We start from the raw sequence: 144179 nt of genomic DNA on the forward strand, positions 1-144179 counted from the left end.
TGGCAGGGGACAATCTCTTAAGAAAGACCACACAGGTAAGAGAGCCAGAATCTGATCTGCAGAAGGCAGTTACACCTAGAGCTTCTTCCATTTGGCTCCCGGGTCTAATGGCTGGTGATAGACATTGAAGTTTGCTTGATTCTAGTTCTATGCAGGTGTTCTTAACTAAGATAAGTGGGGCCAGGCATGCTAGCCTCGGTCCATCATCACGATCACTACTACTTCTACTCTTAATTCAATTTATTTGTTGCCTTCTTACATCCCCCCCCAAAAAAAATCCAAAATGTGAGATACATAGATATAAACAACAGTAAGTATAAAACACATGGGACGCGAGTGGCACTGTGGGTTAAACTACAGAGCCTAGGACTTGCCGATCAGAAGGTCAGCAGTTCGAATCCCCGCGACAGGGTGAGCTCCCGTTGCTCGGTCCCTGCTCCTGCCAACCTAGCAGTTCGAAAGCACATCAAAGTGCAAGTAGATAAATAGGTACCACTCTGGCGGGAAGGTAAACGGCGTTTCCGTGTGCTGCTCTGGTTCGCCAGAAGCGGCTTAGTCATGCTGGCCACATGATCCGGAAGCTGTATGCTGGCTCCCTCGGCCAATAAAGTGAGATGAACGCCGCAACCCCAGAGTTGTAATTCACATCAGTCATGGACTTGTGGTCATGATCTAATTGTTGGAATGCACTCATAGAGTCTTCATAGGATTATCCCCTAAGTGAAGGTTTTGAACAGCCTTGTTTGTTTGTTTGTTTGTTTTGTTTTGTTTTTATATAAATTTTTTATTGGTTTTACAAACTTTTTTGAAGACAAACAAACACTTAAAAAGACAAACATACATGTATAATATCATAACATATTTTCCTAAACCTCTTTTCTAGGACTTCCCCATACCCCCCCCTTTCTGCATCCCAATGTCCAAAATTTTTAGCAACTCCCAATTGTTACTTTCAATCTCTGTCATCCTAATCCTCTCTATGTTCTAATCTTATATCGCTGTATCCCTTTGTTTCTAGGAACCACAACACTTTAACATTCATTAAGTTTATGATAGTCCTTAAGATAGCTTTTAAATTTTCGCCATTCTTCTTCCACCGTCTCTTTGCGTTGGTCACGGATTCTGCCTGTCATCTCAGCCAATGTCATATAGTCCATCACTTTCATCTGCCATTCTTCCAGAGTGGGTAGATCTTGTGTCTTCCAATATGTTTGTTTGTTTGTTTTGTATTTTTTTATATTTATATTTATTTCTATTCCACCCCGGACCAGGACTCAAGGCAGCTTAGAGATAAAAATGCAAAAGCACAGACTGAAACACTTGTCAGAAGCGGGGGGGGGGGGGGGGGCTGAAAGTGGTTTATAAAAAAAGAATAAAGCTATGGAAAATTGTCGGTGGGAAACAGTTAAAAACAAGCCTTCCAAAATAATTGCAATCAACAATAAGCTAAAGAGCAGGTGAAAAAAAGTCAGCGTTTTCACGTATCTGGATCGGCTTGCCTAAACAAATTTTTTTTGTCAACAAGCAGGCGTTCCAAGTGTAAAAGATCCATTTCTTACAAGTATTATGTTGGCACTTGCCACAGTGCCAGTTTTGTAGATGGGAGCAGTCGAGTAGGCATGCAAAGAAGCAAGGCAATCTCACTGGTAAACCGGTTGTTTTGTTGTGCCGCTGCTGAAAAACCCAAGTAATTTTGGAAATCAGAATCATAACCCACTTCTTTCCCGCCAGGATATGCTCAAAGCCTTTGATAACCACAAGGCACTTGTGCTTTCTGCCAACCTGACCAGCAAGGACTTCAGGCAAGGAGACAGCGCTGGATCCAAAGAGCTCCAGAACAGGCTTCGGCAAGTCAATATGCGCTGGGAGGAGGCCATTCATTTGATGGGAGAGTGGAGGAAGAGTTTGCAGGAAGCCCTGGTGCGCTGCCAGGTCAGTGCAGCCCATTGCTTTCTTATTTATAAGAAGTGGATAGGGAGAAGGTTTTCTTCCATCTCTCAAAACACTGGAACTCAGGGATAACCAATGAAAACGAACATTAGAAGATTCTGGATGGGCAATGGAAGGTACTTCATCCATGGCTACTAATCCTGGTGTCCCTGTTCTGCTGCCACTGTTGTGAGGCTGTACATCTCTGAGTCCCAGTTTCTGGGAATCACAGGCAGGGAGGTTGGCGTCGCTCTCAGTTTCTGTTTGGTGGCTTCCTATAGGTATTTGCTTGGCCACTGTGAGAACAGGAATCTGGACTAGACGCTGGCCTGATCCAGCAGCCTTTTTTATAATAATAATATAATAATAATAATAATAATTTATTATTTTTACGCCGCCCTTCTGGCTGAGTTTCCCCAGCCACTCTGGGCGGCTCCCAATCAAGTATTAAAAACAATACAGCGTTAAATATTAAAAACTTCCCTAAACAGGGCTGCCTTCAGATGTCTTTTAAAAATAGGATAGGTACTTATTTCCTTCACATCTGAAGGGAGGACGTTCCACAGGGCGGGTGCCACTACCAAGAAGGCCCTCTGCCTGGTTCCCTGTAACTTGGCTTCTCGCAGTGAGGGAACCGCCAGAAGACCCTTGGCGCTGGATCTCAGTGTCCGGGCTGAACGATGGGGGTGGAGATGCTACTTCAGGTATACAGGATGTTTTTATGTTTTTAAGCCAACCTGGGCAGATTTAAGAAACTGCTTTAAAATGCCATTTGCAGAACACTCCGTAGTTGCACAGCATTCTTATGTAAGCGAAGCAAGATCTTCGAGTTTTGTGATTTTCCTTTCGGAACATAGCTGAAGGATGCAAGCCCACCTCCCTGCACTTCTGGCCTCCTTCGCCTGGAACAGATCGTGAAGCATTGTGGCTAATAGTCTAAATTGCAAACCAGGAAATATTCTTCTGCCATGAACAGGTTGCCTTAGCCAAGCCACGATCTGTCAACCTCAGCCCTCCACCTATGGTTAGTCAATATGGAACTGATAATACTTCCCTGCCTTTAAGTATTCACGAGAGACTGTATGCAGGGAACGCTGAGCATTCAAGAAAGCACAATATAAGTGCTACATATTATTACTACCTTTCAACCCAAGTTGGAAAGGCCCTGTATTATTTGGGTCCCTTCTGCATAGCCTGCTTATTGAACATTCAGCCTGATTTGTTTGTGCAAAGTTTCCAAAGAGGTAGACCTGGGCTGTGGAGCATTCAATCTGGTTTGACATGACGTTATCAAGCCATTCTTATCCTATTCTTTCCAGTGCATTTCCTTTCTTTATCGCAAAAGATTGCTGTTTCACAAGATCATCAAATCCTCTCAAAGTACGCAACCTGAGTTTGCTGGCATGCAGTCTGAAACCGGCCTTTGTCAGCAGACGTGATCCGACGAGGCTGCCTCTCCTAATAATGGATGTTTTTTCTCTGCAGGATTTCCATAAGCAAAACCATAACCTGCTGCTGTGGTTGGCTGTTGCAGAGGTTCGGAGGCATCAAGCACAGATCAAGGATCTGAATGCTGATCCTCACGCAGTTCAGGAGAGCCGAAGAGAATTAATGGTAGGTTTTAAAAAAACAAAAAACTTTTTGGTGCATCCATACAGAAATGATTGACCCACCAGTTGACTTGCTCCCATTAGGTACAATATTACTTCGCTTCACTTGGTTTGATGGTGGGATGCCAATTATCTGCTTTTCAGATCCTTCCTGTGCCCTATCTTGTCGTGGTTAGTGATAGTCGTTGTAGGAGTGGTATTTTGATTTATTACTCACCCTTCAACATGAGATTTCAGGGCAGGTTACAACAACTATTATTATTATTATTATTATTATTATTATTATTATTATTATTATTATTATTACATACACACCCCACCCATCTGGCTGGGTTTCCCCAGCCACTCTGGGTGTCTCCCAACTGAATTAAAAGCACAATAAAACATCAAACATTAAAAACTTCCCTAAACAGGGCTGCCTTCTGATGTCTTCTCAAAGTCAGATAGTTGTGTATTTCCTTGACATCTGGTGGGAGGGCGTTCCACAGGGTGGGTGCCACTACCGAGAAGGCCCTCTGCCTGGTTCCCTGTAACCTCACTTCTCGCAGGGAGGGAACTGCCAGAAGGACCTCGGAGCTGGACCTCATTGTCCAGGCTGAATGATGGGGGTGGAGACAGTACTAGAATCAATTTAAAATATGACAACAGGCAAGAAGAGAATAGGTTGGGTCCTAAAATAGCTGTCACTCTCATGTTTTCAGCATGCTAAGGAAACTGCGTAGTGAGGTTGTCAAATGCACATGTGTGGCGGGAACTCTGTGATTGATTCTATAACTTCTATAACTGTGTTTGATTCTACAACTTAAGGGCTGCCATAGAGAATGCCCTCTCCTGGGGCCCCAGTGATCAAACTTCTGAGAGTGTTGACCCTCCCTCAAGACCCTCTAGGGCAGCCTTTCTCAACCTGTGGGTCCCCAGATGTTGTTGGACTACAACTCCCATCATCCCTGAGCTCTGGCCTTGCTAGCTAGGGGTGGTGGGAGTTGTAGTCCAACAACATCTGGGGACCCACAGGTTGAGAAAGGCTGCTCTAGAGGGTCTTGAAGTAGGGAGGCAGACTTTTAAATATTTGGGGGCCTAAGTTGTTTTGGGGCTTTAGGCACTGATGTGAGCCCAGTGAATTGCGCCTGGAAACAAACTTACATATTAGCCGTTGCCCAACAATTCAGTAGCATGTGCTTCATATGCAGAAGCTCCCAGGTAAAGTTCCTGCCATCTCCATTTTGAAGGATCTCAGGGCCGACAGAGATTTTGGAGCTCTGCTGCCCAATCAGAGTAGGCAACACTGGGCTGGACAGATCACATGGTCAGATTGATTCTGTGTAGGGCAGAGTCATACATGCGTCAATATTTCCTTCCATTTCCCTGTCGAAGCAACTGGAGAAAGAGCTTCTGGAACGGCAGCCGCAAGTCAACACTCTGCAGGAGATTTCCACTCACTTGCTTGTCAAATCTGGTGGAGGAGATTATGTTGAAGCTCACGAGAAGGTCCACGTTATTGGGAAGAAACTGAAGCAGCTTCTGGAAAGAGTCTCAAGTGATTTAAAGGTCTCGCATGGAAAGCCGGTGAGGCTGGGATGCATGCGCTTGAATCCAGGGTGATGCAGTTCTGTATCTCCCAAGGGGGGTGCATAACTCCTGGGAGATAAAGCTTTCCTTACTCTGCAGAACGTAAAGTTATCTTCCGTTTTCTTCCTTCTAGGACACAAGTGCATTTCTGCAGGATGTGGACGAACTGGACTCGGAAGGCTGTCCTCAGCGACCAGAGAAACCTTGCACATATAAAAACAAGGCAAGCCGCTTGGCAATTCTTTTCCAAACCTCTGGTTTTTCTCCAGTTTGTTAGTACCTTCTCCTCGTCTTGTTTCCATCTGGAAATGCTTTATTGCAAGTTAACACGAACAGCTGACTCGCCCGGTTTGGTCAGGACAGTCCAGCAACTCAACTGTAATTCGTGGCCATGCTAAAGGATACATGGTTTCTGTTCAGTACCTTTCCCCAACCTGATTCCCTCCAGAACATCTTGGACTGCAGTTCCCCTCCTCCCTGACCATGCCTGCTGGGGGTGATGGGAGTTGTAGTCCAGTAGGTCAAGAGGACACTAGGTTGTGGAAGCCTGGTTTGAAATGCTTCTATAAGGCCAGGCTACAAGCTCTTCCCTTGTCCCATGCCTATACAGTCATAACTTGGAAGTCGAACGGAATCCATTCCGGAATTCCGTTCGACTTCCAAAACGTTCGGAAACCAAAGCGCGGCTTCCGATTGGCTGCAGAAAGCTCCTGTAGCCAATCGGAAGCTGCCGAAGCCCCATCGGATGTTCAGCTTCCAAAAATAGTTCACAAACCGGAACAGTCACTTCTGGGTTTGCATTGTTCAGGAGCCAAAACATTTGAGAACTAAGCTGTGCGAAAGCCAAGGTACGACTGTGCCTCAACCCATTCCAATGGAGATTCAGGCGTAGTTATGGGGCTGAATCCGCCCTCGTCACCCTGACTACTGGGGGGATGCAAAGGCGTATGACCCTGCAGTGCTGACTTGAAGGTTTTGATAGCATTGACCATGTGATCCTCCTGAACGGACTCTGCCAAATGAGCATTGGGGCACAGCTTTATGGTGGCTGCAGTCCTGTTTGGTTTTGTCCCCATCCTTCTCCAGACTGAGTTCTACAAGAGGGGCACTAACCCAAAGGAGGAGGAAGCTAACGGGCAGTGCCACCCCCTGGACTGGTTGTTAAGTAGACAGCTGGAGGGGGGATGTCTGAGAGAAGACTGCATTTAGTGGGGTGCTACCCCATTCATCCTAATGGAGCAGCGTCCACTCGTCAAACCCACGTTTCTTGTGATGTTCCCGCGGCACAGAAGCGTTTTGAGCTCTGTAACCATGTCACTTGGGATTTGCTTCTTTGCGCTTGCGTTTCTTGAGGAAAGTACGACTAAATAACACCGTAATATCTCCATTTTCAGCAGGCTGGTGGAAGGAACACCTTGGAGACTGAGAGCGGCGCTGATATTAGGTAGGATCTTTTGGAAAACGTTTTCTTTAATTTAAAAATGGAGGTTGCATTTTGACGGCAGTCGTAGGGCTGAGCTAGATGTGCTCATAATCACATGTTAATTAACACACACATTGTATATTATGTAAATAGCAGCCACAGGGAAATCTGAGCAGGATCAAGGCCATAGAAAGGAGGAAGGGGGAGTTTAGCGCTTTTTCCTCTTTGCCAGAGTCTGAGCAGAGACAAAAAAAAGGCTCCTCAAAGATGCTGTATGCATTGCATAGGGAGCCACTACCCGCAACTTTCCTGGAAATGCAAACACCTTTGAATGGGAGATTTTTGCCCACACTCTTTAAAAACAAAAACAGGTGCATTAATTGCATTCACACAACCAGCACTTGAATGTCCATAATTTGTACAATGCTAACTCAGAGGGACGAGGGTGGCACTGTGGGTTAAACCACAGAGCCTAGGACTTGCCAATCAGAAGCTCGGTGGTTCGAATCCCCGTGACGGGGTGAGCTCTCGTTGCTCGGTCCCTGCTCCTGCCAACCTAGCAGTTCGAAAGCACATCAAAGTGCAAGTAGATAAATAGGTACCACTCCGGCGGGAAGGTAAACTGCGTTTCTGTGCGCTGCTCTGGTTTGCCAGAAGCGGCTTAGTCCTGCTGGCCACATGACCCGGAAGCTGTACGCTGGCTCCCTCGGCCAATAAAGCGAGATGAGCGTCGCAACCCTAGAGTCGGCCACAACTGGACCTAATGGTCAGGGGTCCCTTTACCTTTACCTAACTCAGAGGTGGGCAAACATTTGGCTTGTGAGACCTGCTAAAACCCAGAGGTCTGCCAGATGCAGCGAAGTGCGCAACAGTGGCTGGGATTCAGCTGAGGCCCATCAGTGGAAACTCTGCACAATGACTTCCACTTGTGCAACAGATTCCCCCCTCCCCCCAAAAAGGCTTGTGGGGCGTCAGGAGAACCCCCAGAACGACACACGGAGAGAAAAGAACGTGGAATCATTCCATCTGCCAAGGTGAAATGCTTGCAATGGCGGAAGGATTGGAATAGCACAACATCAAATTCCTCCCAGTGTCTCCGGGTAGAAGGGCTCGGAAGGGAGGGTCAAGGTTTGTGGCCCTCAAATCTGCTCTGCAGAAAGCTGCTGCCATTCTGAGTAGAGAATATAGGGAAGCCTTTCAATGTGTTGTGTTTTTATATATGTTGGAAGCCGTCCAGAGTAGCTGCTGATCGTGACACCCTACAGTAGCGTTTCCCAAACTGGCTGTTGTTGGACTACAACTCCCATCATGCATAGCTAGCAGGACCAGTCTTCGTGGATGATGGGAGATGTAGTCCAAAAACAGCCGGAGACCCAAGTTTGGGAAACCCTAGGCTAGATGAAGTCTGACTCAGCGGAATGCAGCTTCATGTATAAATTCTCTTCCATATTTGCAGAGGGGATGACGAGGAGAGCACCAGCCCAGCTGCTCCCAAGACCCGTGGCTTCCTGTCCCGTGTACTGCGAATGGCGTTCCCTCTTCAGTTGCTCTTCCTTCTCCTCTTGCTTTTGGCTACCCTGCCCCCTTTCTCGGAGGAAGATTACAGCTGCGCACACCGCAACAACTTTGCCCGGTCTTTCCACCCCATGCTGCGATTTGTCAATGGCCCTCCTCCCTTTTGAAGCGTCCCAAGGGCTTTTTTGCACCTCAACCAAAATGAACCTCCTCAGCAGGCTCTTCTTCTCATGCTGCTATTGCCATTCTGAGGACTTCACACCCTGAATGCGTCAGATTTCACAACTGAAGAAGTAGATCCTCTAGCAATTTCAATATTTGGGATGGGTTGGAAAGCAGGGGGCGGGGGCAGAGACAGGTGTTAACCCGGTTTTGTACAGGAAAATACTTTTTTCTATATATTTTTGAACTGTAAGCAACATACTGTATACTTTTGCACAATGTGTGATCACTCAGCTGATGGCATCCATGCCAGAATGTCTTCTGAAGACGAATTTTCAAGATGATGTCATGTTTGCATTGAAATAATGTGTTTTTTAGCTAATGACGAATGCTGTAGAGAATAGTTTTAGTGTGACGGAGAGAACCCATTTTTCAGCTGGTTCTTTGCATGCAAAGAAATCTATTTCCATACTTCGATATTGTAGTGAAAAGAAAGGTTTGATTTTATATAAATATATATAAAATACTTGTTATACTTTAGTATTTTAGCAACCCTCTCTCTCCAGTTAACAAATACATATAGATACATAGACAGATTGATAGATACAGTGGTGCCTCGGTTTAAGAACAGTCTGGTTTAAGAACGATTTGGTTTACGAACTCTGCAAAACCGGAAATACAGTGGTGCCCCGCAAGACGAATGCCTCGCAAGACAGAAAACTCGCTAGACGAAAAAGTTTTCCGTTTTGGAGGTGCTTCGCTAGACGAATTTCCTATGGGCTTGCTTCGCAAGACAACAATGTCTTGCGAGTTCCTGCTGGGTTTTTTTTTCCTTTCCCCCCCTTTTTCTAAGCCGCTTATCAGCTGATCCGATCAGCAGATAAGCCGCTAAAAGCCGCTAATAGCGCTAAGCCGCTAATCCTTCAATGGGCTTGCTTCGCAAGACGAAAAAAACCGTTAGACGAAGAGAATCACAGAACGGATTCTTTTCGTCTTGCGAGGCACCACTGTAGTGTCTTGGTCTGAGAACTTTATCTCGGTCTAAGAATGGAATCCGAACAGTGGAAGGGCACCGGCGGCAGGAGACCTCATTAGGGAAAGCTCGCCTCGGTTTAAGAACGGGTTCGGTTTAAGAAGGGACTTCCGGAACGGATTAAGTTTGTAAACCGAGGTACCACTGTATATCAGTTTCCACGACAAAGATTTTAGTACAGTGGTACCTCGGATTCCGTTCTTAGACCAAGGTAAAGTTCGCAAACCGGGACACAACTTCCGGTTTTGCGGAGTTCGTAAACGATATCGTTCTTAAACAGGACTGTTCTTAAACCGAGGTACCACTGTATGTACTTAGAACTGCAGATTTGTCTCATGTCTTCTTTTGTACTTTTATTTTAAATAAAAAGAAATGAAAATGGTGCATGTAGGTGACTTATATTGTTCATAGTTTTATATTTAAAAAGTGCTGACCATAATTAGTGTTGATTATCTCACTTGTATATGAATCAATGGTGTAAACTTGCGGCTTTTTAATCAAAAGATGTTTATGTGTTAATCTTTTTTGAATAATTTACAGTAAGCCAAAAGAAAGATACGTGGATGTTTTTTAAAAAATTATTTTTAATAATCGAAGGGCACAATCAATCCCTATTCCTATGCAGCAAAATGCATGTGCAGAGACAACACCATAGGGCCACGCTGGTTGCCAGAACGTGCACACTGCATTGCAAAGCTGCTTCAGCTGGGAATTAAAATCACTTGAAGATGAAGCAAATTCCACACCGGTTTCTGCATAGGAGAGGGAGAACTAGAGAGGGAAAGGGGAACCAAGCATTGGCCATTAGGGCGAACCCTCTGTGTGTGTGCACAGCTTTAATGGTACATAAGCCATCGTCGATACATTGAGCCTCCATGTTCCAAGGCAGTATATCACTGGATAGCAGTTGCTGTGGTGGTGAGGAATGGACTGTTTCCTTCATGTTTCCTGGGGCCATTTGATTAAGCCGTTGCTTACAAACTGGTTGCTATGCCTGATGAATCCAGGACTCATCTTGTGCCCATGGGGCTCACGCCCTAACTTCACAAGATTTGTCACATTTAAGGTGAAGTTGGTAGTGAGAGATCGGAAACGGTTTTACCTGGATCCAAATTATATTTTCTGTGTATATTTCTTTTTTCCCAACCCCCTCATTAAAATTCTGCGGCTGTGTGCAGCAGTCTTGAGTTTGTTTGTCTTGACGTTTTATAAATCTAGTTTCCTGGAACACAGCTAGGATTGGGAGAGGGCGGGGCATGGTAGACAGCCGTCTGGTTCAAGGCAGGACCCAAGAGCCATTAGTCAGGACTGAGGAGCAAGGCAGGACGAAAGAATAGCCAAAGGCCACAGGGACACACTAGAAGCTCAACTGGAAAAGGCAGCCCATTGATGCTCCTTGCCTAAGATGATTCAATGGCCAGTCCACATGGGTGAAGATCGGGTAGTTCCTTGGGTAGCTGCCACCTGCAGTTCAGTGGTTCATTCACAAAAGATCAAACAGCGCCCACCAGAAAAGAGGAGTACCCTCAGAAGAATGGAAAGAGGTGAAGGAAAACACTCCTATCCATTAAGAATGAACTCACAGCTGTCCATGGAGGCGCAGGTTAATTCTGTGTCCAGGGCAGCGGTCTACCAGCTCCACCTGGTACGCAGGCTGAGACCCTACCTGTCCGTGGACTGTCTTGCCAGAGTGGTGCATGCGCTGGTTATCTCACCCTTGGACTACTGCAATGTGCTCTGCATGGGGCTACCTTTGAAGGTGACCTGAAAACTGCAGTTAGTCCAGAATGTTGTAGCTAGACTGGTGACTGGGAGCAGCCGCTGGAACCATATAACACCGGTCCTGAGAGATCTGCATTGGCTCCCAGTACGTTTCAGAGCACAATTCAAAGTGTTGGTGCCGACCTTTAAAGCTCTAAACGGCCTCGGCCCAGTATACCTGAAGGAGCGTCTCCAACCCCATCGTTCTGCCCGGACACTGAGGTCCCGCGCCAAGGGCCTTCTGGCAGTTCCCACATTTCAAGAAATGAGGTTACAGGGAACCAGACAGAGGGCCTTCTCAGTAGTGGTGCCTGCCCTGTGGAACGCCCTCCGATTAGATGTCAACGAAAAGACAGCTATCCTAGTTGCGTGGCTATTCCCTCCCCCCCCCCACAGGTGGAATAAATAAAGACAACGGACACAGAATTTTAGGTTGATGGGCGTAAATGGCCACAACTTTATTGATTACAGGTAAGAAGGGTATTGGCTTTAGGCATTGGCCCCTAACCGACTATCCGGTCTAACCGGGAAGGGTTAAACACCAGCAGGGGGAGCCACCCGAGATGCGTATCCCTAGGCGCTCCCCGAGGGGTTACCGCTCGGGGGCGCGCTTTAGGCCCTAGCCTTCGTAGGTTTCGGACGAGACGTCGCCCCTCGGAGTCCTTTAACGAACTACCCTTCAAGCATTGGGGGAGGTGATGGCGTTCCTCCCCCCCAACCTCATTTGCATGACAATACAATACCCCGGCCAATGCCTACCGCCAAAACCAGGGAGTTGTGACGATTTGCTACGAGGTAGGCGAAAAAACCAAGTGGCTCCGAAAACCAGCCAATTCGCCAAATGGAAAAACTCCTACTAGGCCCCTTGCGGCGACCAGCCGAAGCCCATAGCAAGGTCAGTGGCAAAACCTAGAGGGCGGGTGGGTGGGAAACCGCGTCAGCTGTTAGGGAGAAAAGGGGCGAGCCGAGGGCTGCCCTGACCTTAAGTGGCCTCTGGGAGGCCCGCCCCTGCCGCCAGCCGATTGGCTGGCGCTGCGGGGGATGCAAATTAAGGGAATTCCCTGTTCCCGCGAGGCTGGCACCAGCCTCGCGGGAGTGAGAGTGGGCGGGGTCGTGAGCCCGCAACCCCCCCTCCTCCTGAAGTTCGGAATGGGCATTGCGTGGCTATTCCCTCCCCCCCCCCCACAGGTGGAATAAATAAAGACAACGGACACAGAATTTTAGGTTAATGGGCGTAAATGGCCACAACTTTATTGATTACAGGTAAGAAGGGTATTGGCTTTAGGCATTGGCCCCTAACCGACTATCCGGTCTAACCGGGAAGGGTTAAACACCAGCAGGGGGAGCCACCCGAGATGCGTATCCCTAGGCGCTCCCCGAGGGGTTACCGCTCGGGGGCGCGCTTTAGGCCCTAGCCTCCGTAGGTTTCGGACGAGGCGTCGCCCCTCGGAGTCCTTTAACGAACTACCCTTCAAGCATTGGGGGAGGTGATGGCGTTCCTCCCCCCCAACCTCATTTGCATGACAATACAATACCCCGGCCAATGCCTACCGCCACCCGAGCCGTAAGCTGGCTCGCCGCCAATACCCTCAAGCCTGTAACCAATCCCTAATGCCTTGAAAAGTATCCGCCAACCAAATATCATTGCCAGCATCAGATAGACGTACGCCATCCCAGCGATAAAGCATTTCCTTGTCAATCCATATGCATGGGTGCTGGATGACCCGTCCGCCCAACGCGGCCACCCTACGTGCTACCGCGCGCTCCACAAGCCTCCTTGCCTTATTCACGGCCACGGGTTTCTCCGCGCCCCGCCAACATCGCCTTTCCAGCAAAGAAGACCAAATTATTGCAATGTTTCCATGAGATGCCCTCAACAATTCCAGGTCATTGATAATGTTCCACATCACGTTCACCCCTTTTCTATAAGGCAGATCGTTCTCGCCCAGCTGGATGACCAGGGCAGTGGGAGGGCCCTCAGCAGCGATTTTCCTGGATACAGCTGGGAAAAACTCTTCCCAACGCATACCCCTCCTAGTGATCCATGACACTTGTACCCCGCTGGGTAATTGTAGCTCAGTATCCCAGCCCCTATGTTCTGCGCGCCGTTTAGCCCAATATACGATGCTGTGGCCGATAACCCACAGTCGAACCACATCAGTACCTGAAATGAGAAATTGAAGAACCGGATCAGGAGGAATGTCGGGGGTGGGAAGAGTGAGGGGAATTTAGAAGGGCTTCCGGATATAACCCCGGTATGCGTTTGTCAGAGCTGCTTCAAGATCCTAGCTCACAGAGGATCACGCTAGCCAGCGGTCATTAAGTAAAAGTCTTTATTGAATTACAGTTTCCATTCTCACGCTGCTGTCTGCAACTCTACGTCTACTAGCTAGATCGGCGAGGCTCCGTCTGAGTCTCCGCCCCGTGCGCACCAACTTAATATCCTAGCCTTGCTCCACCTTTTCCTCCTGACTGTCCTCCTCTGGGTCCCTCTACCCCCCGGGGCTTCTTCCTTCCGGGATTCTTCTGACGCTGACCCGGACCCTTCTGCCTCCTTGCGCCGGGCTTTAGGACCTGGTTCCCTTTCGGGGCTGCTCACTGCGCCGCCTTCCTCTGCATTTGAACTTGGCGCGCGCGCCCAACCTTCCACTTTCCTCTTAACCGTTTCTTCGCTCCCCGATGGAGGTGTGGCCACTCCTGACTCCTGCCCTCCCTCCTGTGGTGAGCTGCCAGCGCTTCCCCCCTGGCTCCTTTCCTCTTCCCTGCTTCCTGGCGGTGACGCTGGTCCCGATTTCCAGCTGCTCCCCCCTGAGTCTCCTCTGGCTCTATCTTCCTGGGGTGCCTCTCTAGATTCCCCCCTTGCCCTGGCCACTGGTGCTCCTTTCTGTGAATCCTCTGATTCACTGGAAAGACTGGGAGATCTCGGGTCGTCGTCATCACTCATCCTTTCCTCTGTCTCCTCCCCTTCGCTCTCTGTTTCCTCCCTTGCCCGTGCCTCTGCACCTAAACCCCTGACATCCATCCCCCCCTCGAAGCCCCCCAGTCCCCCCTCCCCTCCTTCCGGTGCTGGAGCTGGGGGCTGCTGTTGCAAAGGGACGAACGTCGGATATCGGTCGCTTCCCGTGGCAGGCCTCCATCGGAACTCTTCCGGGTCTTCCTCCCTGCTCTCGTTGACGACAGTCACCTCCTCTTCCATCTCTGTGCCGCCGTGCTCGAAACCAGGGTCGTCCCCGAAAATGTCCATGTCCGTCTCTCCCGCACTTCCTCCAGGCGGCGTTGCTCGGCCGGAACAGTCCAGCCACTTCCTGCGGAACTGCTCCTCCGGCCTATCGTCCCACCAATACGAGGGTTCTGAGACAGATCCCGAGGGTGACCCCTCCGGGGAACGGACGTCTCGTGTCGGTTCCTCGTCCGAGTCGAACCCCCTGAACGTGCTGTCCGAAAGCGTGGGCGTGAAAAGCCAGTCGTCGAAAAAGTCCGCTGGCATAGGTCTATGTGGGAAGAGAGCATGAAACTCGTCTTTGAGCAGAGGTTCGTCTAAAGCGTAGCCCGGCACCCAGCTGTTCGCACTGGCCGGGGTGCCCTCCCTGGCGAGAAAGTATTCTACTCCCTCTTCCCCCCATCTGGAGTCCAAAATCTCCGTGACTTCGTTGATGCGCTCCTCCTGTGCCACTCCCGCGTGCCCCGTTCCTTCTCTGAGCGGACTCGGCGCCGTTCCGGGTTCCTGGAACCTGTGCGGTGCCTTGTAGGGAGTGAGCACCGATCTGTGGAACACCGGATGCATTCTGGAACCCTCCGGAAGCGCCAGCCTGAAAGCCACCGGGTTGACCTGCTCTTCGACTTGGTAGGGCCCCAGTTGTTTATGCCCTAGTTTCTTCTTGGCCAACGACCTGGCCGGCACTGCGTGGGCTGCTAACCAGACCCAGTCTCCCACGTGGAGTTCTTCGCCAACCCTTCTGTGTTTGTCCGCTTGTACCTTGTATGCGTGTTTAGCCAGCTCCAGGTGGCGCCGCAGCTGATCGTGGACTTCCTGCAGCTCCGACGCGAACGCATCTGCTGACTGCGGCTCCCCTTCTCCCCTGCATTCCAGTCCCGGGAAGGTTCTAGGGTGCCGCCCGTTGTTGGCGAAGAACGGCGTGACGCCCGTGGATACGTGCTTCGTGTTGTTGTAGGCAAACTCTGCAAGCGGCAGGTAATCCACCCACGTCGCAGGCTGTTGGTTTGCATAACATCTCAGGTACTGCTGCATGATGGCATTGGCTCGCTCCGCTTGCCCGTTGGTCTGCGGGTGTCTCGCCGACGCCAGATTGATCTTGACGTTTAGGAAGCCCATCAGCTTCTGCCAGAAGTTCGAGATGAACTGCCGCCCGCGGTCGGACAGAATAGACCGTGGCAGACCGTGAACCTTGAACACGTGGTCTATGAACAGTTTGGCGGTTTGCTCTGCCGTGGCCACCTTAGCACACGGAATGAAATGCGCCATCTTGGAGAACAGGTCCACCACCACCAACACTGCCGTCTTGCCCCTTGAGCTGGGCAGATCCGTGACAAAGTCCAGAGCCACCCTTTCCCAAGGTTCGACCGGAGTTTGCAGCGGCTCCAACAGACCAGCCGGCGGTTTGTGCACCGTCTTTGCCCTCTGGCAAGTGTCACACCTCGCCACGTAGTCTGCGACCTCCCCTCTCATTCCAGGCCACCAGAAATCCCTGGCTACTAATTCCACCGTCTTCTCCTTGCCAAAGTGCCCGGCCGTGGGTGCGTCGTGCAGCTGCTGTAGCACCTTGGCTCGAAGTTCGTCACCCGGCACGTAGATGGCCCCTTTACGGATGAGCAATCCATCTCGTAGCTGGAAACCGTCGGCCGCTGCCTTGCCCCCTCGCACCTCTGCCATCTTCGTTTGTGCGAAGGAGTCCCCCTGCAACGCTCGCCGCACCGCCTCTAGGTCCACGGTCGCCGCGGCGCACGCCCACACTGTCGGTGCAAAGATGTGCATGGCGGCCGCTGGTGTTGCGTCCTCCAGATACTGTGGCTTGCGGGAGAGAGCGTCTGCCATGATGTTGGTGTCCCCCGGGACATACTCTATTCGGAAGTCGAAGTCCGCAAAGAACTCAGCCCAACGTATCTGCCTCTGGTTCAGGAACTGTGCCGTGCGCCAGTGTTCCAGATTCTTGTGGTCCGTGCAAACCTGCACCGTGTGCTTGGCGCCGATCAGAAAGTGCCTCCACGCCTTGAACGCTGCATGAATGGCCAGCAACTCCCTGTCCCATATGGTGTAGTTCTGCTCGGACTTGCTGAGCTTCCTGGAGTAAACGCTCCCGGCCGCCACACGCCCTGCTGGTCCTTCTGCAGCAGGACCGCCCCCACTGCCCTGTCCGAAGCGTCTGTCTCCACCCTCATCGGCATGCTGGGGTTGACATGAAGCAGCTGCTCTTCCGACGCGAAGAGACGCTTGAGGGCCTGAAAGGACTGCTCCGCCTGCTCTGTCCAGATGAACTTCTTCTTCTTGGAGCTAAGGGTGTCAGTGATGGCCGCCGTCTGCATCGCGAAGCCCTTGATAAACTTGCGATAGAAGTTCGCAAAGCCGACAAACCGTTGGACCTCCTTCCGGTTGCGTGGGCTCTTCCAATCCAACACTGCTCGAACCTTGGCGCTGTCCATGGCGAGCCCCTTGTCAGACAGCTTGTAGCCCAGAAAATCCACCTCCGGCACGTCAAATTGGCACTTCTCCAGCTTGGCGTAGAGCCTGTGTTGCTTTAGCCTGCCCAGCACTTCCTTGACGTGCTTGTCATGTTCTTGCTGCGACTCCGAAAAGATCAGGATGTCATCCAAGAAACAGACGCACGTCTTGTAGAGAAGTCCCGCCAACACGTGATGCATAAATGCTTGAAAAACGTGAGCGCCATTTTGCAGTCCAAAAGGCATAACTCTGTATTCGTAGGTACCCAGTGGCGTGAACATGGCTGTCTTCCACTCATCACCCTCCCGCATGCGAATGAGGTTGTACGCCCCCCGCAGGTCCAACTTGGTGAACACCTTTCCCTTCCGTACCTTCGCCAGGAGGTCGTCGATGCGGGGCATGGGGAAGTCCGACGGCTTGGTCACACTGTTCAAAATCCTGTAATCCACTACGAGTCTTTTTTGGGGCGTGTCTCGCTTCTTAACAAAGAATACAGGACTGCCCCCCGCTGCCTTAGACTCTCGGATGAAACCGCGCTCCAAATTATGATCGATGAAGTCTTTGAGTTCCTGCAGTTCGTCCTCAGACATGGAATACAGCTTCCCTTTAGGCAGCGCCGCCCCCGGCAGCAGGTCAATTTTGCAGTCATATGGTCTGTGAGGGGGTAGCCTGTCCGCCTCCTTCTCGCAGAAAACTTCCAGAAATTCTGCGTACTTGTGGGGAATCGCTTGCAGCGTGCCTAGCAGCAGCTGTGACTCCTCTTCCTCTCCTTCCTGCCTGGGTACGATGCAGTGTTCAGCACAAAAGGAAGAGCCGAAAACCAGCTGCCTCTGGAACCAAGCCATCGTTGGGCTGTGCTTGTCCAGCCAACTCATGCCCAATACAATGGGCGTGTCAGACAGTTGAGTGACGTTGAAGCTGATGACTTCCCTGTGATTTCCAAGTCGCATCACCATTGGTGGCGTCTGCTTCACCACTTGCCCCCCTAGCAGCTCCCTGCCATCCACAGTGACAACCTGCAGGGGCAGTGTGGCCGGCAGCAACTGCACAGCGTGCCTGTCGACAAATTCCTGCCCTATAAAGTCCGCGTTGCTGCCGGAGTCGATGGTGATTGGCACGTCCATGGTGATTCCAGTGGGCAGCTGGAGAGATGCTGTGAGCCTCACTACTGGTTTGGGCGGGAGGGGGTTCACTGGCTGTAAAATCTCTGGGGACTGCGTCACTAACACGTCTGGCTGGGCCCCAGTGCCTCTTCCTCCAGCCAGACATCGTCGTTTCCCTGCTGTGGTCCTCCCTGCTGCGTTGCTGCAGTCACCATTGCTGAGGCTGCAGTAAGCTTGTGGGGCCTCTGGGGACACTCTTTCGCCATATGCCCTGGCTGCTCACAGACGTAACACTTCCTGGTCCCTCTAGGAGGCTTCGCCTTCACTGCTGCCGGTGCTAGGGCTCTGGTTGCTGACTGAGCCCTTGCACCTCCAACCTCCATAGGTTCGGCTCCTCCTCCTGGCGGAGGCGTGGATTGCGCCCGTGCTGCTTCTCTGGGAAAGAAGGAGGGGCCCCCGGCTGGTTCGCGCCCTCCACGTCCTTCGTCCTTGCCCCACGGACGTCCTTCCAGCCTCACCCCCACAGCCAGTGCCCTCTGAACGACCTCCTGGGTGGTTCGGGGTCTCTCCCCCCTCGCTATCTCATCTTTAATCGAGTTGTGCAGTCCCTCCCAAAAGAGGTCTCTTACAGGAGCCGAATCTCTGTCCCATTCCAGGGCGCTGACCAAGGCGAAAAAGCGGGCATGATACTGTCTGACGCTGGCCCTCCCTTGTCTCAGCCCATGCACCTCCTTCCGTGCAAGATCAATGTCAATACTTGATAAGAAACACCCATCCATCGCTTTAATAAAGGCATCCGCATTCTGGAGCGCCGGATCGTTATCTCTCCATAAATTGCGCAACCATGCTTTCGCCTCCCCATGCAGATGGGACATGATGAACCCCACTCTCTCCTGTTCATCTCTAAAGTCTTTATGCAACAGTTGCAGTGCGCACAGTACGTCGGCTCTAAAGTTGGGATACTGTTGCAGGTTCCCATCGAAGTGAGAGAGCAGTCCGCCTGTCCGTCTCGCCAACCCAATTCCCTCCTGCCGGGGTGTTTGCTTTGCCAGTACGTCTAACCTGACCTGGAGATCCCTGCAGGCGGCAGCTGCCTCGTCCTCTCTCTTCCTGGATGCGAGAACCTCGGCGTTCAGTTGTGCCACTGCTTTTCTGAGGTCCTCTATCTGCTGCTCAGCCGTCATGTCTCCTGCCGTTCGTGAGCTCGCTAGTGGGCGCCTGTTTCTCTCCCCTCCTCGAGGCTGCAGATGCCCACAATGTGGGAGACGGAGCCTACTGTCAGAGCTGCTTCAAGATCCTAGCTCACAGAGGATCACGCTAGCCAGCGGTCATTAAGTAAAAGTCTTTATTGAATTACAGTTTCCATTCTCACGCTGCTGTCTGCAACTCTACGTCTACTAGCTAGATCGGCGAGGCTCCGTCTGAGTCTCCGCCCCGTGCGCACCAACTTAATATCCTAGCCTTGCTCCACCTTTTCCTCCTGACTGTCCTCCTCTGGGTCCCTCTACCCCCCGGGGCTTCTTCCTTCCGGGATTCTTCTGACGCTGACCCGGACCCTTCTGCCTCCTTGCGCCGGGCTTTAGGACCTGGTTCTCTTTCGGGGCTGCTCACTGCGCCGCCTTCCTCTGCATTTGAACTTGGCGCGCGCGCCCAACCTTCCACTTTCCTCTTAACCGTTTCTTCGCTCCCCGATGGAGGTGTGGCCACTCCTGACTCCTGCCCTCCCTCCTGTGGTGAGCTGCCAGCGCTTCCCCCCTGGCTCCTTTCCTCTTCCCTGCTTCCTGGCGGTGACGCTGGTCCCGATTTCCAGCTGCTCCCCCCTGAGTCTCCTCTGGCTCTATCTTCCTGGGGTGCCTCTCTAGATTCCCCCCTTGCCCTGGCCACTGGTGCTCCTTTCTGTGAATCCTCTGATTCACTGGAAAGACTGGGAGATCTCGGGTCGTCGTCATCACTCATCCTTTCCTCTGTCTCCTCCCCTTCGCTCTCTGTTTCCTCCCTTGCCCATGCCTCTGCACCTAAACCCCTGACAGCGTTAGATTTCCAACGTCCCATGTCCATAATTCTTTCAGCCGGTAAACCCATATGGGCGGCGGTGGTCGCCGCCCCAATGCGAAAGGAGTGCGCAGCGTACTCCTCTTGGGGAAGCCCGATGGCGGCAATTGCTTTTCGCATGACCCTCGTGAACTGTTGTTTTGAGAGGGGGGAAGTTCTCCTCCTGAACTCCTCCTGAAGTTCGGAATGGGCATTTTAAAAGACATCTGAAGGCAGCCCTGTTTAGGGAAGTTATGAATATTTAATGCTGTATTGTTTTTAACACTTGATTGGGAGCCGTCCAGAGTGGCTGGGGAAACTCAGCCAGATGGGCGGGGTATAAATAAATTATTATTATTATTATTATCATTATTATTATTATTATTATTATTATTATTATTATTATTATTATTATGGATTATGGGAGTTTGACTGATGCACATAAATGCCGATCACCCATAGCTATAAGAAGAAAAGAAGCTCACCTGTGGACCATTGTCCTTGGCCAGAGCTAGGCTCTCTCCCATCTGGCTAAGAGCCAACTCAGCATCCCAGGACTAAGGTGTACAATTCTTTTGGTCCCGTTGGTTTCACTAGACGGACAGAACCTAGCAGTAGATCCATGTCAATTTCGGCTCATGTCACCAGCCGGAATCAGGAACAGGTCAGCAATAAAAAATATTGGTGTCAGTGAAGTTAATGCTTTCTTCAAAGAGATCAACCCTCCCCCCCAAGTTCTTCCCCAAAGGGGGGGTTCCTTACCTGGTGCCTCCCCTCCCCTACTCCTCTGTATCCAGCCATTCCATGACAGCTTATTAGTAGAAACAACTTGCTCATCCCCTTTTATATTTTCTGCCAACACAATCTCTGCTACAAACGTGAGTCAACAGTACCAGCTGCTGAGACTTAACAACATCAGGATAGCTAACAGTTCTTACAATTGTGGGTTTGCATGCAGAGGAGTGAAGCTATGTCTGTTGCGTGGCGAGTTCCCGCCCCCCACCAGGATAAATAAAGACACGAGACACCATAATTTAAGGTTAATTGGGCGAATTAGGCCACAACTTTATTGAATTCAGGAATGAGAGGCATTGGCTTAGGCATTGGTCCTAACGACTATCCGGCTCCAGCCCGTTTGCTGGAGACACGGGGAAGGGTTAACACTGATCGGGTGAGTCTCCCGCCGAGGCACGTCGACTAGGAGCTCCCCCGGGTCACCGCTCTGGGGCGTGCCTTTGGCCCACACCTCCATAGGCTTCGGACAGGGCCACGCCCCCCGGAGTCCTTTAATGGACCACCCTTCGCTCACTGGGGGGAGGTGATGGCGTTCCTCCCACACACACACACACATCCTCTTAACCCCTTCTTACCAATGCCTACAGCCAATGCCAAGAAGTTGTGACGAGTTGCTACGAGGTAGGCGAAAAACCAAAAGGCTAGAAATTGCCAATTTGGAAAAATTCCTACCATGCCCCTTGCGGCGACAGACAGAAGTCCATAGCAAAGTCAAAGACCTACCTAAAGCCCACTTAAAGGGAGGGAGGGTGGGAAAACGTGAGGGCTAGCCGGCAAAAAGAGGGCGAGCCCCCTCTGCGCCGGCCCTAAATAGGGCAGGCCACTCCCCCCCCCAGCCAGCTGATTGGCTGGCTGGGGGGGCAGGCCCGCCCGGGATTCCCCTGCTCTCACGGGGGCTGCGACCAGCCCCCGCTCACGTGGGGTGGGCGTGAAGCCCGCAACCCCACCTCCTGGGCAATCCGGAAGTGGCTTTGCTTTATAGAGGGTAAGAGGGCAGATCTCTTTGAATGTATGTTGTGGATGTGGCTTTGATGTGTCTGGTTCCTGGCTGTCAACACCCTTTTAGCTGCTCCACTTCAGAGATCCCTCACCAAGCACCCAGTGTCTCTTGATGCCAGGGATGAAATTGAGAGGCAAGATTTAAGCCACCGTTTGCATGCTATCCATCAGCTGCAGCCTACAATCGTAAAACTGAAAAACAACAACAACAACAACAACAATTTATTATTTATACCCTGCCCAACTGGCTGAGTTTCCCCAGTCACTTTGCTGCCACATACACCTGGACAACACCATTACTGGCCCCAACAACATCAAGCATACCATCTCAGGACCATTTAATTTCTCCTCTTCTAACATTGCGTATGCCATCAAATGCCAACAGTGCCCTTCAGTTCTCTATATTGGACAAACAGGCCAAACCCTACGCCAAAGGATAAATGGACATACATCTGATATCAGGAATCACAAGACAGAGAAACTAGTAGGAGAACACTTCAGTCTCCCAGGACATTCTGTACAAGATCTCAAAGTAGCTGTCTTATTACAAAAGAATTTCAGAAATAGACTGGAAACAGAAGTTGCTGAATTGCAACTTATTACTTAACGTAAAACCATGGAGAGACCTGGTCTGAATAGAGACATTGGATTCTTATCTCATTATACATGATAAAGCTATTTTTAGCCATCTCACCCCTTGCTTTTTCCTGTAAGACCAATTGCAGTCGTCAACAGGTTTACCACACCTATCAGCCAATCACGCATTCCCACCACCCTTCTGAGTAATACCCCTCCCCACCCTCCCACTATATATAAGGGTCTGGTGACTTCTGTTTCAGTGTATCTGAAGAAGTGTGCATGCACCTGAAAGCTCATACCAATAACAAACTTTGTTGGTCTCTAAGGTGCTACTGGAAGGATTTTTTTTATTTTGTTTCGACTATGGCAGACCAACACAGTTACCTACCTGTAACTAAAAACAAACTCTACATTAGTAGAAAGACCTCAGAATGGGTTAGAGTTCCCTTACCCAGCTTGGCTCCTGCTCACACCAAACTTTGAAAGGCACCAAAACACAATCCCAAGAACGCTTCGAGTTCAAAGGTGATAACAGCAAAGGTGCACATTCATAATTGTCTTGTGTTTTGCACAATACTGCAGGCAAGGAATGAAGTCAGTTTGTGTGGCAGGAGCTAGAGAATGCTCTAGCCTCAACAAACTCCCTTCTGTGGAAACAAGCACTGCTAATTTCAGAGGCACTTATTTCCAAATACTTGCACTTAGCAATTCAGGAAAACACTGCAGGCTCTCAGTAAAGATATACAGCCAAAGCAGTCACCATGAATGGAGGTGCTAAATTGCTTGTCATGAAAGGAACTCTCTGGGAGCTTCATCATCCTGGGCAGCTAAGCCAACAAAACAAGCAGGAGTTCCCTGTATGCCAGGGGTAGGCAACCTAAGGCCCGGGGGCCGGATGAGGCCCAATCGCCTTCTAAAGCCGGCCCTCAGAGGGTCCGGGAATCAGTGTGTTTTTACATGAGTAGAATGTGTCCTTTTATTTAAAATGCATCTCTGGGTTATTTGTGGGGCATAGGAATTCGTTCATCCCCCCCAAAAAAATATATATAGTCTGGCCCACCACATGGTGTGAGGGACAGTGGACCGGCCCACGGCTGAAAAAGGTTGCTGGCCCCTGTGTATGCAATAATCTCTGCTTCTCATTCCATTTTTTATGTACTGTGTTATAAAATGTTATGGTGCACCCACACAGCAGACACACACACACCACAAAAAAACCAATCCTTCAGAATTAAGGAAACATTCCCTGAGAAAGTTATACTTAACTGAATCCCAAATACCACCTTGGCTCTCCTAATGACTCAAAATATTTCCTCTGCGGAAGGAATATCTTAGAGAAACCTTTCTCTGTAATTCTTTCATTTACAAATCCTTCAATTCCTGTCTTAAGGGCAAATTTTGTATATGAATAGGGCATGTGTGTGACCTGGATTCAAGAATTAATAAATTCACAGACTCCAAGGAACTGGCCAGGTTCCTTCAGCAAGCATTATCTCAACAGACAGGAGACTCAAATGTCTGTTCTCTTTCTGTGACACATGTATGATGTTTTTGGGGTGGTCTCTGGCTAAGCCTAGGGGTTCATAAAGTTTTTTAAAGTTCCTGCCCATCTTTGTTCTGGGCCCCTTGCAAATGGGAGGACTCTGTTGCAACAGGAAAATAAAGATCTTCCTTGTTTTCCTTCTACTGGTTCCTGCCTTCAACCATTCTTCTCTGACTGATCATGGACTTAAGGGACTCAGAGTCCCTTGAGGAGTTGGGCTGCAAAAGTCAACCCCAAAATTTTCTGCAACAGCTGGTGTAAAGCTGTAGAGAAAAGAATATGCCCCACCAAATGGTGGAAGCAGAAAGTGCAGGGGGGAAAGTTGTTTGAACCCAGCATGTCACACACGTTTGTACGTTGGAAAGAGTTGCACTCCATCTTTTGTTGCAATTGTCTCCAAAGTTATGCATCCTTGTCACTCAGTGACAAGAAAGTCCAAGTTTGGCTGCCATGCACTGAGTTCCCTTTTGCAATGAATCCTAGTTGCTGCTTGTTTTCTCCTGCTCTGGAGGGCAGGACTCGAACCAATGGCTTCAAGTTGCAAGAAAGGAGATTCCGACTAACATTCGGAAAAACTTTCTGACAGTAAGAGCCATTCGTCAGTGGAACAGACTCCCATGAGAGGTTGTGGACTCTCCTTCCTTAGAGGTTTTCAAGCAGAGGTTGGATGGCCATCTGTTATGGATGCTTTAGCTGAGATTCCTGTATTGCAGGGGGTTGGACTAGAGGCTTTAGGTCCATAAATTACCATATAGCATATGTTCAACCCAAAAAACAGCAACAATTTGTTGTTGACAAAGGACAGCTGGACATATTAAGGGCCCCATTACCTTCAGTAGCTTAGGGCCTCATCAAACCTAAATCCGGCCCTGCAGCCAGGAGTCATATTTTGAAACTCAATCTGAAAAGGCCCATGAGTATGACTTTGCAAACAATGCCAATGCAGATTGATAAAAGGCTTTATCCAGAACCTGTTGAGTGCCCTCTGGATCCAGGAATTAGAAGGAACTCGGGGAGGAAGAACTTGGAACTCCCAGCTCAGTTTCTGGCAAAGGCTTTAATGCATAAGTCAGATTGGTACATAAGCAAGGTACAGCAGGTACAGCAGGTACACCGGAGGTATAAATACATAGCTAAGCGCAAGACACCCAACAAGCGATGTGCCCCCTGCACCTTGCTTTTGGGCAGAGCACACAGCGCAGCAAGCAGTCAGAGCCCCAGGACTCTGCAGAACTGGCACTCCTTTGAGTGGGCTGGGCTTGTGAGGTTCGCATTGGCATCTCTTGCGCCCTTGCAGATGGAGATGGGGGTCAGCGCCACCTCAGCATCCAATTAAGTCTCATTTGGTAGGTGAAGATACTGAGGTGGGGTGGCAGCTCCCCAGCAGGAGGTATCTGATGAGGAGTGCCCAGTGACAAGGGGCAGAACACCCCTCTATCTGCACTCCTTGGTCCACCCCCTCCTCTCTTCATTCCCCGGACTACTGGCCTCCTCCCCAGACTCAGACACTTCTCCGGTTCCTGGTTCCACCTCCCTCATCTACTAGGACACTCTCCAGAATTGCCCAGATCCATCACCTTGAGCTCCTCCTATTCTTCCTCTGGATTAGACCATCCCCTTCATGACACTAGGGAATCTGTGTCTTCACACACATCGAGAGTGAGCTTTCCAACTGCGTTTCCATCTCTTCTAACATTCTTGCCAGGCTTGTGTACAGGGTGGATCTAATTTAGATAATTTAAAACAACCACAACTAATTTAAATTAAGTAAATTTGCTTATGTTCTCTTGTTTTGCATAATTTGTTCAGGTTTTGCTCTATGTGAGCCTGGGCTACTCGGGGCATTGAAACATTCAGCTGCACCCTGGAGGCATTTCAAGAAAAACTTTACATCCCTAAAAACTAGAAACTTGGGGGGGGGGGTTAAAATGAAAGTTAAAATTCTGAGGAAGATGAATTCCATACTGTTTCCGTACCCCACCCCCCAGAGTCACCATTTATGCATAGCCCAGATAACAAGTAACCTGTCTTGTCCCCCCCCCAACTCTGTGCTTTACAAAGAGTCAGAAATCCCAATGGTAAGAGAGGGACAAAAATGCCTGGCAGCATCTCTGCATTTTTCCAGTGGATATTTATTCCTAGCTCTTGTTAAAATGTGATGCCTTTTGATATTTGATATTTGCATCCAAAGTCCATTTTAGCTCAGCAAACAGAATAAATCTCCAGCATTTCTTCACAGCATCGTGTCAAACTTTCATTGGGCTGGTTCACACACAGATTCGTCAGGGGGTGTTTGCAAAATCAGCTGGCCAGCTGTGTGTATGGAAGAGCCAATGGCCCTTTCATATACCCTCCCCATCTTCCCTTCAGACACAATCTCCTAAAACGAGTCAGTTCTAACAATTAGCCGTAATTCGTCATGTATACAGAGACATCAATTTATGTACATCATGCACATATGAAACAGGGCCATGCACCTGCAACATTGTCCAATTATGGAGAAAAGTCTCACAGTGCTTGTTTGCACAATGTTTATTTGGTGCCAATGGGCTGTGTTCCGGGCATCACACTGATGTAAAACGACCCCTGATTACAACTGACATAGAATAAACAAAGCAAAAGAGAAGAGGCAAAACAAGCAACAGTGAAATATAATCAACAAGGAGATGAAGGCACGGTGAAAGTGAAGGGTAAGTTGCAAAAGGCCTGGGAGACACGTGACGTTGAACATGTGGCTGTCGCTGTCTCTGGGATTGTGCCCATTCCACTGACTGCACAATTAGGTGCCATGTTGGTGGCACATCTCCTGCTGAGGCCCTACTGGGCTTGGTCAGGAGGCCGCATGCTGGCAACATGACACATAATCCGACAATGCTTCCACAGCAAACAGGCAGAAGCTACGAGCACTGGAATAGGAGCAAGCGCTGAGCAACCACAGTCCGAGATGCCATGTTAAAAAGTGCACAAGGTTAGGGTTTTCAGGTGAGATTTGAAGGGGGAGTGATAGGCAGAGGTGGGGAGACAGGTGAGCCAGGACAAAAAGTGTCACACTTGTGAAGGACTGAGCTGTTTCTATGTGCAGAGGGGTAGCCATGGGAGTCTTCGAGGGGCTGCAAGACTCTAACATTGTTTTTGTTACAACAGATTATTTTGGCATCAGCTTTTACAGACTACATTGCAAACTGTTTGTGTGCCAGAGGAGTGAAAGGTGCCTCCAGTTTTAATTCAGAAAAAAGGGGCATCACAAAGATCATAAGTTTGGGAGTTGCAGTCCAAAATAAGGCATGCCACTGGCTCAGGGCTGGGGGGGGCGTGTTCTGTGGCTCTGCAGATGTTTTTGGATGCCAACTCCCACCATCCGTGTCCATTGGAAATGCTGCCATCTGGGCAGTCACAAGTTTTCTGCCCTTGCTCTAGCTTTTGTGCCATAAATTGAGAGTGCATAAGTTGGCAGTTGAGATACAAATAATGGCTCAGCAGCCCATGGAGCAGGGAAGCACACTGCCAGATTGCTTTAACTGCATGGAAACTAATATAGTTTCAGGGCTTCTTATTCCCACAGGTCAAATTTGGGAGAGTGTGTGTGTGTGTGTCAGCCAGTGCTGGTCTAAAGAGGCAACTGTGGTTGTCACTGGATTCTCCTAGTACATGGGAGGGTGTCTAGGGGTAAGCTGCCTCCCACTGGACATTTCCCATGATAAGTATCAGGTAAGAATACTAGAAGCAGGTAAGAATCATAGAATTGTAGAGTTGGAAGGCCCCCTGAGGATTGTCTAGTCCAGGCATAGGCAAACTCAGCCCTCCGGATGTTTTGGGACTACAACTCCCATCATCCCTAGCTAACAGGACCAGTGGTTGGGGATGATGCGAACTGTAGTCTCAAAAACATCTGGAGGGCTGAGTTTGCCTAGACCAACTGCCTGCAATGCAGGAATATGCAGCTGTCCCATTTGGGGATCAAACCTGCAACCTTCGAATTATCAGCACTATGCTCTAACCAACTGAGCTATCCAAGAGTTTTCCCATGGCTTTCCAATGAAGCCTGAAGACAGACATGCTCCAGGCTCCCTTTTCTATCCAAGGTGCATTAGCTAACACACACAGGAAATGCTGGCACATTTGCATGGGGAGTAATCAGTCTTTCACATTAACTTGTGCATGTTCTCTTTTTGTGTGCAGAGATGCCTCCTCCACTGAAGTAACTGGGGAAGCTCTTGCTACTGGGAGAGCTGTTTGTGCATGTGCATTGGAATTCATGCACCGATATGGCACATAGCAGGTTCATTTGCTCCTGTTGGGACATACTCTAATTGGTCCACCGGAAGGTACCTTATTCTGTGCTCCCCCCCCCCCATAGGATGAATACATTTATGGACACCGAAACCTGTTTCCACAATTATAGCCACAATCATATTGGTCCTGTGTAGCTAAGCATGAAATAATTACTCACGAATTCTGACTATTCATAGCAATAATTCCTCCACACATGGCAATAAGTTGCACGAGTCTGCAGCAGGAAACGAGAAGGGCAAGCCTTGCACCCACTCAAGTGCTTCAGCACAGAAATCAAACACGGCAAATGCTTAGATAACAGTCAATACAAACTGGAGCTTTGTAATAATAAAAAATAAGCTTCTGGTCCACATTGTCAAAGTGGGTCAGGATACAAACTCTCCAAGTGCTTTCCTTTAAATAGGAGGACCTCCGTCTCCCACTACTGATCAAAGGCGCATTTGCGCAAAGGTAAACTTATCCATGTCTTTTGCAAGTTGGAACAGCACGTATTTCTTAAGGTGGATGGGATCTCTCCTGTATGCTGTAATGTACAGCGTATTTCATAGGCTACTTCGGTTAGAAGAGGCTGCTCCCATTATTTTGCAGTGGAACCCTAGGTCTGTGCATCATCCAACCTCCTTCTTTCTACAAAAAAAAATGTGCTCTGCCACCCAACTAGGATAACCATGAAGCTTAAGGCGCATATGGCACTTCAACAGTCTCCTCTAAAAGGCACTCCAGAAGTGCAGAGTTGATGATAAAGCTACATTCACCGGCAGATTCTTCCATTCCAACCCCACGAGGCTTTTCCAAGACATACTGCATCCAGAGTAAAAAAATTAGCGTACAATCCCATTAAAAAACTCCAGGCGAGAGAGAGATCAAAATTTGTGCCTTCTTTCTTTTAAAGCAAACACCCACATTTTGAATCTTGGGACTGTTTTCTTGGTGCTTCCCTGGGCTCCTGTTCCGGTACGAAATCACTGCTGAGGTCCATCTGCGCTCTTAGTTTGTTCCGATGGGGTGACCTGGATATTAGAGGCAGAGGTTTTCCCTTTGTTTCGGAGGGTGTGAGCGTTGAGCATCTCCAACAGTAGATCGTAGACGGGGACGACATTCTTGCATTTCATGCTGAGAAGGTGCTCCATCCCTTTGTTACTGTGAAGAAAGGAAAAAGGTCACAGCAAGGCACTGAGGTTTAAAATGCACTGTGGGGAGAGAGACTTTCTGCTGTCCGTCAGGCAACAGCTTTTCCCACCTGCCTTGCCCCACCCTCCAGAAGCCTTTCCCATACCATGACAGCAGAAGTACTGTATTTTTCGCCCTATAGGACACACCCGACCCTAGGATGCACCTTGTTTAGAGGGGGAGAACAAGAAAAAAAAAATCTCCCCCTCTCTGCTCAGTGCCCCTTCAGCGAAGCGGCAGGAGAAACGGAGCCCCTTCCATTTCTCCTCCCGCTTCACTGAAGGGGCGCTGCGCCGCCCTCCCTCTCCGCTGAAGCCAGGAGTCTTGCTCTCCCGGATTCAGCAAAAGGAACCCGAAGCCTTCGGAGCGCAGTGCGAGTTCCCGCTACGCTCCGGAGGCTTCAGGCGGCTATCCCTGAAGCCTGGAGAGCGAGAGGGGTCGGTGCGCACCGACCCCTCTCGCTCTCCAGGCTTCAGCAAAAGCAACGCAAAGCCTCCAGAGCGCGGAGGGAGCGCTCCCTCTGCGCTTCGGAGACTTCACGTTGCTATCGCTGAAGCCAAGGAGCCTGCATTCGCTCCATAGGACGCACACACATTTCCCCTTAATTTTTGGAGGGGGAAAAGTGTGTCCTATAGAGCGAAAAATACAGTAGCTGGGAAGAGGGAAGAGGTCAGGGATATTTTAAAAAATAATAATTTTATAGGTTGTGTGTCCTTGTTTCTCAGTTTGACCCTTTTACATGGTTTTGTATGTTTTGTGGCATTTTATGCATTGTGACTTGCCATTAATTTTTTGACTGGGAAGTCAAGGAGGAGGAGGTCACAGAGGCCATGGCAAAGTGGTCACAAGACTTTGGATATTCAATAACCATGCCACAGTGGGAAAATCTGTGGAAGAATAATTGGAAATTCACAAACTGTTATGTCGTAAGATAAAACTTCCTAAAAATGCAACACCAATGGTATCTAACACCTTGGAAACTGTCAAAGATGTACAAAAGTGTCCCAAGTAATTGCTGGAGGTGTGGAGATAAATCAGGCACTTTCTATCATATGTGGTGGCTATGCAAAAAAAATCCAGGCATTTTGGGAGAGTATCCACTTAGAAATACAAAAAACAATAAAGATTTCCTTTAAGAGGAAACCAGAAGCTTATCTCCTGGGGATCACAGATTTGGATATCCTGCAAAAAATGAAGATTATATTTTTATATGCCACAGTGACAGCAAGATGATTATGATGATGATGATGATTTATTTATTTATACCCTGCCCACCTGGCTGGGTTTTCCTAGCAACTCTGGGCAGCTTCCAAGAGTTCTTATCGCTACAAAGTGGAAGATTGATGAAATCCCCTCTGACCATGAATGGATCCAAAAGTTAACAAATTATGCGGAGTTAGATAGTTTATCAGAAAAAACAAAGAACAAACCAAAACAGGAATTCATCTCGAAATGGGAAGTATTCAAAGTTTACTTGAAAAACAATTACAGTAGTTTAAACTCTGTCACAGCATTTGAATAACTTTAGTGGTAGATTTAAGAAAGATATGAAACCTAGGATAAATCAATAACTAATTAGTTTAAGATAAAAATGTGCATTGGCAACAAATAATAGATAATTGAAACAAGGAATGGACAGGAGGTCGGGTCTATAGTCCAAGGACCGCTTTTTGCTTTATTGATTTGTAATTAATATTGTCTTTATCACTGTTTTGTTCGTATTTTTGTCTTGTTTTCTCCTTTTTTGGTGTATCAATAAAAAAAATACATGGTTTTGTATGTTTTGTGGCATTTTATGCATTGTGACTTGCCATTAATTTTTTATTGAGAAGAGAGGCACAAGCATTGTCAACCACTGGACATCCTCCTCTCCCCTGCTATGCATCTGATGCTCTAGTTCAGGGGTCAGGAAACGTACCGCGCCTCAGGCCGGTGTCTCCAGCGCCAATCATGCGGTGGGCAAGAGGGCAGGGGAGCGCGTGACGATACGCGTGTGCACACGCTATTTTCGGTGCACTTCCAGGTCGGAGGAGCACCGGAAATAGCTTGTGCGTATGTGCACGGGTCTCCTCCGACAAGGATGTGCACCAGAAATAATGCTTGCGCATGCGCACAAGCTATTTCCGGTGCTCCTCCGACCTGGAAGTGGGTAGCCGTGCAGCGCAGTGCTGCGCCAGTAAGAGTGGGCAGCGGCAGCGGGCGGCAGGGTCGCCACAGGCCGGATAAACGAGTCCCTCGGGCCTTATTCAGCCCGCGGACCTTAGTTTGGGGACCCCGCTCTAGTTAAGCTAACGGCTAATCCATCCCACTCAATGAATATTTCATTTCCTCCATGCCATGAAGTTGTCAACATGTGCAGAGGAAGGCGACCACAATGATCAAGGGTCTGGAAACCAAGCCTTATAAGGAACGGTTGAAGGAGCCAGTGGCGTAGCGTGGGGGGTGCAGGGGGGGTCGGCCGCACCGGGCGCAACATCTGGGGGGGCGCGCTCGCCGCCTCCGGAGTCGCCGAAGAGCATCGGGCGCAGGCTGTAGCAAATCCCCATGTCTCGCGGAACCAACGAGCTGGCAGCGGCTCTCAGCGCTGGCGGCGGTCCCCGCGCGTCAGGACCGCGGAGGGCGCGCCAGGCAGCCCCTCCTCACAGCCCCGCCGCCGCCGTTGCTGCAGCTGCTGGGCCATGTTGCATTTTCCTCGCCTCTCTGCCCTCCTCCTCCTCCGGGCAAGCGGCGTCGTTTGGGCGGCAGCGCCAGCGGCAACTCGCCTCAGATCACCTGACACGGAACCGCCGTCGCTGTGGCTACCTTACCGTAAATACCCCAGCCCAGGCAGCAGCAAGAAGAAGCTGGCAGCGGCGGCAGGTTAAGGGTTAGGGGGCGCTAATTACTTGCCTTGCCCCGGGTTAGGGGGCGCAAATTACTTGCCTTGCCCCGGGTGCTGACAACCCACGCTACGCCGCTGGAAGGAGCTGGGTATGTTTAGCCTGGAAAAGAGGAGGCTGAGAGGAGATACGCTAGCCATCTTCAGATATCTAAAGTGCTGTTGCATGGAGGGTGGAGCAAGTTTGTTTTCTCCTGCTCTGGACCCAAACCAATGGATTCAAATTACAAGAAAGGAGATTCCAAACTAAACAGCAGGAAAAACCTTATTGGGGTAAGAGCTGCTCAGCAGTGGAACTCTCCTTCACCGGAGGTTTCTAAGCAGAGGTTAGATGGCCATCCGTCATGGATGCTTTAGTTGAGATTCCTGCATTGGAGGGGGTTGGACTAGATGACCCTCGGGGTCCCTTCCATCTCAACAATTCTATGAACTGGGGGCAAGTAAGAGTTGTGTGCAAGGTTCTTGCCATTAAGCATTAGAGCCAGACAGCAGATATCTGCAGCAGACGTAATTCAGAATGAGGTAGTAAACTGGTCTGTACCACTTCAGGCGGAGATGTTTGTGTGTGACATTTCTAAATGCTTCTAAGCACCCTGGAGGCAGAACATTAGCACAGAATGAGAGTCCTGACCTAGACTTGCTCTCCCTGATGGAGTAATTTTCTACCTACAAGAATTATTTTCTCGTATCTTGCCTCCCCTCCCATTCACACACAGCTGAAGTGGTACAGTCTGTTCCATCTTCTCCGAACTTGGCTACCTCATTGGAGCTTGCAAATTTAGTCTCTGCCATGGCAAACCAGATGAGTACCTAAGTGCATTTTCACACAGGAGGCTTCAAAATTGCTTTTGAGCCTTTCTCAAGCTACATAGGGACACGGGTGGCGCTGTGGGTTAAACTACAGAGCCTAGGACTTGCTGATCAGAAGGTCGCAGTTCGAATCCCCGTGACAGGGTGAGCTCCCATTGCTCGGTCCCTGCTCCTGCCAACCGAGCAGTTCGAAAGCACGTCAAAGTGCAAGTAGATAAATAGGTACCACTCCAGCGGGAAGGTAAACGGCATTTCCGTGCGCTGCTCTGGTTTGCCAGAAGCGGCTTAGTCATGCTGGCCACATGACCCGGAAGCTGTACGCCAGCTCCCTCGGCCAATAAAGCGAGATGAGCACCGCAACCCCAGAGTCAGCCACCACTGGACCTAATGGTCAGGGGTCTCTTTACCTTACAAGCTACTTATGTTAGCCAAACAGGAAAGAAAGTAGAAGAGGAAACTTTGTGATGCCAATGAGCGCTCTGCTCCACAGTGGGTTGTTTGGGACTGTTTACATCCACAAGAAAAATGTGACTGGAGTAAGATCATGTGCCAATGTGGTGCCCTACAGGTGCTGTTAGGACTACAACTCCCATGATCCTTGACTGTTGGCCATGCTGGCTAGGGCTGATGGGAGCTGTAGTCCAACAACAGTTGGAAGATATCACAATGGCTGCCCAGCACAGGGCTGGGTAACCTGTGGCTCAACAAATGTTGCTGGACTCCAACTCCCATCATTCCTAGCCATTGTGCCCAATGGCCATCGATGATGAGAGTTGTAGTCTGACAACAACCAGGTGGCTACTGGTTCTCCATTCGTGCCACAGTATTTTTTCAATACTGCTATTCAGTCCATAGTTTAACATACTGTTTTGATTTGCATTCCTGCCGTCAATAATTGGGTTAATGGAAATGCACGCACACGCACACAAATAAGCCATAAACCAAGTTGCTCCATTCCTTATCTTCACTGCTGGAAAATCAGCAGCCCAGTATTCCTGAGGTCATTCCTACATACAACTAAAATAATTTGATTCAAATCATTTTAATGTGTCATTTTTAAAAAGTGGGAGAAAAGGAACGGATACGCTTTCCTGTGATGAGCGAACATTTTAACATAATTACTGAATGGACTTCTAACTCTATCAAAGAATAAATAATTGCAAGGGGTGGGCAGAGCAAAAAAAGAGAAAAGAATCCAGACTTCCGGGTCAGCGCCATCGGTGAATGGCAGAGTTCCTCTGACCGGAGGAACTAGCTCCGTTAAAACTGGGTCTTCCCACCGCGGCGAAGGCGGGGACCCGCTAGAAATCCCAGGCGGAGGAAGCCTGGGAATGTGGGGTTCGGGAGGGCACCAGGAGCGCCCCCCAACTTGCAGGGAATCCCATTTAGGGGCTCCGGAGCGAAGTGGGGTGAGAAGCGCAGTGCTGCGAACTGACTGCTATTTTCACGGAGTGAAGCCGCACAGCCATTGCCGGAGAGCGCTGACTTTTTCCTGTGGACAATTGGATTTAAAACAAGTACCCGTGAGTAGAAACGGAAAATTGGATCAAGAAATTTCTTAATTTGGTAATGAAGCGGGAAGGTTCAAAACAGGAAGTCTGCCTTCCGCTTTTTGTATATAGACTAAAGCAAAAATTTTGTAAGCTAAAGCCTGGAAAGCTGTCAAAAAAGTCTAAATTTCCTTCATTTAGAATTACTGAAACCCCCTTGGAAGCAGGAGAAAAGGGGGGGAACTTTGTTCTACCCTAGCAGGATAGGGAGTGAAGAAGGATAAGTTTCCACCGTCTCTAACCTGGGAACGGGGTGTCAGAGACAGAAATTGTTGGAGAGGTTCATTGACTGTCAATGGAATATTTTGACAGATAGCGAAAGAAGAGAAACAAGCTGATTTCAATGTTGCCTTTTGCATCTTAAAGAAACAAAATATCTGAAAAAACATCTGAAAAATGAAAGTAATTTTCCTTTGTTGGACTTGCCTAAAAGAAATGGATACAATTAGAAATTGCCTCCTCTAGAGGGAGCTTGTCAAATTGTTGCTGCAGTACATTTGAGGGCTCAACAGATGTGAGATTAAGACCGTGGGAACAGGCTTTTCTGACCTTGACTAAAGATGAGTTGGAAAGAAGAATGGGTGCTTGCCTTATGCAAGACAAGTGCCCTGCTGGAACAGATGCATGAGAAGATGGACTTGATGAATGAGAAAATGGATTTGACTGTTGCAGTTAATAACTGTGGGCAAATAGGGAATATTGACACAGAAATTATCCAGGCACCAACTCATGAATCTGTACTGACTGGGCAAGTGCAGAAGATAATGGAGGAGGATGTGGTTGCACCCCAAATAATACAAATGGAGAGTCCCGAGGCTCTATAGGAGTATGAGCCGTTGTCATTGAAGATTGAAGTTGGAGTGGGCCAGGGGGCGTCTGGAGTTGAGGAGGTTCCCAACGTTGGAGAGACCTTGGAATATGGGCGGGTTTGATGAAGGGAGATGGAGACAATTTTGGCTTGGAATCCCCCAGAGGCCTACCCCTCAATGAGAAAGGAAAGAAACTAAGAAAGAGACCAACAAAAGACAAGGGAAAGGGCAAGTATAAACAACAAGAAGAAGAATTGCAGAAGGGACATGGAAGAGACTTAAGGGCCTCGGACATAAGGCTTCCAGGTTGATGGACTAGATGGAATGGACAGTAAGGACTGACACGATCCAAGACCAGGAAGAAGGGACGTTGGATGAAGATTGGAAGAAAATCTATAAAGAAAATTTTCTATTTGGGGAATTGGCTAAAAATTAATGAATATTAGGGAAAATGTTGGAATGAAACTATGTGACTTTAGCAGAAATGATATCAGGAGTAATGTATATTTGATAACTAAGATTCAAGCTTTAAGGTGTTTTAGGGTAAGATAAGGTTAAATTAATTAAGGTAATGTGAATAATAGAATATGGGGAAAGATGGAAAGGATTGGTTGAGTTAATTATTAGATTAAATTAGGTTAGGATAAATTTTTTAACAAAAATTGAGAAAGATGGAAAGAATTTGCTGAAATAACTAATTAAACTAGAATACAAAAAGGGAGGTGTGAGGAAGTCAATGAAACAAGCAAATGGAAGTTTTAGATATGTAATCTGGGATTTGTGTTGTTTTCTTTTTTCTTTTTATCTTTTTGTTGTATTCTTGTATTGGTTTTTGTGTTTTTTCTTTTTCTTTTGTCTATTATAGTGTTGTTTTTTAATGTTTTTTTCTTCTTATAATTATGAAAACTACTAATAAATATTTTTTTTTAAAAAAAAGAGAGAAAAGAATCCATGGTAATCATGTATTCAGCCAAAACTCACCTACTCTTTTGCTGGGGAAAAATACAATCCAGCAACGTTAATGGAAACGCTTGTCCAATTTCTTTCTTCTTGAAAGAAAGGTGATGAAACGAACAGATATTTAGGGCCGGAATCCATTTAAAACAGAGACAGAAAGACATTTTGGGAGTGTGAAGAATGAATCGTGCATGCCTCACAATTGGGCAGAGGGTATGGACTGTGGTGGAACTGCGAGCCAATCAGCTTTGTTGCTGGGCTCCCAGGTGCTGAGGCTTCTGGGTTGGGTGGACCAGAGAGGAGACTGTGGAGGACTGGTGCACCCCAGGAGCATAAAAGGGGCTACATGCTTGATGCCTCCACCTCGGCCTTCGAGTGAGCTTCCCATCCACCCACTCTATAATGTTAACTATTGAAATTCTGGCATTTCTTTTCAGGTTACTTCATTCCTATTGTCACAACTTTCCTTCAGCAGAAGAGGCGTTGGGCTGGATCATTAGATGGGAGGGGCAGGGGCACCCTGCTCCAGTCCACAGGGGATCTCCCCTAAGGGATCTTGGAGGGCAGCTGATACCATGTCATCCAAACCTGGACAAACTTTGGTTAACCTTAAGTACAATCCATGGAAACGAGCCAGCTTCAACCCATGGTTTATGAAACTGCTTTGTTTCCCACTAACCATAGTTAAGATTAACCACAGTTTAGAATCTGGACAACATGCTAAATTGTGGTGAATCTAAAATGGAAACAGAAGCTTCAAATCTCCCAGTTGTAGCTGCAGCATGTGACTCTGGAGGGAAGCTAGGCTTGTTCATGTACACCAAACCAAGATTTAGCATTACACCATCCAAACACAAGGAAGGTGGGTGGCACTGTGGGTTAAACCACAAAGCCTAGAACTTGCTGGTGGTTCGATTCCCCGTGACGGGGTGAGCTCCCGTTGCTCGGTCCCTGCTCCTGCCAACCTAGCAGTTTGAAAGCACATCAAAGTGCAAGTAGATAAATTGGTACCACTTTGGTGGGAAGGTAAACGGCGTTTCCATGCGCTGCTCTGGTTCGCCAGAAGCGGCTTAGTCATGCTGGCCACATGACCCAGAAGCTGTACACCAGCTCTCTCAAGTCAATAAAGCGAGATGAGCACCGCAACCCCAGAGTCGGTCACGACTGGACCTAATGGTCAGGGGTCCCTTTACCTTTACCTTTACCATCCAAACACAGCCACTGTGATACTGCATGTACTTGCAAAATAACATACCAATTGAAATCCAGTATATCTTTCTGTTCAAGGCAGTGTACAAAGATCTTAATTTTTTTTAAAAAAGGATATTTGTATGAGAACAGCTAGATATTATTTTCCAGACGTGAGTGTTGAACAAAGTTAGTTGCTGACTCTGGGGATTGAAGACATGAGAGCAACTTAAACTTAGGCCTTGACTTCTCTAACCTAAAGTTCTGAATGCGTCAGACAGAGATAGCAGCTATCTCATCAGAGAAACCACAGAGGCTGTTGCCTTTTTGTGAGTCACAGAATTCCTTTGAAATGAAGACCCAGAACGCATTTATAACAGCACTGGAAATTTTCAGAATGAATGAAACTGGAAAAGAGGAGGCTGAGAGGAGATATGACAGCCATCTTCTAATATCCCCCTTGGAAGAGGGCGAAAGCTTGTTTTCTCCTGCTCTGGAGGGTAGGACTCAAACCGATGGCTCCAAGTTACAAGAAAGGAGATTCCGACTGAACATCAGGAAGAACTTTCTGACGGTAAGAGCTGTTTGACCATGGAAAGTTGTGGAATTTCCTTCCTTGGAGGTTTTTGATCAGAGGTTGGATGGCCATCTGTCATGAATGCTTTAGTGGAGATTCCTGTATTGCAGGGGGTTGGACTAGAATCAGTGTTCCCCAACCTTGGGCCTCCAGCTGTTTTTGGACTACAATTCCCATCATCCTTGACCACTGGTCTTGCTAGCGAGGGATGATGGGAGTTGTAGTCCAAAAACAGCTGGAGGCCCAAGGTTGGGGAACACTGGACTAGATGACCCTAAGGATCCCTTCCAAGGATCCCTCTACCACCCTATGATATAATTTTGTGAGCAATGCAGCTGCTGAATAGCCTTTTTTGCCTTGTGAAAAAAATATAACGTGTCTTAGTTCTGCAAGGAAAATCTAAAGAAGTTACCATTCTTATTGGATATGCCCCCAGGGAGGATCCAGTCTATACCCAGAACTCACCAAGCAGCAAAATTGTGCCTGGGCTTTATGGCTGCAGGCTATGGGTGGAAAATTAAGAACATCAGCAGAGCCCACAGGATCAGGCCAATGGCCCATCTAGGCTAGCATCCTGTTCCCACATAGGCCAACCAGATGCCTATGGGAAGCCTCCAAGCAGGACCTGATTGCAACTGAATGTGCATAGCTATCGTGGCTGAATGATGTCCCGTATACAGAATTTGTTGCACATAGAAAACCAGCTGCCAGGAAGAAGAGCCTTCGGCAAGCCTTTTCTCCAACATCATTTGGTTTGTGTGGAAAGGAGCATTTGAATATGCCATCTCCCAGCTGAAATGATGCAGTCTGGGGAAAGTCTGACCTTAGGGTGAGTTGTTTCTTTGGAACAAACCCAAGGCATAAATAGTATCATGAGACCATCCTCATGCAATGGCCCACGCAGCCTAAACCAGAACCATCATGGAATTGTAGAGTTGGAAGGGACCCTGAGGATCATCTAATCCAACCCCCACATTGCAGGAATATGCAGCTGCCCAATGCAGGGATCGAATCTGCAACCTTGGCGTTCTCAACAACATGCTCTAATCAACTGAATGTTATCCTGAACGGAGTATTTTAATAGCACTTGGGTTAACTGTTGAGGGTAAATCAAGTCTCCTGAATAGAGACTTGATCTGCTTAGTGGACTAAGCACGATGCCAGCGAAATCGTACCAACAGCCCTCCTGGATGAGAGCACAAGGCCACGTAGTCTTGCCTGATTAGTGAGTACCGTGAGACCAAGCAAGAGAACATTAGGAGAGCCCAGCAGGATAAGACAAAGGGGACCATCTCATTCAGCATTCTGTTCCCACAAGCAGCTAATCAGATGCCTCTGGGAAGCTAGCTAGCAAGCAGGACAACATGACAACAGCTCTCTCTTGTTGTGGCTCACCAGCAGCTGATATTCACAACAGCATAGTGCCTCTGAACCTGCAGATTACATATGGCCGTTGTGTCTAGTAGATACCGATAGCCTTATCGTCCATGGTTTACGATCAGAAGCCTTGGGAAAACACAAGTGCTCCATTGCAGTTCAGATTTGCTTCTCAGTTTAAACTACCCAACTGCCCACTGAGAACAAGGAGCCCTTTTGTAGACAAAACCATCAGCCAACTTCTTTCATTGAAGGGCACAGTTTTTGGAATCCCAATGCAAAGCAAGCTAAACTTAAGAAAGCATTAGCTCAAAATGCGGAACCACCATGTTTGTAACACTGGTCACAAAACACAAAGCAAACCACCAATTTGTATGTTCCAAAACAACACCCCGTGGTCTTGCACTACATCAGCAAGCCAATGTATGTTAGTTTCAGCCACAACAGATAGCGAGAACAATGTAGGTTTTAGGGGAAGCTGAAGTGTGGAAGAATGGAAGCAAGGCTGTTTGTGATGAACACGGTACGGGATGGAAATTGTTGCCTCCTCAAATACAGACTCTTGCTTATTTACAACGGCGATCTTTTCCCCCACCTAAATTCAGTTGTCAAAATGAAGAACGCTAACCAGGGCTGGATTCTTGTGGGAAAGGACAGTGAGCTCTCTTTAGTCTTGGTACTGAAAACAAATTCCTTGACTCAGAACGCACTCAGAGACACTTTGTTCTTGCATTCCAACTGTCTTTCCCCCTTGCTTCTAGTTAAGAGCTCTTGGGACTCTAATAAAAACCAGACTAGATCTGGCAGGCCTGAAATCTGGATAATGTGCTACACCAGCCTTTCTCAACCTTGAGTCCCCAGCTGTTGTTGAACAACAACTCCCATCCTCCCCTAGCTAGCAGTAAGAGTGGCCAGGGATGATGGGAGTTGTAGTCCAGCAAAAGCTGGAAACGCAACTGTCAGAGCTGCTTGAAGATCCTAGCTCACAGAGGATCACGCTAGCCAGCGATCATTAAGTAAAAGTCTTTATTGAATTGCAGTTTCCATTCTCACGCTGCTGCGCGCAACTCTACGTCTAGTAGCTAGATCGGCGAAGCTCCGTCTGAGTCTCCGCCCCTTGTGCACCAACTTAATATCCTAGCCCTGCTCCACCTTTTCCGCCTGACTGTCCTCCTCTGGGTCCCTCTACCCCCCGGGGTTTCTTCCTTCCTGGATTCTTCTGACGCTGACCCGGACCCTCCTGCCTCCTTGTGCCGGGCTATAGGACCTGGTTCCCTTTCCGGGCTGCTTACTGTGCCGCCTTCCTCTGCATTTGAACTTGGCGCGCGCGCCCAACCTTCCACTTTCCTCTTAACCGTTTCTTCGCTCCCCGATGGAGGTGTGGCCACTCCTGACTCATGCCCTCCCTCCTGTGGTGAGCTGCCAGCGCTTGCCCCCTGGCTCCCTTCTTCTTCCCTGCTCCCTGGCGGTGACGCTGGTCCCGATTTCCAACTGCTCTCCCCTGAGTCCCCTCTGGCTCTATCTTCCTGGGGTGCCCCCCTAGACTCCCCCCTTGCCCTGGCCACTGGTGCTCCTTTCTGTGAATCCTCTGATTCACTGGAAAGACTAGGAGATCTCGGGTCGTCGTCATCACTCATCTTTTCTTCTGCCTCCTCCCCTTCGCTCTCTGTTTCCTCCCTTGGCCTTGCCTCTGCTCCTAAATCCCTGACATCCATCCCCCCTCGAAGCCCCCCATTCCCCCCTCCCCTCCTTCCGGTGCTGGAGCTGGGTGCTGCTGTTGCAAAGGGACGAACGTCGGATATCGTTCGCTTCCCGTGGCGGGCCTCCATCTGAAGTCTCGCGGGTCTCCCTCCCTGCTCTCGTCGACGACGGTCACCTCCGCTTCCATCTCTGTGCCGCCGTGCTCGAAACCAGGGTCGTCCCCGAAAACGTCCATGTCCGTTTCTCCCTCACTTCCTCCTGGCGGCGTTGCTCGTCCTGGGCCTTCCAGCCACCTTCTGCGGAACTGCTCCTCTGGTCTATCGTCCCACCAATACGAGGGTTCTGATGCAGATCCCGAGGGTGACCCCTCCGGGGAACGGACGTCTTGTGTCGGGTCCTCTTCCGAGTCGAACCCCCGGAAAGTGCTGGCCGAAAGCGTGGGCGTGAAAAGCCAGTCGTCGAAAAAGTCTGCTGGCATAGGTCTATGTGGGAAGAGGGCATGAAACTCGTCTTTGAGTAGAGGTTCGTCCAAGGCGTAGCCCGGCACCCAGCTGTTCGCACTGGCCGGGGTGCCCTCCTTGGCGAGAAAGTATTCTACCCCCTCTTCCCCCCATCTGGAGTCCAAAATCTCCGTGACTTCGTTGATGCGCTCCTTCTGTGCCACTCCCGCGTGCCCTGTTCTGTCTCTGACCGGACTCGGCGCCGTTCCGGGTTCCTGGAACCTGTGCGGTGCCTTGTAGGGAGTGAGCACCGATCTGTGGAACACCGGATGCATTCTGGAACCCTCCGGAAGTGCCAGTCTGAAAGCTACCGGGTTGACCTGCTCTTCGACTTGGTAGGGCCCCAGTTGTTTATGCCCTAGTTTCTTCTTGGCCAACGACCTGGCCGGCACTGCGTGGGCTGCTAACCAGACCCAGTCTCCCACGTGGAGCTCTTCGCCAACCCTTCTGTGTCTGTCCGCTTGTACCTTGTATGCGTGTTTGGCCAGCTCCAGGTGGCGCCTCAGCTGATCGTGGACTTCCTGCAGCTCCGACGCGAATGCATCTGCCGTCTGCGGCTCCCCCTCCCCCATTCTTTCCAGTCCCGGGAAGGTTCTGGGGTGCCTCCCGTTGTTGGCGAAGAACGGCGTGACCCCCGTGGACACGTGCTTCGTGTTGTTGTAGGCGAACTCGGCAAGCGGCAGGTAATCCACCCACGTCGCAGGCTGTTGATTCGCATAGCATCTCAGGTACTGCTGCATGATGGCATTGACCCGCTCCGCTTGCCCGTTGGTCTGCGGGTGTCTCGCCGACGCCAGGTTGATCTTGACGTTCAGGAAGCCCATCAGCTTCTGCCAGAAATTCGAGATGAACTGCCGCCCGCGGTCGGACAGAATAGACCGTGGCAGACCGTGAACCTTGAACACGTGGTCTATGAACAGTTTGGCGGTTTGCTCCGCCGTGGCCACCTTAGCACACGGAATGAAATGGGCCATCTTGGAAAACAGGTCCACCACCACCAGCACTGCCGTCTTGCCCCTCGAGCTGGGCAGATCTGTGACAAAGTCCAGAGCCACCCTTTCCCAAGGTTCGACCGGAGTTTGCAGCGGTTCCAACAGTCCGGCCGGCGGTCTGTGCACTGGTTTGGCCCTCTGGCAGGTGTCACACCTCGCCACGTAGTCTGCGACCTCCCCTCTCATTCCAGGCCACCAGAAATCCCTGGCTACTAATTCCACCGTCTTCTCCTTGCCAAAGTGCCCGGCCGTGGGCGCGTCGTGCAGCTGCTGCAGCACCTTGGCGCGAAGGTCGTCTCCCGGCACGTAGATGGCCCCTTTACGGATGAGCAATCCATCTCGTAGCTGGAAACCGTCGGCCACAGCCTTGCCCCTTTGCACCTCTGCCATCTTTGCTTGCGCGAAGGAGTCATCCTGCAACGCTCGTCGCACCGCCTCCAGGTCCACGGTGGCCGCGGCGCACGCCCATACTGTTGGTGCGAAGATGTGCATGGCTGCCGCTGGCGTTGCGTCCTCCAGATACTGTGGCTTACGGGAGAGGGCGTCCGCCATGATGTTAGTGTCCCCCGGGACATACTCTATGCGGAAGTCGAAGTTCGCAAAAAACTCAGCCCAGCGTATCTGCCTCTGGTTTAGGAACTGTGCCGTGCGCCAGTGCTCCAGATTCTTGTGGTCCGTGCAAACCTGCACCGTGTGCTTGGCGCCGATCAGGAAGTGCCGCCACGCTTTGAACGCTGCATGAATGGCCAGCAACTCCCTGTCCCAGATGGTGTAGTTCTGCTCGGACTTGCTGAGCTTCCTGGAGTAAAACGCTCCCGGTCGCCACACCCCCTGCTGGTCCTTTTGCAGCAGGACCGCCCCCACGGCTCTGTCTGAGGCGTCTGTCTCCACCCTCATCGGCCTGCTGGGGTTGACGTGAAGCAGCTGCTCTTCCGACGCGAAGAGACGCTTGAGTGCCTGAAAGGACTGCTCCGCCTCCTCCGTCCAAACGAACTTCTTTTTCTTGGAGCTAAGCGTGTCTGTGATGGCCGCTGTCTGCATAGCGAAGCCCTTGATAAACTTGCGATAGAAGTTCGCAAAGCCGACAAACCTTTGGACCTCTTTCCGGTTGCGTGGGCTCTTCCAGTCCAATACCGCTCGAACCTTGGCGCTGTCCATGGCGAGCCCCTTGTCAGACAACTTGTAGCCCAGAAAATCCACCTCCGTCACGTCGAATTGGCACTTCTCCAGCTTGGCGTAGAGCCTATGTTGCTTTAGTCTGGTCAGCACTTCCTTGACGTGCCTGTCATGCTCCTGCTGCGATTCCGAAAAGATCAGGATGTCATCTAAGAAACAGACGCACGTCTTGTAGAGAAGTCCCGCCAACACGTGATGCATGAAAGCTTGAAAAACGTGGGAGCCATTTTGCAGTCCAAAAGGCATAACTCTGTATTCGTAGGTACCCAGTGGCGTGAACATGGCCGTCTTCCACTCATCCCCCTCCCGCATGCGAATGAGGTTGTACGCCCCTCGCAGGTCTAATTTGGTGAACACTTTTCCCTTCCGCACCTTCGCCAGGAGGTCGTCGATTCGGGGCATGGGGAAGTCCGACGGCTTGGTCACACTGTTTAAAATGCGATAGTCCATGACCAGTCTTTTTTGGGGCGTGTCTCGCTTTTTAACAAAGAATACAGGACTGCCCCCCGCTGCCTTGGACTCTCGGATGAAACCGCGCTCCAAATTATGATCGATGAACTCTTTGAGTTCCTGCAGCTCGTCCTCCGACATGGAATACAGTTTCCCTTTAGGCAGCGCCGCCCCCGGCAGCAGGTCAATTTTGCAGTCATATGGTCTGTGAGGGGGTAGCCTGTCCGCCTCCTTCTCGCAGAAAACTTCCAAAAATTCTGCGTACTTGTGGGGAATCGCTTGCAGCGTGCCTAGCAGCAGCTGTGACTCCTCTTCCTCTCCTTCCTGCCGGTGCACGATGCAGTGTTCAGCACAAAAGGAAGAGCCGAAGACCAGCTGCCTCTGGTACCAAGCCAGCGTTGGGCTGTGCTTGTCCAGCCAACTCATTCCCAATACAATGGGCGTATCCGATAGTTGAGTGACATTGAAGCTGATGATTTCTTTGTGATTCCCAAGTCGCATCGCCATTGGCGGCGTCTGCTTCACCACTTGCCCCCCTAGCAACTCCCTGCCATCCACCGTGACAACCTGCAGGGGCAGTGTGGCCGGCAGCAACTGTATAGCGTGCTTGTCGACAAAGTCCTGCCCTATAAAGTCCGCGTTGCTGCCCGAGTCCACTGTGATGGGCACGTCCATGGTGATTCCATTGGGCAGCTGGAGAGATGCGGTGAGCCTCACCACGGGTTTGGGCGGGAGGGGGTTCACGGGCTGTAAAATCTCTGGGGACTGCGGCACTAACACGTCTGGCTGGGCCCCAGGGCCTCTTCCTCCAGCCAGACTGCTTCGTTTCCCTGCTGTGTTCCTCCTTGCTGCGTTGCTGCAGTCACCATTGCCGAGGCTGCAGTGAGCTTGTGGAGCCTCTGGGGACACTCTTTCGCCATATGCCCTGGCTCCTCACAGACGTAACACTTCCTGTTCCCTCTAGGAGGCTTCGCTTTCACTGCTGCCGGTGCTAGGGCTCTGGTTGCTGACTGAGCCCTTGCACCTCCAACCTCCATAGGTTCGGCTCCTCCTCCTGGCGGAGGCGTGGATTGCGCCCGCGCTGCTTCTCTGGGAAGGAAGGAGGGGCCCCTGGCTGGTTCGCGCCCTCCACGCCCTTCGTCCCTGCTCCACGGGCGTTCTTCCAGCCTCACCCCCACTGCCAGTGCCCTCTGAACGACCTCCTGGGTGGTTCGGGGTCTCTCCCCCCTCGCGATCTCATCTTTAATCGAGCTGTGCAACCCCTCCCAAAAGAGGTCTCTTACAGGGGCCGAATCTCTGTCCCATTCCAGGGCACTGACCAAGGCGAAAAAGCGGGCATGGTACTGCCTGACGCTGGCCCTCCCTTGTCTTAGCCCATGCACCTCCTTCCGGGCAAGATCCACGTCAATGCTTGATAAAAAACACCCATCCATCGCTTTAATAAAGGCATCTGCATTCTGGAGCGCCGGATCCTTATCTCTCCATAAATTGCGTAGCCATGCTTTAGCATCCCCATGCAAATGAGACATGATGAATCCCACTCTCTCTTGCTCATCTCTAAAGTCTTTATGCAGCAGTTGCAGTGCGCACAGTACGTCTGCTCTAAAGTTGGGATACTGTTGCAGGTTCCCATCGAAGTGAGAGACCAGCCCGCCTGTGCGTCTCGCCAACCCAATTCCCTCCTGCCGGGGTGTCTGCTTTGTCAGCACATCTAACCTGACCTGGAGATCCCTGCAGGCGGCAGCGGCCTCCTCCTCTCTCTTCCTGGATGCGAGAGCCTCGGCATTCAGTTGTGCCACTGCTTTTCTGAGTTCCTCTATCTGCTGCTCCGCCGTCATGTCGTCTGCCGTTCGTGAGCTCGCTAGTGGGCACCTGCTTCTCTCCCCTCCTCGAGGTTGTAGATGCCCACAATTGAGTGAGACGGAGCTTACTGTCAGAGCTGCTTGAAGATCCTAGCTCACAGAGGATCACGCTAGCCAGCGATCATTAAGTAAAAGTCTTTATTGAATTGCAGTTTCCATTCTCACGCTGCTGCGCGCAACTCTACGTCTAGTAGCTAGATCGGCGAAGCTCCGTCTGAGTCTCCGCCCCTTGTGCACCAACTTAATATCCTAGCCCTGCTCCACCTTTTCCGCCTGACTGTCCTCCTCTGGGTCCCTCTACCCCCCGGGGTTTCTTCCTTCCTGGATTCTTCTGACGCTGACCCGGACCCTCCTGCCTCCTTGCGCCGGGCTTTAGGACCTGGTTCCCTTTCCGGGCTGCTTACTGCGCCGCCTTCCTCTGCATTTGAACTTGGCGCGCGCGCCCAACCTTCCACTTTCCTCTTAACCGTTTCTTCGCTCCCCGATGGAGGTGTGGCCACTCCTGACTCATGCCCTCCCTCCTGTGGTGAGCTGCCAGCGCTTGCCCCCTGGCTCCCTTCTTCTTCCCTGCTCCCTGGCGGTGACGCTGGTCCCGATTTCCAACTGCTCTCCCCTGAGTCCCCTCTGGCTCTATCTTCCTGGGGTGCCCCCCTAGACTCCCCCCTTGCCCTGGCCACTGGTGCTCCTTTCTGTGAATCCTCTGATTCACTGGAAAGACTAGGAGATCTCGGGTTGTCGTCATCACTCATCTTTTCTTCTGCCTCCTCCCCTTCGCTCTCTGTTTCCTCCCTTGGCCTTGCCTCTGCTCCTAAATCCCTGACAGCAACATTGAGAAAGATTGTGATACATGGACCAGAGGACTGATTCGGGATAAGCTAACATCCTGGAAGAATGGATGCCTTTTTCGGACTATTTAAATAAATATTATAGTATGGTGAACTTGCAAGCAGGATTTGGCTATGAGCAACAGAAGGAATTAGATTATTGTGGTTATGATTTGACAGATAGAAAATAGGGTGCAGCAGAAGGGGGAAAACTACAACTCCATGGGAAAAAGGGGTGAGGAGTCAACAAAAATAAGAGGAAAAGAGAAATGGACACCTAAAACTTGAGCAGGCCAGTCATCTGCCCTGCTGTTGCTTTTTGCCACAGATTTTTAAAAAATGGCTGACGGTCTCTAGGATGGAAATCTGGATCACCCCCTAGAATGGCCTTACCTTGCGTGCCGGACATGTGAGAGCAGCATCAGCAAGTTCGCCAAGCGTGTCGTCTGTTGAGCCAAAGGGACCCCGCTCTTTGAAATGACCCACACCAAGGCGTCCGTCACAGAGTTCAGCAGGTGACTCAGTTTCTTGTTGCTCTCGGACTCTCCTGCAGCTGAGGAGACTGTATACATATCTACGCAAGAAAGATGCCAAATGAGCAGAGTTTAAGGAATAAGAGCTGTACTGCGTTGGTGTGTGTGTGTGTGTGTGTGTGTGTGTGTGTGTGGCTCATCTACAGTAGCTCAGCCTGGGAAGCTTCCCAAAGTGTGCTTGAGTGCAACTGTGGCCACTTACTTCCAGTTCCCAGAAACTGGTATTCAGTAGCAACTGACTGTGGAGGTAGAACATAGTTACTTGAAACTTTGTAGAGACACACATCCACACGTGTTGAACATGTGGTATTCAGGAAGCTGCTCCATCCCAAATTGAACCATTGCTCCATCTCATTCAGTACTGGCAGCACAGACTGGCAGCAGCTCCCCAGGGTTGTTGGTGCATGTTTTACCTAGTCCCACCTGATAATGGCAAGGCTTGAACCTTCCGCATGCAATGCACTGAGCTGCAGCTATACTTCCCAAGGAAATAGGTTTAGGATCAGGCGACAACTTGGTTCCAATTCCATACAAAATGTGTGTGCCTGGAAATACTACATTTTCCATCACCTCTATATGGAAAAATTGAAGTCATCTCCATAAATTGGTTGACTCTAGAACATTTTCGCCACCGAGATTATGATTTAAGAAAGAAAATGGGGGTGACATATGTAATTAATTACATATAGGAACTGTCTTGTAACAGGTCAGTCTATTCACCCATCAAGCCCAGTAATGTCTACACTGATTGGCAGTGGCTGACAGGTGGAGGTCATTCCCAGACCCTGCTCCCTGCTCCTTTTAAGTCAGATGTAGAGATTAAGGGCTGGTATCCAACCTTAATTTCCCATCACCCTAGAACAGATTTAGGATGTATGCCTGGGTTAGGAGGCTGTACAAGCAAAAAACTTGTGCCAACCAACACCCTATTTGGATACTGCCTTAAATTTTGCAAATACGTATGCTTTTCCCATGCATACCGCAGGAGACAGGAGCAAGAACTCATCTCAGTATTACGCAGTGCTATTTTTCTGGGACGCGGGTGGCGCTGTGGGTTAAACCACAGAGCCTAGGACTTGCCAATCAGAAGGTTGGCAGTTCGAATCCCCATGATGGGGTGAGCGCCCGTTGCTTGGTCCCTGCTCCTGCCAACCTAGCAGTTTGAAAGCATGTCAAAGTGCAAGTAGATAAATAGGTACCGCTCCGACGGAAAGGTAAACGCTGCTCTGATTCGCCAGAAGCGGCTTAGTCATGACCTGGAAGCTGTACACCGGCTCCCTAGGCCAATAAAGTGAGATGAGCGCCACAACCCCAGAGTCGGTAATGACTGGACCTAATGGTCAGGAGTCCCTTTACCTTTATTTTTCTAGGAAAAGAGGTGCTAGAATTCCCTTGTTCTCTTATAATGGCAACGGTGCCCACCAGAGAGGTGCTGGAACTGAGTTCTGGTGCGTTCCAGCTGAAAAAAAGTTTCGGTATTACAGGAATGCCCTCCCTGCTGAAATACAAAAGGCCCCTGAGGTAATGGCACTCTGTCAGCTCTTGAAGAAACTATGGTTGATCTCTTGAGAGGGGTCTCTCAGTTATGTTGGCTGTATTGTTTTGCAGCATATTTTAATCACTGTTGTTTATTTCGGTGTTTCAGTGGGTGTGCTTTAATGAAGGAGGTTGGCATTTTGTAATTGGCTTTTATAGCTTCGAACAGCTTAGAAGCAGTATACAAATTAATAAAGGTAAAGCTAAAGGGACCCCTGACCATTAGGTCCAGTCGTGACCGACTCTGGGGTTGCGGTGCTCATCTCGCTTTACTGGCCAAGGGAGCCGGCGTATAGCTTCCAGGTCATGTGGCCAGCATGACTAAGCCGCTTCTGGCGAACCAGAGCAGCGCACAGAAACGCTGTTTACCTTCCCACCAGAGTGGTACCTATTTATCTACTTGCACTTTGATGTTCTTTCGAACTGCTAGGTTGGCAGGAGCAGGGACCAAGCAACGGGAGCTCACCCCATTGCAGGGATTCGAACCGCCGACCTTCTGATCGGCAAGTCCTAGGCTCAGTGGTTTAACCCACAGCGCCACCCGCGTCCCATATAAATTAATAAATAACAGTAAATGTCTGAGGCCATGACTTGGTGAGAGGAAGGAATCCTTAGTTGAGAGGTAGCAACCAGAGTTAGCAACCAGAGTTACTACCTAGAATGGGACGTCTGTGCGATTGGTGGGTGGCGATTTTGTTTTGATATTTTATATGGTTTCATTAGTGAGTGATGTCGTCTCCTGGTGTTTCTGCAATAATTTTTTAGTCGAGTGGAAGGCGTGATTGATGTTAACGGACATCTGAGTGGGAGATATTGGAGAGATTAGGTGGAGGGTGTGCTTGTGAGTATCAGTGGAAGAGTGTGATCAGTGAGAATAGAATGGGATGGGTGATATTGGATGAGAAGCGTCATTTGTTCCAATGTAAGAGAGAATTTGGATGGGATGTTCTTGTGTTAGTGAGGGGAGCGTTGCATATTGCAAGCTAGAACGTGTCTTGGAAAGAAGACAGGCAAAGAGGGAAGAGAAGATGTTTGAAACTGTTGTGCTATGTTTTTACACTGACACTTTAAAAGCTCATCTGCTCTTTACGGTGCTCTTTCGCAAGTCAATTATCTTGACTCAGGAGAACCTTGCCAGCATCTCTGCTTAAAAGCCACCTTTTCAAACACCTTTAGCTTAATCCCTTTATCTTCATTCTTCACCCCAACCCAAGTTAAATATATGTAATTGCTTTTGCTCATATTCTCTCTCTAATAATCTCACCCCTTCCATTCACTGTTCTTTCTTTTCTCGCCTCTTTTCCTGCTAACCCAGTTGTCCCGCCATCACTGCTGAAATGTCATTTGTACGTTCTTTGGGGCAGGGACTTAAAAAAAAAAATCCTACAAAGCCTCATGCACATTGAGGGCGAGGATGTTTAGTGAAACTAGCAAAGTGGCAGTTAAGAACATGCTTCCCCCCTTTGAAATATTGATATTTCATGTTATTTCATTGAAGATTCGCAGACAAATAGCAGCTGGATGTATCTGCCCCATTCAGAGTTGGGCAGCAGCCTGTGGTCTGATAAGAGCAGACCTAAGGGAACACAAGGGACGCGGGTGGTGCTGTGGGTTAAACCACAGAAACTAGGACTTGCCGATCAGAAGGTCGGCGGTTCGAATCCCCACGACAGGGTGAGCTCCCGTTGCTCTGTCCCTGCTCCTGCCAACCTAGCAGTTTGAAAGCATGTCAAAGTGCAAGTAGATAAATAGGTACCCCTCCAGTGGGAAGGTAAACGGCATTTCCGTGCACTGCTCTGGTTTGCCAGAAGCGGCTTTGTCATGCTGGCCACATGACCCGGAAGCTGTCTGTGGACAAACGCCGGTTCCCTCGGCCTATAGAGTGAGATGAGCGCACAACTCCAGAGTCAGTCACGACTGGACCTAATGGTCAGGGGTACCTTTACCTTTACCTTTTTAAGGGAACACAACAGCCACTTCCCAGAAAAAATGAAAGCAGTTTTAAATCCCATTGCTCCCTAGGTCAGCCGTGTGCATAAGGATGAACAGCAGCGTGATTCAAACGAAGTGTGAGGGACAGGGGCAGCCTGTCCTACCTCTCTGCCTGAGGCAAAATGGGGCACTTCTGTGGGCACAAAACTCCCCTTGCCACCCTCTCCAAAGCCTCTCTTATCAGGGTTACATGGCTGGCAAGATCTCACTGGCAGCGGCAGAGCAAGCCGATCAGGTGCCTGGGGTGGCATGTGTGCCCTGCACCCTGGGGTGGGGCCAGGGAGGGCAGGGTGCTCCACGGGGCCTCCGAGGAGTCTGCCTGCCTCCTCCCACTCAGCCGCCCTACAGCTGAGGGGGAGGCAGCGGGCGGACTGTTCGGGGCAGCGTGGAGCCTGTGGGCACCCAAGCCACTGCGTCACTCCCCAGGAGAGATGCGTGGCTCAGGCGCGCTGCAGGCCCCGCGGAGAGTGCCGCCCAGCATTTTGTCACACCTCTCAGTGGTGACATCCAGAGCGCTCCGCCCCCACCGCTCCCCCTTCCTCTGCTCGCTGGCTCTCACAAGATTTTGTGGGGCTCCCACGAGAACTCGCCGGAACCTGAAAGCCTCTGCTTCTCTTCCCTTCTCCAGTGACAGTGGGGAGGCGTGTCCACAGAGGTGCCCCTTGGATTCTGCCACCTGAGGCGGTCACCTCAGTCTGCCTCACGGATGGGCAGGCACTGAGGAGTAACTGCTCAAGTCCCAGGTTGCACGCAGCTTCATTAAGGGTCCTTAAGTTTTGCCTTTGTGTCTAGGATGAAACGGCACGTGGTGACCTGAGTATTATTTCTGTGTACCAGTCATAAAACCATTAGAGAATGAGGACGGGAAAAGCACTTAGGGCATTTATTACTCCCTTTGCCTTAATGGCTCTTGTGCCCTTTGGTATTTCTTCTGCTACCACCCAACTTTTTGTTCCCGGTAATAAGCACAGCTTGACATGACTGAAGCGTCTACTCACTGGAATTGAGGAGGATCATGGCCTTGACACAAATATATTCCTTGTGCTGCAATTTCAGCTCCCGGAGCCTTGAAGTCGTCGCCAAAAGCATGTCAAAGATTTCCAAAATTCCTTCCACACATTTCCCTTCATCCCTAATTTTGGAGAAATAAAAGAATTACTGAGGATGCAAAGCAGCATTTCTTTTTAAAAAACAACAACACCAAAACACTCCAGTATGCTCTAGTATGTACAGTGGTACCTCGGGTACAAATGCTTCAGGTTACAGACTCCGCTAACCCGGAAGTAGTACCTTGGGTTAAGAACTTTACCTCAGGATGAGAACAGAAATCGCATGCCAGCAGCTCGGCGACAGCGGGAGACCCCATTAGCTAGAGTGGTACCTCAGGTTAAGAACAGTTTCAGGTTAAGAACGGACCTCCGGAACAAATTAAGCTCTTAACCAGAGGTACCACTGTATTTGCCTTTTTTGTCAACATCCACAGTTTTTGTTTTGTCTTTGAAAAGAGCACCTTGAAATTCTAAGTGTATTCCACAAAATCCTTGTCCTTGCCTTTACAATGCAAATGAAGAACCTGCAGCCCCTCAGAAGTTGTTAGGCTACAAGGCCAATCATCCCTCACTATCTCTGCTGACTGGAGCTGGTGGGAGTTTGAGAGGAGAGGAGAAATTCGATTTCATTTGCATTTTAAATAGAAACGACGTAATTTGCACTTGTTCCACCCATACACAAACTAAAACAAAGTTATCCTTTGACATTCACACTTCACTGAATTTTGGTCTCCAACCAAACAATATGTACCATAGTGCATATATTAGGGGAAAATGTGCATAATATATTAGTGAAAATAACATACGGAATGCATCTTATTAGACGAAATTGTTGCAGAGAAATTCACATGAAAATGCTGGCAAATATTCATGAGAATTGTTTATTTGCAAAAATCGTAAGTTGCTGCACCAGTTGTAGTTAACTGAATTTAAGACCGGCAAAATAAACTTAGAGACCTGAAATTGAAGATTCATCCATTCCTATCTAGGAGTCCAGCAACATCCGGAGGGTCACAGATTCCCAAACCTGGCTTGAAATTCACCCCAGAAAATTATTCCTATAGTATTATTATTATTATTATTATTATTATTATTATTATTATTATTAGCCTATCACCATATGCTCTGCTTGGCAATCATCTGGAGGTTTCTCATGGTGAGTGTAGTTATTCCAATGTTAGGAACTGTAACTTGAAAGGTTTCTTTAGCTTGGTCGGTAGAACATGAGATTCTTAATCTCGGGGTTGTGGATTCGAGCCCATGTTGGGTGAAAGACTTCTGCATTGTAGGGGGTTGGACAAGATCATGGGTAGGCAAACTAAGACCTGGGGGCTGGATCTGGCCCAATCGCCTTCTAAATCTGGCCCGTGGACCACGCGAATCAGCGTGTTTTTACATGAGTAGAATGTGTTCTTTTATTCAAAATGCATCTCTGTGTTAGTTGTGGGGCCTGCCTGGTGTTTTTGCATGAGTGGAATGTGTGCTTTTATTTAAAATGCATCTCTGGGTTATTTGTGGAGCATAGGAATTCGTTCTCCCTCCCCCCCCCAAAAAAAGACAGTCCAGCCCCTCACAAGGTCTGAGGGACAGTGGACAGGCCCCCTGCTGAAAAGGTTTGCTGACCCCTGGACTAGATGACCCTTGTGGTCCCTTCTAATTCTATGGTTTTAAGGACTTCAAATATTTTCATTATTACGACAAAGGCCCAACTAGTCCTCTTCCCACAACAGCCCAAAAGATGCCCTGAGAAGGTCACAAGCAAGGCATGAGCACAACAGAACTTATATTCCCCAGTTTTCAGAGGCTTGTCATCTCCAATACTGATGGCGGAATGTAGTCACAGCATGCTTGGTAGCCACCATGGATAGCTTCATCCTACACAAATGTCTTATCCCCCATTAAAGTGCCCACGCTGGCAGCCCCCACGATGTTTCTGTGCCACAAGGTTGAAATGCCGATCAAACTAACAAGCAAAAATAAAAAGGAGCCCCGTAAGCCCAAAAGACGCTTCATTTTCTCACCTGTCGAGTATGAGATCTGGCGCGAAGATGAGCTTGCCAGGGTGATCGATGGATCTCCACATCAGACCCACCATCAACACTTCGAGCCAACAGCTTTCCAAAAGCCTTACTTGATCGAAAAGACTGAGTTCTATAAAGCCTTTAAGGGGAGGAAAGGGGGGAGTGTGTCATTACATCGTAAACATCTGCTTAACCACCCAACTTTTTCTAGAACGGAAAAGTGTGACTTTCGAAAGCATCGAATCATTTCAGAATCAGAACTTTGAATGCCTCGCATCTTTGAATGCCATTTTTAAAACCAGAGAAACCATGAACTTTTCCAGGCTGGCAGCACTTAATCTCTTGATCTCACAGGGCTTTGGGCATCGTGCGTCATCCTCCCGAAGAGGAGATATGCACACGGAAAACCCAGGGCGGCAGGTGGTGGAGAGGCTGGCAAGGATCTGAGCAAAGGGGAAAAGGAGACCTTCATTTTCACTTGCAGCCTTCCGCTGTTGTGTTAAACATATCAGGTAGCAGGTAATGGAAGAGACCTTCTACCTGAGACCTTGGATAGAGCTGGTAGCAGTTGATGTCAACAATACTGAGCTAATACAAACTGGCTGAGTCAGTATAAGGAATAGCCCTGAACTGGAACATTTTATACTTGTGAGGGGTTCTGGAGAGTCAGAAACGGAAAAACAGTTTACCTTTCCCTTTCCTTCCTTCTGAAATAGCCTTGTATAATGCAAGGGATGGAGCTTTCTAATGTCTAATCCAGACATATGGCAAGCCGTGTGGGAAGTCTAGATTTTGGCGAATTCCCTTTAAAATAGCTTCCTCTCTCTTTTTTTGAGATCTTGCAAGCTCAACAACTTTGGGCAAAACTAAAATAAAGTTCATCGACTTTTGTGTCCGGATTTTCACTCTTTGAAATATGACAACGCTAACTCAAGAGGATTAACAAGCTTGGCTAGTTTCTGCTTGTTCCTGGTCTGCTCATAAACCAACTCCTTATCTGTTCTGGATTACTTCTTTTAACAAAACTGATTCCCGTACTTGTGCTGTTGGCACACAGGGTGAAGCCTGTCTCCAGACTGGAATGTCAACAAAAGCCTCCCTTTCCCTTTTCTTTTTGAACTGCGGTATATTTCACCCCCACACCAAGGCAGCGAAGAAAAGCAGGCAGAAGCAGCAGTGGGAGAGGCAAGCAAAGTATAGACCACACAACTGCAACTTGGGAAATGAAAGAGATCTTCTTCCAGAACTTTGCAGCAGCAACGCAGTGCAAAAAGCCTGCCATATGGACCCGGTCTTAGTGCCGTGGTGCTGTGCTCTCTCAAATGTCCTGCTCCCTCATTTGGGATGCTAAAGGGCGCGGAGGGTATCCTCACTAAAATGAGGGCTGCTGGGAAGTTAACGGATGGCGATCCAGCCCGCAGGATCTCTCACACCCCCTCCTACACGCTGCATCCCAAGAGCAAGAACAGTGTGAAACCACTTGGGAATGAGTCAGTAGCAACCTGCTGTTCTCTCTGGCACCAGAAGCAAAGCCTTATGGGAAGGAGAAGTCTCATCTTCGTAGAGAGGGGGAAAGTGGCAAACTGAAAAAGAAAAGGCAAAGGAGGAGGAAGAGGAGGGGGGAATAAGGATACAGATACGTGCAGGAGAAGCGCTGAGGCACCAACACTTTGCTCACATATAAATGTAACAAAGCCCTGCTGCTTCTGCCCCCCCCCCATCCTGCTTGAAAAATAAACTTTTTTCAGTTCAGTTTTCAGTTGTTGTTTTCAGTTCAGGGGCCACATTTCCTTCTGGGCAACATTCTAGGGGCCACATGCCAGTGGTGCGCAGGGCCAGAGCAAAAGTAGGCAGGGGCAATTAATATAAATTTCACCTACTTTCACACACGCACACGGCTCTCTGTTATCTAGCCAGGCAAGCAAATGGCATAAGAGTTCAAGGGCATTTTTCCAGCCAGGCAAACCTGTGTCAGTGGGGGTGTATGGCTGGAGAGAGTCCCAGAGGCCAAGTGAAGAGGCCTGGAGGGCCACATCCGACTCCTGGGCGTGAGGTTCTCCACCCCTTCTTTGGAAAAAAAGGAACTCCAGAAGGGAGAGGTTCTGAACAAAGGAAATAGAGGGTCAAACACCCCTCTCTCCCACCTCAATACCAATGGTTAGTAAAAAGAATAAAGAGGCACCGGCCTAGGAATACGTCATTTCTGCTTTTCAATCTCCTATCAAGTTCCTTGCCACTCCCAAGTTTGTCCAAATCGTGCTTGCCTGGCACAAAGCCTTTTTGTCTGTCATTGCGATTTCTGCATGGCCAGGGGGTTGGACTAGATGACCCTGGGGTCCCTTCCAACCCCACTACGACTCTATGATTCTATGACTGCAGCTCTCTGAATTGTTTTCTGGGAGTAAAGCTCCTTTGAACTGAATGTTGCTTACTCCTGAACGGCATAGGTTCAGTGCACTGAGCTGTAACAAAATATATTCAGCCAGGTGAAGAGGAACTTTGTTTAGGGCGGCAAACCATCTTCCATTTAAACTGCTGTCATGAATGAAGAAGGAACTCCATCAAAGGGAAAGAATAAAGTCCCCACCCTCTGCTTACTGATGCCCCCCATCCTTTGACTACTGGTGTGATAATCCGTGGCAAACTCAAAAGCCTCGTTGCAGGACTGTCTTAAGCATATGTGACGCCGGGGTGCAAAAACCCGCCCAGTACCTCCCCCCAGGTTGCCCAGAGTTGTCGACCTTTTTGGGGGGCAGCGCACTCTGGGCCGGCCATCGAGGCGCGCAGGCAAGGCAGAGCAGCGCACAGAGGAGCGCGAGGCTGGACGCCTCGTCAGGTGGACAGTGCGCTCTGGGAAGGCCTCTCTGCAGCCCTGTGCTAATCCCAGGCGTGCAGGAGGGCGGAGCCAATTGGCCGCCTCAGCATCTCGCTGGCTCGGTTGCCCCCAAATTCACAGTGCAGAAGAGTCCGCTGCAGTGCTCTGACCAACGGGCAGGCCCAGACCGGGGGGGGGGGGGCATATGGACCACTTGGCCCGGGCCTCCGATTCCAAAGGGGGCCTTGGTCAGCATATTCACAATCGTATATCTATATTTTCCATTTTGTCTTTATATGCAGATACGGTTCAAGCCTTGAAATAAAATTATTTGTCAGCATACCTTTTGTGAAAATTATTTATATACTTATTTATAAGACTTCAGTTATCCCCAGGGTAAAAACAGGGGGGGGCACATTATCTACCTGTCCCGGGCCTCTGGCAGGCTCTGCAAGGCCCCGCCAACGGGCGGGCTCTTCCCCGGACTCAAACTCTCGGGCCCCGGACCCTCAGCCTGGCGCCCCTGAGAGCCCAGCGCCTGGGTGCCTCACACCCCTAACACCTATGGTTAAGACAGCCCTGCCTCGTTGTCACCTCTTGTACTTGCCAAAGCAAGGAGGGGGCATCAGTTACCTTGGTGCTCTTGCGGTTGACATCCTTACCCATCCTCTGAAAAAAAAGAAAATAAGTCCCTGTGTTGTTCTCCAATTCCTGCTCCCCACTACACTAATACTCCCCTCAGTATCCTACTTCCAGAGTCAACATGGGAGTTACAATGCTGCTCATTTGGCCTGTGTGAATGCTGATGCACAATGGGGGGGGGGGACTGTGCAAATATCTGTGGTACTAAATTTACAGTATGATCGCACTGTTATTCATTCTCCCCGCCCCGCCCCGCCATCGTTCGCACCACAGATGCACCCGGCTACACAAGTACAGCATGCCAACTTGATTTTTGAAAAATAATGCTTTGAATTTAGTTCGCATTTCTGCTCAGAGTCAAATGAAAAGAGAAAAGGCAGATCAGCCTGAAATTGAAGAGGTCAATAATTCCGAGGATCATCAACTTGTGAAAAGAGAGATCGTTTCCCCCCTCCCCCACCCTATATGAAAGGAATATTGAATCTTTAACAACAGCATTTACTACCTTGGGGTTGGGAAATCAGACACTCCTACCAAACACACACTCTCTCTCTCTCTCTCTCTCTCTCTCTCTCTCTCTTTCTATCTCCTACCACCAACACTTTAAGTGACAAAATAAGCAGCCACTCAAATGTGAAAATGGATTCATTCCCCAGCTGAGTGCAAATGCCTGGCATTTTCCAATGATCAAAGTAAAATTACTCGTCGCCAGAGCGCCCACTCAAGACCCCCGTGACTTTAAATTTCATTTGAGACTTTTCAGATATAATGCTCTTCTTGTATTTATGATCCTTCCTTCCACTTGCAACAGGCAGCTCTCAGTCGCCCTGCTGTGTGCACATTTTAGACGCCTTAGAAAAATTAGAAATTGCCAAGACTGTTAAAACGGCTGAAGGACTGATTCTCCAGCACTTAAAAAAAAAAAAGTAAGTTGATCTTTTTATTTTATTTTCATTTTTTAAAGGGCTTTGGATTGATTCCATTCACTCTGCCCAAATCACTCACGAGGAAAAAAAGAAAAGTAGCCATATAGATAAGAAATTGCAGCTGTTGGGTGGGCGTTCTGATTACAAAGTTATGCCTGGAATTGCAAAGACATTCCACCAATTGAATAAGGTGCTTCCTTATTCCTAGCTACCGTACTGTCCAACAGCATCTGCAGTGGCTTTCCAAGGTCAAAGTCTTTTCCATCACCTGCTACCTGATCATTGGCTACGCTTGCTGGGCCGATGAGAGCTGGGGTCCTGCAACGTCTGGAGAGTCACAGCTTCCTGCGGTTCCTGGGAAATAGTCAGGGATTGAACCTGAAACATTCTACATTCAAAGCATGTGCTGTTAAGTATAGCAATTTAATTCACTGAAATTGAAAATGCTTGTATGCATTACCAGGTTGCTTAAATTTGATTGGTTGGTAAATGAATTCTAGAGTCTAGTAGTTCTCATGCGACTGGCTAACATTGGTCGCATGGGAGGTATCTAGAGAAGGAAAGACTCCAATTTTATGTTTGGCAAGATGACTGTGTTTTAGAATCCACTGTGAACACTGCTAAGTTGAAATGAGTGTGGGAGCGCTTCTTCTTTGCTTGAAAGAAAGAGAGCAAAGCTGCAGGAGAAGGTAAAAGTGGAGGTCTCCCATAGGAGCTGTAAGGCATGGCCTAATTGAGATACAGAAGGTTGAAAGTGCTGAGCTCTGGAAAGAGGGGAAAATACAGTTGTTTGGAAGTTAGAAGAATAGACTGTAAGCCCATGCTTGGAGAAGCACGGGGTTGTAAATGTTATGTTTTAATTAATCTGTAAGTTTCTGCAAGTAAAGTTTAGGAATGTTGAAGTCTGGAATTGGTTTCCAATTCCAAAGAAGGGTGTCAGTGATATATATGATTTGAGCTTCTTAGCTGTGATTTTGCTACTGCTATTTCAACATGTGTCTTGTTACTAGCGATGGCACAAACCAGGTTGCAGAACCAAATCACAATACGGGATCTGTTCTGGGATCTAAATTACACTAGTGCCTATGTCTGCAATGTATGTTACATGGCACAAAAGTCCACTGGGAAAACTGGAATGTTCAAAATTCTTACCAGGAATCTTTTTGGCCCAGGCAATCATGTGGACCAGTTCTTTGTCTGCAAGCTTCGTCAGTGACATCATCATGGAGGCTTCTGTAAACGGTTTGCTGGGGCGGCTCACCAACACATTTGGCGGCTCGGCTTCAAGTAATATGGAAACGAACTGTTCTGGGGTCAGTGCATTGACCAGCAATTCTTTTACTTGAATTATGGCTTCATTGTTCTTCTTAACTTTGCCTACGCAGTGCACTGGATCGTCTGAGTTACGGTGGCGGCGAATTATGCGATAGCCACAGCGCTCTCTTCTTGAACCTGAAATTCACAATATTTCAGAACTAAAGGAAGTTTTTCATTAACCCAGTCACCACATTTCCCTTGTGCAGGGTATAATAAATAATAATAATAATAATAATATTCTAATAACAATATTTTAAAACACAAAACTGGCCAATACAAGAACAATGTACTAATTGCCAAATTCCCCAGTGTATCCGGCATTCAAGTTGTAGACCCGGAAATTAGGTGGGCACCGATGGTTTCATGCTTTCTCCATCAATTAAAAGCTTAACTTTTTGCTCAGGCATTCCCCAGCCACGAATGTCTATCCCAATTCACTCCCACTCCAACCAACCACCCAACTCCCAACGAACTCTTCCCTTCGCCCCTCCCAGAGCTGGTTTTATAGTCCCTCTGACTCCACCCCCCTGGGTTCTGATTGGGTAACCTGTTTAACTATTTCACCTCCAGCACTCTCATATGTTAACGTCACAGCTAGCTCCTCACTGCCAATTACCCTTTTGTAAACAGCAAAGAGATCATCCTAGCCAGAACACCACATGTCAGAGATTCAGCACTATTCCACACTGGAAAGAACACTGCCTGTTAGGTCTATTTAAAGATTCAATGGAGGCAATCACCAGCCCTGATTCACCCACCCTGAAATTATAAATATCACGTCCCAGTTTTGATATTTGATTGCTGGGTCCCGGATTATTACAACATTTTCCATTGCTTTTTCTTACTAAGCACTCTCCATTTCCCAAAGTGATTAGAAGTTCCAGAGGTATCATTACAGGGTATATTTTGCTTTGGATGAGACTGCACTGAAGACTTGTGTTTGAATTGTTTGTTTTATTTACAATTATACATCAGTTCCTAATGCAAGCATTAAAGCTGCTGGTCATGATCCAGGTGGCCATGGAACCTGCTGGGCTGCTTGCAATCCAGCTCCCTGTCTCATTCTTTGTCCTCTTAATTCAACACTGTTTCTCTACCCTTGGCATTGGCTGAAGGTGTCCCATTCCAAAGGCAGGGGAGAGAAACTTCCCGCCAAGAGCTCCTTGCTGAAGATTAACCCGTCATCTCTGACTAGCCGCAAGGAATCAGCCAGCAGTCATAACACTGCCATGGTCTCTGGGCTACTGCTATGCCTGAACAGGGAATGCACCAGTTTGCACTCACTGTAAGGCCATAGTAAATGATTTGTAATGAATACCTAGATTTGGGCTGCTTTGTTCCTCCCCTCTAGCATGCAGAGAAAACGTGCCACCCAACCCCTGGCTTAGATTTATGTCCGAACTGGGAATTGTCATTCATTTCACTCCAAACAAACCACAATTTGTAGCGAAGGTTTCTTCTTGGCTTACAAACCATGGCTTTGTTTGAGAGAATCGAACCATGAACTTTCTGGCAGCAAGAGCTGTTTGACAGTGAAATAGACTCATTTGAGAAGTGGTGGACTCTCCGTCACTGGAGCATGGACAAGATGGCCCTTAGGGTCCCTTCCAACTCTACAATTCTAGCAGAAAACAAATTGTTGTTTTTATCATACCATGAATAACCCAAACCCTGGTGCTTTGGGGGGGGGCAGGGGGTTGTGCTTTTTGCAGTTTCTAAGATTGCTCCAAAGACAGAACGGAGTACTAATTTGCCATACCCCTACCTCATTGCACCTTCAGTACACGCCTATTTATTTTAAATTTGCATATAAAAGTCAGTAGGAGATTTCGCTTCTAAATGATCAGAATGAGTAAGTAACCAGTCTCTTCTGCCGAGTTCTGCTTCTGTTGATCCTAACAGCCTAAAATCCAAGGCTGACAGACAACAACACCCTTTTATCACAGTTGTTGTATAAATGAACTGATTGGGTAGCCTGAGAGAATTCGGCTTTGATTGCAGTATATATATATAATATCTGTTTCCCTCTCCTAGAATAAAAGGCTAATGATTGAGCTGGGCAGGCTCCCCAAATGAAATGAGACACATGATTGAAAACCGCTTTTCATTTTCAGCGTGAAGTCGTAAGTGTCAATAATATTCTTTCTCCTTGAAATCCACTCTGCAATTCAACTCGAGTGACTCCGAAGTTTAGGAAAGCATTCCTGCACCTTGAAAAAAATAATAATTCCCCATTGCATACAAATAAAATGAAATGGTATAATATATGGCAAAGGGGGGGGGGGAAATGTAAGCAGAATCCGGATACATGGATTCTTAGAAGATTACAAAATGATTTCTCTGAACACTTTCTGATCCAAGATCTATAGCAATCTAGCCCTTACAATTCAGTGCTGCTTCCAGATAGAGGGTTTCACAAGAATCACCCATACCCAATCAAGACATTATTAGAACATACGAGGAGTCTGCAGGATCAGGCCAATAGCTGTCCAGCATCCTGTTCTCACAACGGGAAACCTGCAAGCAGGACCGTTTGCAGAAGCTCGCATTCAGAAGTGTTGCTGCCCGCAACCATGGAGGAATAGTATTGCCATTGTGGCTAATGGCCTCTTAAGGCGCTTGCTTCTTGGGGGAAAAGCAATGACAAACCTAGACAGCATCTTAAAAAGCAGAGACATCACCTTGCCAACAAAGGTCCGTATGGTTAAAGCTTTGGTTTTCCCAGTAGTGATGTATGGAAGTGAGAGCTGGACCATAAAGAAGGCTGATCGCCGAAGAATTGATGCTTTTGAATCAATTCTGGAGGAGACTCTTGAGAGTCCCATGGACTGCAAGAAGATCAAACCTATCCATTCTTAAGGAAATCAGCCCTGAGTGCTCACTGGAAGGACAGATCATGAAGCTGAGGCTCCAATACTTTGTCCACCTCATGAGTAGAGAAGACTCCCTGGAAAAGACCCTGATGTTGGGAAAGATGGAGGGCACAAGGAGAAGGGGACGACAGAGGACGAGATGGTTGGATAGTGTTCTCGAAGCTACGAGCATGAGTTTGACCAAACTGCGGGAGGCAGTGGAAGACAGGAGTGCCTGGCGTGCTCTGGTCCATGGGGTCACGAAGAGTCGGACATGACAAGGTTAAAGCTCATAAAGCTTTTAAAAATCATATTGTCAGGAAAGCACTATATAATGTCTGGATAAAATATAAAGACTTGTTGGAAAATAAAACCCCAAGGTGGCTGTCACCAATGGAAGCCAAGGCTCAGAAAAGACTCAATATGGAGGCCGCATGGCCGAAATATTGGGAAATAATAGAAAAAGAAGGAGATACTTGGAGACTGCAGAGTTTTGAGAAATTAAAGGATAAAGTGCGAGATTGGTTACATTATGCTCAGATTAGGGAGGTTTTTAAGCTGGATAAAAAAACAGGTTTCCAGATAGAAAAATCGAAATTAACAGAATTGCTAGAATCTAAGACCAAGGTACTTTCAAAAATGTATAACTTGCTGTTGAAATGGAGCACTCAGGATGAAACGGTCAAATCAGCTATGATAAAATGGGCACAGGACATTGGGCACAATATTATGTTTGCTGACTGGGAAAAGTTATGGACCACTGGAGTGAGGTTCACGGCATGTAATGCCTTGAAAGAAAACATTATGAAAATGATATACAGGTGGTACATGACCCCAGTCAAGCTTGCAAAAATATATCACCTGCCCGACAATAAATGTTGGAAATGTAAAGGAACTGAAGGAACATTCTTTCACCTCTGGTGGACATGCCCAAGGGTTAAGGCTTTCTGGGAAATGATCTATAATGAACTAAAAAAGGTATTTAAGTATACCTTCCTTAAGAAACCAGAGGCCTTCCTTTTGGGTATTGTCGGCCAAGGGGTGTTAAAGAAGGATAGAACTTTCTTTATGTATGCAACAACAGCAGCAAGAATACTCATCGCAAAGCACTGGAAGACACAGGATTTACCCACACTGGAAGAATGGCAGACGCAACTGATAGACTACATGGAGCTGGCTGAAATGACTGGCAGAATTCGAGACCTGGGAGAAGAGACGGTGGAAGAGGACTGGAAAAAATTTAAAGACTATTTACAAAAACATTATAAGTTGTATGAATGCTAAGAGAATGCATGATAGAAAATAACATGGCATCAGTAATTTAGTTGTAAGATGTATGAGAATAAGTGATGTTTAAGAAAATGATGAAACTTAAAGTAATATTATGTTTAAGTTAAGTAATTCAGTATATGATAAAAATATTCAAAGTTTGGGACATAATATTTGAGAAATACAAAATAAGAATTGAAATAAGGTAATAAATTGCTGCCTATAATTATATGATTGAGAACGCAGGAAAGGGTGACGCGAGGAAGTCTAAAGATTATGAAAATATGATTTATGGATAATTGTTTTTGTTGTATTCTTTTTTTTCATTCTATGTTTATTTTCTAAACTTTTTCTGTCTTTTTTTTTTGTTCTGTTGTATGGTGATGGTAGTGTATATGTTTGGTGATTTGTCTTTTGTTTAAAATCTGCAATAAATATTTTATTAAAAAAAAGAAGAAGAGTCGGACATGACTAAACGACTAAACAACAACAACATGAATTTGTCCAATCCCCTTTTAAAGCTATCTAAGTTGGTGGCCATCACTGCTTCCTCTTGGAGCAAGTTCCATAGTTCAGCTACACTCTTACCTGTTCTCTATCCACTTTCTCTGCACTGTGCCTAATTTTCTAAGCTTCTATCATACTGCATCTTATTCGCCTTTTCTCTAAACAAAAAAGCCCCAAATCCTGCAGATTTCCCTCATAAGCAAAGTTGCTCCATCCCCTCAATCACTTTGGCTGCCCTGAACCCTTCCCAACTTTACAATATTCTTTTTGAGGTAAGGCGCTCCCCCCCCCCTCTCTCTCTCTCTCTCTCTCACACACACACACACACACACATAAGCAACTAGCACTGGAATTGCTGTCAATGTGAATTCCCCCCCCCCATGGTAATTGTTGCCAGTGGAGATGATTTTTATCAAAATCAAAGCCAGTGAGCGGAGGTTTAAGCTTCACAAATCCACATACTAAACTTCTGCTGACAACCACAGTAGCCTGCACTTGGCGTTCAGTTTTTAAATCCTATAATGTGATTGCTAACCCTGTTATTAACATGTAGTTAGGCCCTTGGTGATCCTTACTACAGTCCTTCATTTATAAGTTGCGAATTATTATTATTGTTATTTATTAAATTTTCATGCCTCCCTTCCTCCAAGGATCACGGGGCAGTTTACAATATAAAATCGCAAAAGATATATATACCATAGTAACAAACAAAAACAATACCCCCCCCAACACACAGCCACAGATTTTAAAATTAGCCATAGGCCTGGGAAAAGAGGAATGTTTTTCCCTGAGGCCTAAAGATAGGTAGTGAAGGTGCCAGGCAAGCCTCCCTGGAGAGAGCAAGCGGGGAGCCACCACAGAAAAGGCCCATTCTTGCGTTGCCATCCTCTGGGCCTGATATGGTGAAGGCACATGAAGAAAGGCCTCAGATGATTATTGCAAGGGCTGGGGCAGTCCCTATATGTTTACTGCCAATCTGGAACTAAGGCTGAGAGGTAGTAAATTGGGTTCATGGCAGAGGCAAGGTCTGGACAGGGGATCTCCTGGTTCACAACCTGGCCTGCTCACCACTTCACAGCAATACCAAACCCAGGATCCTAGAATATATTTCCAGGCGCATTGTTGATTTCAGGGAGTGACTTGAATGTAGGATATTGTGCTAAGGCAACTCTAGCAGGTTGTATTGGGGCCTCCTGCAGCTGCCCGAGGGACCTGTGTCCCTTACATTTAAATGTGCCACAGTGTCACTTGCCTTCTGGAAAGATGAAAGGCAGCTTTCATTCTACCTCATGAGGGGATCGTTCAAACCGCGCTGTCATTCCTCCATTCTCAATCAATGGCATCGTGTCTCCTGGGCATGTACATTCTGCACTGGTGATCCTTCTAGCTAGGTAATGATGACAACTTTATTAAAGAGCCTGGCCATCTGTGACAGTGTCAGGTGACAGCTGAAGGAAAAGCAGAGTCCAGGCCAGTGAAGTCATGTGGTCAGCTCCTGAAGAGACCACCAATGACCCCAGACAGTACAGCTGGGGAAGCCTGGTCCACCGCCTGCTAAAAACCTACTGCCGTATTTTTTGCTCCATAAGACACACCTAGTTTTTAGAGGAGTAAAACATGAAAAAAAAAATATTCAGTGCCTCCTCTGCTGCTCGCTGTAAAGCAGCAAAGCGGACAGCTCCTCTCTGCTGCTTTAAAACAGAGCCTCATGGCTCCCCTTCCTTCCCTCCTCTGTGGCTCGCTTTAAAGCAGCAAAGTGGACAGGAGCCGCTTACACGTCCCTCCTCTGCGCAGCATGCGCTTCATAAGACGCACAGACATTTCCCCTTACTTTTTAGGAGGAAAAAAGTGTGTCTTAGGGAGCGAAAAAGACCTCACTTAAAGACCCTCTGCGCCCTGGTGGAAAGGGAGATGTATAGATAGATGTTGTAAAATGATACTGCAGAAAGGTAGTGTGGTTACATAGCCCAAAACCGAGATGGAGGGAAGTCAATTAATGTTATGTTATGAATTGATGTTGGTTTGTTTTCTGTTTGTTTTCTTTTTGTATGTGTTGCTTTGTCTTTTTTCTTTTTCTTTTCTTTTGTTCGTTTGTATGTTTTTGTTCCTTCACTTTTTATGGTTTTGTCTTAAAAAAAGAACTCAATAAAAAGAAAAGAAAAAAAGGAAAGGGAGAAACCCTGGCTAGGAAGTTCCGGCCGTCAGATTCTGATGGAGACCATCAGAAATGAGAGACAAGTCTGCTGCTTTAGTGCTAAGTCTTCTGCAACCTGTTCGTTTGTAATTGCATTTCAGTGTCTGGAGAGTGTAAACTGCCTTGAGGGCCTTGGAAGAAAGAGAAAGAAAGAAGAAGCGGGGAGAAGAGAGGGAGGGAGGTGACTTACGCACTACCTCTGTATTGAGCACTTGTTCTCATTTGCTTGTGGGGTGGTTACATGACATTCTTGTCCCTTATTTTTCAGTGCATATACCCATCACTTGCAAAAGTCCATTTTAGGGGGAAGTGGGTTTGTTGCACAATAACTCCAAATCCACTTTAACATGCCCCCACCCCAAGTCCTGCTTTGAGCAGAACATTCTTGAATGGACCAGGGCTTTTTTTCAGCCAGAGCGCACCAGAGCGCACCTCTCAGGTGAGTGCCATTGCCATTCTAAGAAAACAAGGTGGGCTCTGACACCCCTTTTCTGGAAAAATAGCACTGGATTTGACCCTGGGATGTCTTGTTTTGGCTCCCACAAGAGCTCGGTCCCAAAAGGCTGTGTTTTGGGGGGGCTGCATTCTCACACAAATCATGCAACTCGCACAGGAGCATGGTCTCAAAAGATGCACATCCCGATTTTCTTTTGCAGCATGTTAGAAGGTCTGATTTAATTGCATAACCGAAGCCCACCCAAAAATAGCAATCTGGTGTCTTGTCCCTGCAAAGGACAACGCACAAGACAAGATGGGCAGTGTTTCTGGATTGCTGTGTCCATTGCAGTTCCTTATGAATTGTAAGTTTCCCCCCAGAATGTTTCTCCTGGATAGGAATCTCAAATAATAGGGCATCTAGGGTGTAGCAACAGGGATTACCTGACCTGGGCATAACCCAGACATGAAAAGCAATGTAATCTATCAACAGTTATCAAGTCCACATTCAACCAGATCGTGTTTCCCCTTTAGTTTGTATTAGTTCAGTGTTACCAAGGCAGTCAATGAAACAGCAGTCATCACAGAGGCTTAGTAAGGGCAGCAGGCAAGGCAGAGCAACATCACTGTAGCTTCATGCTGGCTCTGTGCCTGCAGCCTAACACAGTCAAGAGCATCCAGCAGAATGCAATGGGAAGGGGAGGAGCAAACTGAGGACATGTGACTTCAGGCAGGCAGCAGGTATTGTCAGGTTTTCTCAAAATGGATTTTTAGTACAACAGGTTCAGTGGTGACTCACTGAAGTCAAGCCAGTACAGTCTGCCTGAACCATGAGAATGAAAATTCGCACATGCATAACTGTGGTCAGGATGAGAGCCCGCGACTCCTCTAGAATGCGAGCAAAGATCTGTAACTGAGAAACACGACCCAAGGAAATGCAAAACTCACCACATTTCATCATCCCGACTTCGTAGCATTTCCGAAGTCGGCAGGCTTGGCAGCTTTTGCGTCTGTTTTTATCTATTGTGCACTGATTTGTCGCTGGGCAAATGTAATCGTTATGTCCTGCAAGGAGAGATAAAAGGGGGAACATCTGAAGAAGAAGGAAATCACTGCTGAGGACTGTGATTATACCTGTGGTGATTGGTCCAGAGGTTAAGCATTTGCCTGGCATGTAGTAGGTTCCAAGTTCAAATCCCCGACATCTCCAAGTAGAACTGAACTCATGCCTGAAACTGTGAAGGGCTGCTGCCAGTCTGTTTAGACAATACTGAGCTAGATGGACTGACTTGGGATAAGGCAGGCTCCTAGGTTTCTGTGGTTTGTGACTAAGGATAGGGAAGAAATTTGATTCAGTTCACATTTAGAGCCAAATTGTCAGGGCGGGTGTCAGGAACAGGTCAGCAATAACTCACAAGGTGTCAGTGAAGTTAACTCTTTATGCAAAGAAACAAGGCAGCTCATGCCTAGTGAGCACAGCAGCTTCTTCAGTAGGTCTTGCCCCTATGAGGCAGAGACAGAAGCTCCCTGTCTTCCTATAGTTGCCTAAGCTTCCTCCACTCCTGGGTCCTTCCCAAGCAACTTGAGGCTCCTTCGTCTTGCCTGATAGGCTCTAGCCTCTTCATGCCTCTCTGGGTTCTGGGAGACCAAGGAGGAGGTTTGCTGGTCGCAGCAGCTGGAGGAGGAGACTCCCTGGATTCTTCAGCGGAAAAAGGATGGGGCTAATTTAATAACTACAGTGGTACCTCAGGTTAAGTACTTAATTCGTTCCAGAGGTCCGTTCTTAACCTGAAACTGTTCTTAACCTGAAGCACCACTTTAGCTAATGGGGCCTCCTGCTGCCGCCGCGCCGCCGGAGCATATTTTCTGTTCTCATCTTGAAGCAAAGTACTTAACCCGAGGTACTATTTCTGGGTTAGCGGAGTCTGTAACCTGAAGTGTCTGTAACCTGAAGTGTATGTAACCTGAAGCCTATGTAACCCGAGGTACCACTGTATCAGGATTCTAAGATGGCAATGGAGTAACATCTCCAGGCAGAGGAGTAATCATCTGTAATTAGTGCTTCTCTCCCCCTTCCTCTATCTGAGGTGAATAATTAGAGCTGAGGAAAAATAATTCGGATTCACATTCTTCAGCAGCCTGCCTCGCCTCTGTCTCCTGACCTCCCTCCTCTCCAGCCTCTGATTCTGCCTCTGATTCTGTTCTGCTCTCTGTCACAGCCTCTCTCTGCTCACTAAGCCCTGTTGCCTCTTCAGCCCTTCCTCCTCCCAGTCTTCTCCCTCTTCTTCCTCTGACCACCTTGTTGTTGCCCCGCCAGCAACCCCCTGGCTCTGAGCCTTCTTCCCCTGGGGGTTCTCTTGGGGGTTCCCCAGCTGGTGCCTCCCACCACTCCCTCTGCATCCAGCCAGTCCATGAAAGCAAATCTATCAAATTCACACTTTTTGAAACAATATGGGAACATGGCTATCATTCAAAATCCACCCTTATCCGCATTTTGTAATATGGTTCTCCAACCAACCATTATAGAAATGCCTGCGCTAAGAGGCAGGCAAAATGAATAGGATAGGGATAGCAACATACAAAAAGGCAATGTATCCGATATGTGCACATTGGTCAAAATTGCGTATAAAAATGTGCTTATCGTGAGAACTTTGCACTAAAATGCTGGTTTGGGGGAGGAGGATTTTTTCCCTTTTTTAAAGGAAATTCTCAAATTGATGCAGACGGTGAAGAGCTGAAATTAAGATAGGAAAATGTGAGAATCAAAACTGGCAGATCCTCCCATCCCTATTTGGGACACAAGGCATTTCACACAGTGAGCTGGCAATTCCTAAGTTTTCCTGTATCGTGGGGCGACAGTGGCGAGCTTGGCTTGCCCTCGGAGGACCCCAGGATTGTCTTTCAACACAGCTGCCACGTGGAAGGCTGCCAAACAAAGCCTCGGCTTCTGCATGCTGATCTCACTGCACTAAGCACTTGGTATGTGGCCCTGAGCAGTCAGGCATCCTTGATTTGACAAACAGCATCGTAGCAACAGGGAACACGCACAAGCCTTGGAAGGCCTACCAGCTGCCTGGCTAAGCTTCTCCCTTTCCTTTCCTTTCCTTTTCTTTCACCTTCACCTTTAGAGAGGCTGTATGCATGTAGGTTTAGAATAGAATAGAATAGAATCATAGAGTTGGAAGAGACCACAAGGGCCATCGAGTCCAACCCCCTGCCAAGCAGGAAACACCATCAGAGCACTCCTGACATATGGTTGTCAAGCCTCTGCCTAAAGACCTCCAAAGAAGGAGACTCCACCACACTCCTTGGCAGCAAATTCCACTGTCGAACAGCTCTTACTGTCAGGAAGTTCTTCCTAATGTTTAGGTGGAATCTTCTTTCTTGTAGTTTGGATCCATTGCTCCGTGTCCGCTTCTCTGGAGCAGCAGAATACAACCTTTCTCCCTCCTCTATGTGACATCCTTTTATATATTTGAACATGGCTATCATATCACCCCTTAACCTCCCCTTCTCCAGGCTAAACATGCCCAGCTCCCTTAGCTGTTCCTCATAAGGCATCGTTTCCAGGCCTTTGACCATTTTGGTTGCCCTCCTCTGGACACGTTCCAGTTTGTCAGTGTCCTTCTTGAACTGTGGTGCCCAGAACTGGACACAGTACTCCAGGTGAGGTCTGACCAGAGCAGAATACAGTGGCACTATTACTTCCCTTGATCTAGATGCTATACTCCTATTGATGCATCCCAGAATTGCATTGGCTTTTTTAGCTGCCGCGTCACACTGTTGGCTCATGTCAAGTTTGTGGTCAACCAAGACTCCTAGATCCTTTTCACACGTACTGCTCTCAAGCCAGGTGTCCCCCAGGTTTATAGTCAGCTTTCATGAGTCATGCACCTGGTAGCCAGAAGTGAGAAGGAATTGCATGCAGTCAAATCCCTCCATTGCACCCAGCATAGAAACCAGGTGGGCTGTCCCCTCGTCCAGCATAGAAATGCAATTCTTCTCTTCTTTGGCGATCACTCGTAGCTGAGTAAGATTGTCTTCCATGAACAGTCTTAACAGTGAATCCATAGGTGACTCCGGAGGCCAATTCTGGATCAACACGTCCTTATACTGTGGGGACATAGGTTTCCGGCAGGAATTGATCATGGTGAGGATTTTCCAAACGTGCCTCCCTCTTAGCACGTTTCTCTTTTTCATCCTGAGTTCAAGTGTCTTCAAAGTCAATGACACCTTTGGAAAAGGCTGTTCTCCAATTGGGGCGCTCTCAGGCCAATGTTTCCCAATTGTTGGTGTTTATACTACATTTTTAAAGATTTGCCTTGAGTGAGTTTTTCAACCTCTTTTGTTGACCACCAGCATTACGCTTTCCATTTTTAAGTTCGGAACAGAGTAGTTGTTTGGAAGACAATAATCAGGCATCCAAACAACATGACTAGCCCAATGAAGTTGATGTTGAAGAATCATTGCTTCAACACTGGTGATCTTTGCTTCTTCCAGTACACTGGCATTTGTTCACCTGTCTTCCCAAGTGATATGTAAAAATTTTCAGAGACGCCATTGATGGAATCTTTCAAGGAGTTGGAGAAGGCGTTTATAAGTAGTCCATGTTTCACAAGCATACAGTAAGCGTACAGTAAGGTTGGTAGTAAAATAGCTTTCTAAACAAGCATTTTGGTTTCCCTGCAAATGTCCCGGTCCTCAAATACTCTGCACTTCAATCGGTAGAAAGCTGCACTCGCCAAGCTCAGGAAATGCTGGATTTTGGTATCAATGTTGGCCCTTGTGGAAAGGTAACTGCCCAGGTAGGAGAAGTGATCGACACTTTCCAACATTACACCATTGAGTTGGATTTGTGGCGCAGCAGAGGGGTTGTTTTGTGTTTGCTAGTGCAGCACTTTGGTTTTTTTGGCATGTTTCAGGAAGGGCAGAAATCTCACTCACTCCTCCGCCAGCTCTCCCAGCTCCGATCCCAGCTAATAAAAATATCTGCAGGCTAGTAATGTCTGTGGGTTATCAGCAAGGCTAGCTTTCAGGGAAAGAAAAGGCAAATTCTGTTTCATTCTCCTCCGTCCCTTGCAAATATATAAGCCTCAAGTGGGAAGCTGTCCTGGAACACAAAATTATTGCAAACATTTTGTGCTGAATTTCAATAAGCCTTCACAAAAGCTTTATGAAATTTTTCAGCTTAGATATTTCAGGGTGGAGGAGCTTGTTTGCTCTTTGACACAGATACTAAGAAAATTTAGTTTAACGTGACCTGAAAAATCAGTTTTGCAGGATTGCTGGGTGGCTTTTGATAAGCATTCAGAGAGCAGATGTGAAGCCTGTGGTTGGCAGCGAAGGTTGTTTGCAGTCAAAGGTCCGCTGGAAGCAAGATTAAAATGTTGGGCCACCAAGTTTCTCAGCATATGTCACGGCCTTCAAAAGGTTATTTTGTCCTGTTCTATAAAGCAGAAGTGAACAGAACATATGACATGCACATGTTTTGCTTTCCCTGAATAACATTAAGCTCCTGTAATAAGACCTGCACTAAAACTGACCAGTTATTGGGGAGTAACCATTCAAGGAGAATGAAAATTTTCCTCTGAGGAAACATGGATTTCAGGCTAATTCAAGAGCAGGAATGGGGCACAGGATGCAATCCTATGCATAGATTCCTCTGACAAGGCCCAAGCTCCAGGGTCGAGAGAAAAGCAATGGATCACACCACTGGGAGGGTGGTCACTGAACTCTCTTTCCTTCAGACTCTTCAACCTGCAACAGGCGCTTAATGATGCTGGACAACACTGCAGGGCTGTTGTAAACCACTCGGAGCCTGACCAGCAGCATTCAGTGTGAACTGGAGTTCAAAAGTCATTCTCTCCCCCAAGAAATTAATGTTTGTTTGTTGTGGGTGGTGTTCAGCTTTCCATCTCTCCCTCCTTCCAAACCGTGGACTATGGATCTTCCCCACTCCCACCAATGGTAAAAAAGTAGCTGGAGAGAGGGATATTTTTAAAAAAAAAAAAAAATCTTTAATGGTTTAAAATCAACACATACACAAACAACAAAAGCTTGAAAAAAGAAAAAAGAAAAGAAAAGAAAACAAAAGAAGCACAATACATCTCTTACAAACAAAAAAACAATAGAACAATCCATCACCAGAACAATCCATTCACAAGAATATTCCATCAGCTTCCGACTTCCTTGATATGGGTTCTTTGTTTTCTTAATTACTTGCCTCTATTTTCCAATAAACCTTATCCTTATTAAATCTTGTTTGTATTCTTTACACCTTAATCAATTCCGAGAGTTATTCGATTCTAAAGTTTTTATTTGAGGTTACTGTTCATTTAAAAATATTGTCTATAAATTCCCCATTCACTCTTGAACTTTTGGGTTGAACAATCTCCGATCTTTTCCGTCATAATTGCAAGTTCCATGTGTTCAAGCATTTTTATCTGCGGGGCAATTTTTATCTGTGAAAGCAGTAACACACTCACACATTTTCGCAGAAACATTTGCATCCCCGAAGAATTTCCTTTCCCGGGAAAGCCTGCCATTCCCCTTACCTTGAATGCTTCTTTTGAAGAAGGCTTTGCAGCCCTCACACGACCAAACGCCATAGTGATATCCTGAGGCATAATCGCTGCACACGGCACAAAAATGGGCATCCCTTTTCGAGACGGGGCTGTTTGTGGAGGGGCTGGTACAGTCGTTGCTGTTGGCTTTTCTTTTCAGCGTTTCTCTGGGGGAACAGGAGAAGAGCCGTTAGGAAACAGTGAAGTGGCATGTACATCTTTACCTCATAACTTTTTGTTGCAGTCCTCAAAACTACTGGGTGATTTTATTTTTTCTACCTCAAAACCTCTGACAGTTTTTTGTTTTGTGCCTCCATAAATCTGGCTGCCTTTACGATGCTGCAGGAAGGACCCCTTGTATAGGGAAGTTTTTTAACGTTTAATGTTTTGTTACATTTTTGTATATGTTCAGGGAAGTTTTTAATGTATGATATTTTAGTGTTTTTTTTTTGGTTTCTATGGAAGCCGCCCAGAGTGGCTGGGGAAACCCAGCCAGATGGGCGGGGTACAAATAATAAATTATTATTATTATTATTATATATGCTGGAAGCTGCCCAGAGTCATTGTTCCTAAAAATTATATTAAATTAGCACACACTAAAAATATGTTTGAAGTCCATAGCCTATATATTCCCACCGTTTGCTCCTTATTCCAAGGCCCTAGTCCAGGGGTCAGCAAACTTTTTCAGTGGGGGGGCCGGTCCACTGTCCCTCAGACCTTGTGGGAGGCCGGACTATTTTGGGGGGGGGAGGATGAATGAATTCCTATGCCCCACAAATAACCCAGAGATGCATTTTAAATAAAAGCACACATTCTACTCATGTAAAAAACATGCTGATTCCTGGACCGTCCGTGGGCCGGTTTTAGAAGGCGATTGGGCCGGATGTGGCCCCCGGGCCTTAGTTTGCCTATGCATGCCCTAGTCACTTCCCTTTCTGCTTACCTGAGGATGTGTAAAAATAATGATTTTTATTTTTTACTTCAGCTGAGCCAGACTGACAGTTTTCAATGAAAAACTTTTACGTTTGATTTTTGTGTTGGGGAGGGGAAGGGAGAAGAGCGGGGGGCTTGCTAACATTTCTTCAATAGCTTAGGGTTGCTATACATCCTGATTTTCCCGGACATTACTGGGATTTCAAAGGCGGAATTGACATCTGGGGTGAATTTCCGAAAGGCGGCGCTTTGTCTTGGACGTTAGTCAAGCCAATCGAAAAATCATGGGGGTTGTTGTTTTTTTGGTGTTTTTGTGAAAAAATAAAATTGGAGGGGTTATGCTGGAAGCTCAACAACTTTCAGGGTGTCCTGGTTTTTACTTTTTGAAATATGGCAACCCTACAATAGCTGGCATTGCTCAACAAATCCAAAGAGATGGGCCTGCGTGAAAGAATCTCCTCCACTGGAATGAATGAGGGAGCTCTGCAAGCATAGATGCTCCACGCCTGCTTCACTGCACGTGTGGGGCTCTGAATTGTGTCAACTGCCTCAGGGCTTCAAAGAGGTTCCCTTCTAACTCAAGCAAAGTTTGGTACATCGTATTTAAAAACAAAACCCTTTCATTAAAATAATAATAATAATGGCCTATGCTCATTTAATCAAGGAAAGGGGGAGGGATTGGTTCTGTGGAGTTCATACTCTTCCCATCTTTGAACTTTCATTTAAGTTATAATTCAGGATTGCTCAATACCACAATCATTGTTTCCATGGCAATAAATTAATGGCATGAACACACCATTAAGACACCGCCACAAAAAAACGAACGGGAGGAGAAGCACAACTGCAAAAGAGGGGGTGTCTGCAAAGGCAGATCATTCTGAAGACAAGAAATGCCTCTTTAAAACCAATTCTCAGAAAAGAAGGGAGGAAGGAGTTCGGCCAAAATCTCTGCTCCAATAAGCCATTCTCTTGTCACGAGCCCAACTTGACATGATAGCAAGAAAGCCACATATAAAGTATATACCCTTTGTTTGTTGTTACTGTTTTTGGGAGAGAAAAAGCAAACAAACAGTGGTTTACAAAAAGAATAAAATAATGGAATTACCAGAAAATGAAACAGTTAAAAACAACAATATTCAAATATGAATAATTATCTGGGTAGACTTGCCTAAAGAAAAACGTTTTTGGCAGGCTCCAAAAAGAGTACTGTGAAAAATACCTGTCTGGTGTCAATCAGCAGGGAGTTCCAAAGAAGAAGAAGAAGAAGAGTTTGGACTTGATATCCCACCTTTCACTCCCCTTCAGGAGTCTCAAAGCGGCTAACATTCTCCTTTCCCTTCCTCCCCCACAACAAACACTCTGTGAGGTGAGTGGGGCTGAGAGACTTCAGAGAAGTGTGACTGGCCCAAGGTCACCCAGCAGCTGCAGGTGGAGGAGCGGGGAATCGAACCCGGTTTCCCAGATTACGAGTCTACCACTCCTAACCACTACACCACACTGGCTGCTTGTAGTTGTTCCCACTGTAGTTGTTCACACTACAGCAATCTCCCCCCAAAGCCTATGCTTTGGAGAAACAACACTGTTGGAACTGATGAAAGACAGATAGATAAGCATTTGTTACCTGTGCATAGGAAGGGCATGATCTCCGGGTCTTGCTTCGCACCACGGGCTTTTTGGTTGCTCTGCAAATAAAACGGACGACTGGCAGTGTAAAGTCAAAGGAGAGATGTGGTCAGAACCAGACCATAACATGCTCGGGCTGGCCGACTGTCTGAGAGAGGCACTTTCCGAGTCGCCGAAAGTGCTTGGAATGCTGTAGTTCATCATAGCGGGGGTGTAGAATGTCATGGCCGGATACTCATGCCTGTTTTCCATATAAGAGGATGGGATGTAAATTGGGCTGTGCTCAATGCTCAAAGCAGACTGGCTGCAGCTGAAAGGGACAGGAGAGACCAGCTCGGAGAGGGAGCTTTTCACTTCTGCTTTGGTACATACGAGATCTTGGATTGGTGGCAACTCCTTGTGAGATGATGCACAGAGGGACATGCTGGAGCCAAGTGCCTCCTCTTCAAGCAGTCATCCTCAAATATTCAATCTGGAAAACAGAAACATTAAGAATTATATTTATTTGGTCTTCTCTCTTGCTGCATGACTCTGGTGCTGAAACAGGTGGAAAGGAGGGCAACCTCCATTGCGCAAGCAGAAGTCCTTGCATGAACTTCTGCTGATGGAACTCATTGGTTGAATCCTGTCCAAGATGTCTACAGAGACACATGACCTGATCATGTGTGATAACAACAGATTATTACACTTTCCTTGGATGGATTCGCCACTATCTAGATCAGGGATGGGGAACCTGTCACCCTTCAGATGTTTTTGCTTGACCATTAGCCATGTTGACTGGGGATGATGGGAGTTTGAGTTCAATGACAACTTGGAGGGTTACAGACTCCCTATCTTGTGCTCTGAACCTTGAGTTGTTCTCTGCTTGCTTGATTTATTTTTAAAACTTAATTGCTGGGGGATATAACATCACAAAATGTCTTTAAGCCTGCGGATATCTTTGGCTGTTTATCTTCTTCCTACATGTATTTTCCATTAATTTCTAGGGGAAAGACCAAAACAGCGCATTCAATTGACCCACAACAAACACACAGGGCTAAATTTAGACTTTGTTCTCTTTGACCCAATGAAAGCACTCACAATGCTCTCATAATAACTTTGACCCTCACTGCTAGAGGAATTGCTTTGCAGGCACAGAATCTCAAAAACATTGATTACAGAAAAATTAGTCATCGCAGTCCTTAAGCCAGAGGAAGAACCAGAGCTTTGTTGTACAAGAGGACCCGGCAACCTTTACTATTATGATTCTTGGTCCACAGATAGACTAGAATATTGAGGAACAACTTGAAACAACGTTATGCACAAGAACATCTAAGATAAATTTAGAATAACAGATTTTTATAGAGTTGGAAGGGAATCCAGGCATAGCTGTCAAGTGTCCCTTATCTGAAGGGACAGTCCCTTATTCCAGTGCCATGCCCCGCTGCTGTCCCTTATTGATGGATGTCCCTTAAATGTCCCTTAAATTTCAAAGGAAGCAGCTCCTCTCCCTCCCTCCCTGCCGGCCAGGGAGGAGGGAGGCTCCAACTGTGTTGCTTGCCTGTGTTGCTCACCCAATAAGAAAGTCTAAGAACGACTGGGGAGTGGAGCTTGCATGCCTTGTGTGTGGTTAGTTAATGCAAGCTGGTTACAAAGTTGGTTGGACAGTGTTCTCGAAGCTACCAGCATGAGTTTGACCAGGAGGACAGGAAGACTGGAGTGCCTGGAACAGGTGAGGCTGCAGGTCCCTTATATTGGCTGCTGGTCCCTTATTTTCAAGGCTGCTGGTCCCTTACTTTCAAATCTGTAAGTTGACAGCTATGAATCCAGGGGTCATTTAGTCCAACCCCCTGCAATGCAAGAATCACAGCTAAAGCATGCATGACATGTAAACATCCAACCTCTGCTTAAAAGTCTCCAAGGAAGGAGAGTCACAACCTCCCAAGGGAGTCTGCTCCACTGCCGAACACCTCTCTCTGTCAGAACGTTCTTCCTAACGTTTAGCCAGAATCCCCATTCTTGAAATTTTAATCCATTATTTTGTGTTCTGCCATCCAGAGCATCATATTGTAGGGGGAATTTTGGGAAATCTGCAAAATGCCTGGGCTTTTGAAACTTGCCCCCCCCCAAAAGCAAACTTTTCTAAAAGCAACTTGCTTTTACCAAAAAAAAAGCTCTACAACATTATTTGTGTCCTGATTTTTACTTCTTGAAATAATGTGACCCTATTGTATTACCTCTGGCTATATTACCACCTCTAAATCTTCTCTTCCCCTGGCTGAACATACCCAACTCCATCAACAATCCCTGAGCCTTTAGGACCTGCCTGGACCAAATGACTTTAAGACAAATCCTTAGATTACCAGTTTCTGAATTCTAAGGAAATACAGTGGGACCTCGGGTTAAGTACTTAATTCGTTCCGGAGGTCCGTTCTTAACCTGAAACTGTTCTTAACCTGAAGCACCACTTTAGCTAATGGGGCCTCCTGCTGCTGCCGCGCTGCCGGAGCACAATTTCTGTTCTCATCCTGAAGCAAAGTTCTTGACCTGAAGCACTATTTCTGGGTTAGCGGAGTCTGTAACCTGAAGCGTATGTAACCTGAAGCGTATGTAACCTGAAGCGTATGTAACCCGAGGTACCACTGTATCTCTGCTGCTCTAGAGGGGTGGACTCAAACCAGCAGGTGAGCAGATTTTGGCAAAACATTAGGATAAACTTTATGATGGTAAGAAGCATTTTAGCTTAATCTAGGCACTCATCTGCCAGAGATGGCAAGGTTGCATTCCCCCCTGTAGATCCTGCACGGAGCATTTTGTTCCGATTTCGAAGAATGTACCATTGTCAAAGGCACAAGCAGTCCCTGAAAACACAAGGTTGTGTACTGAGGCTCTGGTCTGAGCCATGTTGCAAGGCTGACAGCAATGTGACTACTCAGATTCTCACTTGCTCCTGTCAACTTCTTTGGGAGCCTCTGAGATTTAGAGTGGTGGTTCATCATCTGAACTACCAAACATTTCACCAGTGCTGATTTATTAAAGCAACCAGGGGGGGGCGCGGTCAGAATAACATTTCCCCATTTTTAAAAGGCCATAGATTAATGACTGAAGGCCTGGGTAAAGAGGAAGGTTTTCGCCCACCACCATGGTACCAGGTGCTTGCTACCTGCAAGTATTCTAAATATTTAGATGGAATAATAATAAAAATTATTCTGAACACCTTTTCAGTCCGCCAAAAGGTTTGACCTGGTACATGTAACTAATTTATATTTGCAGCCCTCAGCGCAATTAAAGGAGTGTGTATGTGTGTGTATTTAAAAGAAGAAGAGGAATATTTCCAATCATCATTAGAAATAACTTGTCCTTAGGAAACACAATTCTTAAAAGCAGGCGTTTGTAGAAGGTAGTGATGTAGTGTGAACTATATTTCACACTACTTACTACTGTTTACTACTATTTATTTATTTACTATTTACTACTGTTATTCAGTGAGTCATGAAGAGTAGGACACGACTAAACAACTAAACAACAACAACAACAAAATTCAGTGAGTACCTTTCTGCTTTCACAAATGAAAAACAACTGAAGTACAGCTTGGATGTCTGAAGTTATAAAAATGACCCCACCACCAATATGTCCAAATTTAGTCTTCTAGCTGCTTTTGCTGAGCTGCTCTGTGTTTGAACGATCTTTATTTTGTTCCCGCTCCCACTGAACAATTTGCCAATTATTTCTCCAATCAGGTACAGCGACTGATTCAGATGCCACGGTCAAATAGGTACACAGATAAAAGATTAAACTAACCAAGCCGAAGGAGAAATGCATGAACAAACAAACAGTAAATTGATGGTTGAGGGGAAATCCTGGAGAAAAGATCTATTAAGGTTTTTCATATTGGTAGCGATATGTTGCCCAGTTTCAAAACAAAACAAAAACACAAGGGAACAGAAAATGTGTTTCTTATTAGGAGACTGGTGAAAGCAGGGCCGGGCCAAGATATTTTGGCGCCGGAGGCAAACATCAAAATGGCGTCCCTCGCCACCAGGGAAGAAGGGGTGTGTGAAGATCTACGTCAGGAACAAGGAGGGAATAAAGATATACATTAGGAACCAGGGTGGGAGGAGATTAGCGGTGCCTCCTATTTGCCAAGAGACTGATGTGGAGGAAGCATTGGGGAGTGCAACCGAGGAGACGCCATATCCGGCCATCAAGGAATGTGCCGTCCCAGCAACACGTGATACATTCCTTGAAGGCATTGCCAGATTTACGTATAAGCTAAACAAGCTATAGTTTAGGGCCCCACTCTCTTGGGGGCCCCAAAAAATTTAAAAGGGAAAAAACTGGATGTACATTTCCAAAATATAAGATAAAAAAACAACTAAAATAAAAGCTGCATACAGCAATGGTGTTTTGTGTTATGTAGGCTCCTATTTATTATGTGCAAATGGCTTTAGATACCTATTAGGTCCATAAATTACCATATAGCATATATTCAACACAAAAAACAACAGCAACTTGTTGTTAACAAAGGACAGCTGAACCCCATTACCTTCAGGAGCTTAGGGCCTCATCAAACCTAAATCCAGCCCTGCTTGGAGGCTGCATCTTCTGCCCCTGTGGATCCTGCCGCCTGAGGTAGGTTCCTTCCCTTGCCACCTGAGTGGGCCAGCCCTGGATCAAAGACTTTAAAACTACAATGGTACTGCGGGTTAAGAAGTTAATTCGTTCCGGAGGTCTGTTCTTAACCTGAAACTGTTCTTAACCTGAGGTACCACTTTAGCTAATGGGGCATAGCTGTCAAGTGTCCCTTATTTGAAGGGACAGTCCCTTATTCCAGCGCCATGTCCCGCTGCTGTCCCTTATTGATGGATGTCCCTTAATAATAATAATAATAATAATAATAATAATAATAATAATAATTTATTATTTATACCCCGCCCATCTGGCTGGGCCTCCCCAGCCACTCTGGGCGGCTTCCATAAAAACCAAAAATACAGTAAAATGTCACACGTTAAAAACTTCCCTGAACAGGGCTGCCTTAAGATGTCTCCTGAATGTCAGGTAGTTGTTTATCGCTTTGACATCTGCTGGAAGGGCGTTCCACAGGGCGGGCGCCACTACCGAGAAGGCCCTCTGCCTGGTTCCCTGTAGCTTTGCTTCTCGCAGTGAGGGAACCGCCAGAAGGCCCTCGGCGCTGGACCTCAGCGTCCGGGCAGACTGATGGGGGTGGAGACGCTCCTTCAGGTATACTAAATGTCCCTTAAATGATGTCCCTTAATGTGAGGGTTTGATTAGCTGCTTGTGCGTGAAAACGTGCTCCCTCAGAGTTTGTGCGCCCCCACAAACCTCCGTGTGTGACGGAGCTCCTCAGACATGTCTGCTCTAGTCACTAGTAGAGTCCGACAGTGGCTGTCTGCGGAAGCGTTTCCAGCAAAGAAGTTCCTTAACGGAAACGCGTCTCCTGGACTCACGGCGTGACAGTTTCCTGCGAGGTATGGGTCTCCCTATGGGAGACTCCGATACCTCCCCACTGTTCTCGCTGGAAGCCTCCCTGAGCCCTCCCTCCTGCTCGCATTCCCTCAGAGACCCGCTCCTCCCCCTGCTGGTCCCTGCTTCAGCAGTTGAGTCTCTTTCATCCTGCCTGAGTCCCTCCACCACCTGATGCTCTGATGGCAGTTCCCTGACATCCACCTCCCCTCCAGGGCCCCCCTCACCCCCTCCCAATTCCTCCCCCCTGGGAGGTGAAGGGCTAAAACCCCGAAACGAATCTTCCTCATCTTCTGACGTCTCGAACAATTCTCTCCATCGATCGTCGTCCTGGCCAGCTGAATCCTCCTCCTCTTCAGAATCTGGGAACCCCTCCAACTCCTCTTCCTCGTCGGTGGTGGCAAAGTATTCCCTTCGGAACCTCGCTACAGGCTGAGGTTTACGTGGGAACCTCTGATGAAAAGTCTCTATTAAAACCTCGTCATTGACATCCTCTGCCCTAACCCAGGTGTTTTCCGACTCCGGTTCCCCTTCCCACATTACCAAATACTCTACTTGATCTCCCTTCCACCTGGAATCGAGGATCTCCGCTACATGGTAGCTGTGTTCCTTCTCCTCCATTGCTGGTCCCCTAGTGACCCTCCCCTCACTGTCTCCTCTATACGGTGACAGCAACGACCTGTGAAAAACTGGGTGCAGCTTCATGTGGTTCGGTAACCGGAGCCTGAAAGCCACTGGATTGACCTGCTGTATGACTTCAAACGGACCCAGCCTTTTGGGTCTTAATTTCTTACAACCTCCTTTGAATGGCAACCCTTGGGTTGACAGCCACACCTGGTCCCCCACCCTGATGCTTTCACCTTCCCTTCTGTTTTTGTCTGCTTGCCTCTTATATTCCTCCTTAGCCCTGTTTAAGTTGAGTTGGAGCTGGCGATGGATCGCTTCCATTTCTTCCACGAACTGTTCTGCAGCTGGAACGCTCCAGTTCTCCCCCTCCCCCCCTGGGAAGGCTCTGGGATGGCACCCGTGATTAGCCAAAAAGGGGCTCATCCCCGTGGACACGTTCTCTGCATTGTTGTAGGCAAATTCTGCCAACGCCAGCTTCTCCACCCAATCATTCTCTCTGTCATTAACATAACACCTCAAATATTGTTGGAGAACCCCATTTGCTCTTTCCGCCTGCCCGTTGGTTTCAGGATGACGGGCCGTCGAGAAATTAACCTCTACATGCAGTAAGCTCATGAGCTTCCTCCAGAACCTGGAAGTAAATTGTTTCCCTCGGTCCGAAACCACCCTCAAGGGGGCGCCATGCAACCTAAACACATTCTCTACAAACAATTTGGCGGTTTCTTCTGCTGTAACCGCATGTGAGCAGGCTATGAAGTGGGCCATTTTAGTTAACAGGTCTACTACAACCATGATGGCTGTTTTCCCTCTAGACCTTGGCAGATCAGTCATGAAATCTATTGCCACTGCTTCCCACGGTCTCTCAGGTGTGGGCAGTGGTTCTAATAAACCAGCCGGCGCCTGCCTCTCCCCCTTGGCTCTTTGGCATTGTTCACACCCTCTCACATACTCCCGCACATCTTCCCTGACCTTGGGCCACCAAAATTCCCTGGTAACCAGCCACATGGTTTTGTGTTGCCCAAAGTGCCCTGCTGTGGGGCTATCGTGCAGCTGCTTGAGTACTTTCTCCCTCAATTCCCCTTCAGGTATATATAACGCTCCCTTATAATACAATGCCCCATTTCTCTCCTCAAAACCACCGGGTTTGTCTTCCTCCCCTCTGAGATCCCTGAGTTTCCCCTGGGCGTATGCATCCTGCACCGTACCCTCTACCAATTCCCTTTGCCCCACCAAAGTCGCCCCACACACCCAGCGGTCCTCTGGAATGATATGGGTTTCTTCGGGTGCTCCCTCCCCCTCCAAATATTCAGGCTTGCGTGAGAGAGCGTCCGCCCTAACATTCTCTGGGCCTGGCACATAACAAATCTCAAAGTTAAATTTGGAGAACTCTTGGGCCCATCTCAACTGCCTTTGGTTGAGCACTCGCGCCGTTCTCCAGTACTCTAGATTTTTATGGTCCGTGCACACTTGCACTTTATGTTGTGCACCAACTAGCAGATGCCTCCATCTCCGGAACGCCTCATGAATAGCAAGCAGTTCTCGGTCGTACACCGTGTAGTTCCTCTCGGATTTGTTCAGCTTCCGCGAGAAGAAGGCACACGGACGCCACTCCGACTCCTCCTTCCCCGGCTGCAGAAGAAGCACCGCCCCTATGGCTCTGTCAGATGCGTCTGTTTCAACCCTTAGCTTCTTTCGTAAATCCACATGCAGAAGTTGTTCTTCAGAGGCGAAGGCCCTTTTCAGTTCCTCAAACGCTCGCCCCGCCTCCGCCGTCCATACAAACTTCTTCTTACTGCTGAGACAGTCAGTGATGGGCGCCGTCAGATGGGCGAAGTTGCGGATGAACTTACGATAAAAGTTTCCAAACCCTAGGAACCTCTGCACATCCTTCTTGGTTTTGGGTGTTTTCCATTCCAGCACTGCCTGTACCTTGCCGGGATCCATGGCCAATCCCTTGTCTGACAGGCGGTACCCCAGGAATTCCACCTCCTTGGTATGGAACCGACACTTCTCCAGTTTGACCCACAGCCTGTTGGCTTGCAGTCTGCTCAACACTTCTCTGACGTCTCTCACATGTTGCTCCTCATTCTCAGAATACACCAACACATCATCTAGAAAGGCAACGCAATTCTTGTAGAGCAAAGGGCCCAGCACGTGGTTCATAAAAGATTGAAAACACGCGGAGCCTGCTTGTAATCCAAATGGCATAACGAGGTATTCAAACGCCCCCAAAGGGGTAAACATGGTGGTTTTCCATTCATCCCCTTTCCTTATGCGTATCAGGTTGTACGCCCCCCTTAGATCCAGCTTTGTGAAAATCTTTCCCTTCCTCACCATGGTCAAAATATCATCAATTCTGGGCATAGGGAACGCCACCGGTTCAGTCACTGCATTCAGCCGCCTAAAATCACATACAAGTCTCGGCTTGTCTGCATTTTTTTTGTCCACAAAGAACACTGGGCTCCCCCCTGCTGCTTTGGACTCTCTGATGAAGCCTCTCTTCAGGTTCTTGTCAATGAACCCTCGCAACTCCTGCATCTCCCTGTCTGACATGGCATACAACTTGCCCACGGGAAGCTGTGCTCCAGGGAGTAAATTGATCTGACAATCAAAGGGTCTATGAGGTGGTAGTTGGTCAGCTTCCTTCTCGCTGAACACGTCGCTGAGATCTGCATACTGTGGTGGTACCTTCACCTTCCCCATTACTTCAGTCCCTGCTAGGGTGGCTTGGGCCCCTACGGAACCCTTCTCCCCTTTGCAGTGTTCTAGGCAATGTGCTGAACCAAAGGACACCACTCTTTGATGCCAGCCAACCAGCGGATCATGTAGAGCTAGCCAGCTCATTCCCAAAATAATGGGAGCGCCTCCCAGGGTGGCCACATTAAACGCTATCAGTTCTGTGTGCCTTGCCACCCTCATTATCATTGGGACAGTCTGCAAGCGGACTCCTCCTCCCAACAACTCCCTGCCATCAATCGTGGTCACCTGCAGGGGGTTGCTTAAAGGGATGGTCTGTATCTGGTGTTCAGCAGCAAACTCCTTGCTCATAAAATTGCAGGAGCTGCCTGAGTCCAATAGCGCCTTTATTTTTAGGGGGTGCCCATTCTGCAGCTCTAGCGACACTTCAATCACTAGAGCAGGTCGAGGAGCTTCTGGCACGGGCACTTTCACTGCTCTTTGGCCTGGCTGCAGTGCCCCAATTGTGGCAACCAGGCGTTGGCTTTTACCTGCTCCGCTCCCCCTTCTTCTCCCCCCTCAACAGCTCCCACCATCCCTTGCCATTCCTTCCTCTGGGGGCAGACTCTGGCAAAGTGGCCTGGCTGTTGGCAGAGATAGCATTTCCGGGGGCCCTTTCCCTCCTTCTTAGCTCCCTCGCTGGTTTTTGAAAATGCGCGCGCGCGCGCTGTTCCGATTTCCATCGGCTCTGCCGGCGGGAAAGCTGGCTCAGGAATGTCTGGAATGCGGAACTCCTTCCAACGTTCCCCTCTCCCTTCCCGCCTCTCCAAGGCTCTTGCCTCCTGCCGCGCTCCTATGGTCAGCGCAGATTTGGTCAGCTGATCCATAGACTCCGCCCTGGGGCTCCGTGCCAGCTCGTCTTTCACCCCCGAAGAAAGACCTTCTTCAAATAGCATTTGAACGGGTGCCGCCGATAAATCCCAACTCAGTCTGTGAATCAGCATGGTAAACTCAGTCCAATATTCACGGACAGATCGACTCCCCTGCTTACAAGCCATTAGCTGTCTGCGCACCACCCCTTCCTCAATATCGCTGGAAAACATGATATCCATTGCACGAAAGAACTTCATTGTGTCCTTTAGTATGTCATTGTGCGTTGCCATTAGGGGTCGCACCCAGTCTCTAGCCCCTTTCTCAAGATGCCCAATTACAAAAGCAACTCGCGATTCCTCATCAGGGAACTCATCGAACTGCACATTAAGGGCATATTGCATCTCTGTCCTAAAAGCATGGTAGTCCTTGGGGTCCCCCCCAAATTTCTGCACCAATCCTGGTACCTTTCTGGGGAATTGAGTGGCTCTCCCCTTCTTGTCTGCATCCTGAGCCCTTCTCTCCTCCAGCCTCGCCGTCTGCAGGGCCAGTTGAACCTCCAACGCTCGGTATCTATCTTCCAAGCTTGGACCAGCTCCAGCCCCTGCTCCTCCGGTTCCGGTTGGTTCGCTCATGACGCCTTCTCTTGCACAGGCAGCGTACAAAGACTGTCGGACTGCTGTGAGGGTTTGATTAGCTGCTTGTGCGTGAAAACGTGCTCCCTCAGAGTTTGTGCGCCCCCACAAACCTCCGTGTGTGACGGAGCTCCTCAGACATGTCTGCTCTAGTCACTAGTAGAGTCCGACAGTGGCTGTCTGCGGAAGCGTTTCCAGCAAAGAAGTTCCTTAACGGAAACGCGTCTCCTGGACTCACGGCGTGACAGTTTCCTGCGAGGTATGGGTCTCCCTATGGGAGACTCCGATACCTCCCCACTGTTCTCGCTGGAAGCCTCCCTGAGCCCTCCCTCCTGCTCGCATTCCCTCAGAGACCCGCTCCTCCCCCTGCTGGTCCCTGCTTCAGCAGTTGAGTCTCTTTCATCCTGCCTGAGTCCCTCCACCACCTGATGCTCTGATGGCAGTTCCCTGACACTTAAATTTCAAAGGAAGCAGCTCCTCTCTCTCCCTCCCTGCCGGCCAGGGAGGAGGGAGGCTCCAACTGTGTTGCTTGGCTGTGCTGCTCACCCAATAAGAAGTCTAAGAACGACTGGGGGGTGGAGCTTGCATGCCTTGTGTGTGGCTAGTTAATGCAAGCTGAGTTGGTTTTTGAATGCTGGATGCCAAATTGTTGCACGTGCTGCTGCAAACTTTGCAGTGCAAAGCCAGGCCGGGGAGCCATCTTAAGTTGAGGCTGCATAGGCCTTGTGGTGCATGTGATTCAGATTCTATTCAGTTGAACCTCTGGTTACAAAGTTGGTTGGACAGAGTTCTCGAAGCTACCAGCATGAGTTTGACCAGACTGCAGGAGGACAGGAAGACTGGAGCGCCTGGAACAGGTGAGGCTGCAGGTCCCTTATTTTGGCTGCTGGTCCCTCATTTTCAAGGCTACAGGTCCTTTTCAAATCTGTAAGTTGACAGCTATGTAATGGGGCCTCCCGCTGCTGCAGCCATGCGATTTCTCTTCTCATCCTGAGGTAAAGTTTTTAACCTGAGGTACTATTTCTGGGTTAGTAGAGTCTGTAACCTGAAGCATCTGTAACCCGAGGTACCACTGTATGCAGATTCTGCCCCCCACTCAAATATGTGAAGGCTTCAAAGGTCTAAAGGAATCAAATAAAACACCCCTTTCAGACTTCCCACATGCACCTGGCCATCCACTGTAAAAAAGGGCTGCTGGACTAGATGGCCCATTAGCTTTGATCCAGCTGGATTCTCCTTCTGTTATGCCCAAACTATCAATGATAAATGATTATTTATTTGAAATGCTACAATGGGGCAATATTTAGCTTCCGAAATGGGAAATGATGCTGGGTCCTATGTTGGCCTGAGATCCAGCATCATTTTCCTTTTCAGAAACATACGTACGTACGTACATACATACATACATACATACATACATTTATTTATTTATTTATTTATTTATTTATTTATTTTATAGCTTTTATAGGGGGGAATATTTCAGCAACAGCTTGTGCAGGCACTCCATACATGAAGATAGTTGCTTACTTTTACCACTGTACATCTTCAGATATAGCTGCTCAGAAAGCAGCTGAAGAAAGCCTTGAGAAAGTAAACAAACTGCAACAGCACGGAAGGGAGAAATGAGCTCTTTTTCTTCTTAACTCTCCTTTAATCATAGCAATCATAGGTGCTAGAGCCTTGTAACAACATCTATTCAAGGAAACCTCTGATTGTTGCATTGAAATCCATTCAACAAATACCTAGCGAAGCCAAGATAATTTCAGCATGCAAATTTGTGAAGCCTCAATTAGCGTTAATAAACCAAAGAGCAAACACAGAATATGCTGTGCAGTCTGCAGCTCTGAGACTGCAGGAGGACTGTCTGGAGAGAGAGAAATAAAGAGAAAGAGAGCAAGAGAGATCACTCCTGGTCAGTCTAGCTCAGATCTATATAGCAGTCCCTCCAAGTTTCTCTATTTTCTAGGGACGGCCCTGAGAAAAGCCGTCCCAGCTTCTGATTTGATCCAGAAATGTCCCACTTTTCCTTAGGATGTCCCTACTTTCATTGGAAAAATGTTGGAGTTATCCGACCCCCGAGCCATCTGAAGGCAATCCTGTATAGGGAAGTGTTTTTTTAATATTTAATGATTTTATTATATTTTTATGTATGTTGGATGCTGCCCAGAGTGGCTGGGGCAACCCAGTAAGAGGTGTGGGGTTTAAATAGTAAAATTATCTTTATGGAATGGGATGTCCCTATTTTCAACAGAGAAATGTTGCAGGGTATGACATAATACGCAGAATAAGGTCATATCATTCATGTGGGGAGATGCAATATTTTTTGATGTCTCGCATACAAAAAGCAAAAAACACCAGGATGTAATAACTTGCACATCCAAAATAGAGGCTTTGTTTTTCTCTCTTCCTGTTTTGCTACTTTGCTATACAGAGGGAGTCTTTATAACTTTATAATACACAAACCCAGTACTTTTTTTCTAAAAAAAATAATAATGTTTAGGGGTACTGTCGTTTTAACTCAAGAAAATCAGAATTTTATAGTTCAAATCCGGAAAAATAAATACAATGGTACCTTGGGTTAAGTACTTAATTCGTTCCAGAGGTCCGTACTTAACCTGAAACTGTTCTTAACCTGAAGCACCACTTTAGCTAATGGGGCCTCCTGCTGCTGCCGCGCCGCCGGAGCACAATTTCTGTTCTCATCCTGAAGCAAAGTTCTTAACCTGAAGCACTATTTCTGGGTTAGCGGAGTCAGTAACCTGAAGCGTATGTAACCTGAAGCGTATGTAACCTGAGGTACCACTGTATAGTACAGTGGTATCTCTACTTACGCGCACCTCTGGTTACATATCCTTCGGGATACGCATGCGGCAAACCCGGAAGTATTTTTCCGGGTTTCGCCGTGCACATGTGCAGCAGTGCTCTACTGTGCCTCGCACATGCGCAGAACAGGTTGGGAAAACCTTGAGATCCGACCGGAGCTCTGGAACAGATCCCATCCGCAACCAGAGGTACCACTGTAAATGGACAAAAGTACAAAGATTCACCAAATGTTTAGGGGTATGCGTACCCCTGTGTCCCCCCCCCAGAAGAAAAGCACAGCACAAACCTATAGAAACATGCACACAGACACATACCACCTCCAGGCTGCAGTGGCACAATCCTGTACCCAGACAGTGAGACTGCCTGCACCCCAAGATCATCATCGGAGGCCTTCCTCCATGCACCTGCTCCTAGAGAAATCTAGAAGGAGGCTTTTCGGAGAACAGGCCTTTTCAGAGGTAGCCCTATTAGGGCTGTCATATGTCCAGAATTTCCCAGACATAACCAGGATTTGGCCTTCGGGGTCTCTGCCATGGGAGCATATTCACCCAGTGCTTTTCCAGCTACACTGGCTCCCGGTGGAGTGTTGTTTAGTCGTTTAGTCATGTCCGACTCTTCGTGACCCCATGGATCAGCGCACGCTAGGCACTCCTGTCTTCCACTGCCTCCCAGTTTGGTCAGACTCATGCCGGTAGCTTCGAGAACACTATCCAACCATCTCGTCCTCTCTCATCCCCTTCTCCTTGGCCCTCCATCTTTCCCAACATCAGGGTCTTTTCCAGGGAGTCTTCTCTTCTCATGAGGTGGCCAAAGGATTGGAGCCTCAGCTTCAGGATCTGTCCTTCCAGTGAGCACTCAGGGCTGATTTCCTTCAGAATGGATAGGTTTGATCTTCTTGCATTCCATGGGACTCTCAAGAGTCTCCTCCAGAACCATAATTCAAAAGCATCTATTCTTCGGTGATCAGCCTTCTTTATGGTCCAGCTTTCACTTCTATACATCACTACTGGGAAAACCATAGCTTTAACTGTACGGACCTTTGTTGGCAAGGTGATGTCTCAGCTTTTTAAGATGCTGTCTAGGTTTGTCATTGCTTTTCTCCCACCTTGTACCCGGTGGAGTACAAGGTCAGATTTAAGGTGCTGCTTTTGACCTTTAAAGCCCTTCACGGCCTAGGACCCTCGTACCTACAGGACCGCCTCTCCTAGTATGCCCCACGGAGGACCTTAAGGTCCATAAATAGCAACACCCTAGAGATCCCGGACCCTAAGGAAGTCAGATTAGCCTCAACCAGAGCCAGGGCCTTTTCAACACTGGCTCCAGCCTGTGGAACGCTCTGCCTCATGAGACCAGGGCCCTGCAGGATCTGATTTCTTTCCGCAGGGCCTGTAAGACAGAGTTGTTCCGCCTGGCCTTTGGCTTGGAGCCAATTTGATTCCCTCCCCCTCTTTCTTTTTCCTTTCTCCTCCTGTGATGAGGCTGCATTTTAATTGTTTTAATGTTTTATTTTAATCTTGTCTTTAAGTTGTATTCATTTATCTCATTTTTATTATTGGTTGTTAGCCGCCCTGAACCCGGCCTTGGCTGAGGAGGGCGGGGTATAAATAAATATTATTATTATTATTATTATTATTATTATTATTATTATTATTATTAACAGTGTCCATGCAGAAATCGCTGAAATGTCCAGGAAAATCTGGACATATGGCAACCCATGTCAGAAGTATAGGTTTTGGCAGATTTCAAAACTTCACGTGCACCCCTACCCTGGCTTGTAGGGACACGGGTGGCGCTGTGGGTTAAACCACAGAGCCTAGGACTTGCCGATCAGAAGGTTGGTGGTTTGAATCCCCGCGACGAGGTGAGCTCCCGTTGTTCGGTCCCAGCTGCTGCCAACCTAGCAGTTTGAAAGCACATCAAAGTGCAAGTAGATAAATAGGTACCGCTCCGGCGGGAAGCTAAACGGTATTTCCGTGTGCTGCTCTGGTTCGCCAGAAGCGGCTTAGTCATGCTGGCCACATGACCCGGAAGCTGTACGCCGGCTCCCTTGGCCAATAAAGCGAGATGAGCGTCGCAACCTCAGAGTTGGCCACGACTTGACCTAATGGTCAGGGGTCCCTTTACCTTTACCTTTACCCTGGCTTGTGGAATGCTCTCCTAAGGAAAGCTCACCTGGCACCAATATGGATAGCTTTTCCGTGCCAGGCAAATGCATTTTTTGTTCTCCCAGGCATTTGGGGACTGATTGATCTGCAGAAGACACCCATTTCCGGTCTGTAAAATTGTAGCCCTTTCAAGACTCTTAATCTCAGGGTCATGGGTTCAAATCCCACTTTGGGCAAAAGATTCCTGCATTGCAGGGGGTTGGACTAGATGACTCTCATGGACACAGGTGCCAACTCCCTTGGGCCCTGGGTGCCTGAGCACCTACAAAATTCCCCACGAAGGGGCCGGGCACCCACAAATTTCGGTGTCAGGGCCATGCAAGCTGCATGGCACCCATGGCCCCGGGCAGACACGGTTGCGGCCAAGTTGGCACTCCCGTTCATGGCCCCTTCCAGCTCTACAATTCTATGATTCACATCTATTTGACTCCCTAAGCAAGGCTGGGCTGGATGAATCCCAAGGCGGAATTAAGATTGCCGAACAAAATATCAACAACCTCAGATATGCAGATGACACAACTGTTAAGTTGTGGGTGAACATATCAGACGACACAGCGATTCTTCAAACAGCCCTTGTTTATTCACAGGCCAGAACAGAACTGAACTGAAGGGTTCAGCCAGCCTGCTTATATAGAGCTCCACTAGAACGCAACAGTAACCATTTTCTGTAACTATCCAATCACTGAACATCACTTTCGATCCCTTATTTGCATATGTGGACCTGAACTATCTACAGTATCCCCTTGCTGGCCCAGGGTGAGAACTTCAGTACATAACAACCAGCTTGATGGCAGAAAGTGAGGAGGAATTAAAGAACCTTTTAATGAGGGTGAAAGAGGAGGGCGTAAAATATGGTCTGAAGCTCAACATAAAAAAAAACTAAGATCATGGCCACTGGTCCCATCACCTCCTGGCAAATAGAAGGGGAAGAAATGGAGGCAGTGACAGATTGTACTTTCTTGGGCTCCATGATCACTGCAGATGGTGACAGCAGCCACGAAATTAAAAGACGCCTGCTTCTTGGGAGAAGAGCAATGACAAACCTAGACAGCATCTTAAAAAGCAGAGACATCACCTTGCTGACAAAGGTCCATATAGTTAAAGCTATGGTTTTCCCAGTAGTGATGTATGGAAGTGAGAGCTGGACCATAAAGAAGGCTGATCGCCGAAGAATAGATGCTTTTGAATTATGGTTCTGGAGGAGACTCTTGAGAGTCCCATGGACTGCAAGAAGATCCAACCTCTCCATTCTTAAGGAAATCAGCCCTGAGTGCTCACTGGAAGGACATCCTTCCAGTGGCTCCAAGACTTTAGCCACCTCATGAGAAGAGAAGACTCCCTGGAAAAGCCCTGATGTTGGGAAAGATTGAGGGCACAAGGAGAACGGGACGACAGAGGACGAGATGGACAGTGTTCTCGAAGCTACCAGCATGAGTTTGACCAAACTGCGGGAGGCAGTGGAAGACAGGAGTGCCTGGTGTGCTCTGGTCCATGGGGTCACAAAGAGTCGGACACAACTAAACGACTAAACAACAACAAAAGCAAGAAATCCAGCTTCCTGGCAGGATCGCCAGCCTCGTTCTTGAAGGCAAAGCAATACATCTCAGCTCTCAAATGAACTAGAGCAATCTCCTAGGTTTTGTTGTTGTTGCAAGGAGCAGAACTAGGCCTGCTTCATCTCTTCTTGATTCAGAAGCCCTTGATACAAGAACAAAAATATATCTGTATGTCTACCACAGACAGTGAGCACACAACCCAAACCCCACATGCAATAACCCAAGAATCCAAACCGTGTCACAAAACGATACAACATCACTTCGCATGATACGCTCACTGTTATATTTTTACCAGGCAAAGTATTCAAATTAATTCCTATTAGCCTTTCTGGGCTGCGCCCCCCCACCCACCCCTGGTTGCATAATATACTGACATTGCTTAATTACAGTAGATGGTAAATTTTCAAGGTCTAGTCTGTTAAACTGATTAAAAAAAGAATATGCAGGTAAAAAATTCAAAACTTGGCCCGTGTTGCAGAGAAATTGGTTTTAGACATTGGCCCCCTGCTTCTGCAAACACCAATGGTCACTGCGACCTGCACAGTGTGCTTATTTGAACCACACCCAACAGTTTTCTGCGCAAGTATATCCTTATCGTATATTTGATGTCCAAATTTTGGGCTTCAATTCCTTCCAAAGAGACAAATCTATTAAACCCAGCCTGTGAGTCATATTTGCACAACTTTAAACCCGAGAGTTGTGTCAATATAAAGGAATCCATGCGCGACATTACCAGTTTTATTGTGTATTTTTTTGTGGGGACGGTGTTACCTGCTTAAGAACAAATTTAGCCATTCGTTTCAGAAAAGCACATCTTTATGCAGGGGTTTATTTCAATCGGTTGTAATACTGGCCTTTCTCAGGAGCTGCAGTAATGTCCCATAGATACTGGGTAGCCAGGAAATCTTCAAAGCTTAGGAGGTTTCAAGGCCGGCAGTCTCAGCGTGAGACCTTGCCAGCAGGAAGATATCAGCCACGATAAGCCGCTTCTAAGCATCAGGAGACAAAATATTTCCTGCTACTGATATTTGCTCCCACAGTCTCCTTTAATCAGAAATGCTTTATAATTTCTTCTCCTTTCCCCTCTACTCCCACCCACTCGTCTCTTATATTCCAAGGTGGGGGGGGGGGGAGAGACCCACAATCCACAATATTTTTATTAGGACCAACTGCAACATCAGAGAACAGAGAGGAAGCTTCCCAGAACTCTTAATCAGGCTGGATTTTAAGCAAAGTTAGGATGGTGCTGGCAGGGGGAGCAAAACTTTTTTGATGCTGAAGCCACAAAGTGGCTAGACTTTTAGGAGTGCTCCACTATGGAAGATAAATTAAAATACTATTTCCGACTTCTTTTCTTTAAGATGGGTCATAGGAGGAGATATCCGACTTAGACTGGCTGGAAGGCACATAGAATCATAGAATTGTTAGAGCTGGAAGTGACCCCGAGGGTCATCTAGTCCAACCCCCTGCAAGGCAGGAATCTTTTGCCCAACGTGGAATTCGAACTCATGACCCTGAGATTAAGAGTCTCGTGCTCTACTGACTGAGCTATCCCAGGACAATGCAGCAAGCTTGGTGAAGCTCAGATGATCTCAAGCTACTGAGTGCCTGGATGGAAGACTAGCTGGAAATCCTATGAACCTTCATTATATTTAGATTGTTGTAAGCTGCCTTGGGTGGGAGGCAGGTGAAACTGTGGTCTAAACCACAGAGCCTAGGGCTTGCCTTTCGGAAGGTCGGTGGTTCGAATCCCCGCGGCGGGGTGAGCTCCCGTTGCTCGGTCCCAGCTCCTGCAAACCTAGCAGTTCGAAAGCATGTCAAAATGCAAGTAGATAAATAGGTACCACTCTGGCGGGAAGGTAAACGACGTTTCCGTGCGCTGCTCTGGTTTGCCAGAAGCGGCTTAGTCATGCTGGCCACATGACCCAGAAGCTGAACGCCGGCTCCCCCGACCTATAGAGTGAGGTGAGCGCACAACCCCAGAGTCGTCCGTGACTAGGCCTAATGGTCAGGGGTACCTTCACCTTTAAGCTGTCTTGAGCTAGCTTGTGCCTAGAAAGGCGGGGTGCAAATTTTTAGAATAAACATACAAGCAGTCCCTTAAACCCACTGGATGTAAACGAGGATGGGGTAGAATTGGATTCAGTTCATATATAAAGGTGAACCTACCTAATCCACATTTTCCAATGCAGTAAATGAACCGAAACATCTTTCAAACTTCTCATCTCCCTGAATTTTGCAATGCAGTTCTCTAGGCAGGTCATGTGCAAAAAAAAATGGAAATTGACTTAGATATAAATCCAGAAAAATAACCATGTTTCAGCGGTGGACTGGGAACAGTCTGAGCTACCTGAATGCTCCAGCAGTTCTCATGTAAAGGTAAAGGGACCCCTGACCATTAGGTCCAGTCGTGGACGACTCTGGGGTTGTGGCGCTCATCTCGCTTTATTGGCCCAGGGAGCCGGCGTACAGCTTCCGGGTCATGTGGCCAGCATGACTAAGCCGCTTCTGGCGAACCAGAGCAGCGCACGGAAACGCCGTTTACGTTCCCACCAGAGCGGTACCTATTTATCTACTTGCACTTTGATGTGCTTTCAAACTGCTAGGTTGGCAGGAGCTGGGACTGAGCAACGGGAGCTCACCCCGTTGCGGGGATTCGAACCGCCGACCTTCTGATCGGCAAGTCCTAGGCTCTGTGGTTTAACCCACAGCGCCACCCACATCCCAAGTTCCCATGTATTCCTTGTTTAATACAGGGATTTGGAATTCGTGGTCCTCCAGATGTTGTTGGACTATAACTCCCATCCTCCTTGACCATTGGCCATACTGGTAGGGAGTTGATGGGAGTTGAAGTCCAGCAACATCTGAAGGACTATGTATTACATGGGGTTCTTGGTGATGTTAGCCATCCCTTCAATTTAAAAAATAATCACCAGGTGTGCCTTTTCTTTTGAAGTATAAGTGATTCTTCGAAACAAGGCACATTCCCTAGCCAACAATAGCTATGGCTTAAGGTTGGCTAGCAATAGAGAGCAACAAGCCATGGCCTGTTTCATCCATAACAGGAAACCATAATTTTCTGGTTTGTTTATTCCTCTGGGGAAGGAGCAACAAGAGAATGATCAGGCAGCACATACCAGCACACCTGTCACAATATATCACAATAAGCTAGAAAGTCTGGCTTCTGCCATTATGTGCACATGGGGCCAAAGTGCCTGCTATTTTTATATTTGGTCTTTCTTCTTGCCTCTAGGTGGAGTCCAGACTGCCACTATGTACAGGTGGGATTCAATGGCATGCCAGCAGGGTCAGGTGGTACAATTAAAGTTGATTTTGAAGCTCTAGTGCTTCCTTGGAAAACCTGTTTATTTATGAGCACAATTCAAAGTGTTGGTGATGACCTTTAAAGCCCTAAACGGCCTCGGTCCAGTATACCTGAAGGAGCGTCTCCACCACCATCGTTCTGCCCACATCGTTCTGTGTGACATTTTAGTGTTTTTTTGGTCTTTGTTGGAAGCCTCCCAGAGTGGCTGGGGAAACCCAGCCAGATGGGCGGGGTACAAATAATAACTTATTATTATTATTATTATTATTATTATTATTATTATTATTATTATTATAGAATCGTAGAATTGTAGAGTTGGAAGGGACCCTGAGGGTCATCTAGTCCAACCCCCTGCAATGCAGGAATCTCAGCTTAAAGCATCCATGATAGATGGCCATCCAACCTCTGCTTGAAAACCTCCAAGGAAGGAGAGTCAACCACTCCCCTTGGGAATCTGTTCCACTGTCGAACAGCTCTTACCACCAGAAAAGTCGTCCGGATGTGTAGCCAGAATCTCCTTTCTTGTGACTTAAATCCACTAGTTCGAGTCCTACCTGCCAGAGCAGGGGAAAACAAACTTGTTCCATCTTCCATGTGACAGCCCTTAAGATATTTGAAGATGGCTACCATATTTCCTCTCAGTCTCCTCTTTTCCAGGCTAAACATACCCAATTCCCTCAACCATCCCTCATCAGGCTTGGTTTCCAGACCCTTGATCATTCACCCCCCCCCCAAAAAAATAGTGGTTTTCTCTTATAATAAACAAATATAAACACAGAAAAAAACATTACATTTAACACAACATAAAAACTTAACAACAATAAAAACGCGAAAGTTAAAAGAAGATTTTTTACTTCTTATTATTCTATTATATTTACATTGCTAGAAGACTTCCTTGACACCTTCCAATCTGAATTTCATCATAACACATATTTAGCAGTTCCCAATTTCATATTTGTAACATCAATATCCTCTTTCATTACAAACTTCTTATCCTTACTTCCAATTATAGACCCTTGATGATTTTGGTTGCCCTCCTCTGCCCACGTTCCAGCTTGTCAACATCCTTCCTAAATTGTGGCACCCAGAACTAGACACAGTATTTCAGGTGTGTTCTGACCAAGGCAGAATAGAGCAGTACTATTACCTCTCTTGATCAGACACTAGACTTCTGTTAATGCAGCCTGGAACAGCGTTAGCTTGTTTTGCTGCTGCATCACACGGTTGACTCATGTCAAGCTTATGTTCACTAAAACCCCTAGATCTGGAGGGGAGAGAGTCAGGAGTGAACAGCAGAAAGCTTTGGGATTAGGCTCTCTGAGAACAGAGAGTCAGTTTCAGGAACACAGTAAGAATCAATACTTTGGCAAGCTCCATGGGGCAGCTGTGTCCTGATATCACGCCCTCCAACAGCGAACTCTGTGCTGCCATGCAAACAGGAACAGAGCCACAACTGAGAAGCCTGTTTGTAACTGCTTGTAATATTGCATTTTTTAAATTATTGTTTGGGGAAACCCTGGTCTAGAATGCTATTTACATACTGAGTGCTGTGCACTAAGGTATTTTAATAAGAAAACAAAATTTATCGAAAATAGATGGCCAAGTGTTCAAAATCTTGACAGGAACCCAAATGGGGGGGGGGGGAAACCTGGTAGAGAAAAAGATGACTTGGCATTTCTGTCCAAAAGAGATACAGTGGTACCTCAGGTTAAGAACTTAATTCGTTCCGGAGGTCTGATCTTAACCTGAAACTGTTCTTAACCTGTGGTACCACTTTAGCTAATGGGGCCTCCCGCTGCCAACTTGCAATATCTGTTCTCATCCTGAAGCAAAGTTCTTAACCTGAGGTACTATTTCTGGGTTAGCGGAGTCTGTAACCTGAAGCATCTGTAACCCGAGGTACCACAGTAAATGCAAATCCTGCCAGGTTCAGAAATCTCATGAGATCCCATTCACTCTGTGACTGTATGACGCAGCATCCTGTCAGAGGCCTGGTGCATCCATCCCAAAGCTCAGGAAGCTTCTGCCCTCTTAAACAACCCAACAGTAAAATCAGCAGCAACTAGGCCCCTGACAACCTTCGAAAACCTCCTCCTAACAACAAAGGGAAACGGTAAAGGGATGGTATCCGCAATATACAAAATACTACTCCAAAATCCCACAAACCCCCTAGACGCAATCAAAAAACAATGGGAGAATGACATAGGCTATGAGATTAACCCCACTCAATGGACCAGAATGTGGTCTAAACCCCCCTTTAAATCCATATCAACGAAAAGAAAAAAACTCTCTCCGAAACTCACCTACTGGTCGTACCTAACACCAAGAAAACTAGCGATAATACACCCAGGAATCTCACCAAAATGCTGGAGAGGGTGCACCTCCACAGGCACATACCTCCACATGTGGTGGAAGTGCCCCAAAATCCAACTATTCTGGACAACAGCCACATGATAAATATGTAAAATAAGCAAGTATTAAACACCCCAGAATTCGCCCTACTAAGCATCTTCCAAGACAACAATGCCCATTTACACCACAAAGAACTCATAACCCACCTACTTTCAGCAGCCAGAAACACCATAACCAGACACTGGAGAGAGCTGTCAGGAGTAAGCATGGACCAATGGTACCAAATAGTATGGGAAACAGCCCTACTAGAAAAATTAACCAATAAACTGAAACTGACACGAGGACAAACAGGAGAAGATGCCTTTACCCCAGTATGGCTCCCCTTTATCACATACACAGCCTAACAAGACAATGACAAGAATCCACCGACAGCATACAAATCAATATGGCTAACCTGATCCAAAACATTCATCCACCCCACTCACACACAAAAACAAAGATCACCTCAGCCAATCACAAACAACCACATCCTAGGCCAACCCCAACCTCTCTCACCACCAAAGGAACACAAGTGAACAGCACAAGCATCGCTGACACCAAACCCTACATACATTAAGCATAATAGAAACATCGCCACCCGACCCCACCCCCACCCATCTTCCCCCCCACCCCTTTTTTTCTCCCCCTAATGTCTCAACAAATGAAACGGATTTGTAAAAATGTTACATGGGAAAAATACGAGAGACATTACACATACTTCTGTAAAACAAGAAAATCTTTAACATGTGTGATGTCACGCACACATCACTCCCCCCTCCAATTGCCCTTGCATGCTGGCACCTCTGGCCTTAACTATTCCCCTGCGGAAAAAATTCACTGCACGCCTCTGGCAACGCAATAGCTCCCTGCTTGGCTTAAAGCAGCAAAGCAGAACTCTGGCAAGAGCCCTAGTAAGTTCAGACTTGCCCAAGGCCATAGTGGGAGATTTGTGACTGGGCGGGGATGTGGAGCTTCCTTCAAACCCAACGCTGCCTCAAACACCCAGCCCACTCCATTCCAGCATTGATGGGACACAAATCTTTGAAGCATTGTGCATAATTTTGCCTTCATAGAATCTTAGAACTGGAAGAGACCCCAGGGGTCATCTAGTCCAACCCCTTGCAATGTAGGAATCTCAGCTAAAGCATCCATGGCAGATGGCCATCCACTCTCTGCTTAAAAACCTCCAAGGAAGGAGAGTACATCACCTCCCGTGGGACTCTGTTCCACTGCCTAACAACTCTTACTGTCAGAAAGTTATTCCTGATGTTTAGTCGGAATCTCTTTTCTTGTAACTTAAATGCACTAATTCGGGTCCTACCTGCCAGAGCAGGAGAAAAGCAGGCTGTCACCTTCCGTGTGACAGCCGTTTAGATATTTAACGATGGCTACCATATCTCCTCTCAGTCTCCTCTTTTCCATACCCAATTCCCACAACCGTTCCTCATAAGGCTTTTTCCAGACCCTTGATCATCTTGGTCGCCCTCCTCTGCACACCTTCCAGCTTGTCAACATCTTTCTTAAATGGCAGCACCCAGAACTAGAAACAGTATTTCAGGTGTGTTCTGACCAAGGCAGAATAGAGCAGTACTATTACCTCTCTTGATCAAACACTAGACTTATGTTAATGCAGCCTGGAACAGCGTTAGCTTGTTTTGCTGCTGCATCACAAGGTTGACTCATGTTAAGCTTGTGGTCCACCAAGACCCCTAGATCCTTTTCACATGTACTGCCGTTAAGCCAGGTGTCCCCCATCCTATATTTGTGCATCCGGTTCTTCCTGTCTAAGTGCATAACCTTACATTTGTCCCTATTGAAATTCGTTTTGTTAGCTTGCGCCCAGTTCTCCAATCTGTTAAGGTCATACTGAATTCTGATTCTGTCTTCTGCAGCATTAGCTACCCCTCCCAGTTTGGTGCTATCTGCAAATTTGATGAGCATCCCCTCAATTCCTGTTTCAAGCGATAAGCTCAAATTTGAAAGTCAAATCAGTTCAAAATGTATAGCAGGGTTTGTTTGTTTGTTTGTTTGTTTTTGTTGCTGGTGGTGTGTGCGTTTGTGTGTTTAACTGATGGCCAAGAACTAATGAGAGGTAAGAGTCATTGTAATCTACTTTGAAGAGGCTGGCAGATTTTAGCATGTGCCAGTCCATAGTCTACGAGACGCAGGTGGCGTTATGGGTAAAACCTCAGTGCCTAGGACTTGCTGATCGTATGGTCGGCGGTTCGAATCCCCGCAGCGGGGTGAGCTCCCGTCATTCGGTCCCAGCTCCTGCCCACCTAGCAGTTTGAAAGCACCCCTAAGTGCAAGTAGATAAATAGGTACCGCTCTGGCGGGAAGGTAAACAGCGTTTCCGTGTGCGGCACTGGTGCTGGCTCACCAGTGCAGCTTCGTCATGCTGGCCACGTGACCCGGAAGTGTCTTCAGACAGCGCTGGCCCCCGGCCTCTTAAGTGAGATGAGCGCACAACCCTAGAGTCGGACACGACTGGCCCGTACGGGCAGGGGTACCTTTACCTTTAGTCCATAGTCTACTGCATCTAGAGCCAAGTCTAGCATCTCTCTCCTTTTTTTTGAAAAAAGAAAGAGCAAAATATTGACACAAGGTCTCAAAAACATATTAATTGCAATCCTTAACTGTGCATTTGTGTTCGTGTGCCTACTCAGGAATAAGTCCATGTTTGTCATGGAGCTTAACTCCCTCCCAGATAGTATTAGTATTAGTATTAGTATTAGTATTAGTATTAGTATTAGTATTAGTATTAGTATTAGTATATTTCTACCCCACCCATTTGGCTGGGTTTCCCTAGCCACTCTGGGTGGCTTTCAACAGAACATTAAAAACATGTGGTACATTTAAGAACATTAAAGGTACATGTGGATAAAACAGCAGCCTCTGGAGGATAAAAGAATTATACTGACTTGTTGGGATAAAAGAAGACCCTGTGGTGTCTGAAATTTGATCCTTCCAAAAGGCACTGGAGATAAATTCATTTTCAAAATATTATTTTTTTAAAAAAAACCTCTTTAAGCCATTTCCCACCTGAGGTGGTTTATTAAGATTATAGGAAGCAGCCCCGTACTGAGCCACACCATTGGTCCATCCAGCCCAGTACTGTCAACACGGACAGGCAGCAGCTCTCCAATGACTCAGGCAGCTGTAAGTAGAGATGGGATAGAAACAGGAGCCTTTTGCATCCAAGGCAGGTGCTTCCCACTTAGCTACGGCTCTTCCTCCTTATTTTGGCACTTGCCTTTCCTTGTTTTTATCTTGCTATTTGTATTGTCGTGGCAAAACGCCCCAGGAATTTTGACTTTCGGGGCGGCATGGAAATGTTTCGAATAAATAAACAAATAATGCATAGATGCATGCTGTGAAAGCCCACCTAGGTTTATGCTCTCCCTGCACTGCTAGCTTGTCTGGTTTTTGCTTTGTCCTCCTCGAATCGAGAAGGCTGCAAGCAGGAAGGGGTCCCAACAAGCTGGTTTGCCATTAGGTGGCTGCATATCATTGCTCAGGTTGTCTTGCAAACCAGAATAGGATCCCCGCATTTCTGCATATTCCAAGGAGACACAATTTCTCGGGCTCGTCCAAACTTCTTCTTTTTTTCTAGGGACTGGATCTCTGCCCAACTATTTGCCATTTTTATCATTGGCATTCCAAAAATATGAACGCACACACATTGTGATTCAGCGGAGTATTAAAAATAAAAGAGACGGCTGCAAAATTATATAATAAACATAGGCTGCGCTGCATGGATCCGGAACCACGGACCCTTTTAACTGATGTGACAAGCCAGCCCAAAACGCTACCTTGAGGTTTAATCCTACAATCTCTACATCTCTGCGTCGCATAGAAATTGCATAACGCTCCATCTTCTCGACCTTTTGCCACACTGGGCTTCTCCAAAGAAGTGGACTGAGTAATCGTCTCAGTAGCCTTTGTCGGTGAGGAACAAATGAGTACAGATGGTGTGCATTTTGTGAGGGAGGGGGGCTTTACCTGGATCAATCCCTCTACCTGCTTTAAACAAGCGAGAAATTGTGAGGTTCAAGGACACAGTGCACATGAAGCCACCTTTGTCTGCGCCAAACCATTGGTTGTGCTAACTCGGTATGTTGCTGCAACCTTTGGTTGGATATGGCTTCCCAGGGACTTGGGTAGAGATGTGTGGGATTGAACCAGAGATCTGCAGCAGACAGAGCGTGGGCTTTACCTCTGAGATCTGACCCACTCCTCGTGGAAAGGCTATGAAAAACGGTAATGAAGCCAAGCCCTAAGAGGGCAGGATTCGAACCCTCACCTTTCAATGCCCCACTTCAGGCTGCAAAGACACAACCTTTCGAGGCATCGCTGGCAATTGCACAAAGCCCCTGGTGTGGCGTAAGAGGGAATCGTCACCTGTCCTGACATCACTGTGGCACAGAGTGGGCTACAACTCCAAGAAATAGCCACAGGAGATGTGTATTGGATGCATGTAAGACTATGCCTTGGAGACAGGTTTCCAGTGCAAGGAGGACTCCCAGAGGAGCCATGTGATACAGTTAAAAGGAGGCTTCTTCTGAGCACGTACAGAGTAGCCACAACAAGCCCCCCCCTTCGACTTAGCAGGGATATGAGGGCTTCAAGGATGTGACCTTCAAGTCTGTGCCTCTCTGTTTTAGGAAACATACACACTGGGCAAGATCCAGCCAGAGCTAAACGATTTGGAGTCCCATTGGTTTCAAGGAAGTGAGTTAAGCAACAGCTTAAGTTTCCTACTGACATCAATGGGACTTGGGGGCATTTTACGGTGAGCCTATTGTGCCCAATGTGTGATTTCCCCTCAGATCTGGAAGGTATTTTTCTACCCAGCAGTTAAGAGACCAGTTTACAGTCTGCTGCTACTTCCATACGGTGGAATTAGGAATTAATGAGGCATTAGTAGAATGGATGAAGAATTGATGAAATTAATTAATTGGGAATGCCATTGCATTAACCCCTTTCATAACATTCCTTTAAAAAAAGAGTGGAGCATAGACACAAAGGCTGAAAAAACTCATCCCAATGGTGATCCTATGCCTTCCGACTCAGAAGTAATCACCATTGAACTCAATGAGGAGTGTTCCAGAGTTATTTGTATATAGGATTACATATTTAATTTCCCCCACCGCTCAGACTGGGCTCAAGCCAAAAATCACTGCTCCACATCTTTATAATGGATTTGAGTAATTTTTGCCCAAATAAACTCCAGTGAAACAGGAAACTCCAAGCATATGAAAAAATAAATTATTTGGCTTTTCTCTCATTCATATCCAGTTTCCCCATCATTTTGGTTAAAGTATTCACGTGAGTTTTTGAACACTTGTGCCATCCCCAGTCTTTCTTCTTCAGGTGTCATTTAAAAAAACACACACACACACACGTACACGGAAGCAAACCACAAATGACTTAAGTAACATACTTTAGCAATTTTTTCTAGACAACTTTAAGAGTTAAAAAATCTGAAAATTCTGAAATGGTCCTGAGAAAGGCCATTTTGAGCTTTCTAAATCTAACTGTCCTCTTTCCAGAATTATTATCAATCAAATCAACAATAGCATCATTTATTGCTCTCCCATACCCCTTTCCATGATCCATTACCTAGCAATCATTTATATTCTCTCTCTCTCTCTCTCTCTCTCTCTCTCTCTCTCTCTCTCTTTCATTCACTCATACACAATCTCTCTCTATATGTATTAAAATCCACACAGCTCAATACAAGCACCTACCTGAGTGCTTTTGAATGGATCGTTCTTGACTCTGCAATTACTGGGAACGCATTAAACCCGAGCCGGCATTTCCGAGTTTGCTTTTTCTGCTTCCTTTTGCCTCACCAGAGCAACAGCTGTATCCAAGACCGGCTCCGGCAGCACACCGCTGAGCCTCCGTGAGCTCAAATACCAGCCGCTCCGGAGCGGTATCTTGTCAGCTAGTGAGCGCGCACACACGCACACATGCAGACGCCCGGTGTTTTCTTTCCCCGGCAGAAGCAACAGCTTAGTTGAAGTTCCCCTCCTCCTTCCCTGACATGACAAATTTCAGAAGCTTCTTAGTCACTGCCTGCTCTAGTGCCCAGCCTTGCCTGTGCTCGTTCCAAACTAGACTATCCTTGTAGACACCGCCAGGATAATCTATTATCTGACAACACAGACCTAATTGCCAAAGGAAACTTTTGAATCACGCTTTCCAAGTGTCCTTAACCCAGGGACAGGTCCCTGTGTATTTTATTTATTTATTTATTTATTTAATGGTGTGCTGGTGGTAAAAAAAACCTCTCCCTTCTATTCCTCCAGAGATGGGGAGTTGGGGAGGGATTTTTTTTTAATTTATTTAGTAAGTTTGCAACTGTGCTGTGCCCTGACAGAATGCAATAGAAGTCTTCCGTTTGGTTAAATTTGGTAAAAGGAGAGCCAGTCTCTTCTTGATTCCGCACGCAGGCTGCATTAACCTTGGAGTAAGTCTCCTTAGGGACACGGGTGGCACTGTGGGTTAAACCACAGAAGCTAGGACTTGCCGATCAGAAGGTCAGCAGTTCGAATCCCTGCGACCGGGTGAGCTCCTGTTGCTCGGTACCTGCTCCTGCCAACCTAGCAGTTCGAAAGCACATCAACGTGCAAGTAGATAAATAGGTACCGCTCTGGCGGGAAGGTAAACGGCGTTTCCCTGCGCTGCTCTGGTTTGCCAGAAATGGCTTAGTCATGCTGGCCACATGACCCGGAAGCTGTACGCCGGCTCACTCGGCCAATAAAGAGAGATGAGCACCACAACCCCAGAGTCAGTCAGGACTGGACCTAATGGTCAGGGGTCCCTTTACCTTTACTCAAGTCTCCTTAAACTCAGTGGGACTTACTTCTGAGCAGGCATGCACGGGATTGCACATGAATGCATGAACGTAACACCAGCGGGCTGCTTCCAAACTTTCACCCTCACCCATAACTGCCCCTCGATGTGATAAATGTTGCTGGATGTGCTTGAGTGGCCATTCTAGATATTCATTGCAGCCAGATCCTCAATATGAGACTAAATGGTAAGGATGGGAAAGAAACGCAGTTCTGATCACATTTAAAGGCGGACTTATTTAATTTGCACTTCCTGGAGCAATGTGTCACCTGAAACACATCTCTCTTTTGAAATTTGCACCTCTCTGAATTTTGCAGTGCAGTATCTCCAGCCATGGGGACACGGGTGGCACTGTGGGTTAAACCACAGAGCCTAGGACTTGCCGATCAGAAGGTCGGCGGTTCGAATCCCCTTGACAGGTTGAGCTCCCGTTGCTCGGTCCCTGCTCCTGCCAACCTAGCAGTTCGAAAGCACGTCAAAGTGCAAGTAGATAAATAGGTACCGCTCTGGCGGGAAGGTAAACGGCGTTTCTATGTGCTGCTCTGGTTCGCCAGAAGCGGCTTAGTCATGCTGACCACATGACCCAGAAGCTGTACACCGGCTCCCTCAGCCAATAAAGTGAGATATGCACCGCAACCCCAGAGTCGGCCACGACTGGACCTAATGGTCAGGGGTCTCTTTACCTTTTTTATCTCCAGCCATGGTAATGTAGATAAAAATGTGTTTGCTAGGGGGAAACACACATAAAAATGCACACGTTGGTGGAAAGTATCCTACAAAAGTGAATTACCTTGGGGGAAATTGCTTGCAAAAATGCACCTCCTGGGCAAAATTGCATTTAAAAATTATATATCAGGAGAACGTCACACTAAAAGTCATGAAGATTATTTTTAAAATGCAGATTGGTGTGGAGATGTGGAGAACAGGACTTAAGATTGGAAGAGTAGACCTAGATTGACAGATTCATCCATCCCTACAGACTGGACAGTCTTATGTTTCTTCGAAGAGCAGGTGTGTGTGTGTGTGTGTGTGTGTGTGACTGTTCTAGTCCATTTCATGCAGAGCCAGCAAAGAAATGCCATCAGCAATGTGCAAAAGGAGGACACACTTTAGTTGGAGAATGCACGGGGGCAGTGAAGGTTAGAAGTACACAAGGATGTCCATATTTTCATCTGTGCCAAAAGGTCTGGCATTATTGTTGCTTAGGCTGCTGGGTGTTTTTAATAGGTTGTTGCATGTTCATTATTATAATATGTAATTTTTTATTCACAAAACTTCAGGGAGGTGCTTTGACAATGAGCAGTAGCTTCACTAAGGAAGAGACCTAATATAAACTCCCCATAAGCTCTGTGCAAGCAAATCAAGCTGAATGATCAGTAAACAGGCCTTCTGGAAGAGCCCTTACACAGCCAGGGCACCACTACAGAGAAGGCCCTACACCAATCCCATACACCTACTGCCCCACAATCCCAGGTCAGTTGATTGGGGAAGAGGAAATCTGACAGATACTTGTTTTCCGGATAGGCATAGGGGAGAAATCTGATCCATTTCACATTAAAGGTGAAGCTACATAATTTGCGCTTTCCAGATAAAGTACATGCACCCGAACACAGCCACTCTTTGAAATTCACGCACCTCTCCAGTGCAATTCTCCAGCAAAATCAAGTGTACAAAAATGCATATAGCAGGGTAATGTACATATTTCAGGAAAATAACACGCAAAAATACATTATGTTAAGGAGCCATTGCTTTGCAAAATTATGTGAATATTAGGCAAAATTCCATACAGAACTAGATATATAAGTAGAATTTTGCACTAAAAACCTGATGAATTTTGAGAAGGACTTAAAAAAAAAAATCAGACTGCTGATGTGCAAATCAACTAAACTGGATACTGGAAAAATGAGGATATAAGAGAAACTAAAATTGACAGATTCATCCATCTATAGTCTCAGGCAGGACCAGCCCTCCCATGAGGCGGGGTGAAGCAGCTGCCCCAAGCAGCGGAAGACCCCAAGGCAATGCCCCTGTTGGTATCCTGCCACCTTTGCCAGTGGCAGAGAAGCAGTGCTGACATTAGTGCCACCTTCCGACAAAATCTTGCCAGATCTTGCAAAGCGTGCGAAATCTCATGAGATTTTGGCAAGGTCATGCAAGATTGCACCAGAACCCACTAGTATTGTAGAGCTACCAGATTTGGGGAAACTCCTGAGCCTGGAAGGGTTTAAAGTTTACCCACATCAGAATCTGGTAGCTCTACAATGCAATATATCTGGAGAATACTAGTTACCGGCAATATATATCATCTTGTTCTACTTTCCCAGTGAAGGGCATTAACCAGCAGCAGACATCTACAGGGGGTGAGATCAATTAAAACAGAATGAATCACTGCTCTTTCCAAAATCAATATTAAACCAAAGGCTCTAAGACAGGAGGGTGGAATTACTTAAAACTATATAAATTTAATGCCATGTTGCTACTTTGCAAATATGGGGATGGTGGAGCATTTGAAAGGAAAGCCATATGTACTGTTACCGAGTACAACCAAATCTGTATAATGAGTGATTTTGCAAGGGTGATAATGCAAGTCTAGCACCACACTGTTCCTTCCAAAAAATAATAATAAATCCTTTTCTAAATCATGCAGGTTTTTAAAGCTGGGAGCTGCTTGTAGCTTATAACCAACTGATCCCCACAGTGCTGATATTGCAAGGACTGCTTATAGATGAGAAACAATGTGCTGATGAGGGGGAGATGAGAAACATTCCCCATCTTGTAAGGTTCTGGTAAGAAGCAGTTATATTCTCACAATTAAAGCCTCTTTATATAAGGGAACTCTTCCTCTATATTGCTCTAAATTTCTCCTGAGGCGTTTTTCACCTGTCACTCTGTCAAAGGGGCTCGGGAGAATCTCCTTCAGAGCAACGATCCCACCAATATTTCAAAATGATTTGTTTATTTCTTGAATAATATTTCTTGCCCCATCCTTCGTCATGAGGTTCCAGGGGGAGGTTACAACAACAGGGTGCGGTCTTCTTCTTTGGTGATCACTCGTAGCCGAGTAAGATTGTCTTACATAAACACAGTCTTAACAATGAGTCCGTAAGTGACTGTGGAGGCCAATTCTGGAACTACACATCCTTCCACAGTGGGGACATTGGTTTCCGGGCGGGAGTTGATCACGGTGTGGATTTGCCAAGCATGCCTTCCTCTTAACATGTTTCTCCCTTGCGTTCTGAGTTTGAGTGTCTTCAAAGCCCATGACACCTTGTTAAAGGCTGTTCTCCAATTGGAGCGCTCGCAGACCAGTGTTTCCCAATTGTTGGTGTTTATACTACATTTTTTTTAGATTTGCCTTGAGAGAGTCTTTAAACCTCTTTTGTTGACCACCAGCATTAAACTTTCCATTTTTAAGTTCGGAATAGAGTAGTTGCTTTGGAAGACGATCATCAGGCATCCGCACAACATGACCAGTCCAACGAAGTTGATGTTGAAGAATCATTGCTTCAGCACTGGTGATCTTTGCAGGACATACAATAATGAAAACAAATAAATTCATAAAAATTATAAGCCACACACAAAATGGAACAAAGCAATATACATTCAGCAAAAGAGGCAGACGGGAAGGAGAAAACGAGTACTGGTCACGGTTTTTTGAGGACTTGCACTCCCCCCCCCCCCGTATCATGGTGGTCTGTGATTGAACAGATCAGACCTCATATTTTGTACTTTGTCCTCCTCTGTCTCATTCAGGGTAGCATCAAGGATTACCAATGCCTGTTTCCCAGAACAGACTTGGGTGACGACTCCACTTCCTATGGGTGAGAAGGCCTATCGTGGAGGAGGGGTGAGCTATCAATTGTTTCCCACAGGTATCTGCTCAGCCACTGTGAGAACAGGATGGTGGACTGGCTTGGCCTGATCCAGCAGGCTCTTCTTAGCTTGTTAGAACTCACCTTGCTCCCCAAGATGGCAGTTAAGGCTGTAAGGAGGCAGCATCCCGTCCTGTGTTCGCCGCAATCAGCGCTGTTTTGGTTCTGCTGCAGTTCGGCTTCTGCTAAAACCTAGTTTATTTGTCTTGCTATCTGCTATAGACGAAACTAACATAACTAAGTTTGTAATTAATTCTAATAGCCCCTGATTAGTAGTAGGGGATGAATTTGTTTGGTTCACGTATTGATGTGAATCTACACCATTTGCACTTCTCAAACCAACTGAAACGCAGGTATCCTTCACACTTCTCAGATTTCTTTACAATGCAGCTCTCCAATGAAAGAAATGTGTACCTAATATTAGGGGAAAGTGCACACAAAAATCAATGGTGAAAGCAATGCAAAAAAGAGAGAGAGCATTATATTCTGGGGGAGGGAATGCTTGCAAAATTGTACATTTTAGGTAAAAATATACATGTACATTTTAATATACATATACATTATAATGCATACTCCTAATAAATAAATAAATAAATAAATCTCAAACTAATGTGGAAATGAGTAAAACTGTAGACTGGAAAACTGAGAACCTGAGAGAAACCAAATCTGACAGTTATTCCTCTTTCCTTACTTTATGTAGCCCTCTGGTGGTTGATCCTCTCTCCTCCATATTAATTGTTTAAGCTAGAATAACTAAACCCCACCCTGTGTCCAGTCCATACCATCAATCCCCCTCCTTTTTTAAAGGACTCAATAAAATTAATGGGCTTGGAGCAGAAAGGATTTATCTTTCCATTTTTAAGAATTGGGAAAATGGGCTTCTCATGCAAGGTCAACCTTTTAATATATTGTTATGAGGGGGTTTGGGGGGGGGGCAGTAGGCTGTATGTCCAGACTCTTCTAATTCCTGCATCCAGCAAATGTTAAAATCTAAGGAAGGCCCAATGTTATTGGGCAAATTTTGGCCACAACTTTATTGATTACAGAATGTGAGCTTAGGCATTGAATGGACCCGACTATATCTGACTCCTGCCCACTGTGCAGGGAGTCCGGTAAGGGTAAACCACCAGAAGGGGGAGCACCGTCGATGCAAACCAACTCGAGCCCCCCCCCCCCCAGGTGTTCCCGATGGGGTTGTGTCATAGCCCTAGCCTCGCCCCGGGCTTCGGACAAGATCCACACCCCCGGATTCCTTTAACAGAATACCCTTAAGCTTGGAGGGGCAGGTGATGGCCACACCTCCCCTCCCCCATCATAAGGTCCAACAATACCTAACAGCAAAACCTTACAAAGTTGTGACGGTTGCTACGAGGTAGGCGAAAACCAAATGGCCCCATGCCAATTTTGCCAAGTGGAAAAATTCCTACCAGGCCCCACAACGGCAACCAACCAAGGTCCGTAGCAAGGCCAGTGAAAACCTGCAAAAAAGGGAGGGAGGGCGGGAGATTGAAGGAGCGAGCCAAGAGGAAGCCCTCCGGCTTGCGCCTCCATTTAAATGGTCCTGGCCACGCCCCCACCAGCCAGCGGATTCGCTGGCAGAGTGATGACGCAGCCGGGATCCCCAGGGCAACGCGGGACTTCGTCCCCCGGCCCTGGGGGAGAGTGGGTGACCACATGGTCCACAGCAACTCCTCCCAAAAAGAAAGTGGAGCTGACCTCTCTGCCAGATGGCAAATGGGTGCACCCTCCTCCCTCAACTTGCTGGTAGATAGCTAGTATAGACAAGGGCCAGAGCTGAGGTCATAGCTGTCAACTTACAGATTTGAAAATAAGGGACCAGCAGCCTTGAAAATAAAGGATCAGCAGCCAAAATAAGGGATTTTCCAAGCACAGGTATGTTCAACTTCTGAGCCCCTCCGAGCCAAAGGCAGAGAGCCCAGCCAGCAGCCAAACGAAGCCTCAAGCGGTGGTTCCCACAGTGCAGCAACCCGGCAAAGGGGACGGAGTAAGGAAAACCACCGTCACCTCTCCGCTGGGAAGCGCTGAGCAAAGGCGAGTCCCCAGGCAACGCGGCCGATTTGATAGGCACAAGGCATGCAAGCTCCACCCCCCAGTCGTTCTTAGACTTCTTATTGGGTGAGCAACACAGCCGAGCAACACAGTTGGAGCCTCCCTCCTCCCTGGCCGGCAGGGAGGGAGGGAGAGGAGATGCTTCCTTTGAAACCTGTGAAATTTAAGGGACATCATCAATAAGGGACAGCAGCAGGACATGGCGCGGGGATAAGGGACTTTCCCGCCAAATAAGGGACGGTTGACAGCTATGGCTGAGTGTGTGTGTGTGTAAGCTAGAAGCCAAAGGAAGAAGCAGGCTGAGGCCTGTGAGAGACATGCCTGATTTCTGCTCACATCCAAGGCTATGGCTATGAACCCCTCCATCATAGATTCAGGTTGTATATACATGTACATAAACCATATATCTCAAAGACCCCCACAGCTGTACCTCATTCCAAAGGAAACACAAAACCCTGGAATTTCGCACCAGTCAGTGATGGGGGTGGGCATGTGACATATATTGCCCATCAGCTTTTGTGTCTCCTGCTATCACAGGGAAGGAAGGTCCCTTGGAAAATATGCTGACAGCACAATATCCTCACTCTTCCCCCTGCAGGCTGTTTGGGGGTTTCCTGGTGCCTTTGAGCCAATCTGGGATGCATGTGGGAAGAATAGGCCAGTTTGTGGAAGAGAAGACTATCAGCGCTACTAGCCAAGACGGCTGCATTCTCTCTCCATCATTGGAGGCAGCAATGCTTCTGAATACCACCTTGGTATTCACAATGGGGAGAGCGCTGTTGTTCTCAGATTTCAGGTTCCCTTACGCATCCGGTTGGTCAATACGATAACCGGATGCTGGACTACGTGTGCCGTTGCTCTGATCCAGCAGCCAGTCTCTTACGTTCTTAGGAGGAAAGAAACAGGGAGGCAGATTAGAATCACAGAATTGTAGAGCTGGAAAGGGCCATGAGGATCATCTAGTCCAGGGGTCAGCAAACCTTTTCAGGAGGGGGCCGGTCCACTGTCTCTCAGACTTTGTGGCGGGCCGGACCCACCACCTCCCGAAAGCACCCCCTCTCCCGAAAAGTGGCAGCCTCCGCGCTGCCGCCGCTTCCTCCCGCTCAGCCACCTCAGCGGGAAGAAAGGGGCAGTGCCCAGAGGCGTCCGCGGTTTCCGATTGGCTGCAGGAGCTTCCAGCATCGCTTCCCGCTCAGAGGCATCCACAGCTTTTGATTGGCACCTGTTTAGCGTGGGGACTGACTGAGCAGGTGGCAGGGTCCGCAAGGTTTGTGGGCCGGATTAATGAACTCAGTAGGCTGTATCCAGCCCACGGGCCTTAGTTTGACAACCTCTGATCTAGTCCAACCCCCTGCAATGCAGGAATATGCAGCTGTCCCGTAGGGGGATCAAACCTGCAACCCTGGTGTAATCAGCACCATGCTCTAACCAACTGAGCTATCAGAAATTGGAACATTTTCTTTTTATCCTACTTTCACCTTACTGTTTCTTTGCTGCCATTTATTTATAAATGTTCTCAACATGGGCCATGTATAAGATGACCCCTATTTCTGGGAACTACAAATGGGAGGAGATTGCCCAGAGTTGTTGAGCTTTTTTGGGGGGGGTTGCCGAAAATTGTCTGCACAATTGCCACAGCGACAGCCAATCAACAACAGCCTTTGCCGCAGCCACCAATCACCTGCCCAATCGCCGCTGACAATCTACTGTTTGCGGCTGCAATCAATCACTCGTGTCCCCCCTCTGCACTATCCATGCCTAAGATGACCCAATTTTTAAAATATTATTTTATAATAAAAAAGCATCGGCTTATACATGGAAAACTACGGTAACTTGGTGGGGCTGCACTGAGGTCACAGGAGTGTGGCCAATGAGAGGTCCTAGGGGGAGTGGCCAAGTTGTTCTCCTTTTCTGTCCTCCCTCTTCCCTTGCAAATATACTATGTATTCTTAAAATCTAACTGAACTGAACAGTGTCTTACTTTGGATCAGAAGGGGGGGGTGTCTCTGCTGCCACAATTGTTTCTCTGCTGAGAGAAATACTGTGTGGTTCTGGTTCTGTGTCCTGGGTCTCTCCCTATTTTCCTTCTTTGCAAAGAAACAGTGGACATCTTCCAGCCTTCCTCTCTTATTCAGTTGCTTCCTGCAGCTATGAGTTTGAACTAACCAATATAATTTCATCCAGCATTAATAGCAGGGATGAAATTTCTCAGAAGGAAACTGTTGTTAGAGCCACAGGTCCCAACACCCTTTAAAAATAACCGTTGCCAGGATTCGCTGGGGGAAGCCATGGTTGTTAAGGTGGTATAACAGTGCTCTTCATGCATGGTGTGACCACAGTCACCCTCCCTTCATTTCAAGGCTGGCACTGCCCAAAAGTGCCTGCCAATCACCCCCAATTCCATTTAGAAGAACGTCTGCCTGTCCATGCTAATGCCTAATGTTAAGTTGTGGGTGAACATATCAGACGACACAGCGATTCTTCAAACAGCTCTTGTTTATTCACAGGCCAGAACTGAACTGAACGGTTCAGCCAGCCTGCTTATATATAGCTCCACTAGAACGCAACAGTAACCATTTTCTGTAACTATCCAATCACTGAACGTCACTTTCGATCCCTTATTTGCATATGGGGACCTGAACTATCTACAGTATCCCCCTGCTGGCCCAGGGTGAGAACTTCAGTACATAACACCTAACAAGCAAAATAGCACAGTGAACATTGAAAGACCATATTATTTTACTCGGCCATCTTCTATTGGCGACATTTGCAAAAACCCCGGACCCCGTAGCTCTTCTCCTGTGCTTTCTGTCTGAAAGGTCTTCCTAGAAAGTAGAGTCATGTTACGGAGAGAAAATTCTTCAAGTAAAGTAAGTTTAATGTCATTCAGACTAGAAAATAAAAGTTCAGGGTGGAGATGCTACTTCCCTGATGGGAACAAGGAGAAAGAAAGATGAGCGGTGAAGTCATGCATGGAGTGGCCAAGTTGTTTACGAATCTCTTGAAGGAGCCGGGCTTTGTTCGTTGCTCAATGCAAACACTTGCAATGACTTAGCTCTGGAGTGCTTTGCTTTTAGAAAATTTGGGGCTGGAGAGAGACGGACAAGTGTTTTCTTTGTTGTTATTGTCAAGAAGATGAGTTGCACGGAACAAGAAGAAGAGAGAAAAAACGCTTGCCCACTTCATTGCTTTCCTTAAGGCCTGTGAGATTTCATCTATCACACCCGCCAAAAAACTATTTGGCTCAGGGCCTCTTCTGACATTACAGGGAAAGACAAGCTCTTGTTTATCCATCATGTGTCTCTGTGGTGAACTCCACAACCTGTAGAAAAGGAAACGCATATCTGAAAGCACATTGTAATTATTCGCAGAAGGGTTGCGACCAATTGTAGATACCAGACCGACGTTTACCATGTTTCGACGTATGCATCTCTCCTCAACTTGTTGCAGTTGTCACTGAGGCTATATATCAGCGGTTCCCAAGCTTTTTGAGCCAGTGGGCGCATTTTGAGAAAGTGTTGTGGGTGCCAGTCACAAAATGGCTGCCATGGGGTGTGACAAAATGGCCACCATACCTAAAAGAGCCTCCTCCCCATAAGCCATTCCTATTAATGGGGGGCAGGGTAGGCACCTACATTAGCTACCACCACAATCGCTCACAGAAAGAAGTACTTTGCATCTCTCCTGTTTAAAACAGAAGTGGGTGGATGTGTCCAATCCTGGCATCCAACCGCATGCGGGCATATTTGGGGGAAGAGGGTTTAATGCAGGAGAGGCCCAGGCAGGAACATCTCTCCTTCGGTTGATTCAGGCATCAGCCGACCTCACTCCCAATCCTTTTTGACCACCATGTACGTTGATGGAGCTCGGGGCCTGCCCAAGACATTTTGCGCCCTAAGGTGAAAGACAAGATGGCTGCCATGTACAGAAGAGTTGCGACAGGATAGCATCCTCCACTGCAAACAGATTGGGGGCCCAGGAGAGAGCTCTTGTTGCTCTTATTAGAGGTTACCGTCCACACACTTTCTCTGCACAATACTGGTGGTTAGGTAAACCTCTCTCTAAACTGTTTAGCAGAGCTTTTCTTTCTTCCTCTCTCACGGAAGTGGTGAACAGTGACGAAGGGCAGCACTCTTCAGTCGGACGTTTGCTATCCGGCATCTGCAAAAACGAAGCCGAGTGGTCTTCTTTTTATTAACACTTCCAGCTGACGCTAATTAAACTCAGAGTGCCACTCCCAAACTTGAAGGAAAAGCTCTGGAACCTTCTAGAAACTTTCTAATTGTTTCTTTGCAGAATGATTCCCTAACAGCTCTGTCCAGGGGAGCTTAGCATCTGTGGCAGCACACCTCACTTTGCCTCGTGGTTGGGCCAGCTCTGATGGAGCTGTTAATAATAAGAATAGTCTATGCCTCTTTATATTTCTCCAGGTCCCACACTGATGGCAGTTTACAGTGCCTGACCTCATATGGTAAGCACAAAGACAGAATTTTTGATGCAACATTTAAAATGTTGGCAACATGTCAGATTATGGATTATTATTATTTTTGCACATCCATCAGCTTCTTTAATGATTGAACTTCCCATACCCCTTAAATATTTGATCATAGTCAGAAAAAAGGAGGGAGTTGAAGTATTCCATCCAAAAAATAAAATAAAAAACCCTCTGTGTCAGGTTTCCTCTCAGGAGAGAGATCCACCTAGTATTCTCTTGATTTACATGTTATCAGATGCTTCAGGAAATTTCCCAGGCTTCCCCAATTGGCGCCTTCCCACAGGCAGATTAGTTTAGTACTCAAGACTGGTCAATGTATTTTGGTATCTGAGGTAGAAAATCCCAAGAAACACATCCCCCTAGGAGTAAAAATAATAATAAACAACTATGTGCTTCCTGAGGCTGCCATTTCATTCTGCCAGTGGTAGGGCTGGGCCTGCTTGGAAAAACCATGCAATTGATTCTAGACAGGTTGTTTATCCCTCATAAAACAAGCTGTAGAATAGGGGTAGGGAACTTTTCTAGCCTGGTGAGGCAGATTGTAATCTCCTCAACCCTCACAGGCCAGGTTCGACAAGTGGGCAAAACCCTTTTTTGTTTTGTTTTTTGCCACCTGTGGGAGTGAGTTCCATAGTGGGTTTTTTTTTTGGGGGGGGGGATAGCCATCTGTTATATATCTATTTTATTAAGGATTTTCTTGTTTTACAGAAGTAAGTGTAATGCCTCGTATCCCCCCCCCGTGTAACATTTTTACAAATCCGTTTCATTTGTTGAGACATTAGGGGGAGAAGAAAAAAAGGGGGGGGAAGAAAGGGGGTGGAGGGAGGGAAGATGGATGGGGGTGGGGTCGGGTGGCGATGTTTCTGTTATGCTTAAGGTATGTAGGGTTTGGTGTCAGCGCTGCTTGTGCTGTTCACTTGTGTTCCTTTGGTGGTGAGACAGGTTGGGGTTGGCCTAGGATGTGGTTGTTTGTTTGTGGTTGGCTGTGGTGATCTTTGTTTTCGTGTGTGAGTGGGGTGGATGAGTGTTTTGGATCAGGTTAGCCATATTGATTTGTATGCTGTTGGTGGATTCTTGTCATTGTCTTGTTGGGCTGTGTATGTGATAAACCTGTCAGGAGTAAGCATGGACTGATGGTACCAAATAGTATGAGTTCCATAGTTTAACCATGTCCTGCAATCTGTGCTGAATCTTCCAACATTCAGCATCATAGGGTGTCCATGTTATGTGAGAGGGAGAAGAACATTTTTCTATCCACATTCTCCATGTGGTGCATAATTCTAAAAAACGTCTTGCTCGCCCTTTTCCTAAACTAAAAAGTCCCAAACACTGCAACAGTTCCTCATAAGGCTCCATCCCTTTGATCATCTTGCTAACCTTTTTTCTGAACCTTTTCCAAGTCTACAATAATCCTTTCTGAGGCGAGGCATTAAAAGCCCCCCTCAGAACACACACACAACAATTAGCATTGGGAAGGGGAACTGCCATTGATATCAGTGCGAGTTTTTGCCTCTAATGATAATTGCTCCAAGGGGGGTATATTAGAAAGAAGGCAGAAAATCTTTAGATTTTCACTCAAACCTCAAAGCATTAACTAAAATGACGTGGAGTTAAGAGAAAAGCATAGCACTAAAACAATTAAACGGAGTTGTTGTTGGGGTTTTTTTTGCATTGCATTGCTCCTTTTTTTATATTGCATGCACACACACATTCTCTTGACAGAGGATGGTGCGTGACATTGCTGACCAGCCAACATGATCAAGAACCTAATTTGTGAAATAGATTCTTCTGCCAAGAAAATGTTCAACAGTAATAGTGGTTTTTTACCTTGTCAAAAAAATGATTAGGCTTAAGCAGCCCTAAACTACCCAATAACATCAGAAATGGAAGGATCACAAAGGCTAACCAATTTCTTAGGAAACCTCTGGATTTGCTAGTAAGAGCCCTTATTTTATGCTTGAAGAGTAATCAAGACAGTCTCATTTTCTGCCATATTTATCACTCCATAAGGCAGAGTCCAGTTATAGGAAAGGACAATGGCTTGTTATTTTTCTCTTATTAATGCCAGAAGAATCATCTTCAAAACCATTTCACAGATTTCCTTGACGTCCACTACCCTCCCAACATGGGGTGTTTTTATAGACAGTTTCTCAGCTCCATGTTGGGAAGGAGCTGGTGCAAACAGGGGCCACATTGTGGGTTTTTTTTGTAATGTCACAAAAAAGCTAACTCATGAGCAAGCCCAATGCTCTTCACAGGGTCTACAGGAGTAGCCAATGTGGTGCCCTCCAGATGTTCAGAATCAAAACTCCCACTATGCTGGCCAAAGTTGATGATGGCCATCTCTGTTACAGAACATTATAGGGCGCTACTCTTTCAGAAGGAACATCATCACCATCATTTATTGGTGGGGTTACTCCAGTTCTTGGCACCCAACAAATGAGCCCTGAAGGTGACCAACAAACTACATAAATCAGGGCTAGGAGTAGAGGAGGACTTGGATAATATGGAGCCCTGTGTGAGGTCAAAATTTGACACCCACACCCAGCAGCCCTCACTCTGCCTTCCCAGAACCGGGTAAGAGAGGCGCAGGGCTTTGGGAAAGAGGCACATGGCTCTGGCAGAGTCCCAAAGTTGGGAAAGCACTAACTAGACTTTGGGAAGGAGGCAGGAGGACTCTAGGGCCCTGTCAGATCCTTGTTCCTCCTTCTTAAAACTTGCACAGCTCTGAATCCACCCCTGCTGGGAGTCTTTTTCAGCCTGAGACAGAGGCACTATCTTCTCAAGGTAACTGATGTTCTGATGTCACACGCGCAACATCACAAGGAGCCGGTGCGTGGAACTGATCACCCTCTGCAGTGTAGTTTGTTGGCCACTTTGGACAATCAAAAAGCTGGGCATCGTTAAAATGCTAAGTTGATAAGATTTCTTTGTTTAAAAGATAGACAGATGATAGACAGATAAAAGATAGATTAGGGCTGTCTAGGCTGTCTGGATTTTCCCAGAATTTTAAAGGCAGAATTGACGCCTGGGGGAATTTCTGAAAGGCGACGCTTTGCCCTGGGTTTTAGGCAAGTCAATCGTGTATCATTTTTGTGAAAAAAAGCAACTTTGGGGTTTTCCTTAAATACAACATCTCAACCATTTTGGGGTCTTTCAGGGTGTCCTGGTTTTTGCTTTTTTAAATATGACAACCCTAAGGGGGAGGGAGGGAGGGAGAGAGAGAGAGAGAGAATATTTTGCTAAATTATATGAAGGGTGGTTTTGTCTTCTTTTGGTCTTGGTTAATTATCCTTTTTTGTTTCAAACCCGTCAGGCTCTTTGAAATGAAGCCTAAATGAGGACCCTCTATGGAGAACATATTTTCAGCCAATAGAAAGATAATAGGTGTGAATGAATTGCCAGTGGCAACAATATGACAGTAGTCTTATAATAGCTGTCTAATATGAGACTGAAATATCTTGAGTTCAGCTGAATTGGGAGTCAGAAGAAACCTCCCTCTCTTTTAGGGTGCAACCTGTGTGAAAAGAGTTCTGTACGATGGAGTGTTTGTGGGGAAACCCTTAGATGTGCCAGGATTTTATACTTTATGGCTTATTGCACATGCCACTCAAAGGAAACAGTTGCTTAGGATTAAGTTTCGTTGAACTCAGTGGTGCTTGATTTAACTGCATAGGTTCAACCTGCGAAAGACGCTGAGCTTTAATGAAAGTTCTTGGGCCAGCCTTTGCCATCTTGTGAGAAATGCACGCACTCTTGCAAAGAAGAGTTACGTCTGCCTCCAAAGATGGTTCAGAAACTTCAGCTGGTGCAGAATTTGGCAGCCAGGTTGCTCACTGGGGAAGACGGTTTCAGTATATGACACTGATCCAGGCCTGACTGCACTGGCTGCCAATGAGCTTCCAGGCCCAATTCAAAGTGCTGGTTTTGGCCCATAAAACCTTAAATGGCTCAGGACCGCAATGCCCCAAGGACCGTCTCTCTCTCTCTCTCTCTATTAACCTTCCTGGACTCTGAGATCACCATCTGAAGCCCTTCTTCGTGTGCCTCCTCCACAAGAGGTCCAGAGAGCCAGTGTGGTGTAGTGGTTAAGAGCAGTGGATTCATAATCAGGTGAACCGGGTTCGATTCCCTGCTCCTCCACATGCAGCTGCTGGGTGACCTTGGGCTAGTCACACTTCTCCGAAGTCTCTCAGCCTCACTCACCTCACAGAGTGTTTGTTGCGGGGGAAGAAGGGAAATAAGAAGAAGAAGAAGAGTTTGGATTTGATATCCCGCTTTATCACTACCCGAAGGAGTCTCAAAGCGGCCAACAATCTCCTTTCCCTTCCTCCCCCACAACAAACACTCTGTGAGGTGAGTGAGGCTGAGAGACTTCAGAGAAGTGTGACTAGCCCAAGGTCATCCAGCAGCTGTGTTATGTATTGAGTTGAATAGGATCCAAACTGCAGCAGTCTGATTGGTCCTAGAACAATAGGATCCAAATTGCAGCAGTCTGATTGGTCCTAGAACAATAGGATTCAGAATGCAGCAGTCTGATTGGTCCTAGAACAATGCAGCAGTATGATTGCTTGGCAGGAACCATCCAATCATGCTCCAGATATAAGTGAATCCACAACCTGATTGGCTTACAGTAGAATTCCAGAATTAGCCAATCATGTGCAGCCCATTGTGTAAATAATGTATATAAAGCAGATACTTTGAGGGGACTTTCATTCATTCCTCCTCACCACTATGAGCTGAATAAAGAGCATGAAATCACTTTGCGACTCTGAGTATACTTCAAGCTGCATGTGGAGGAGCGGGGACACGAACCCGGTTCACCAGATTACGAGTCCACTGCTCTTAACCACACTGGTGTAGGAGATTGTTAACCACTTTGAGACTCCTTAGGGTAGTTATAAAGCGGGATATAAAATCCAAACTCTTCTTGTCTTTTTCTTCTTCTTCTTTTTCCAGAGGGTGGCAAAACAAGTTGTTTAGGCTTTTTCACAAGTGGTACATCTCTGGTTTCTCACAATAGCAATGCGTGTTACCAGTCTCCACCAGTTAGAAGCTGTACAGCTTAACTAGAGACTCTCAACAGCTACTGGTCATACAGGGACCCCTGACCATTAGGTCCAGTCGTGACCAACTCTGGGGTTGTGGCGCTCATCTCGCTTTATTGGCTGAGGGAGCCAGCGTACAGCTTCCGGGTCATGTGGCCAGCATGACTAAGCCACTTCTGGCAAACCAGAGCAGCGCACAGAAACGCTGTTTACCTTCCCGCTGGAGCGGTACCTATTTATCTACTTGCACTTTGATGTCCTTTCAAACTGCTAGGTTGGCAGGAGCTGGGACCGAACAATGGGAGCTCACCCCGTTGCGGGGATTCGAACTGCCGACCTTCTGATCGGCAAGTCCTAGGCTCAGTGGTTTAATCCACAGCGCCACTCGCGTCCCACCCGGTCATCATGATAGCTATATCCTATTGCGATATATCACCCATCAGTCACTGGGAAACAAAAGCAGGAGAGGGCTATTGCCCTTTGACCTGATCTTTCAGGGATCTTCTTGTGCCCTTACGTTCAGGCCTCTTGTCTAGTAAAAGTCATCACAGTCCCTTGTTTTTGTAGCTTTCTCCCCCAGCTGCGAATATTCAGTCCTGGTTGCAACATGACAATGGGAGCCATTGATCCTTAAAAGTTGCTCAAGAATTCTTACAGTTTCCTTAGTGCTCAGTTTAAATGACTTCTTCGAATCTCTTCGCCTGAAACATCAAAGGCGCTCATGCAAAAATCCTATCATCTCCTCAGCAGCTTCTCTAAATTCAACAAGCTACCAAAAAACCTTAAAAAAACAAAAAACAACCCTGCAACAATTGTGAAGAGAGTATCACTTGCTTTCATCAAGGAGTGGAAGTGATAAGGGTGCCGTGAAGAGCAGCTTTAGGGAGAAATAGCTGTCTACTTCAATATTGCTTTTTAATTAAAGGCTCAGAAAACCATTCCTTTTTTTTCACCTTTTAATTCATCTCTTTTACTTTTCTCATCGTTTTTAGTTTTTAAAAAATAATATGGATAAGGTCATCTCCATGTAGGCTGGTTACATTTCTTGTGAAGAGTGTCTGCTTTTGCCTCCTCCTCATCTTTTTTTTTATTTTTTCATGCAGTGCTCAAATACCTTTAAGTTATCAGAAGCTTTTTATTCAGGTTGTTAAATAAGGTGCCAGTCCTCAAGACATTAAGTGTTTTCGTGGAGCACTTGGTGGCTCACGCTTCTTCTGTGTCCCATCCTCTCTTTTAACTGCCACTCTGTGAACTAAGCTGCAACCTATTTATGAATCAGAATATTACTAATTAGTTTTTTTAAGGATTGCTAAAAGGACCAGAATGATTTACTTCAGCAGAGGAGGAAAATGGAGAGAAAAAAATGGACCATTTTCTCCTCCTTTTGGTAGCTGAAGTGTTCTTTCTTTCTTTCCTTCTTTCTTTCTTTTCTTTCAAAGTGTGAAGCTTATTAGTATCCATTTGCAGCATTGGATAGATCTTCATACTGCTCTCTCAAGATCTATTTTCAAACTCACCACCTTATTGGCCAATGCTGCATTAATGGTTTGTTGTACTTTGACCCCAAAAAAACCCCATCCAGTTTGTTTATAGTCTTATTTAAAAAAAAAAATTAATGCAGAATGTTATCCCCATTTTTGGAATGTTGTCCCCAGGGAGGTTCAGCTGGTGCCTTCACTTTAAGCAGGCAAACTGGAACGGGTTCAAGGTAGGGCAGCAAACATGGTCAGAAGAATAGAAAACAAGTCCTTGTGGGGGGAAAGTTTAGCTGAGCTTTTTGCATTGCAGGGGGTTGTGGTAGAGATGAAGCTCAGGGTCCCTCCCAATTCTATGGTTCTACAAGGTTGGATGAACTGCATATGTTTGGCCTGAATAAAACTGAGGGGTGACATGACAACACTTATGTCCCCAAAGGGTAGTCACATAGGTACCAAAAGAGGTGGGGTCGGGGAAAATTAGACTCAGTTCACGTGCAAAGCCAAATCTATCAATTCTGCACTTTCTGGAACAACATGAGAACTGAAACACAGCTGTCCTTCAAATGTTCCCTGATGTTGGGAAAGATGGAGGGCACAAGGAGAAGGGGACGACAGAGGACGAGATGGCTGGACAGTGGTCTCAAAGCTACCAGCATGAGTCTGACCAAACTGCGGGAGGCAGTGGAAGACAGGAGTGCCTGGCGTGCTCTGGTCCAGGGGGTCACGAAGAGACGGACACGACTAAACAACAACAACAAATTAATTTATATATTTCCTAAATGCCAAAATGACTTCTAAGCCACTTACAATGCAGTGACTTGTGCAAATCAACCCATTTTGTACCCTTGTCCCTTTCCAACTTTATCGTTCTACGTTTCCCTTTCTTGTGTAGCTCATCCTCGCTTTCCCCCCTCTTCCCCAGAATTTTGACTTCTCAACATTTCCAATAGACCTTCTTTCAAGAATTCTGGAAGCTGTTACCATGGAAAAGAGAGACCCTTCAGCCTTCTCATCCAGAGAATCAAACTGCCGTCAAAGAGAAAAACAACTTTATATGAAGCTCTACTACAAATGGAACTCTTTAGAAGAGCTGCAAGCTGGCGCACGGATGGCCAACTTGACAATAAATTTCTGCATAATATGGAGAAAGTGAACTGAAAGAAATGCTTTTTCCCTCTTGGGAGGACCAGTCGGCAAGTCATGGCGCCATGCAAGCTAAACTGCTGCTCCTTTTCCAACGTGACTTACTTTCAGCGTTTTACTGCTGCTAATATGGCAGCAGTGCACTGGAAACCAAGTGTGACTTGGAACTGAGTGAGGCATTCTGGGATTGGCGGCCCAGGAGAGCACTTGTATTCAGTGGCAGATTTTGGGCTCTAAAATTTCAGCAGCGCCCTGTGTAAGCACTTTGGGCTTTTGGAAGGAGGTAGGAGGGCTCTAGGACCCTGTCAGAGCCCATAGCCTCCTTCCCAAAACCAGTGGAAAGGCGTCAAATGGCCTCACACAGGGCAGCATATTACCAAGGTTCACCTCTGGAGGGAGTCCCACAACTTGGGGGCTGCCACAGAGATGCCCTCTCCCAGGCCACTACAGACCCTCCAAGTGTCTCTATTTTCCAGGGACATCCCAGATTTAGAGAAGCTGCCCCAGTTTCTGATTTGATTCTGGAGTGTCCTGCTTTTCCTTAGGATGTCTCTATTTTAATTGGAGAAATGTTGGAGGGTATGGATTAACCCAACCCCAAAGTCTTCTGAAGGCAATCCTGTATAGGGAAGTTTTTTTAAAAATGTTTAATGCTTTATTGTGTTTTTATATATGTTGAAGGCTGCCCAGAGCAACCCAATAAGACGACTGGGCTATAAATAGGATTAGCATTATGGAATGGGACGTCCCTTTTTTTGGAGAAATGTTGGAGGGTATGCCACTATACCACCCCCAAGCTTCTGAGGTGTGTTGAATATCCCAAGGATTTAGAGGCTAGACCAGGCTTCCTCAACCTCAGCCCTCCAGATGTTTTGAGACTACAATTCCCATCATCCCTGACCACTGGTCCTGCTAGCTAGGGATCATGGGAGTTGTAGGCCATAGAAGAGTTTGGATTTGATATCCCGCTTTATCACTACCCTAAGGAGTCTCAAAGTGGCAAACATTCTCCTTTCCCTTCCTCCCCCACAACAAACACTCTAAAGACCAACTAAGTTAGTTCTTGGTATAAGCTTTCGTGTGCATGCACACTTCTTCAGATACACAGAAGTGTGCATGCACACGAAAGCTTATACCAAGAACTAACTTAGTTGGTCTTTAAGGTGCTACAGGAAGGAATTTTTTTATTTTGACTATGGCAGACCAACACGGCTACCTATCTGTAAAACAAACACTCTGTGAGGTGAGTGGGGCTGAGAGACTTCAGAGAAGTGTGACTAGACCAAGGTCACCCAGCAGCTGCATGTGGAGGAGCGGGGAAGCGAACCTGGTTCACCAGATTACGAGTTCGCTGCTCTTAACCACTACACCACACTGGATCTGGAAGGTCTGGAGGGCCAAGGTTGAGGAAGCCTTCCAGTGGCAGGAGGGTATATTGCAGAATACAAGCTATAATTATTTGTGTGTAGGTAACGTTCATACAGACCATGTTTAAAAGCCATCGTTCGAAATGTGAGCTTCTCAGCTGGCGTACAAAATATTTCCCCTATTTTGGTTGTCTTCGCCTGCTTCTATGTGTACAAGGAAAAAGCAGAGGAGGGAGACTCTAAAGAAGAAAATTGCAGCAGAGCATCGATGGCCATTAAAGTCTTTTAACAACGAAGCTCTGATCAAATACTTTGCTCAAATTTCCTATTAGCCTGCATAGTGTATAACTTCATTCTTCTGATTCAACAGGAAAGAAAATTTGATGTTACTTGACATAAGTAAAGGTACATTTGCTTTATGACCAGCTAAAGGTCAGGAACATTGTGTGATTGCAAGAAATTGCATCTATTACAAGTTGTAAGCACTCTCTTTACTGCAAGACCTGGCATATGCAGGGCTTAACAGAAGTTGCAGATTTCTTACCACTGGGACTTTGGGGGCCAATGGAGAAGGAGAGTTTTCAGCCTGTGTAACAAAAACAGGAACAGGAGCTTTTCACGAGGAAAAGGATTCAGTTTATTTTGATTATAATATACAGATAGAACAGTGGGAACATATGGTGTTAAAATTTACATTGTGCTATGATCTTAAAGAGGATTTTTATAATATGATGTATCATTGGTGTTTAACTCCTGAGAAACTATTCAGAATGTATAAAGATGTTTCAAATGTTTGCTGGAAGTGTCAAGAACACGAAGGGACATTTTATCATGCTTTGTGGACACGTAAAAAGGCTTTAAACAAATGGATGCACATACATACATTGATACAGCAGATTTTAAAGGTTAAATACTCAATTGGAGCCAGAACTCTTTTATGGTCAATCGACACACAACTAGAAAAGGACCAGGGATAATTACTCCAATATATGATTACAGCGACGATATTGTTATATGCACAAAATGGAAAGATACAGCCCTACTCCCTAAAGAGGAATGGCTGATAAAACTATTGGACATGGCTGAGATGGCAAAGTTTAATGAGAGAAAAATCATTATCAACATTTATTCAGGACTGGAAACTTCTTATGGACTTTTTGTGTGAAAGAGAAAACAAACTTGTAACATCAGGATTTGAAGATGGATAGAATGATTGGATGTTATTGGTCTCGACTGCTCAGTCCACTGAATCCTGTCTTCGCATACCCATCGGTTCCAAAGTGGTGCACAATAGGTAAACAAGAATTGCTGTAAGTGATATAGTTAAGGCCCCGGAGTTAATTGTCTTACAAGGGCCCCTTCGTTAGATGATAATGTGTATTGCATCAAAATGAGGTGATCCAGGTTCCCAGCTTGATAACACAGTAAAGGTAAAGGGACCACTGACCATTAGGTCCAGTTGTGACTGACTCTGGGGGTTGCGGCGCTCATCTCGCTTTATTGGCCGAGGGAGCTGGCGTACAGCTTCCGGGTCATGTGGCCAGCATGACTAAGCCGCTTCTGGCAAACCAGAGCAGCGCATGGAAACACTGTTTACCTTCCCGCTGGAGCGGTACCTATTTATCTACTTGCACTTTGACGTGCTTTCGAACTGCTAGGTTGGCAGGAGCAGGGACCGAGCAATGGGAGCTCACCCCGTCGCAGGGATTCGAACCGCCGACCTTCTGATCGGCAAGTCCTAGGCTCTGTGGTTTAACCCACAGCACCACCTGCGTCCCTCTGATAACACAGTAAGCGTAGCTAATTAAAAAGGAGGATTTATTGCAAAAACAAGTGGATTTGTTGCAACAGAGCACTTTAATCCAAGTTAATAGCACAAAACTAAATTTCTGATATAAGCATGAATCCCTCCTGCAAAATAAAGACTATCTGGAGACTGTGTGTGTGTTAGGGAGAATGTAAACATCCTAATACTATGACTGAGGGAGAAATTTGATTCAGTTTACACTTAAAGGTGAACCTATCTAATTTTCGCTTTCTGAAACAATGTGCCAAGCGACACGTACAAAAGGTGACGTGTGCATACAGCGGGGTAAAGAGCACATGGAAGCAAATATTTTTGTGCAAACAATATAGAAATATGCATTATATTAAGGGAAATCGCTTTGCTATTACGTAAAGAGTGTGCAAAATTGCACACAAAAATGTGCGTGTTGGAAGAAATTCGCACAAAGATGGTGACGAGTTCTCGTCAATGCTTTAAAAATCACAAAGGGTTGCGGAAATGCTGAGAACTGCACTTAAGATCGGGGGGAAATGAATATCTGAGAGAAACCAAAATTGAGGTATTGAGCCCCATTTTTTGTTACATCTGCAGCCTGAAAGGGTCGAGTCCAGGAAAAGCCTCACCGCTTGTTTCTATTGGAGATATAAATTGGCCGGCACCATTTTCAGCACAGGCCATATGCTCCGGCTTTCCCTTGTTCTGTTATTTCAGCTCTTTGCATCAGCTACTTTTCAATTTAGTTTCCAGCTCCTGTTCCCATGGAAACAGGTCTCAAGCAACAGGACTTTCAGCCAATGATAGGGTGGGGTTTTGTGTGTGTGTGTGTGTACACACACACACACACACACACACACACACACACACACAACCAACCACCGACAGATGTTTTCCTGGCTAGTATTTATTTGCCCTGATTTCTATTAGTACTGTAAATTTGATGAGATGGGAGGGCCAGTGGAGGGGAAATGATGTAATTAATACAAACCTGTGGGATTTTTTGTTTTGTTTTGTTTTTTGTGCTTTCTGACTAAAACCTGTAAGCCATTAACCACTTTGTTTCTGTACTATTTGCTTCCTGTTAAGGTGAAAACAAGTAACATTTCTGAGTGTTTTTTTTTACAATCAAGCAGCATATAAATTCTATGAAATAAATAAGTAAAATTAATTTGGGGGAACTGTATACAAAAATGTGTGTGTGAGGAGAAATCCACATTAAAAGGCAGATGAATTCTAATGAGGATTTTAAAAATAAATCCATCGCAGAGAAGTGCAGAGAATTGAACTTAATGTTGGGAAAACGAGAAACTGGGAGAAACCAAAACTGGCAGATTTACTCATTCCTATTCCTGACCATTTTACTTATTTAACTTATATGCATTTAGCTTACCGTATATACTCGAGTATAAGCCAATCTGAATATAATAATAATAATAATAATAATTATTATTATTATTATTATTATTATTATTATTTATTATTTATACCCCGCCCATCTGGCTGGGCCTCCCCAGCCACTCTGGGCGGCTTCCATAAAAACCAAAAATACAATAAAATATCACCCGTTAAAAACTTCCCTGAACAGGGCTGCCTTAAGATGTCTCCTGAATGTCAGGTAGTTGTTTATCGCTTTGACATCTGCTGGAAGGGCGTTCCACAGGGCGGGCGCCACTACCGAGAAGGCCCTCTGCCTGGTTCCCTGTAGCTTTGCTTCTCGCAATGAGGGAACCGCCAGAAGGCCCTCGGTGCTGGACCTCAGCGTCCGGGCAGAATGATGGGGGTGGAGACGCTCCTTCAGGTATACTGGACCGAGGCCGTTTAGGGCTTTAAAGGTCAGCACCAACACTTTGAATTTTGCTCGGAAATGTACTGGGAGCCAATGCAGGTCTTTCAAGACCGGTGTTATATGGTCTCGGCGGCCGCTCCCAGTCACCAGTCTAGCTGCCGCATTCTGGATTAGTTGTAGTTTCCGAGTCACCTTCAAAGGTAGCCCCACGTAGAGTGCATTGCAGTAGTCCAAGCGGGAGATAACCAGAGCATGCACCACTCTGGCGAGACAGTCCGCACGCAGATAGGGTCTCAGCCTACGTACCAGATGGAGCTGGTAAACAGCTGCCCTGGACACAGATTTGACCTGTGCCTCCATGGACACCTGTGAGTCCAAAATGACTCCCAGGCTGCGCACCTGGTCCTTCAGGGGCACAGTTACCCCATTCAGGACCAGGGAATCCTCCACACCTGCCCGCCTCTGGTCCCCCCAAAACAGTACTTCTGTCTTGTCAGGATTCAACCTCAATCTGTTAGCCGCCATCCATCCTCCAACCACGTCCAGACACTCACACAGGACCTTCACCGCCTTCACTGGTTCTGATTTAAAAGAGAGGTAGAGCTGGGTATCATCCGCATACTGATGAACACCCAGCCCAAACCTCCTGATGATCTCTCCCAGCGGCCGCATGTAAATGTTGAAAAGCCGAGGCACCTAATTTTACCACAAAAAAATCAGAAAACTTATTGACTCGAGTATAAGCCGGTTCACCACACCACAAATCTGCAGCAGCAGCGGAGTAAGAACAAGCAGCCCAAAAGGGCTGCTTTTGGGCTGCTTGTTCCTCCTCCGCTGCTGCCGACAGTGGCAAAGGCGGAGGAGGAGAATGGAACAGCCTGAAAGGACCCTCACTCGAGAGCCAGTGTGGTGTAGTGGTTAAGAGCGGTAGTCTCGTAATCTGGGGAACTGGGTTCGCGTCTCCGCTCCTCCACATGCAACTGCTGGGTGACCTTGGGCCAGTCACACTTCTCTGAAGTCTCTCAGCCCCACTCACTTCACAGAGTGTTTGTTGTGGGGGAGGAAGGGAAAGGAGATTGTTAGCCGCTTTGAGACTCCTGAAGGGGAGTGAAAGGCGGGATATCAAATCCAAACTCTTCTTCTTCTTCTTATAAGCCAAGGGGGGCTTTTTCAGTATAAAAATGTGCTGAAAAAGTCAGCTTATACTTGAGTATATACGGTATTTAACTACGGTATTTAACCTTGGGTTATATACGCTTCAGGTTACAGACTCTGCTAACCCAGAAATAGTGCTTCAGGATAAGAACAGAAATCGTGCTCCGGCGGTGCGGCGGCAGTAGGAGGCCCCATTAGCTAAAGTGGTGCTTCAGGTTAAGAACAGTTTCAGGTTAAGAACGGACCTCCAGAACGAATCCTTCCTTGGAGGTTTTCAAACAGAGGTTGGATGGCCATCTGTCATGGATGCTTTGGCTGAGATTCCTGCGTTGCAGGGGGGCTGGACTAGACGACCCTCAGGGTCCCTTCCAGCCCTACATTTCTGTAATTTTATGAACCCCCTTCTAAAATTACAAACCGGTTTAAAACAGAGACTCGGAGGAGTAAATTTGCAGCCACACACCTGTTGGAAATAAATGGAAATAAAACACACTGAGTTAATACATTTTAGTATGTGTGGCATTTGCATAGATACACATTACACACACACACACACACACACACATATCTACAACACACATATCTACACACACAGCTCAGAGAGCTGACTTTAATTATGCATATAATCATTTATAACACAAGCATCATATCTATAGTCCCAAGGTGGGGTACGATACATTATATAAGCAAATCAAGGGGAAAGGGCCGTAGCTAAGGAGCAGAACACCTGCTTGACATGCGGGTTTAATCCCTGGCATCTCCAGGGAAGGCTGAGAACATGCCCAGTCTGAAATCCCAAAATGCAGCTGGCAGTCAGTGTAGACACTACTGAACTAGGTGGAACAAGGCAGTTTCTGGAGCTTCCCCCATGCAGCAGATTGGGGACTTACAAAGGCCTAATCCAGCAGCCTTCTTTCTTCAGGTGGTGTGACCTTGAGCTCTGCAAATCAAGGGCAAAGAGCCCAACCTCACCAGCAAGTCCCCAATTTGTATTTCGTGTCTGCTTCCGCTTGGCACTGAAGCACATCGAGGCCATTGCACATTTCCCAGCGCCAAGTGTTTCCCATGCCAAGAGCTCCTCCTTGTGTTAGATTGCGAGAGGAGCATGACTGCAATGACCACACATTCCAGGTAAATTGCAAAATTGCAAGCTGGAGCAACCCAAATGCCTCAACATTTTGGGAACGTTCCACACAACCGTATCTGGCTGCTCCCCTGCCCCCCCCCGCCCCCGATGGCTCTTTACACCTGTCTTGTGAAAAGGTTTGATGTTTGGATGTGGCCGGGGGTGGGTGTCACGACACTCGTTTTCTCCTGCTCTAGAAGGGTAAGACTCGAACCAACAGCTTCAAGTTACAAGGAAGGAGATTCCGACTAAACATCGGGCAGAACTTTCTGACAGCAAGAGCTGTTTGACAGTGGAATGGGCTCCCTCGAGAGGTGGTGAACTCTCCTTCCTTGGAGGTTTTGAATGCTTTAGCTGAGATTTCTGCATTGCAGGGGGTTGGACTAGATGACCCTAGGGATCCCTTCCAATTCTATGGTAAGCGCCAGAGACCCTGGGAAATGTAATTTCCCCAGAGCATTGTTCCGCGGACGGAACCTGGAAATTGCATGTGCCAGGGCTTCCATGCAAAGAGTTTAGGGCCCTGGAGAAAATTACATTTCCTTGCATCCCTGTCACCAGATATGCTGTTGTATTAGTATACCAGGAGGGGCCAGGGAGAAGAGACAACCACTGTCATGCAAGATCTTCAGTTGTATCAAAACCCATAACACGTTTATCAATCCTCCTATTTTCTACCCGCTAGAGGCTCCCATGGGACGCGGGTGGTGCTGTGGAGCCTAGGACTTGCCAATCAGAAAGTCGGTGGTTCAAATCCCTGCGATGGGGTGAGCTCCCGTTACTAGGTCCCTGCTCCTGCCAACCTAGCAGTTCGAAAACATGTCAAAGTGCAAGTAGATAAATAGGTACCACTCCGGCAGGAAGGTAAACGGCGTTTCCGTGGGCTGCTCTGGTTCGCCAGAAGCAGCTTAGTCATGCTGGCCACATGACCCGGAAGCTGTACACCAGTTCCCTCGGCCAGTAAAGCGAGATGAGCACCGCAACCCCAGAGTCGGTCACGCCTGGACCTAATGGTCAGGGGTCCCTTTACCTTTACCTTTAGAGGCTCTTATATTCTTCCTTTCACTGTTTCCCTCTTCTCTCTTTCCTGCCTTTGCCCTGTTCAAAGCTGCAAGGCTGCACAATTTTACTTTTGTATTTAAGAGGTTAACATGCAATTAAATGCAGAATATGCTATTCCGCTTCAGTTAATAGGAAACAAAGCAATGACAGAGTTGGAAGTGAAAACTATTCTGAGTGGGCTGTTTCGTAAGTACCAAAGCGATGGACTTTGGCACTTTTGACTGCCTGCCTGTGCAACGGCCTGCCTTTTTCCACCTAATCCTGATTCTCCAGATTGCTTCATACCTATTGAGCAGTGGCTGGGACATTTGAGGAGCAGGAGGTGTCTAAAGCAGGGGTAGATAACATGGTGCCCTCCCTCCATACGTCATTGGACTGTAACTCCCACCAGCCCAGCCAACGGTTGAAAGAGACTGAATTGCAGTCCAGTAGCATCTAGAAAGCACCACATTGGCTACCCCTGGCCTAGAGTGATATGGGAAATGCTAACAAAGAAATAAATCAAATCACCGAGTGTCCAGCAGATGTCAGGGACTGGCAGGATGCTGGTGAGAGTGTACCAGGGGAATGCGACCCAGTGTCTGACTCAGGAGAGGCGGGCAGTGGTTTGTGGGGAACTGTACCAGCCAAGAGGCAAGAGTTAGAGGCAGGGGAAGCTTCAGAGCCGGAGGGTGGAGCACAGGTTGTGTTGGAAGAAGAGGAGGAAGAGGCAGGTCAGGCAAGTGGAGGGCTGTGTGCTTCCCCACCCTCTCCTGCACCGCTGTCATCCAGAACCAGGAGGGGACTGAAAAGGGAGGAGCAAAGGACGTTTGCATGTAGGCACAGTCTCTGGCTGCATGTGCACAGCCTGTCAGGGGAAGGTACATAAACTGTTGGGTGATAACACCAAGGCCTGGTGCCTCCCCCTAATCCAGCATCGCCCAGGATTCATCACTCCGGTCTCCCGTCACGCTGATGTGGCCCATATCCAGGGACATGAGCACACGATTAGCAGAGTTCAGCCTTGAGGAGTAACATCTAAGCCTAATTTATTGCAAATTAAATCAAACGTAACAGAACAAAGAAAACATGCCTTCTCTCTGTTAGGAAGAACTTCCTGACAGTAAGAGCTGTTCGACAGTGGAATTTGCTGCCAAGGAGTGTGGTGGAGTCTCCTGCCTTGGAGGTCTTTAAGCAGAGGCTTGACAACCATATGTCAGGAGTGCTCTGATGGTGTTTCCTGCTTGGCAGGGGGTTGGACTCGATGGCCCTTGTGGTCTCTTCCAACTCTATGATTTTATGATTCTATGATTCTATGACTCTCTCCCTCTTTCTTCCTTAGAGAGAGAGCTGCAAAAGCTATACAGAGCGGAAACAGCGTATCTCAATTTCCTCTCACAAGACTCCAATAATCAGTGCTGGAATGTAAGCAGACATGTGACATGTAACAATCCCACACTTCTGCAGCACGGGAGGAATGGAATCCTCAACATCCTCCCCCATTTCATGTAACCCGCTGCTGCAGTATTTCAGCCTAACTGCAACCGCTGTACATAAACCTGAAGTTGTTCCCTGTCAACAACTTTTGACAACAGATCTGCAGGAATTTCTTTTCCTGGCATGTAGGACACCTGAACGAGTCCTTTCTGGATACACTCTCTTGCACGGTGTAATTTTATCTGCAAGTACTTGGTTCTTTGCTTACATCCCTTGGAAGTGAGCAAAGACAAACAGGACCTATTGTCTTGGTAAACCTGTATAGGACAGGTTTCGTCTTGTTCCTCTCTAAGGAATCAAGTTCAGCCTTCATGGCATTTAACCATGGCTCAGCATCTTCTGAAGTTAAACTCTAGACCTCTTGGAAGCTTGAAGGTTCCCAAAGTTACTACCAACAGCTGCTTTGGCTGTTTTAGCAAACTCTTCAGCATATCTTTTGGGTCAGGGGTAGGCAACCTAAGGCCCGGGGGCCGGATGCAGCCCAATTGCCTTCTCAATCCGGCCTGTGGACGGTCTGGGAATCAGCATATTTTTCATGAGTAGAACACATCTCTGGGTTATTTGTGGGGCCTGCCTGGTGTTTTTACATGAGTAGAATGTACGCTTTTATTTAAAATCCATCTCTGGGTTATTTCTGGGGCATTGTCACGGTTCAGTCTACCGGCGATCGAAGTCCCGACTGAGGACGTTGGGACTGGGAGCAAGATGGCGGGGTGGGAGCAGGAACAAGAGTCCTGAAGCCAGGGATCTGATGGTCAGGAAGCAGAGAGTCACAAAGTCAAGGCTCCAAGGGTTTGATCCATCTTTTAGATTTAGGGGAGCTAGTCTCAAACGTTTGTTGGGGGAGACCTAGGGTTTTTTTGGGGGGGTTATTTGTCCTGTCTTCACGCTTTTTAAGATGGAGGACCACTGGAGACACCCCCAACAACACGTTTTCAAGATGGAGGGTGAGGGAACAGCTGCAGTCGCCTGCGGTTCCTGCGCAATGTTTGCCATCTTGCCAAAGGTTGCAGGCAGCTTTACCTGCAGCAATTGTATGTTGATTGCCCTCTTAGAAGACAAAGTCCAGCAACTGGAGGAACGTATAGCTATGCTCCAAAGAATTAGAGAGTTGGAGCTCTTCTTGGAAGCAATAGAGAACACCGTCTCCACAAAGGAGGAGACAGGGGACACCCCTGAGAAGGAGGCTAGTTCACCAACACAGATGCCAGATATATGGAGAAACGTGACTCAAAGAAGTAGGAGGCCCAGGGTTCGCTCTGATTGTTTAGAAATACACAATCGCTTTGAAGTCCTCTCCCCTAGCATGGAAGACGAAAAACAGACTCCATTTGAGGATCTCTCCCTCATTACAGTCGATCAGGTATATGAAGACGAGCAGCAAAGTCAGTCCTCAGGGAATGTGCAGGCGACCTTGGAACGGACAGCTCACAGAAGAACCCCGACCAAACCTAAGAGGAGGCGTGTAGTGGTGATAGGGGATTCCCTACTGAGGGGAACAAAAGCAATGATCTGTGGGCCTGACAAGATGTCTCGGGAAGTGTGCTGTCTCCCCGGGGCTAAGATCCAAGATGTAACTGAACGACTGCAAGGAATCATAAAACCCACTGACAAATACCCCTTCCTCTTGGTTCATGTGGGAACCAATGACACTGCAAGCAATAGCCTCCAGAAGATCAAAAGAGACTACGAGGCTCTGGGCAGGAAATTGAAGCAATTAAATGCACAAATTGTCATCTCATCTGTCCTCCCAGTTGAACGACGTGGCCCAGGGAGAGAGGGAAAAATAGTGGAAGTGAACAGCTGGCTTCGCAAATGGTGCAAACAGGAACAGTTTGGATTCTTAGATCACAGACTGCAGTTTCTTGAAGATGGACTTCTGGCAAGCGATGGGCTGCACCTCACAACAGTTGGGAGGAATGTTTTTGCCAAAAATCTCAGAAACCTCATCAGGAGGGCTTTAAACTGACTAATGTGGGGGAGGGAGACAGTGCTCCTGAAGGTAGGAGTCTATCAATTGATGAAGATGATCATCCAAATGTCATAGACCAAATGGAGCAAACAGCACGCAGACCTAGTGGTGGGAGGAAAAAATCCTTAAATAAGAGACACGGGGGAATGATTAATGGACTTCAATGTCTGTACACTAATGCACAAAGCATGGGAAATAAACAAGATGAGCTTGAGCTCTTAGTACAGCAAACTAAATATGACATAATAGGCATCACTGAAACTTGGTGGGATAAGTCCCACGATTGGAATGTAATAATGGAGGGATACAATCTATTTCAGAGAAACAGACCAGACAAGAAAGGAGGAGGAGTGGCGTTATATGTCAGGGATGTGTATACCTGTGAAGAGATCCAAGATTTAGAACCTCAAAGCCAAAGTGAGAGCATTTGGGTCAAAATTAAGGGAGAGAAGAATAACAGAGACCTCATTGTGGGAGTTTACTATAGATCCCCAAGCCAAACGGAGGACATAGATGATGCCTTCCTGGAACAGATGGCCAAGCATGCAAAAGGAAGGGAGATAGTAGTAATGGGGGACTTCAATTACCCGGATATTTGTTGGATGTCAAACTCAGCCAAGAGCATAAGGTCAAACAGATTCCTCACTGGCCTTGCAGACAACTTCATTGTCCAGAAAGTGGGAGAAGCAACAAGAGGAACAGCCATTTTAGATCTGGTCCTAACCAATGTTGATGAGCTGGTTAGTGGGGTAGAAGTGGAAGGATCATTAGGCGCGAGTGATCATGCTCTTCTGAAGTTTACTATACAGCGGAAAGGAGCAGCCAAGCATACTAGGACTCAATTTCTTGACTTTAAGAAAGCCGACTTCATAAAACTTAGGGAAGTGCTGGGTTAGATCCCATGGACAGTAATACTAAAAGGAAAGGGAGTTCATGATGGCTGGGAGTTTGTTAAGAGGGAGATAGTAAAAGCACAACGTCAGGCAATACCAATGAGACGGAAACATGGAAGGTGCCTAAAGAAGCCAGGGTGGCTATCTAAAGAACTTTTAACTGAGTTAAGATTAAAAAAGGATGTGTACAAAAAATGGAAAAGGGGGGAAACCACCAAAGAGGAATTCAAACAAATAGCCAGCACGTGTAGACACAAAGTCAGAAAAGCTAAAGCACAGAATGAACTCAGGCTTGCTAGAGAGGTTAAAAGCAACAAAAAAGGCTTTTATGGGTATGTTCGTAGCAAAAGGAAGAACAAAGAAACAGTGGGGTCACTCAGAGGAGAAGATGGTGAAATGCAAACAGGGGACACAGAAAGGGCTGAACTCCTCAATGCCTTCTTTGCCTCAGTCTTCTCCGATAAAGAAAACAATGCCCGACCTGAAGAATTTGGAGCAAATGATTCAGCAAAGGAAACACAGCCCAGAATAACTAAGGAGATAGTACAAGAATACTTGGCTAGTTTAGATGTATTCAAGTCTCCAGGGCCAGATGAACTGCATCCAAGAGTATTAAAAGAACTGGCAGATGTGATCTCAGAACCACTGGCAGTCATCTTTGAGAATTCCTGGAGAACAGGCGAAGTCCCGGCAGACTGGAGGAGGGCAAATGTTGTCCCTATTTTCAAAAAGGGGAAAAGAGAGGACCCAAATAATTACCGCCCAGTCAGTCTGACATCAATACCAGGGAAGATTCTGGAGCAGATCATTAAGAAAACAGTCTGTGAGCACCTAGAAAGGAATGCTGTGATCACCAATAGTCAGCATGGATTTCTGAAAAATAAGTCATGTCAGACTAACCTGATCTCGTTTTTTGACAGAATTACAAGCCTGGTAGATGAAGGGAACGCAGTGGATGTAGCCTACCTTGATTTCAGCAAGGCATTTGACAAGGTGCCCCATGATATTCTTGTAAAGAAGCTGGTAAAATGTGGTCTTGACTATGCTACCACTCAGTGGATTTGTAACTGGCTGACTGACCGAACCCAAAGGGTGCTCATCAATGGTTCCTCTTCATCCTGGGGAAGAGTGACTAGTGGGGTGCCACAGGGTTCTGTCTTGGGCCCGGTCTTATTCAACATCTTTATCAACGACTTGGATGATGGACTCAAGGGCATCCTGATCAAATTTGCAGATGACACCAAACTGGGAGGGGTGGCTAACACCCCAGAGGACAGGATCACACTTCAAAACGACCTTGACAGATTAGAAAACTGGGCCAAAACAAACAAGATGAATTTTAACAGGGAGAAATGTAAAGTATTGCACTTGGGCAAAAAAAATGAGAGGCACAAATACAAGATGGGTGACACCTGGCTTGAGAGCAGTACATGTGAAAAGGATCTAGGAGTCTTGGTTGACCACAAACTTGACATGAGCCAACAGTGTGACGCGGCAGCTAAAAAAGCCAATGCAATTCTGGGCCTCATCAATAGGAGTATAGCATCTAGATCAAGGGAAGTAATAGTGCCACTGTATTCTGCTCTGGTCAGACCTCACCTGGAGTACTGTGTCCAGTTCTGGGCACCACAATTCAAGAAGGACACTGACAAACTGGAATGTGTCCAGAGGAGGGCAACCAAAATGGTCAAAGGCCTGGAAATGATGCCTTATGAGGAACGGCTAAAGGAGCTGGGCATGTTTAGCCTGGAGAAGAGGAGGTTAAGGGGTGATATGATAGCCATGTTCAAATATATAAAAGGATGTCACATAGAGGAGGGAGAAAGGTTGTTTTCTGCTGCTCCAGAGAAGCGGACACGGAGCAATGGATCCAAACTACAAGAAAGAAGATTCCACCTAAACATTAGGAAGAACTTCCTGACAGTAAGAGCTGTTTGACAGTGGAATTTGCTGCCAAGGAGTGTGGTGGAGTCTCCTACTTTGGAGGTCTTTAAGCAGAGGCTTGACAACCATATGTCAGGAGTGCTCTGATGGTGTTTCCTGCTTGGCAGGGGGTTGGACTCGATGGCCCTTGTGGTCTCTTCCAACTCTATGATTCTATGATTCTACGATTCTATGATTCTATGATTCTATGAACTCTCAACAATTCCTTAGGGAATTAAAGCCGCAAGCCTGAACCCATTCACCTGGGATTCAACCCCACTCTAGGTGACTTACTTCTGAGCAGGCAGGATTGTGCTGTTGGTGTCTTGTGTGGAGCTGCTCTTCTTCATGGGGGCAGGATGTGCACAGCCACCCTAGAAGTATTATCGATTGCGTCTGTGAATCATTTCCCATAAAACATCCTGAAGTGATTTAACAATAAAACACATATACGAAAGTAATTTCAACTGCTTCAATACAGACTTGAAGAGGGATAAAAATCTCCACTTAAAAGGTTTGTTGGAAAGGGGAGTTCTTCAGCAGGCGACAAAAAGATAATAGAGGCAGCGTGTGTTTGATATCTGTAGCGGGAGCAGTTCTAGAGGGTAGATGTAGTATCAATTTCCTGCAATAAAGTTGAAATGAAATCTATCCTCCTTCTATTGCCATCTCCTTTCTCCTGACCAAAAGGAGCAGGATGGTGGTGTCAAGGATGGACCCCAATTCCCACCAGTCCCAGCCAGCATGGTCGGTGTTCAGGGATGATGGGATTTGGTGTTCTACAACATCTGGAGAGTCAGGCATTCCTCTTCCTTGCATTAAAAGATCACAGAAGCCACTGTAATTGCTCACTGGAGAGTCAAAGCCAGCTCCAGCTCCCAGTTGGGTCTACAAATCCTATTGCATTGTGATAACCGTGCATTTCCACTAAGACAAAGTCCAACAACAAGCTATCCATCAATATACCCTGGCTTAAAGGAGCTTCATTAACATGTGGCATGTCAATGAAGCTGTTGAGAGGGCCTCCTACGTAAGGAGGAGATATGTGATGGCAAACAATAACATTTTGGGTCATAGAATCATAGAACTGTAGAGTTGGAAGGTCCACCAAGGGCTATCTGGTCCAACCCACTGGAATGAAGGAATTTCAAATAAGCATCCATGACAAATGGCCAGCCCATCTGAACCTCTGCTTATAAGCCTCCAGTGAAAGGGATACCATCACCTTTCATGGGAGTCCGTTCCACTATCGCACAGCTTTTAATGTCAGAAAGATCTTCCTGATGTTTAGTCGGAATCTCCTTTCTTGTAACTTGGAACACATTGGCTGGGGCCCTACCTCCCCCCACCCCCGAGGAGGAGAAAATGAGCTCATTTCAATACATATTGTGCATCCCATTTGAAACAGTTGTCATCTAATTCTGGTGGCCTTCAGGCCCAGCTTGAGTGTGAGGGCCATGTTTGTGTCTGCTACCAGTACTGATCATAAGAACATTGGAAGAGCCTTCTGGATCAGGCCAGTTGCCCATCTAGTTCAGTTCTCCTCCTGTTTTCATGACGGTCAACCAGATGCCTGTGGTAAACCTGCGAGCAGGATCCAAGCCCACAAGGATTCTCCCCTCTTGTGGCCTCCAGCATTTGGTATTCAGAAGCATTACACCATATCAAGTGTTGAGGTTGTGCATGTTGTGATTATGTAGTTGGGAGTTAGTCTTGGTTAAGAAAGCCCAACAGAGACTCCATCTCCTCAGAGCATTGCAAAAGAACAATGTCCATCAACATTTTGATGATCTCCTTCTGTTGTTGTTGTTCAGTCGTTTAGTCGTGTCCGACTCTTCGTGACCCCATAGACCAGAGCACGCCAGGCACTTCTGTCTTCCACTGCCTCCCGCAGTTTGGTCAAACTCATGTTCGTAGCTTCCAGAACACTGCCCCACCATCTCGTCCTCTGTTGTCCCCTTCTCCTTGTGCCCTCCATCTTTCCCAACATCAGGGTCTTTTTCAGGGAGTCTTCTCTTCTCATGAGGTGGCCAAAGTATTGGAGTCTCAGCTTCACAATTTGTCCTTCCAGTGAGCACTCAGGGCTGATTTCCTTAAGAATGGATAGGTTTGTTCTTCTTGCAGTCCATGGGACTCTCAAGAGTCTCCTCCAGCACCATAATTCAAAAGCATCCATTCTTCGGCGATCAGCCTTCTGATCTCCTTCTACCGGGCCACAATAGAAAGTGTCCTTTCATACTGCATCATGGTGTGGTACGCTGGTTTGACATCAACTGATGGGAAGTGCCTACAGAGGGTGGTGAATACAGCACAATATATTATGGGCTGTCCCGTGAATCCACTGGATGACATTGCGGCAGAACGTTGCCTCAGGAGAGTGAGGAAAATTCTCAGGGATGATTCACACCTTGGCTGGCACTTTCTTGATCTCCTGCCCTCGGGCAGAAGATATAGAAGCATGATTAGTCACACCAACAGGGTAAAGAACAGCTTCTATCCGAGGGCTGTTAGGCTGCTGAATGAAAAGATAACAACAGGGCAACTGACTTTCAGATTTGGTGGGTGTGCGTCAGTAAACAAGGGGAATTAAGACTAAGAGAGCTGAGTGGGGGGTGCTCATGTAATCTCACGGTATACAGGTTGTACAAGTGACAATAAAGTATAAAAGTATCTTAAGGCAAAGTGGCAAAATATCAACCAGTGATTGCAGCAATGCTTGAAAGGGCATTGAGCTCTACCCCAATTGATGCCTGCCAAATTTCTGTTTTTCTTGGCTGCCCCCTGCAGCTAATACGTAGTTGGGGGGTCGTTTTATTTGTACTGCAAAGTTTGTGCCTCCAAGCCAGGTGGTTGCAGCAATCTGCTGATAAAGCTGATCACTGACACAAAATTGTGCGTTGGTGGAACCGAGCCCCAGCATCAAGATGTAACTGTGCTACTTTGTGAAATGATGACATTGCCCTTTGTTGCCTATGTGGGAAACTCTGGATTATGGGGTATAAGAAGGCATTCTCCCCTGCACTCGTTGCATGCAGCGATGTTTCTGTTCTGCTGCAATTCTCCTTCTGCCAGAACCTACACATTTGTCTCTATGGCCTCTGTGGCAAATTATGTAACTTATGTACTTTATCTAATTACATACATTGCACTCTTCATTTCAGCACACCAAAAAATGCAATGCAAATGGGGAAAACAATCAACTACATATCGTTTGTAGGCTGAAAGCAACAACAACCCTGAGTGTCAAGCATATTTTCTGGATTTATTTCCATTCTGGACATGGGATGTGTAAGTGAACATTGACAATTTCCACTCCTGTTTCCTCTGGAATGCTCTGACATCTCTACTCCGGGCTCCCCTTTTCATTACATCTGGAATACAGGCTATAGGGTTTTAGGGTGGCCCTGCAGCCAGTACCCTCTATCCAGGATGGAGGAATTTCCATGTCTACTTGATGCTAGCGATGGTGGCAGAACTCAGAGTTTTTCTGGGCAGAGAGTGGTGCAATTGTTTCTAGGCATCCTTCTAGAAACATAAGTTACTCAGTAGCCTGCTGTGACGTCTTTGCCAAGTGCATCACTGATAAAAATCTCTCTGGTCCATGCCAACCTTGACTCCTCTTTACTGACCGTTTACTCAACAGGGCTGCCTTCCGGAGCTGAGTTTCAGTTCTTGAACTAGGGAATACAGGCAAGGTGTTGGAATGGTTTAGTTGCTCTTGCGGTTCTTGGTTTGCTGAGCAGGAGAAAGACTGTCCCAGAGTCATCTAATTAAGTATTAGGAACATGGGAAGTTACCATCGACCAGTTCCTCCTGCACAAAGAAGTTATCTTAGATGGGCTTTGCATTTTACAGCACTGAAGACCATAGGGTGAGAATTCCTCAGATGCCCCGACACTAGCTTTTCCAGGGAACAGGAAATATCAGAAGATGTCATTTAAAACCTACTCTCGTAGGGTAAATCCCAGTTTGGTATTCAGCAGCCTTGTGCTGACTTTGGAAACTGTTGAAACACATGCAAACATTTTTGTCAACACATGAAAACATTTTTGTCAAAGAGGATGTCAATGCAACACTCTGCTAAGACAATCTGGTGAACTCGATATTGAAGACATCTTCAGGTTGTATTTGAACAGGAATCAGTCATGAGCAACATCAGTTCCCATCTTGCTAAAGAGTCCCTGAGAAGGTTTTCATCCTAGCTGCTGTGCTTTAAATGAAGGGGCTCCAGCCAGATTCATGCTGACTAAACTCACTAAGCGGTGTGCTGGGAAGAAAAATAAGAAGAAATAAATTTGTGCAGCTGGTGAAAACCACACAAACACTCTGCGCCCTGGGTATGATCTGAAGAGCACTCTGCGTCCAGCCTGTGTCCCAGATTCTAGAGAGTTCCCTTGTCTTGTGACCCCTCGCAATCATGGATGCCAAATCAAGAAAGGAAAGGGAAGTAGCGTGACTTCTCTCAGATAAATGCACCAGTGTTACAGAAGAAACATGAGCTGGCTTTATGCCTCAATGGGCTATTCCAGATAGCGAAATCTAGTACAGTCATACCTCGGGTTACAGATGCTTCAGGTTGCATTTTTTCAGGTTACGGACCGCCGAAACCCGGAAGTACCAGAACGGGTTACTTCCAGGTTTCAGCAGTCACGCATGCACAGAAGAGCTAACTTGCGCTTTGCGCATGCACAGAAGCACCAAATCGCAACCCGTGTGTGCGCAGACGCGCAACTGTGGGTTGCGAATGATGCGAGTTGCAAACGTGCATCCCGCACGGATCACGTTCGCAACCCGAGTGTCCACTGTAGTCCTAAAACCGGGTTGCAGAGCCCAATCAGGATTAAGGAGAGGATCTTGGGGAGAGGCGGCGGGTACAGTCCTTTTCTCTAGGACATCAGTGAAGATAGCATGAGAAGCCAACCACTGTGCAAGGCCTGATGGGGCTGGATTGATTCCTGACTATGGTCTGCACCAGTGAAGACCACAGGCATCATATTCCTGGATCTTAAGACACCGGGGGAGGGGGGGGAAGCACAGATGCAACACCCCTGAGCAATCTGGACAAGCCCCCAAACATCCTGTAAGACAAGTTGGGTTATGGTTAAGTGTGCACAAATGCAGCACACTTCAACAGGTACCAGACTTAGAATCATAGAATCATAGAATCATAGAGTTGGAAGAGATCACAAGGGCCATCGAGTCCAACCCCCTGCCAAGCAGGAAACACCATCAGAGCACTCCTGACATATGGTTGTCAAGCCTCTGCTTAAAGACCTCCAAAGTAGGAGACTCCACCACACTCCTTGGCAGCAAATTCCACTGTCGAACAGCTCTTACTGTCAGGAAGTTCTTCCTAATGTTTAGGTGGAATCTTCTTTCTTGTAGTTTGGATCCATTGCTCCGTGTCCGCTTCTCTGGAGCAGCAGAAAACAACCTTTCTCCCTCCTCTATGTGACATCCTTTTATATATTTGAACATGGCTATCATATCACCCCTTAACCTCCTCTTCTCCAGGCTAAACATGCCCAGCTCCCTTAGCCGTTCCTCATAAGGCATCGTTTCCAGGCCTTTGACCATTTTGGTTGCCCTCCTCTGGACACGTTCCAGTTTGTCAGTGTCCTTCTTGAACTGTGGTGCCCAGAACTGGACTCAGTACTCCAGGTGAGGTCTGACCAGAGCAGAATACAGTGGCACTATTACTTCCCTTGATCTAGATGCTATAGTCCTATTGATGCATCCCAGAATTGCATTGGCTTTTTTAGCTGCCGCGTCACACTGTTGGCTCATGTCAAGTTTGTGGTCAACCAAGATTCCTAGATCCTTTTCACATGTACTGCTCTCAAGCCAGGTGTCACCCATCTTGTATTTGTGCCTCTCATTTTTTTCCCCCAAGTGCAATACTTTACATTTCTCCCTGTTAAAATTCATCTTGTTTGTTTTTGCACTTAAATCAAGACAGCTTAAATCAGCAAGAGAAAAAAGGCCCATCAAAACCAGTGATTTAAATCCAGCTCCCCACTGATAGCTCTTCATGTATTTGCTGCACTGTACACACGTGGGGTTTTTTTTTACTTATATTTTACTCACA

At 47.1% G+C, this 144179-nt stretch overlaps 2 protein-coding genes across 2 annotated transcripts in view; one reads left to right on the forward strand and one right to left on the reverse strand.

Moving 5' to 3' along the window:
- SYNE2 (spectrin repeat containing nuclear envelope protein 2) overlaps positions 1–8792 on the forward strand; it is a 229664-nt gene extending 220872 nt beyond the window's left edge. The window contains exons 108-113 of the mRNA XM_081213478.1: positions 1732–1932; positions 3415–3543; positions 4914–5105; positions 5242–5331; positions 6503–6552; positions 7988–8792. Of these exons, the coding sequence (XP_081069604.1) occupies positions 1732–1932; positions 3415–3543; positions 4914–5105; positions 5242–5331; positions 6503–6552; positions 7988–8213 (888 nt within the window). The 3' untranslated portion in view covers positions 8214–8792. The remainder of the gene's footprint in view (positions 1–1731; positions 1933–3414; positions 3544–4913; positions 5106–5241; positions 5332–6502; positions 6553–7987) is intronic.
- A 15979-nt stretch (positions 8793–24771) lies between these two features.
- On the reverse strand, positions 24772–104673 carry ESR2 (estrogen receptor 2). Its single transcript, XM_081192834.1, has 9 exons — positions 104332–104673; positions 76049–76522; positions 73486–73661; positions 67880–67996; positions 59510–59809; positions 53975–54113; positions 51903–52036; positions 47237–47417; positions 24772–29162 (listed from the first exon to the last, which is right to left on the reverse strand). The coding sequence occupies exons 2-9, from the start codon at positions 76471–76473 to the stop codon at positions 28985–28987; spliced, it is 1650 nt and encodes a 549-aa protein (XP_081048960.1). The 5' UTR covers positions 76474–76522; positions 104332–104673; the 3' UTR covers positions 24772–28984.
- Positions 104674–144179: the final 39506 nt, after the last annotated feature.

The sequence above is a fragment of the Podarcis bocagei genome, assembly GCF_964188305.1.
Source record: "Podarcis bocagei genome assembly, chromosome: 1".
Taxonomy (NCBI): Eukaryota; Metazoa; Chordata; class Lepidosauria; order Squamata; family Lacertidae; genus Podarcis; species Podarcis bocagei.

What these genes read in the sequence shown, in the direction of transcription:
- ESR2 (XM_081192834.1), bottom strand. Translation starts at nt 76,473, where the DNA reads ATGTCCCTCTGTGCATCATCTCACAAGGAGTTGCCACCAATCCAAGAT. An exon ending in CATGCCCTTCCTATGCACAG is followed by an intron (nt 73,662 to 76,048) that starts GTAACAAATGCT and finishes CTGTTCCCCCAG; the next exon opens with AGAAACGCTGAAAAGAAAAG. An exon ending in CTTCAAAAGAAGCATTCAAG is followed by an intron (nt 67,997 to 73,485) that starts GTAAGGGGAATG and finishes CTCTCCTTGCAG; the next exon opens with GACATAACGATTACATTTGC.